The sequence below is a fragment of the Cavia porcellus genome, unplaced genomic scaffold, assembly GCF_034190915.1.
Source record: "Cavia porcellus strain 051 isolate PalLab524CR breed Dunkin Hartley unplaced genomic scaffold, mCavPor4.1 scaffold_38, whole genome shotgun sequence".
Classification (NCBI taxonomy): domain Eukaryota; kingdom Metazoa; phylum Chordata; class Mammalia; order Rodentia; family Caviidae; genus Cavia; species Cavia porcellus.
The window spans coordinates 5,033,786-5,138,835 of NW_026947521.1; the positions used below are offsets into that span (position 1 = coordinate 5,033,786).

General features: G+C 43.8%; 3 protein-coding genes across 6 annotated transcripts in view; all 3 read right to left on the bottom strand.

Annotated features, from left to right (window-relative positions):
* Window positions 1-3,002: 3,002 nt before the first annotated feature.
* On the bottom strand, window positions 3,003-72,425 carry Ptpn9 (protein tyrosine phosphatase non-receptor type 9). 2 transcript variants are annotated; one of them, XM_063243441.1, is made up of 15 exons: window positions 72,198-72,405; window positions 57,556-57,709; window positions 57,327-57,424; window positions 38,592-38,735; window positions 35,239-35,328; window positions 34,200-34,324; window positions 31,493-31,598; window positions 28,862-28,969; window positions 26,215-26,528; window positions 17,231-17,324; window positions 10,888-10,954; window positions 8,190-8,268; window positions 6,603-6,753; window positions 5,499-5,697; window positions 3,003-4,731 (listed from the first exon to the last, which is right to left on the bottom strand). In XM_063243441.1, exons 4-15 carry the CDS (start codon window positions 38,643-38,645, stop codon window positions 4,517-4,519), a joined length of 1,602 nt encoding a protein of 533 aa, XP_063099511.1. In that variant the 5' UTR covers window positions 38,646-38,735; window positions 57,327-57,424; window positions 57,556-57,709; window positions 72,198-72,405; the 3' UTR covers window positions 3,003-4,516. The 2 variants fall into 2 exon arrangements, with proteins under 2 accessions (XP_063099511.1, XP_063099512.1); XM_063243442.1 differs by lacking the exons at window positions 57,327-57,424; window positions 57,556-57,709 and having other exon boundaries at window positions 72,198-72,425.
* Window positions 72,426-79,070: 6,645 nt separating this feature from the next.
* Snupn (snurportin 1) lies at window positions 79,071-97,512 on the bottom strand. 3 transcript variants are annotated; one of them, XM_003463608.5, is made up of 9 exons: window positions 97,358-97,512; window positions 92,453-92,615; window positions 90,026-90,170; window positions 88,856-88,960; window positions 88,585-88,681; window positions 86,416-86,513; window positions 83,821-83,898; window positions 81,265-81,345; window positions 79,071-79,802 (listed from the first exon to the last, which is right to left on the bottom strand). In XM_003463608.5, the coding sequence occupies exons 2-9, from the start codon at window positions 92,608-92,610 to the stop codon at window positions 79,485-79,487; spliced, it is 1,080 nt and encodes a 359-aa protein (XP_003463656.1). In that variant the 5' UTR covers window positions 92,611-92,615; window positions 97,358-97,512; the 3' UTR covers window positions 79,071-79,484. The 3 variants fall into 3 exon arrangements, with proteins under 3 accessions (XP_003463656.1, XP_063099515.1, XP_005000870.1); XM_063243445.1 differs by lacking the exon at window positions 97,358-97,512 and adding an exon at window positions 95,285-95,303; XM_005000813.4 differs by lacking the exon at window positions 88,856-88,960.
* A 7,239-nt stretch (window positions 97,513-104,751) lies between these two features.
* Imp3 (IMP U3 small nucleolar ribonucleoprotein 3) overlaps window positions 104,752-105,050 on the bottom strand; it is a 1,085-nt gene continuing 786 nt past the window's right edge. The window contains exon 1 of the mRNA XM_005000812.4: window positions 104,752-105,050. This exon is cut by the window's right edge and continues 786 nt beyond it. The gene's annotated coding sequence lies outside the window, so the exon portion shown is untranslated.

Below are 105,050 nucleotides of genomic sequence, written 5' to 3' on the forward strand. Positions count from 1 at the left end.
GTCGTGACTTTGATCCCCAGTACCAAAAGAAAAAAACGACAAAAGCACAAGAACAACAGAGACCAGCCTGGGTGATACAACAAACCTCCCAAACAAGAAAAAAGGACAAGAAAGTAAAAGAGACTCCACAAGATAAAGTGGTTATACAGTCAGTGTTAAGACTGAGTATGGGTGGGTATACCTGTAATCCCAGCACTCAGGAGGCTGAGACAGGAAGACTGCTGCAAGTTTGAGGCCACCCTAAGCTACATAGTGAGACCCTGTCTCAAAAAAAAAAAAAAAAAAAACTGCTAGCTCAGGTGCCAGGGTAACTATGTCCACCACAGTTTGGGCCTGTGCTAAAGCATTCTGGGTTTAGGTGTGGGAGGAAGGACTTCAGCAGCAGGGATGGAATTGCAGGAAATGTGCCAGTTTTAGAGCACAGGATTTGTTTGCAGACCTCAGCACCTCTCTGGTCCATTCTGAGAGGAAGAGTTCAAGACACTCACATTCCAGATGTCATGTGACTGAGACTGGGCCAGATGCCCTCCCAGAGAGAGCTGGTGAGAGCTTCTGCTGCCCCCCCCCCCCACGGCAATTCAACAGCAGCTTACAGGTCCTGACCAGGCCTGAGAGAAATCTGAGATGGAACTTGGGGGCTCTGGGATACTCAGTTGGTGCCTGGCCTCTCAGTGGACCTTAAAGGCTAACAGCACCAGGAATGGGAAGAAGGGTGGGATCTGCTTTACATCCAAGTTGGGACAGGTGGAGGATGGAGGGAGGAAAGGAGGTTGCAAGAGCTTGAAACTGGAATGGAAACAAACTGAAATCCAAAGCTGCTAGCAGGAGCTGACCTGGGAGGGGCTGGCAGCACCTCTGGGTGACTGAATGCCTGACAGGGTGGGACTTGGGGTGAGAGGACCAGAGCAGGGGGCTCTTAACAGGAAAGGAACTGGGCTATACTGAGCGCCTAGCCATCTAGGAGAGCCTTTCTGGCTGCTCTGCATCTGGTCCAACTCCCCTAGTACTCTGGTTTTCAGGGATTCCTGTAGCTTCGTCCAGCTCCCTGATGCTTGACGCACCCTTTGAGGGGACAGCTTCATGTCCTCAAGGCCACCAAGGAAAAGCCCTACTCTGCCACTCACCTGCATATTGTTTCAAGACCAGCTACATCCTCAGCAACCCCTCAGGCTGAGGATGCTGGGACCCTTTTACCTCAGGAGTCCCCTCTTCATGGACAGTGAAGAGCAGGATGAAGTGAACAAAACAGAAAATAAGGACAATGGGCGCTATCATTAACTGGGGACTGTCAGAAGGTACACAGTACTGTCTTCTCCCCTGAACTTGGGCCCTTCCTGCAGGACAGCCACAGCTTCCTCAGCGGGCTCCTTGCCTGCTGCTCCTCTACCTCCTTAATACATTGGCACAGGCCAGGTGCACATGGGAGAACACTGCAGCAGCTGGGGTCCTCAGGTGGCTGAGGCAGGAGGACTGCTGAGCTTAGGAGTATAAAGAGCCCAGGTGACGTAAGCGAGCCTGCCTAAAGAAAACCTAGAAGGTACTAAAAACAGTAATAGCTGTGTGTGTGCATGCACACATGCACATGCAATGACTTAAGTCCAGTCAGGGTTGTGAACAAAGTCATCTGTTTCAACCTGGATCATCTCGTCATTCACTCAGCAGCCTGCTAGGTGGGCTAGGAATGTGTCGCGAGGACTCCGTATAATTCTGAGTTTACAGGGCAGCAGGGCTCCACCCTCTTCACTTGAGTTTCAGGGCACCTCCTCCTTCTAACCTTTATCATGACCCCAGTTCCTAGACATCCCTGCCTCCGTCCATAGAACGCATGCTTGCTCAGGGCAAGGGCTGGCTCATCTGTTCTGCAATTCAGCTCCTGTGTAAGGAAGCAGACCAAGGAGAATCTGTTGGCAGGTTAGCAGACAGACCCTCAGAGGCATCTAGGAAGAGCAGGCATTCTGGAGTCCGGGTTGTGGCTATAGCACATGAACATACCCTGAGCACTTCTGAAGGTGAGGAAGCTCATATTCAGAGGAGCTCTGGACAGTTCCTGGGCTGAGTGAGTGTTGGGGAAATGGCTCAGCATACTCTTGGCCCAGAGCTGCCCAATGGGCAGAGGGAGTCAAGGCCCACAGGCAGCAGTTATATGGGATGGGGATGCTCCCAAAGGAACAAAGCTGCTTCCTCCCACAGAGATGGAAACAGCTCAACCAGGGCACTTGTGCTGGAGTCTCAGGAAACATGAGCCCTTTGGTGGTGTTCTGTACACCAGAGGACCACAAATCACAAGGTTCTGTCTGGGAAAACTATTGTCAATCTTGTCACCCTCAGTCTAGGAACATGGGCTCTGAGCTGCCTAGGCTTTTGAATGTGCTTATGCTCTTAAAAGAGGAGAGTACAAATGAGCACCTGCACTCGGTATCCAATGGCACAGTGCTATTGCTTCCCATGTCTGCCAGAGTGCAGTGACCATAGGCTGTGAATGCACTGGAGCTTCAGTTTCTGAGCAGATCATGAAATTCCTCGGTGCTTACCTCCCCCCTCTATCAGAGATGGGAGGTGAAGCAAAAAAGAATAGCATCCTGCCCCACAGGGGCACTGAGTCTGTCACAGAGTAAGCACCAAGGAGCACTGGTCCCTGACTCCTCTGTCCAAAGGGGCACAGTCTACAGACAAGGTGGGCAGCTCTCAGAACTGACAGCCAGTCACAGTGGCACACCACTGTAATCCCAACAATCTGGGAGGCTGAGACAGGAAGGACACAATTCAGCCCCATTGTGGACAACTTAGCAAGACTCGGTTTCAGAATAAAAAGAGCAGGGGTGCAGGTCAGTGAGAAGGCGCTCAATTCAATCCCCAATACCACCACTACCAAATAATAAAAAATTGAGCAGTTCAGACCCTGAAGTGTGGGTCACCCCTGCCTCCCCAGCCATCCCACACCAGCTCCTGCAACCCCTCCTCACCTTCCCAGCCCAGCCTGCTAAGTGATGAAACTAAAAGGGTTTGATCATGTTGGTATATTTATATGTAAATACAAAACTGTATCACTGTAAGATATTGAATATGAACATTACAATTATTACTGAATCTGACTCATTCATTGATGTTAAATACAAAATGAAATGATTGTAAAAAATAAGAATATACACATTCAGAGAGCTTATTACAGTATAAAATTACTGAGGTCTGATCAGCTGCCAACCTCATCTTCTATTGGGTGGAAGGTTTTGGGAATCTCAGGAACTCTTGGGAGTACAGAATGCTGAGGACTGTCAATTCCATCCCTGCACAGCAAGTCGGGTGGCTAGAAGCAGGCAGGGACAGGTGGGTGACAGAGGACGGTGTTTAAGGGGACACCAGCCATCCTGTGAGAGCTCTAGGGCCTGGAAGATGGCATACAGGAAGAGATGGGCATCTCAGACAGGGCATAGGAAAGGAACCTCTAGCAGAGGAAAAACGGACCTGTTTATTCCCTGCGAGGCTTTCTCCCTCACCTCTTGCTCCTCTCCTCTCCCTTCCTATTCAGACTTCGTACCGATTGCTTTTGACTCTACCTGCTGTGGTTCATCTCTACCCTGTCCTCCATCCCTGGGGTGAGAGAGGAAAAGGACAGCCTGGCTTCACAGTGCAGGTCTGTTCCCCAAATCAGCAGAGTAAACAGAGGAAAAGCTGTTAGATAAGGGCCATCCAGGATGAAGTACACCAGTGTCGCCACAAACCAGCCTTCTCAACTCAATGGACAAAATCCAGAGGGGCAAAATCATCATCTGAGATGAGGGCCTCAGTGGGAGCAGGGAGGACAGAGGTGTGTGTCCCACCCAAGCCAGTCCAGGTAAGAGCAGGGCCCAGGAAGCGAGGAGCCCTGAACTGTAACACGGAGCCTTAGGAACATCTACAGAGAAATGTGTGTGTATATGTATTTATAGAATACGACCATATTATCACATAATATATATTATATACACACATACATATGGACCCAGACGTGGGTGTGCACATATGCACACGCACACACATGGAAGGACAGAGGAGACCAGACTACACACCCTATGTATAAACGTGCTTGGCACTCAGGCAATCTCTAGAATATGTAACTTGGTCAAGCTCTCTGGGCAGGAAGGTAAATGCTCACAAACCTTCCCACCAAATCCTAGCAAGGGAAGGTGGGGAGACAAAAGACCTCCATCCAGGAGAAGAATGGCATTGGGAGGGGGAGGAGGCCCCTGCCCCTTGCCTTGGGACCCTGACATATATCAATAGCCACAATTTGGTTTTAATAAGGCACAGTTCAATAGCAGGTGCTAGGAGTCAAGAACCCATCACTGCTGGCCCTTTCTCGTGGCAACTCCACACATCAATCTGGCAGAAGGAAGAGGCTGCCTTGTGTGCAGCAGGTGCTGGGAGCCCCAGAAGAGGCTGATCATGGCTTCAGCAGAACTGATGACAACCTAGAGGCTCAGCGGCGTCCAGGGTGGTCTAAGGGAGGCTGGCCAGCAGACAGGACCCTGTGGGGCAGTTACTGATTCTCCATGGCCAGCGGGTTATGGCCAGAGGATACCATGCCCTCCTTTTTTGCCCATTCTAGTATTGCCTTGTAACAGAAATAGTACTGCTCGGGGGTCTGGATGCAGTAGGCCCTCTGGGTCCGCATGCGAGACACTGTCTGGAACACATTGAGGGTGCCAAGCTCCTCCAGCTGAGCCAGGCAGATGTCCAGTGAGCAGAAGGTACCTAAACAAGAAAGGAAATGGTCACCAGAGTTGAGCTCTCCTATTGTCGTCTTTCTACTAATATCTCGGGTGAATGAACTCAAGGCAAGGCATGCATGCAGGGGCCCAGGTAGAGGCCACGGGAGTGCTAAGGGTCTCTCATCTCTCAGGAGATGCACAAAAGGAAGAGTAAGTAGGCCGGTGTCAAGAACTTCCTATCTCAACTGCAGACACAAGACCCACCCCCTCTCTAGAGGCTGCCTCTCACCCACAGGCTAGGCCAGGGTCCTGCAGTACACACCCCTAGGACAGCAGCTGTTGCTGGCCACAGGATGGACAGCATAGCACAGAGCAGGAGTCCCAGGAGAGGGGCTAGAAAGAAAGAGCAGCCAGCTAACCTCTCTGGACCGCCCCCCACAGAAATGGCAATGACAAGGGACAGGTGAGGAAACAATCTTGGTCCTGTGGTGGGCCAGGGTCAATTTCCAGAGAGTCTGGTTTGTGAAGTATGTATTTTGGCTGTCACCACACAAGGGGTCCTAAGCGGACACAAAAGGGGCATTTTACCACAAGAGGTTAAGTGAGTCTTTTTTTTTTTTGGACTTTTTCATTTTTACGGTACCAGGGATTGAACTCACAACCGCCTGCTTGCAAGGCAGGTGCTTATGCCACTGAGCTAAACCCCCAGCCCCAGTTAAGTGAGTCTTTTTCATCATAGATGCAGCTGAGAGCTCTGTCCTTCCACCCAATCCCTGCCCTGGGTGCTCTGAGGCTGCCCCAGTGTATCACCTGTCCTGCCGATGCCTGCACTGCAGTGGACCACAATGGGTGGCTGCCCCTTGGAGCGGGTGCCCATGCTGCTGATAGCCAGGCTCTGCTGGCTCCTGACAGCCCTCAGGAAGTCAATGAGCGATGCCGCTGAGGAAGGTACACCATAGTCTGGCCAGCTTAGAAATTGAAAGTGGGTCACCTGACGTTTCTCCCTCTCCTGAAATAAAAAGAGCAACATGAATTAATAAGGTTGGATCTGCCTGCCCTGACTGTGGGGCTTCTCTAGGTTCTCAGCACCCCAGTGTCCCTGACACCAAGGCTTCTGTCTACCATGCTCAACTTGCCCCACATCACTTCTTTACTCCAAAGAAAGGCTCAGTGTGGGCTGGGGATATAGCTTCAGTAGCACAAGAAGCTACCTGGCAAGTGCAAGGTCCTGAATTCGACTCCTGGTTCCAAGAAGAGCGTCAATATGCAAAGGCATTCTAACAGGATCCAGGTTTCTTTTTTCTTTTTTTTGGTGGGGGGTACCAGGGATTGAACTTACAACCTCAGGCTTGCCGGGCAGATGCTTGTGCTGCTGAGCTAAATCCAAGACCCATTAGATTTCTTTCTTCTTTATGGTGCTTGGGATTGAACCCAGGACTTTTGCTTGTTTTACAATTTTTATTTTGAGACAAGGTCTTGCTAACTTGCCCAGGCTGGGCTTAAAGTTGCAGTCTTCCTGCCTCAGCCTCCTAGAGTGCTGGGACTACAGGCATGCACCTCCCTCTTGGCTTAGGATCCAAATTTGTAATGCCAGTTGTTTTTTCTCTGTAATGTCACTGTTTTATTGAGATGATAGGACTCTCCCAGCTCTGAACTGAATACCGTCATCTTGCTCCCAGAAAAACAGAAGCTATAGGGGCTGGGGGTTTAGCTCAGCGGCATAAGCACCTGCCTTGCAAGCAGGCGGTCGTGAGTTCAATCCCTGGTACCGATAAAAATGAAAAAGACAAAAAAAAAAAAAAAAAACCAGAAGCTATAACCTCTCTAGTAGCCTGTCTACTCCCTCTGGAGTTTCTGTATAGTACAGACTCTCCCCCAGATCCAAGAAGGGAGAAAACAGGAACTCAGGTTTACCTCTGTGTTGTGAATTTCAAGTGTTGTTTTCTTATAGTGGTCCCTGTTTTCCACATGCAGATTGGTCACCGTGAGGAAGCCAAATCGGATCTGAGTGTCCTTTACTAGGGGCCAATACTGGCCACACTTCCTCTTGCCACCTTCTTCAAAGCTGAAGATACAAGACACAGGACAAAGTCAGCTGCATCCCTCACTTCACAGCAAAAGCCCACATCACACCTGCTGTCCATGAGATGTCAAAGCTATCTCCTACCCTGCTTTTTTTTTGTCTTTTTTTTTTTTTATTGGTACCAGGAATCAAACTCATGACCGCACCCTTGCAAGGCAGGCGCTTATGCCATTGAGCTAAATCCCCAGCCCCTCCCACCCTGCTTTTAACTTGTACCCCTGCATCTTGGCAGACAGAAGGAACCCACTTAATTCTAAATGGATGAAGTGTCTGCATGTGCTCATTTAAGACACTGATCACACACCTGCTACGTTATTTAGTCTTCCTCTCGATACCAGTGGCACTTCTCACTGAGCTGGGATAGCATGAGTGGATGAAAAAGCCAAGGGGGAAAAACATGGTGGTCAGAGAGCACATGCTGGCCTTGCCCTGGCCACTGTTCATTCTCCAACAAGGGCTTCACTGACCAAGGAGGGAAGATGGTAAAGACCACCTTTAGAAGCCCTCGGGTCCCCAAATGGCTCCTTATTCTCCTGTCCAAGCAGACGGGGCTATGCTGAGCCCTTGAGAAGGGTACAGAACAAGAGTTCTTTCTGTCTCCTTGTCTGAAGTCGGTAATAGTCAGTATGGCAATACTGATGGAACTAAGCGTTCCTCCAAGTTGGCAGTGGTGCAGGGCAACATCTCAACCGTATTTCTGGCTCCAGAGCTTCCTGTCTAACCAGCTCTTTCCCACCTGTCATTCTTCCCTTTGCCTATGGGGGAGACACCGACGAGAGGAGTGGACAGCAGAGGGAACCTACCAATTCAATGGCCAGGACAGCAGAGCCCTCTGGCATTGGCCAGGATAAGCGGAAGTGCCTGTGTTCCCAGGACTTCCTTAATAGCCAATGCCAGGACCCCAGAACAGGGTCAGCATGGCTATGGATTAAGGTGCTAGTATGTGATATCCATCTGTCTCCATTATCCCCTTAGCTAAGAAAAAGCTGAAAGCTCCAACTCTTTGCCATGGCCATGACTTTCCTAACCTTCAGTTTTGTTTTGTTTTTGTTTTTTGAGACACTGTTTCACTGTGTAGCCCAAGCTGGCCCCAAACTCAACAGGGATCCTTCTGCCTCAGCCTCCTAAGTGCTGTGATTATAGACAAGCATGCACCACCATGGCCAGCTCTTCACTGTTTCTTTTCTTTAAAAAAAAAAAAATTTTTTTTTTCCCAGTTTTTGAGACAGGGCCTTTTTGAGACACTGGCCTTAAACTCATGGGCAGTCCTTCTGTCTCAGCCTCCTGAGTACTGGGATTATAGATGAGTGCCACCATGCTCCACTCACCTTCAGTGTTTCTAGAAGCTAAACATCCTTCTTGAATTAACCTCACTAGGGTCAGGGAGGGTGGGGCCAGTGGGGAAAAAGCTGACTCACCGGGTGGTCATGACAATCACCAAGACCTTCTGCTCCCACACCATGAGCCAGAAATCATGATAGGTGTTTTCCAAAGGGCCTGTCGGAGAACACAGGGGTGTGAGCACAGGAAGTCCTTCTTTCTTACTCCCAACCCAAAACCTGGCATCAGCTCATTGCTCATCTCTGTATACCCTGCTTTCCAGTCCCTGGAGTGACTGCACCACCAGCACTGCACGGGAGGGTTAGAAATGCAGTGTAGCGGGCATGGTGTCACACACCTGCAGCACTCTGAAAGGCTGATGCAGGAGGTTCACGGTTCAAGCCTGGGCAATTTAGTGACTGAACAAGACCCTACCTCAAAATAAAAAAGGGTCAGGGTTGTAGCTTGGTGTGAAAGCTCCTGAGTCCAATTTTTAGTACAAAACAAAACAAAACAAATCACAGCAAAAAGCACCAGTTAGCCATCTTGTTTAGTGGTCCCCACATGGTGGAAGCACTACTGTGCACACTCAGAGCTCAGGGCTGCCTGTGGCCATGTCTCTATCCACAGCGTGAGCTTCAGCCTCCATAACTGGTTCCCACTCTCCTGCTGCCATCATCTGCAACCCCGGCTCCCCCTTTACCATGGGCTTTATCTTTCCACTTTCTCATCTTTGTTAGTGACAATGCATTCTTACAACATCCAGTCTTTAGAATCTGAAGCCCATCAGATTTTGCATGTCCTGCATCTCCCAGATCAATCTCCAATCAATCTGCAGCTGTTCTGCACTCAGAATGCTTTCTGCGTCCCTTTCCCCATGCCAACCCACTCCTGTGCTGCGATCTCACTGCTAGTCATGGTTTGGCTGAGCTGAGACACCACTTGAGCTTTCCCAAAGTCTCTCTCTGCATCCCCACCAGCTCAAAGGTTTCAACACAAGCTGCTCAGGACACACCCACCTCTTCCAAGCCTATCCACTTCCTATCTGTTTCACTCACACCCTCCTTAGCTCTCAGATTACATCGCTCCTTGAGGGCTCCTCTGCTCTGAGCTTTCAAAGACACAGTTCTTTGGGTTCTTAGCATTTGACCTAGAGTTGGCACCAGTAATTTTACTTCAGGAAGACAGGCCTTATAAACATAGTTTGAGGACAAGGGCCACACTTGTCCTTGAGATCAAGTTCCCCTGTTACAGTGAGAGCCTGCAGAGGCAGGCACCTGGTAATAAAGCTGCAGTTCTCTGTGGACCACTAACCCTTTTCACCAAGAGAGTGAGCAACAACATTAAGCCCCTGTGTTCTCCCAGCTTTCCCTCTGCTCTCGGGAAAGCAAGGCAGCAGCAAGGTATGATGGAGCCTGAAAGATTGCCAGCTCCATTCTCTTTTTTGCTAAAATCTTTAGTAAGCCCCGATTCCTTATGACACTAGAATCCCCTGTCTGCAGACACAGAGGCCCCACAGTATGCTGGGGCTAGTAATGTATGAGAAAGAATAAGTCCTGCGCTGTGCTCAGCAAGTGCTCTGCCATGCAGCCACAGCACAGCCCTAGACTCAGATTTTACAACTGGTTCTGTCGGGGAGGAAACTGGGTAAAAAGGAAGAATCAAGATATAACAGGTACTAGTACAAATTCCCTATGATGTATGTGACCATTATGTATGTCTGAAGTGTACCAATAAAATTAATTAAGAAAAAAGAAATTAAGAACTGGTAATGTACAACCTGTGCAGTGCATGTTTCTCATGTGTGCAATATCCCATTCCTTTCTGGGCCACCCACATGAGTGTTACCTTTATTGGTGACACTATGGTGAATCACTTAAGGAACTATTATCGGATCTCTCATTTTATTTTTCCACAAGCCAGTGACACTGTACAACTGGATTACATTTTGTTTTCATTTCTGTTTGAAATCAGGTCTTGCTAAGTTGTTCAGGGTAGCCTCCCATTTTCAACTCCCCTCCCGCTTCAGCCTCCTGAGTAGCTGGGATCATAGTTCGCATATCACGATGCCTGGCCTGTCAGATCTGTTACTGACCATTTTCTGCAATAGTCACAGAATTTTAAACCCCTATGGCAGCCTATTTTGTCAACCGGTGTCACAATTTCCTACACCACCACCACCACCACCTTCTTCTCTTCTTTATGCTAGGGTTTGAAATCAGTGCCTTGCACCCATGCTCTATCACTGAGGTGTGTCCCTAGCTGCCTACCACCTTCTTTGAAAATGAAGTTGTCTTCTTGAGAGAGGCAGAGGCATAGTAGGCAAGTATGTCATCTCCATCTGAATTCTTCCTGTTTCCAGACTGCCCGGTTCAGAGCGCTTCCTGGTGTGTGCTGTGATGATTTGGGGCCCAGACCCACACTGCTTGTGCCTAAACTGGACTCAACTTCTGGGAAGTACCACTGCCAATCCAGACCCCTTCATGGATGTGGAAAGCATCTCATGGCCCTACACCTTTGGCTTGACCACACTAAGACACAGAACTGAAAGAAACAAGCAGGCAGTGTCTGTGGGCTTAAATTTCCAGTTCATTTCTATGCTCCAAGTTTCTGAGCACACATGGTACAGAAACCCTATACCTCCCATGTGCCTTCCTACCACCACCAATCTTTACAAAAGGCCAGGATTTAGTAGCTACAGCATAGACTCAAATCATGTTTTCTTTAAAAATTATGGCATCATCTGGCACAAGGCAGATGGCAAAAGACCAACATGTGAGGGCCGCATCAGCTTACCCTGGGTGCCAATGTAAGCATTCTTCTGCTTGTAGCCATCCATGAAGCTGGCGTTGATGTAATCTGTCTGATGGGAAAGAGGAGACATCATTGTGTGCATGGCAGGTAGCGTCTGAGTTATAGAATGGGGTCCTAAGTAAGCCTAATCCCCAGTGTGAGTGTGTTTTTACTGTCAGTGGACAGTGAAGGGTGATAGCCAATTCAAACCTCACTTCATCAGTCAGGCTGGGACAACTGAGTATCTACGTGCAGAAAAATCAAACAGACTCTGTCGTGATACCACACACAAAATTAACTCAAAATGGACCAAAGACATAAAAGCAAGAGATTAAACTATAAAACTCTTTGGGGCCCCGCATACAGCTCAGCAGCACAGTGCCCACCTGGCAAGTGTGAGGTCATGAGTTTGATTCCTGGTACAAAAAAAAAAAAAACAAAAAAAAAAAACACTCTTTGAAGAAAATGAAAGAATAACTTCGTGATTATGGGGCTGGGCAAAGTCACTTATATATAACACCAAAGTCACAAGAAAAGAAATAAACTGGACTGCAGTAAAACTAAAAACTAGGCAGAGCGGCACACATCTATCCGAGCACCCTGGTAGGCTGAGGCAGGAGAAACTCAAAGAGTTCAAGCCCACCCTGGGCAATTTAAAGAGATCCTACTTCAAAATAAAATAAAAATGGCCAAGGATGGTACTGCATGCCAGTAATCTTAGTACTTTAGAGGCTAAGGAAGAAGGATTGCTAAAAGTTTTAATGATAACCTAAATAAATAAATAAATAAGGGCTGGGGATAGAGCCCAGTGATCCGCCTGGGTTCAAGTCCCAATACCAAAAAAAATTTTTTTTTAATTTAAAAAAAGCAAAAAATTTTGTGTCTCAAGGGACATTATCAAGTAAGTGAAAAATCAATCCACAAAATGCATTTATTTAATAAAAAACTTGTACTTCCAAGTGTGGTGGCACATACATACATGTAATCCCAGCACTTGGAAGCTGAGGCAAAAAGATCACCGCAAGTTTGAGGCCAGCATAGGCTACATGGAGGCCAATATAAGCTACACAGTGAGAACTTGTCTCAAAAAAATAAAAATCTTGCAACCCTTAGAATTCAATAAGGGATGATCCAATTTAATATTAAGCAAAAAAGTCATTTTTGAAAGGTTTTGGCCCAGACAGGACGCTGTAGCCAGGAAAGCCACAACCGGAAGCAGGAAGCCCCATCTTGCCCTTCCCCTAGGAAGTTACCTGTGACGCCATCTTCCCGCCCCTGGGAATTTACATATGGCGCCAAACCTAGGACCAATGGGCTACCTGTGTATCCCTAATGCCCGCCTTAGGTTCCACCCCAAACCGAGGCTATTTACAGGCCCCCACGCCACGTGTCCGACGGAGAGATCGCCGGACGCCAGCGGTGGGGGTGCCGGTCATCTCTCTCCGTGTTCTCAGAATAAAGGCCGCTTTTTATTTTATATTTCTCATCTTTTGTTAATATTTTTCATCTTTTGGAAATAACCCTATCAATTTTCCCATACATTTACAGATGGTCAAGGAGCACACAGAAGAATGATAAGCATTATTTGACACCAGGGCAGACACTACTTTGAACTCACTAGAATAGTTACAGGTTAAAAAAGATAAGTGTTGACAAGGACGCAGCACAATCAGAACCCTCATGCATGCTACTGGGAATGTAAATTGCAGTCACTTTGGAAAGCAGGCTAGCAGTCTCACCAAAGACTAAACAGGATTACCCTATGACCCAGCGATCCCACTACCAAAGAAAAGGACTACATAAATCTACTAATTTATACCAATATTCATAGCAGCACTGTTCACAATGGCTAAACAATGGAAATAATTCCAGATCCTTCAATGAATGCATACATGGATCCTCTGGCAACTGCAAGGAGTGAGGAGGTGCTGGTATTTGTCACAACATGGATGCACTGTTATTCCACTGATATGGAAGTGTAGAGAGAGAGAAAACAGTGACCAGAGGCACTCTATGGTAAAATACTTGCCTACTGAACATAAGGCTCTGGGCTTATCTCCAGCATCTCAAATGAAACACCCAAACAAAACAGATTAGGGTGGGGCTGGGGATTTAGCTCAGGGGCATAAGCGTATGCCTTGCAAATTTGTAGTTGTGAGTTGGATCCCCAAACGGATGATTAAAAAAAAAAAAAAAAAAAAAACACACAGATTAGGGTGGGTTAGAAGGAAATACGGGTGATAGCCAAGGACATAGGTTTCTCTTTGGGATAAGCTTTGCTCGTACAGCACGTGAGTTATATCTCAATAAAGCTGGTGGGTTTTTTTGGTCTTTTTCCTTCTTATCGGTACCAGGGATTGAACTCACGACTGCCTGCTTGCAAGGCAGGCGCTTATGCCACTGAGCTAAATCCCCAGCCCCAAAGCTGCTATTTTGAAAAAACAAAAAGAATCTATCATATCTTGTAGCACATAGCAGAGGGCTAATGGGAGACAGACCCACAGCCTGGGCAGGAGCACCCATCTACTCTGTGGCTCATGAAAGATAGGGACCAGAAGGCAGAAGTTGCCACTGTCAGCACAGCAGCAGAGCAGGTCAGTGTCCAGCCTTCTCCACCAAATGAACTCCCACAGAGCTTTTTGCCAGCTCAGAGAGGTCAGGCAAGCTCCTGAACCCTTTTGCAGGGTCTTCATCCTCCTCCTCACATCCTCAGTCTCATTCACTTAACTTCACTCTCATTAAATTATAAAGTCTCAGCCAGTCTCCTTTAGTCTTGGCTGACCAAGAAAGAAATGATGGCAGAGATAGTTTCAAGTCTCAGTGTAAACTGCTGAGAGTAGAAAAAACAGGCAATTACTAGACAGAGGCATGCAGGGGCATCAAGTAAGAGACAAGAAGTCTCCACAGACACTGGGCATGATAGGGCACACCTGTAATCCCAGCACTCAGGACACTGAGACAGGAGGATCACCTTAAGTTTGAGGCCAGCCTGGGCTGCATAGTGAATTCAAAGCCAGCCTGAACTGTGTAAAACCCTGTCTAAAAATAAAAATAAAAATGAAAGTCTCCATGGCCTATCAGGGAAAAGCCATAATCTATACCACTCTACAGAGGTCAGAGTAGGTTCTTCCTATAGCTAATGCCTTTTATCTAGAGGGCATGAGACCTAAAAACAGTCAAAACTGTGTGTCCTCAGGCCACGCCCTCAGGACAGCACTTTCCTCACAGTCAAACACAGTCAAGGGTGTGCTGCTGCAAGGCCTCCAATTCAGCCAGTCTATCTCCTGACATAGTATCCCACTATGTACTCAGCCTCTCCACACTCCTCCCACAGCAGCCAGTACTGACCTCATGGCATCAACGCTCCATTGGGCATGGGCAATGCCACTGAGCTGCTGGACGACCTCAGGAGACCAGGCCAGCTAGACCTCACCCACCCTGACCAAGATGCCACTTCTCACTCCAGCTGAGTGTACACCTTCAGAAACCCCGTGGAGAGGATATAGAAAAGTACAAGAGTCTCTTGTTGTAAGAATCAACACTGTCACTAGTGTGTAAGCATTCACCCCCTGAGCTGCCTATGTAATTGGAAAAGAATGTCACCTCTTTAAAGGAGACTTAGATGGTGCATAACTGTAATGTCAGCACTCAGCAGACTGAGGCAGAAGGACTGACATAAATTCAAGGCCACCCGGGGTGACATAGTGAGTTCAAAGTAGGGCTGAACTACACGGTGAGACCCTGTCTCAAAAAAACCAAAAAATATTTTTTGATTTTAAAAATTGAAAAAAAGTAAAAATAAAAGAGATTTACTATTATTTATCATGAAGAATATCAATTTTCAGTACCCTGGTCTCTAATAGCGCCTGACTCTGGGAATTTACATCAGCAATTTCAGAGTGAACATCATGTATTAAAACAGAAAATGACCTCTGGAGACAAGTATCAACCGAGGGGCAAAATGCTGCTATAGAAAGTGTTTGTGTCTTCACCTCAAACTCCTATGAAAATCCTACTCTGCAATGTGATGGCTCTGGGGAACACAGCTTTGTGAGGGGACTAAGCCTCAAGAACCACTGAGATGCATCCCTTACAAAGGGGATTAGAGCCTTCATGAAACACAAGAGCTCTGAAAACACACACAGGTAATGCACATACTAACTGGTTTGACTGTGCCATTCCGTGCATGCATGAGTTTTTGTAAGCATATTTCAAAACATTACATTGTAAGTCATAAATATATACAAATTGATTAATTAAAATAAACAAATATCAAGAAACAAAGTGAGAAAGAATTAATTCTAAAAGTAGAAATACTATTGGAGTAGTTTGTCCCTGAAACTAAATAAGTAATATCCAGAAAAACCAAACCAAATCCGAATCTTCCATTTACTGTGGAAATAAAACCTCTGCTAGTATTTGCAGTAAGGAAACCACAAATCAGGCAAAGATATTCAAATAAACTATAGGATAACTAGAATAGTTTCCTGGTCTCAGGATTCACTTCTTTATGTATTTTCTGTCTATTACAATGCCAGGCACACTTCTACAGAGTGGACACAGAGCAGTCAACAAAACAGATAAACACAACCCAACCAGGGAACTTCCATCTTTTAAAGCATGTACAATGACAATCTCAGGTCCTAGCCAAACACTAAGCTAACACTCCGGCATAGAAACCCTTTGCAAGTACCCGTGTCAAGAGAAATCAAAACTATGATCTTAGGATACCAAACCTCACATCCATATATGGTCAAATACAATGATTTCTCCAAATATCATCTGCAAAAGCATGAGCAGAAGGGGGCGGGACGGGGATGTAACAAATGAGTATCATGTTCATAGGGCCAAAATTTAAACTCCTTTCCTTTGAAATAGCAACCTTGGGGCTGGGGATTTAGCTCAGCGGCATAAGCGCCTGTCTTGCAAGCAGGCAGTTGTGAGTTCAATCCCTGGTACCCATAAAACGGAAAAAGACAAAAAAAAAAAAAGAAATAGCAACCTTAATCAATTATTTTTTGATGCTATAGGACACCAGAAAATACTGGCATAGCAAAAGGAAATAAAGAAATACAATGCCCATTTAGATGTTCACCTAATTTAGAACACCATAAATTTAGAAGTAGTTATAAACAGGTTACATTTCAAGAGAATTTTTTAAAGGGATAAATAAATGATTTTGATATATAGGATGCCTGAGGTGCAAGATGAATGAAAATTAAAAACTAATCTATAGGTTACTTCGTTTTTGGTACTGGGGATTGCACTCATGACCTCAGGCTTGCCAGGCAGGCACTTGTGCCACTGAGCTAAACCCCCAGGCTTATAGGTTAATTTTAAATCCTAATAGGTTTTTCTAATTTAGAACACTTGCCAGTGATGATACTGTGATACTTAAAGACAATGTACACGGCAAAACCATGCCAGACTGACTTTCAAAGCAGTTCAAATGATGGCTGAGACACTCATGTTATAGATGCATGTGAAGAGTAAAGCTTCACTAAATATCTCTATTAATACATGTATTTTTTAACAGCACAGATGTCAAACTGATACATTAAATAACATAGTTATCCAGCTGATTTATGTATCCATGCTGGGATTATAGACATGTGCCACCATGCCCAGCTTTCAACATGCCTTTATAACAAAGCAAAAAAAGCAGAAATGACCCAGTGTTTACTAGCCCCACAATATACCAGACCTTGTATTGTGAGTGTTCACATAAAGAATTTCATTTATAAGCCACACATGGTGGTACATGCCTGTGACCCTAGTACTCTGGGAGGCTGAGGCAGGAATATAGCAAGTTCAAGCCAGCTTGGGCAACGTGGCAAGAAAGTGTCTTAAAATTTAAAAAAAATGATGAGTTGATGTTGTGCAGTGTGAAGGCCCTGTGTTAAATCCCTAGTATAAAAAAGAAAAAAACTCATTCACTTTAATCACTTGTGACTCAGTACTATTGGGTGTCTAGGATCAGAACTCAAACTTCATTTTCCTGGATGGTTTCCTGGTTCTTTTTCTATTCTGTTGCAGTGATGGCAAACCTTTTAGAGGCCAAGTGCCATTTAAAAGCTTGGACAGGTCATGGTTAATGAGTCATGGCTTGTGATGTCATCACTTGGTGCTGGTATACCTCCCAACCACGTATAAAGTCCCTACATGCACTGTTACCCTATGCTTGGCTATTGGAATGACATGGTTCACAAGCCAAGAGACAGCTCTGCGTGGCTGCTGTGGCATGTGTGCCACAGGTTCATCACCAATGGATTAAAGTATCAATACGTTTCACTTTGGAAGAGGCTTACTTCCCCACAGTGCTCCAAATAAGACTGCATCTGTCTACCTGAGTGTGGCCACTTCGTTTTGTCAGCTTCACTCGAGTTTGATCCAAGCAGGGGACATCTCGATAACGGTTCTTCTCTAGGTTTTCTGGAGACCTAAAGGAAATGAAGCAGACAAGGAAAATTTAGGAAAAAGTAAGGATGGTGTGGTGGCACACACCTGTAATCCACGCAGTTTGGGAGGCTGAGCAGGAAGATCACAAGTTCAAGGCTAGTCTGTGTTACCTAGCAATAATACTGTCTCAAAATTTACAGTGGTGCTAGTATGTGTGTGTGCATACATACATATACACAAGGGGTGGCAATGTAAAAAGCTGGGCATCAATCCCTGCTGGGATAGAATGTGGAGTTCCTCACTCTAGTGTACATGGCTCCTCATCATTCGACTTCATTTTCTTTTTGTGCTAGGTATTAAACTCAGGGCTTCAGGCATACTAAGCATGTGCTCTACCACTAAGTCACACCTCAGCCCTGGTCTAGCCTTTTTATACATATACACTGCTAACAGAAAAGTGAGAGGGAACCCACACAGACTAGGACAGAGGTCTGCACTGTTGAGGGGGTCTGCTATAACAAATACCCAAAAGCCAGAGCAGCTTTGGATGTGGTAAGGAGCAAGTGTGGGAGAGATGTGGAGGCACATGCTATGCAGAGCAGTCCGCAGTGCCACCAACAGAGCAGCAAGGGCCATTCTAGTGAGGCTCAGAGGAAAGTTTCCATCAAAGCCTTGGTCTTAGAGTCAGAGACTGTAATCAGAAATGCAGATAAAGGCTTCTCTGATCAGGCAGAGCACCAAAGCCAGTCTAGCTGCACATAACCATTTTATTATTTATTTATAAAAAGAAGCTCAAAATCAATTTCTTTCTTCTCTCTTTTTCTCTCTTTGGCCCTTCTCCTCACTCTTCTCTGTATTAGGAGCTGGACCCAGGGCCTCATACATGCAAGGTAACCAACCCCAGCTCTGTTTTAAAAATTGTATTTTGAAGCCGGGCATAGTGGCACATGCCTATAATTCCGGCATTGGGAAAGCTGAAGCAGGAGAATCATTTCGAGTTCAAGGCCAACCTATCTACAAAGTGAGTTCAAGGCCAGCCTGAACCACATAGTGAAGCTCTATCTCCAAAAGACAAAAAGAAAAATTGTATTTTGTGTGGGGCACGATGGAGCATGCCTAGAGTCCCAGCACTCCGACAGCTGATGCAGGAGGATCACTGTAAGTCTGAGACCAGCCGGGGCTCCACTGTGAGTTCAAGCCCTGCCTGAACTGCATAGCATGACCCTGTCTCAAAAAATAAAATTCCCAGACTAGCCTCAAATTTGCAATCCTCCTGACTCAGTCTCTCAAATAGCTGGGACTGCAAGTGTGTATCATTATACTCAGGTAAAATAAATCTCTAAATTCCATTTTAACACGATGGACTGACCCCACTGGGGCTGGGGATTTAGCTCAGCAGCATAAGCACCTGCCTTGCAAGCAGGTGGTTGTGAGTTCGATCCCTGGTACCGATTAAAAAAAAAAAAAAATGACCCCACTCTATCCAGCAGCTTTTCTGAAATGCATTAAAGAAACTATTCAATACAGAGTCAAAGAGCAACAGTGGAGACATCAGCAGACAGAGATTTTAACCTGTTTTGGCAGAAAGAAGAGATGAGCAGATTTGGAAGACTTGGTCAAATGCAAGAAGCTAGGGCCTAAGAAGTACTGATGAAAAGCAAAAACAACACCCTGGAAGATAAGATAAAACAAAAGGGTAAAACAGAAAAAATTTAGCACTTGCGAGGCTGAGGCAGGAAGGAGGGTTGCTGCAAATTCGAGGCCAGCTGGTGTTACAAAGTGAATTCAAGGCCAGCCTGAACTATATAGTGAAACTCTGTCTCAAAAAGAATAAACAAATAAACAAACAAAACCACAATTAGGAGCCGGGCGTGGTGGCTCATGCCTGTAATCCCAGCACTGGGAAAGCTGAGGCAGGAGGATGGTTGTGAGTTCGAGATCAGCCTAGGCTACAAAGTGAGCTCAAGGCCAACCTGAACTGCATAGCAAAGACCCTGTTTCAAAAAGAGAAAAAAAAAAAAAAAAAAAAAACACACTAAGAAATGAAAACCCAAATGTTCCATAGTTATAATCACTGCTCCATTCTCCCTGTTCTGTTTTATACTATGTTCATATTTGGGCTTGTATCCTGTCTCACATGCAAGAGAATACAGCAGTCTTATCAGGAGAATTCTGTCATCTGGTGTTGTCTAACAGGCTGTTTGATCATTTCAACTTGAAGCTCATCTATCCCAACAATTTCCAAGCAACCCTGTAGGACACTAAACCTAAGTGAAGGACCCTGTACCTAAGTGAAAACCAACAACAAATAAAGATCTCACACATCTAATAATCCTAGCACTTGGGAGGCAGAGGCAGGAAGACTGCTAAGAATTCGAGGCCTCCCTGGGTTACACAGTAAATTCAAGATCAAGGCCACCACTACATAGCAAGACTCTGTTTCAAACCCCTCCAAAAAAAACAGTCCTAGAAATGGAGAACACAGACCTTCAGATTAAAAAAATCCATCAAGCACCCAACATCATGAATTAAAACAATGGACTCACACCAAAGCCTATCCACTGAAAAATTTTTAAATTGAAAAGATTAAATGTCCAGGAAAGGAAAAACAAAAACACAACAGATTAGTTAAAAAGACTAAGAAGGAACAGAATAATAGACTACTCATGGCATCACTGTAAAAGCTCTGAGGCACAATTATTTCAAATATAGAAATCTATGCTTAGCAAAATGCTGTACAAATGAAGAAAGAATAAATATGAGATCAAAAAGCAAGACCACCAGGAAAGCAGAAAAGCTGCAGGATGAAAGAGGTGTAGATCGAGGCTACAGCTTAGACTGGAGCCAAAGAACAGAAAGTTTTGAAGTCAGGGCTCTAGGAATAAAATGAAACCAAATGAGTATCTGACGCATTTGATCATTGAAAAGTAATGACAGTATAAAATAAATCTTATTCAGCACACAATGATGAGGACAAGTATACAAAAAGCAAATGAAAAATTTAAGTTAGTCCAGAAGAAACAAAAAATAGATGTGATACGAGTAATATGTTTGATCATTTCACAGTGGGTCACTTAATCTCTGCAATTAAAAAAAAAATGAAAACTGTAAGGTACATAAACGATTACTCTTTTCTTTTTTTTTACATCTACATTGGCTCAGCAAAACAATTACTCTTGATCTGATTAAAATTATGTAGCCTACTATAAGCCTTGTGTGATGGTACACACCTGGAATTCCAGCTACACAGGAGATTGAGACTGGAGGATGTTAAGTTTGAGCTCTGCCTGGGTAATTCAGCAAGACCCTGTCTCAAATTAAAAGGCTGAAGATGTAGTAAAGTGGCAGAGCACCCATCAGTTCAGTCGCTAGAAAAATAAATAAATAAATAAATAAATAAAGCATATAGTTAAATTGGGGAAATAAAAAAGAACAGCTACAGAAGTGAAAAATTAGCTGGGTGTGATGGTGCACACTATACTCACAATTGCCCAGCTACTCAGAAAGCTGAGACAATAGGATCCCTTGAGTCAATAAGCCAGAGTCCAGCTTGGGCCACACAGTGTAAAAAGAGTTCAAAATGGGGCTGGGGATTTAGCTCAGCAGCATAAGTGCCTGCCTGGCAGGGCAAGGTGATCAGTTCAATCCCCCATACCAAAAAAAAAAGTTCAAAATGAAAAACTATAGGCAACAGAATTGTGAGCAAGGCAGGAGACTCATGTCCATTCTGTCATTGTTTTTTTTTTTTCTTTTTTCTTTTCTGTAGGTTTATTTTATTTTATTTTAAAGAGAATAAAACTAAACAGAATAAAGCCAATCCAAACAAAACAGTGCCATGTGCAGGCCGTTGTGGGAAGAACCAGATGTCAACCTTTTCCCATGAGTGGGTGCCATTTGTGGACTGTGGGGGAGAACAAGAAGCCAAGCCCTTCCTGGAAGTAAGCACCATGCATAAGCCACTCGAGGGAGAACCAGACACCAGCCTTTTCCTGTGACTCAGTGCCATTTGTAGGCTGTCGGGGACGAGAACAAGAAGCCAATAAGAACACAGCGCCATGCATGGGCCACTGAGGCCAATGCCTTCCAGTGTATGGGCTGGGAGACCAGAAGAGCCAAGGTTCGACACCCTCTACTCCCATAAGTAACCGGCTGATCCAGAGAAACACAGGCTGCAATGATAGCTATTGAGGTTGCTTGTAGTGTTTAGTGTTACTTTGCAGGTCTAAAGCTGGTAGTAGTCTGATCACCTATTCAGAGGATAACAATAAGCAATGTAGCATCTCTGGGGGAACCTCCTTCTGACGGTGGCAGGCACTGTTAATTCCCTATTAAAGATTAAAAAAAAAAAAAAAGACAAAAAAACCAAACCAATGAATGCAATAAAAACTTCAAAACAAGATAGTAGTAAATCAAGACTGGGGATTTAGCTTAGTGGCACAAACACAAGCCTGGCAAGTGCGAGGTCGTGAGTTCAATCCCCAGTACTGCCAAAAAAACCAAACAAACACGATAGTAGTAAATCCAAAATGGCTACCATAATGTATCTTGTTATCTTTGAAACAGCTGCTGGCCATGCCATCAGATATAATAAAATCAAACAAGACAAAACACAATAAAACCCAACCAAAAAAACAATGAAAATGACACAGGACTTCAAAACAAGATTAATAGGCTGGGGATCAGTTCAGCGGCATAAATGCCTGCCTGGTAAGCACAAGGTTATGAGTTCAATCCCCGATACCAAAAAAGAAAAAGAAACAGCAAGTTGGCTTGCAGTCAGGCTTCAAAGGCCAAGTCTGTCAAAACAAGATAATAGGAAATCAATAGTGACCACCACAATGCCTCTCGTTATCATCAATATAGCTGCCCCTAACATCAGACACAATAAAGTCAAGCAAAACAGGACAGAATAAAACCAATCAGTTTTTTTCTTTACACTGTTTGGTTTTAAAAAATTATTTGCATATATCATCAATGTCAACATCATGGTTGTGACACTACACTAGAGATTTGAAAGATGTAACCACAGGGGAGAAGTGTGGAAAGGGTAAATGTGATCTTTTTACATTACTTCTTGTAACTGCATTTGAATCTATAATAGCCTCATAATAAAAAGTTTAATTTTAGGGGCTGGGGATTTAGCTCAGCGGCATAAGCGCCTGCTTTCCAAGCAGGCAGTCGTGAGTTCGATCCCTGGTACCGATAAAAACGAAAAAGACCAAAAAAAAAAAAAAAAAAAAAAAAAAAAAATCCAATGGAAAAAAAAAGTTTAATTTTGGGAAATGCATATCAAAACTCATTAAGATTCCATCTCACTCCAATCAGAATGGCTGTCAAGATATAATCTTGTAATAAATGCTGAGGAGGCTATGGGAAAAAAGAAACCCTTTCGTACTGCTGGTGAGAATGTAAATTAGTATGGCTACTATATGGAAATCAATACAGAAGTTCCCAAAAAACTATAAATGGAGTTACTCTGTGAACCAGCTATACCACTCCTTGTTATGTATGCAAAGGGATTAAGGTCAGCATACTATAGCGAGACCTGCACACCCATGTCTATGGCAGCACAGGTCACAAAGGCCAGGGTATTCAACCAGTCAGGTGATCATCAATAGTAATGGATAAAATCAAATGTGGTTAAAAAAAAAAAAAAATCAAATGTGGTATACACACACAATGGAGTGTATATACCCCATCCATAAATGAGTGTGCATATACTTACCTATAAAAAAAGAATGAAATTTAGTTATTTGCATAAAATGGATGGATTGCACATTATGATGTAGTTCTCCCTAGTAGATGGAATCTAAAAAGATGAAAAAAAAAAAAAAAAAAAAAGATGATGAAGAAGTAGAAAAAAAACTTACCAGACAACAGAAGGGGAACAAGGGAACAAGGTGGGGTGGGGGTGTGTGTGAGTGGGTAACAGGGATGACTATGATCAAAATACACACACTGAAAGAAAAAAAAACGTGAAACTGGGGAGGAACAGGACAAGGGAGATGATGGGGGTGATTAAAGTATGTTAATAGCATACTCAAGTCTACCAAAATGAAACTCACTGAACTGTACAGCCAGTATGTACTAGTAAAAAATGTGAGGAAGGAAACGGGTCAAAAAAGTATAATTAAAAAAAACAAATAGGAGGGGGTTCCTGAGATATAGCTCAGTGGCATAAGAGCCTGCCTGGCAAGTGTAAGGTCCTGAGTTTCATTCCCAGTACCAAAAAAAAAAAAGCTGTAGCTGGCGTGGTGGCACACCTCTAATCTCAACACATAGGATGCTGAGGCACCCACACAGTGAGTTTAAGATCAGGGCGAACTAGACAGTGGGACCTTGGTCTCAAAAAATAAAAAAATTCACAAAACCATATGGGGAGGAGACAAAACGGTCGGAAAAGCTTCTTGTTCCCCAGCCTTGTGGGCTATAATAAATACTCGAACATACCTCTCATAACCAGAGTCCTGAGGAAAGCGGGGCGCTTTTACAGGAGTTAGCATTCAGGAGCCTTGGTATAAGACACAGGCTGATGAGGACCCTGCATCTCTACCAGCCAGTGGAGACTCTACTATTCAACAAAGAGGCAAGATGAAGAAGTTGTGTCATCAGTCGGGGCACACAGTCTGTCACACAGCAGCTGGTTTGGGTGATGCAAAGCAGACAACTCTAATCTGAGGGAGCACAGAGGCACTGCAGCCAGTCAGGAATTCCTGACTGCATGCTCCCTGCTCTCAGACACTTCTTCCGTTCAAGACTGGGAAAGAAATCTGATATAAAGAGGTCCTGAGTGGACAGCAGGGGACAAAGCTGTGTTAGAGAAAAAGCACACTTGGCCATATTGGAACCTAGGATGCTGGGAAAGAAAGCAACCTGCTCGCCTCCCTAGTAAGCAGCCATGAGCCTACCGAGCGTGTGGGCTGAGAATCAAACATCCCATCCTGCTCCCCCCCCCCCGCCCCCGCCATTAGCAAATAGGAGCCAGAGGTCTCAGCATTTCTTGGGAGGCTGACCATATGCAATACAGCAAATATGGGGGATTTCCTTCTACCTTCTCTTTGAAGGTAAATATTGTTATCATTGCTTTGCTTTGTTCTGGTTAACTGTATTGCTCTATTCAATATTCTTTTTTGATAAGTTCTATAATGTTTTGCATTTGGTTTGATTTTGCTATACTTGATTGAATGGACAACTAATATGAAGATAATGAGATATACTATGGTACCTATTACTGTTATCCTGGTAACCTGCTGTGACGTTCTATACTAATTTCACTGCATTGTCTCAATTGGCTTTGTCCTGTCTTATTCTGTTGTATTTTACTACATTCAAATAAACAAAAAATTAAAAAAAAAAAAAAAAAGGAAAGCACACTCCCCCACTTCCCTTTCTCATATGTGCTCTCTTTTCCTTTCAATACTATTACATTTTTTTCATAGTACTAAGGATTGAACCCAGGAGCACTCCATCTCTGAGCTAGTTTCTCAGTCCTTTCTTTAAATTTTGAGGCAGGGTCTAAGTCACCCACACTGGCTTCCGAGTGGCGATCCTTCCGCTTTTAGCCTCTCAAGTAGCTAGGACCTCAGGCATGTGCCACGACATTGGGACTACTCTTACTGTCTCTGCACTTTCCCTCCCTGTGCTTGGAATCAAACCAAGGACCTTGCATATCCCAGCTCAGAGCGCTGCCAACAAGATCTGTGCCCCAGCCCCGTCTTTGCACTTCTGTCCCAATCACCTCTACTCGGTCTCTGAACACATTATTTGCCTCTTTCCTTTGCATCTTCTTCATAGACACTGAGGGAGCTAGACAGAATGCTGAGGGACAGTGTGCTGACAAAATCACGGAGTAGACCACAGGCTCCCAGTCACACATTATGCACAGGGAAGCAGAAGGGAACAACTATGTCACCCAGAGGAGGGACTTCTGGCTAAGGTGGAATCTGAGCTTCATACCCACTGGGACCGCTTCCCTAAATTCCAATAGAGCTCATTAGTTGGAGAAAATGGTATTTTTGCTGCAGTTGATTAAAATCTCATAAGACATAGTAGAGCAACATTTTTTTTAAAAAATGAGCTATTGCCAACAGCAACAAATCAGTCACAAATCAGAGGAACAGATTAGCAGATAGTTTTGAGGTAGGATTTAGTCAAAAGAAACATTTCAAGGGCCTGGGATTTAGCTCATCCGTGTAAGCACCTGCTTGGCTGCTAGAGGTTATGAGTTTGATCCCCGGTATCAAAAAAAAAGAAAAGAAAAGAAAAGAAAAAAAGATCCTAATAAGTTAAGTTCCTAAGAAACAATTTTCTCTTCTGACCATGGATTCTTTGAAATGCGCCAGCCCAGTGTTTCAACATGTAACATTTTATTCTAACCTTGGGTAAGCTCTGGGCAGAAACTGAATAGATCAGAGCTACCTGAGGCCAGGAATACAAAGAAGCCCATTTTGAGTCTTTCTTTTTAATATCTGCATTTCAGGAAAATATCCAAAGACAAGTCTATTACTAAACTTACAGTAATTCAATGCTGATACCAAACACCTCTGGAACTGACAGCATGGGGCATGGCAGCAAGCACCAAAAGAGGAGCCAGCCTTTCTGAACAAGAGCTGTCACCTGTGATGCCACTCCCTAACACAAAGAAGAGCCTCTGTCAAGGATGGTGGGCTAGGGACATAGCTCAGCAGTAAAAGCACCTGCCTGGCAAGCACAAGGTCCTGAATTTGATTCCCAGTACCCCAAAAAATAGTTAAAAAAAAAAAAAAAAAAGAATCCAAAGCAAGGTCCTGAGTTCGATTCCCAGTACCAAACCAAACAAAACAAAACGAAACCAAAAAAAAAAAAAACAAACAAACAAAAAAAACCCCAAAAAACTGATAATTAAGAATGGACCATGTCTCTGCATCTTAGGGAACGTCAGTGACTACTTACATGGAACAGTGGAAAGTGCCAACCGGGTTCTGCCGACAAATGTCCTCGTACTCTTCATAGATCCCTTGCTTCTGCCTGCTGTTAACATAGTCCACTAGCTCGTGGATGGTCATGGCATGGGGACCTGGGACATGCACTGAGTCCCAGTCTAAGGCGCACAGGATCTCATCAAAGGGATCTGGGTGGCCATTCACCTGGGGCAGGAATTGGAAATTCCACGTGGCAAGGTTGATTCTGACGTACCCACCCAGGTTTTCTGGAAGGCACTCCCTGGGCAAGTGCTGGGTAACCTCAGATGACTTTAATATCTGAATCTGCAAGGCCAGAAAGAACATGTGAGTATGGGGGAGGGGAGTGACACACAGAGAGTGAAGAACAAATATGCTGGCATTAGCTTTGGGGAATGGGATGAAATTTGCTTGAAATACACAATGTGATCAGAAAATAACGTAAATGCTTAAGAGTTTTTTAAAATTTGTTAAAGGACATATTACTATTAATCTCCCTTTAAAAAAAAAAAAAAAAAAAACTCCCTCTTGCTTCAAATACACTTATCCCATTGTTTTCTCTATTTGCTGAAGCAGTTTTGGAAGTTTCCCTCCTATCTTTAGTTATGCTATCCTGGTTGCCTCAGTATCCTAAACTGATTCAAAATACGATCTTCCATGGTCATTCTGACTCTAGGGAAGAGCCAGAAGTCACCCAGTGCCACAGCAGGTGAATAAAGTAAATGAAAACACAAGGTAATGTTTTTATAAGCTTGCCTTTCTGTTGGATGGCACTTGGCAGAACCACTCACTATATTTTTTAATGATACTTTCTAAAGACACTCATGAAAGAAGGCTTTTAGTACAGTGTCAGAAAGTGACAAAAATGATGGGTAAATGTGTTTGAAGTGAACGGGACTATTTGGAGGGGGATTAATGATAATGTGCCTTTCATTGAAATGCATTTTTCAAATTCAAATTTAAACATCCACCATTTACTTTGATCACCTCTTGTACTATGCATAAAAGAAGCACACTGTCCAGTTCCAATACCTTGTTAAAAAAAAAAAAAAGAAGCAGACTGTAACTCATCTGCCTATAGTTAAAAGTCCTGTGAATTCTCAGATAAAAGTCTGAATTCACAGAACATCTAACATTTATTCCTGGAATTAGGGGCCCTGGTACAGATCTCCCAAAAAAAGGGATAATGAGCAAAGGCTGCTCAACACCATCACACACTGGCACTTTGCTCTCTTGCCACTGATAACGTGTAGGGAATGTTATTTTTGTTAGCCCCATACAAAGGCAACCAGTTCTTGGTCTTCAGTTGCATTTTATTCTCAGGTTGGTATGGGTGTTCAAAGACATTTCTATCCACACAAGACAGGGCTAGTCCCCAGTAGAGGGAGGCCAGGAAAAATCCTAGATAAGTAATCATAATACTTCATTCTGTTCTCTGCTTGGACTCAGCCATGCTGAGCCTCGATAGCCTCATGAATTCTCCCTGGAATCTCTGAGGAGTGGGAATGCTACCTCCTCCTGGAAATCCCTCCTTTCCTCCTCTGCCTCTGCAGGAAGCCCTTGCCAACAAATTGAGACTCTCCCTGGGTCTGCAGAATGGCCTGGTCCTCTGTCCCTTCTCTACCCTCTCCCCTGAGCTTTTTTTCCTCCTCAGGACCACCGCTCCTTGCTCCTTGTTCCTTGCTCCAATGGGTAAGGAGAGCCTCACTTAGGTTTAATTCCCAGGCCCAGCTAAGGATCAGGTGCTCTGTGGATTCTTAGTTTAGACATGCACTCATGAGTCCTGTAATTCAGATGCAAGATGTGCCTGAAGAACCCCTAACAGCGCTCTTAGGAGATCTCTCTCCTGCTGAGTCACAGTTCTCTAAGCGCCCTCTGCAGTACCCAAGTCTTCACTTGCCCCTTTGCGACCCAAGTCACCTTAGCCATAAAGACTGCAATGCTCACTTAACTTCATAATTCCTTACCACAATCTCTGCTACTACTTTTCCAAAACAAATTTTTTTGTAATTTATCCTATTATACCAATGTTTCATATACTTTCTCATGAAGGCTGTAATCAGTGGATGAACCATAATCTTTGCAGTCCTGAAACACTCAGGAAATTTAATAAAATTTAAATAATTTGAGTTAAAACTGGAAGCAGTGAGCTGTTTAAGAAAATACGACAGGAATAAAAGTAGGCGGAGATATTATGAAAGAGTCTCCCCTTAAAACTCTAGTGGTTAAAGGAATGGATGTGGTAGTATTAAGTGCTGATTTTGATTCTTGCTTTTTGGGGTTTTTTGATGCTAACTAGAAAGCCAGGGATTGTGTATGTACACACACTCTACCCTACAGCTATACTCTCACATTTAAATGCTGGGAAACACTGGAAGCCTGTGCAACTCTGGTCTACCTGCCCTTAAATACCTCTCTCCAGGATACTCTTCAGCCTCACTAACAGCCAGCTAACAGAGCTGCTCCCAGCACCTGGGGACCTCACAGGAGCTGACTTCACAGTAGATGAATGAAAAAAGAAAGCAGGGAACATGTAAAGGAGCAGAATGGGCTTCAGGAGCCAAGCTCTCAGGAAGGTAGGAAAGGCTGGCAGGATTTCGGCAGTACAGACAGGATGCTCGAAGGTGGGCTCGCCTTACCCTCTCCCGCACTTTGTCCTTCAGGACGCTGATGATGGAGTAGGGAACTCGGAACCAGAAGGGTGCACCCACGATCAGTACCTTTTTCAAGCGGGCTGGAAACGCTCCCTGCAGAGGGAGTAATAAAAGTTAAGCCTCCTAGGGCCAAGGACTCTTGAGCCAGTTTTTCTACAGCCTAATTCAGGTTTTGATAGCAACAAAGAATTTAGTTAAAATAAATAAGTTAGAAGCTGATTCACCTTTAAAAATAATGATGTTAGGGTCATGTTTATTACAAGTGTTATAGAACAAAAACTATGCCCAAATTTTTTCTTTCTTTCTTTTTTTTTTGTGCCAGGGATCAAACACAACCTCGAATTTGCCACTTAAGCCACTGAACTAAACCCCCAGCAAAATTTTCTTTTCTTTTTCTTGATTTTTCCAGACAGTCTCACAAGGTAATTTAGAGGCTGTTCTTAAATTCACTACGTAGCCCAGCTGGCCTCACACTCACACTGATACTCATGCCCCAGTCTTCTTAGTGCTGGGATTACAGGCTCATGCCACCACACCTGACTTATGCTAACTTTTCTGATGAGCAGTTATCCCACACATATCACACATCAGCCTACCTGCATCTATTGCAGAAAGTTGTGTGTGTGTGTGTGTGTCCATATGTGTGGTACTGGGGACTAAATCCAGGGCCTTCACACCAAGCTACACCCGCAGTGCCCAGTGGTTTTGCTGAGACAGGGTCTTGCTAAGTTGCTCAGACTGGACCCAAACTTGCAATCCTCCTGCTTCAGCCACTCTAGAGTACTAGGATTATAAATGCATGCCACTGCCATGCCTAGCAAGTTCTACTCATTAAATTTTTTTTGATATTAAGGATTAAACCCAAGCCTTATACATGCTAGGCAAGCAGCCTTACTACTAAGCTATGTACCCCACCCTTTGTTTGATTTTAAGACAAACCCTTGCTAAACTGCTAACACGGCGTCAAACATGCAATCCTCCTATTTCAACTGCCCAACTAGCTGGGATTATAGGTGTGCACCACTGTTTCCAGGTCTACTTATTAAACTTAAGGGAAAATTAGATTTTGAATAAACTGAACATAAAAGAAATTTCTTCTGTAACTTTTCACTTAGTCTGATGTTTGTGTATGCAGCATTTATTTTTTCACTCATTTCTTCCTCTGGGTATTCATTTATTCAATCAATTAATAAACATAATCTAGGCTGGAGATGCAGCTCAAAGCTAGATGTATTGCTTAGCATGTGCAAGGCCTTTGCTCAATCCCCAGCAGTGCAAATTAAGTAAATTCCTAGATAAATATGATCTGGTGTGGATAAGTAGCAAAGTGGTTCAAAATGGAGATACATAGGACTACACAAACTCAAGGGTGACTGATGGTTCACCCTTTACTCAGGGCTCTGTATCACTCAGCCATCGGTATCCCAACCCTGCTTGGGAATGGGATTCCATGCACTAAGCTGGCATTCTAACTCCTGTAGAGCCAAATAAACAGGACACTGGTTAAAAAATCTCCTACTCCATTCTCTTATTTCTTCTTCCTTTTTTGAGACAGGGTCTCACTATAAAGTCCAGGCTGGCCTTGAGCTCACATTGTATGTAACCCATGTTGGTCTCAAACTCATAGTGATCCTCCCACCCCAGGCTCCCATCCTACTCTATTCTTATTGAATCTACTCTTGTTGCTACTTCTATGAGCCTAATTCTCAAGCTGGTGTGTTACTCTTCATCGTGTTCTGTTACTCTTCAGTTCTATAGTCTGAGAACTCACATGCTCCCTTCATGGAGAATACACAGCATCCACATTGAAAAGGGTCTATTTAAGAAAGTCTAAGAACCTGTATCTGCCATTAAAGATGCAATAATTTATTTCAGATTCTAAATATCAAAAGAGCCCCTTTAAATGCCATAGCAAAAACTAGTTTGGAAAGCTGGGTGTGGTGGTGGATATCTACAATCTCAGCACTCAGGAGACTAAAGCAGGAGAATAGCTCTGAGTTTGAGGCCAGCCTGGGCTACACAGTGAGTTCAGGGTCAAGACCAGGTTCAACTATAAAGGGAGACTCTCTCGAAAAACAAAACAAACAAAAAATAAGCAAACAAAAAGTGAGTTCAAGGCCAGCCTAAACTGCACAGCGAAATCCTATCTCAAAACAAAACAAACCCCCAAAAACTCAAACATAAAAATTTACAATGGCGGGGTAAGTATACTCAAAGGAAAGGGTTGTGGTTTGGGTGGATTAAGGTGTCTTTTACAAATTATTTTGAGAATGTTTACATTCTCCATATTTTTCAAGAATGAAATTAGTTGGGGGGACATGTGACCTTTAAATTGAACACAATGTCTGAAGTTTACATCAACCCTAAGTCTTTTCCCAAAACAATAAAAAGGAAAAAGCCTGGCATTTGAAAGAGAGTAGAAGCTGGGCATGGTGGCACACTCCTGTAATTCCAGCACCCAAGAGGTTGAGGCAGGTGGATCACTGCAAGTGGAGACCCGCCTGGCTACAACGTGCCCCAGGGTCAGTCTGAACTGCATAGTGAGAGCCTGTCTCAAAAAAACAAAAAACAAATAAACAAAAAAAATGAGAGTGGAGAGCATCCTCCCTGGCCTACCTTCAGCAGGCTGAGGACTTTTTTGCCAAGATCCAGCTCAAAGTTGGTGTAATTAGAACCGCACATGTCATAGATAAACACCAGGCCATTCCTCTGCGTCTCAAAGCTGCAAACCAATCATTGAATAAAAACATTTATTCATTGCAAATATTTTATTCAAACCAATACAGATCCTTACTTGCTGTTGACTTGGAACTCTAGAAAATTATGATGAAGAAATTATTTGATTGGACTCTTCATAGGTAGCAACACCTATTTAGAACTGAGCATACACATTCATCATGGTGGCGGGATGGGGCCTGAGGGGTTACTAGAGATGACACCACCCTATCACTGGGCTATATCCCATTCCTTTTTATTTTTTCAGGTCTTACTGATTTGCCCAGGCAGGCCTCAAATTTATAATCCTCCTGTCTCAGATTCCCAAGTAGCTGGGATTACAGGCATGCAAACCATGACTGGCTTTTGTTTGAGATAAGGTCTTGCTATCTAATCCAGACTGAATTCACAATGTAACATCAGGAGGCCTTGAACACATCTTATATTTTAGGCTACCTCAAATTTACATTCCTGCCTCAGGCCTCTTAAAGACTGGGATTACAGGTGTGTACCACGATGTCCTGTTTTTCTTCCCCCTCACTTCATTCTTTTAACAAAATCCAAAACAGAAGTACCCACCCAGGAAATAACATGTTAAAAAATTGCTAATTCTGAGCCAGGCATTGGTGGCGCACTCCTGTAATCCCAGCACTTGGGAGGCTGAGGTAGGAGAATTGTTTGCAAGTTTGAGACCAGCCTGGGATACAAAGTGAGCCCTAGAACAGCCTGAACTGCACAGCGAGACCCTGTCTCAAAAAGACAAAAAAAATAAATAAATAAAAATAAAAAATACTGCTAATTCTAGTCAAACATGGTGGTGGTGGTGGTACAAGTACAAAATCCCAAGCTCAGGAAGCTGACTCAGGAAGCTGACTCAGGAAGCTGAGGCAGAAGCACAGCTGCAAATTCAAGACACACCTAGGCTACATAATGAGTTCAAGAGCAGTTTAACTACAAAGTCTTAAAATACAAAACCAAAGAAATCTAATATTAGCATAAAATCAGTGATATCACAAGGCCATGAATAACTTAGCACATAATTATTGAGACTAGCAGCCAGGCAAGGTGATGTACAATTATAATCCCAGAGTTCTGGGAGGCTGAGGCAGAAGGACCACAAATTTGAGCCCAGCTTCAGCAACTTTTGTGTCTTAGCAAGAGTCTATCTCAAAATAAAAAAAAAATTTTAAAGGAAAAGTATTGATAATAACTTATTAAAGTCACAGTAAAGAATTTTATTTATGACAAGTTGAAGAGGTGAAGGAACCAGTGAGCAAGTTAGGCCTTAAAGCAAAGGCAGGATTCAGTGAAGAGGTGGAGAGAGACGAGACCATTCTGGTTCAAGGCAACAAGGGGAAAAGGAGATTTTCCACTCACTGGGGAGAATTTTTGCTTGGGGAGTCAGGATCAATAATCTGAATGGCCCTGTGCTCCCCAAGTGGAAGTATAGAATTTCTCATCCTCTTTCCTGTGACTGATCATTAGATCTACTTTCCAGAATAAAGATATTCTGAAATGCTTCTGTAATGAATGAAAGACTTTCTCCTCAGAAATCCAGTATTAAGGCTCCTCCTTGGAAGGTTTGGAGAGTGGGAACACTCAGGAAGGTGTGGCCAAGTCCTACTCCTTCCAGTGTGAGTGTGAACACCACAAGAGGCCCACACAGGGCAGTGTAATATTAGCATCATGGCTGCTTATTATCAGGAGGAGGCTGGTTTTATATGCTGAATAAATATAACCCAAGCAAAAATTATCATAAAAATGCTTTTGCAAGGCCAGGCAGGGTGGCATATGCCTATAATTCTAGAACTTGAGAGGCTGAGGCAGGAGGACTGCTGCAAATTCAAAGGCAGCCTGGATAACACACAATAGTCCTATTTTCAGACAAAGAAACTGAGGCCTCAGAAGGGCAAATGCTCTACCCCTAGGATATAATCCTAGGCCTAACTTTTTTGGGGGGGACAGGGTCTCACTAAATTGCCAAGGCTAGCCTTGAACTTCTGATCTTCCAGCTTCAGTCCCCACCAAGCAGCTGGCACAGCAGGTATATCCCACTACACTAGCCCCAGAAGCTTTGCGTGTGTGTGTATCTGTATCTCTTTGTATGTTTGTTTCTTTGAGACAAGGTCTTGCTATGTAGTCCAGATTGGCCTTGAACTCACTATGTAGCCCAGGCTGGCCCTGAACTTGTGGAGGTACTCCTGCCTCAGCCTTCCCAGTGCTGGGAATACAGGCACATGTCTCCACACCTGGCTCCAGAGGTTACTGATAGTAGCAAAAAGAACCAACACTGGTCATTTCCTCCTCTCTCTCCTCCAATAAGCAATTCTTAATGCATTACCAGTTGCTGACAACTGACTTTCTTAGCTTCTGTTACCCTGAAATAGAGCTGAGGTGATGAAGACACAGTATACCCAACATCCTGATAGCACCTTGAAATACACCACACCCCAAGAACATGGGTTGCTTCCTATTGATAGCAATGTGTATCCTCGGGTAGGGAATTGAATCATGTCAAAAAACTGTCCACTGGAGAATTGAATCATGTCAAAAACTGTCACTTTCCTGTCTGGATGTGGGCCACCTACAAGATAACAGCAGTGCTCACCTATCAACAGCTCTGTCCAGCAAGTAAAACAGTGCCTGGAGGACCACGTGTTGGACTGACTTGTGGGGATGGTGCAACCTGGCAGTGAAGAGGGCGATGGAGGCTCCTGTGGGGTCCCGAACATTCTAGAGCAAAGAAAGCAGGAAATATTCAAAAGTCAAATGGGAAATGCAATTGTCACTAAGGTTTCTACCCTGAAGAACACTTGCTGCATGAAGAGAAGGGTACTGGCAATGCTGCCTGGATCTGCCTCTGCCCAGAAAGAGAACAGTAGGATCCTCCTAGGCCTGATTCTCTCAGTGCCTACTGAACGATATTCTTGTGGTAAGGAAAAAAAAAAAAAAAAAATCACATTTTCATAGATTTTTTTTTTTTGAAGAGTAGATATATTTATTGAGAGAAAGAAAGCTTCTATCTGAAGAGAGACAGAAGGGGTCCCGAGTGGGCTACCAAGGAATTTTCATAGATCTTAAACTGCAGAGGAATCCAAGGATGGTTCTGCATGAACTTTGTAACTAATTTTCCAGGAAGGATGAGAAAAAAGCCAACAGCAAGAGACAATCATACAATAGGATCCTGGTTCCCATGCTGTCTACCTTACAAGCTCATTCTCACCTGAGGCCAAAGGTCCATTAAACAGGACAGGATGTAGCTTAGCACATACAACTTGAAGGCCGTAACTAACCTTCACAAACCAACAATGAAATTCTGTTTGTCTACTATATACGGGTTCTCTATAATTCAATTATTCAGCTATTACTTGTAATTATAGTAACTATGGTCAATAGTAATTCAGTTATTACTAGAACAATTCTGGGCCAAGCTCCGTGGCTACTTCACAACTGTGCTTTACTGTGACTAAGGTATCCAGGAAAAACATCCAACCAGGACCACAATTACAAAAAGTAGGAACAAGGCTGGGAATTTAGCTCAGCAGCTCAAGTGCCTACCTGGCAAGCATAAGGTCCTGAGTTCAGTCCCTGGTACCAAAAAAAAAAAAAAGGCAGGAACAAGGCATGACAAGTCCATCAAGACTCACTAGGATGGTGAACTTCCCACTGAGGATCTCAGAACGGAGAGGTTCCTCATGAGGTTTCAGCTTTACGATGCCTTCCTTCCTTCGTGTCTCCTGAAAAGGAAACATAGCAAGATGAAGTAATATGAGGATAGTACTGCATATCCAGGCCAGCCTCATGTGACCCCTGAATCTCCATGAGGAAAATGGCAGAAGTAAACTCAACTGGGCATTCCTTTGGAGCCTTCTTCCATGTTAACTAAATGTCATCAGAATTCCTATCTAGAAGAGCCAGGCATGATGGTGTATCCTTAGTCCCAGGGCTCAGGAAGCTGAGGCAGCAGGATTGCCACAAGTTCAGGGCCAGCCTGAACCATATAGCAAGACTGTGTCTCAAAAAAAAAATAAAAACAAAAACTGGGCATGGTTCATGTCTATAATCCTCAGACTTGGGAAGTGGAGGCTGCAGGACTGCAGTCATTTTAAGGCTAGCCTGGGGTACACAGTGAGTTCAAGGCTGACCTGGACTACAGCAAGACCCTGTCTCAAAAAGGAGAGAGAGATAGAGAGACAGAGACCCTATGCAACAAAATATAGGGGGTAGAATCAGAGATAGAGAGAGACATATAGACAGACAGACAGACCCTATGCAACATTAGAATGCAGGGGGTAGAATCAAAGGACAGAGAGAGACAGACAGGCAGACCCCATATGTAACATTAGAATGTAGGGTAGAATCAAAGAGAGAGGGAAAGAAAGAGAGACACCCCCATATGTAACATTAGAATATAGCGGGTAGAATCAAAATCTTTAAACATGAAGCAGCACTGATCCTGCACCAGGACACTGAGATGGTGACCAATACTGTCCAGAGCTTGCATCCACACACAGCTGCCCAATGGAGGCCTCCCTATCTTACGGGAACTCCCTACACTGACCTCCAACTGTAGCACTGAGACCTCCTTCTGCTCACCTCCACTGGGTTCCCCATGCTGGCTTCCAGCTCCCTCACACTCACCCCACTGCAGTCCGATTTCCTCCCAATCCAGCCACTATGCTCCAAGTTCCTGCTTCAGCCACCAGGACCTTCACATCACTGATCCAAGTGGACATTCCAGTCCTCCCATTACATGACAAGCTTGACCAAGGATATTATCATCCTCTGCAGACTTTCCCTACCTCTTACAAAAACCCTTTTCTTGTTAGTATCTCTTCTACTCTTAAGTTCCCTCTGTGAGCATTTATTTCATTCACTCTGCAAACATTCAGAGAAATACGTGCCAGGCATTAAGCTAAGTGCCTGGTAAATAAAACACACCAGGTCTTTGCCTAACATCTTCTCTGACCTATCCCTAGATCAAACTCAAGTGCCTTCCAAGACACTTGAAGTCTGCAGTGAAGACTACACTAGTGGTGGATCAAGGGAGAGAGCAGTCCTGCGCAAAGTGTTCTGGTCCAATTTTCAGAATGATACTGGACCAAGAAAAGTGCAAAGTCTGAGGTGAGCACTGAACCCTACACATCTTCTGTTCTTTACACCCTCTTCAAACAACGACCTCTACACTTCCCATGGCTCCAATATCCAGTTCTACTTTCTGCATACTCAGATGGTTATTTTGATTTTAAAGAGTGCCCCCTCCCCGCTTTATGGTACTGGAAATTGAAACCAAACTCTCTGCACTGAGCTACACTCCCAGTTCTCTTTTGTCAAGTTAGTAAACTGCCAAGCTGTGCTCTTCCTGCCTCAGCCTCCTAGAATGCTGGGATTACAGGAATGTACTACCACACCAAGCTAGACCAGAGTTCTTTTCTGAACCCTAAGCTCATGTTTTTAACTATTTAGGCATCCCAAAGGCCCCTCAAACTGAACTCCTGTCTCCTTTCCACACACTTCTGGGCATCAATTTGGCAACACTGCTGCCATTCAACCTGTGTCACGGTGGATCTGCAGGGTCCCCTAGGACTGCACATGCTCAGCACTGGCTTGGTGGAAGGGGACTGGCTCAGAAGGCACTGTATTCACCAGTAACAACCCCAGGTGCAGAGCTGAAGGTCTGCTGGGAGGCAAGGGCTGGCAGGGAGGCAGAGAGGCGGTCCTTGGACACGCCAGGGACAGGGGCTCTCCCTCCAGCTCCTCCCTCTCCTCTGCCCCATTGGGGGGCCATTCTCCTCTGAGGCTGACCCTTCAGCCATGCCATTTTTGGATCTATGCCTGCCAACTGAGGACTGAAACATCTGAAACTGTGAGCTGTGATCAACCACTCTTCCTTTAAGTTCTAGATTGGGTGTTTTGTTTCAACGACAAGGAAAGTGACAACGACACCCACCCAAGTCAGACCCTGGACTCCTTGCTCCCTCTTCCCTCATACAGCGGCTTTAGCAACCTGTGCCACTCCTGTTACTTCTAGAGGTTGTCTGTTTCTCTCGCTGTCCCCTGACACTGTGCTTATCAGCACTGTCACTATCTCCTTGTGAGTACATCAGCCTTCCCACTGGTCTCCGTCTCCAGCACAGCCCTTCTCATGTATTCTGCAAAGCAGTGGAGAAACCTGTACAGAGTGCAGAAGTAACTGCTTCACTCCACTGTCAGTGTCTTCACAGTCTCTCTGACCTTCACTGACTGGCAAGTCCAGAATGGCCCTGAACTCACTATGTCAGGCTCATGCTGGCTGAGAACTCATGGCAATTCTCCTGCCTCAGCCTCACCAGTGCTGGGATTACAGGCCTGAGCCACGATGTCTGGCCAGTATTTTTCCAATAATGCTGCCAAGTAAGAAATTAAACATAGGCTGGGGATTTAGTTCAGTGGCATAAGTGCCTGCCTGGTAAGCACAAAGTCATGAGTTTGATGCCCATATCAAAAAAAAAAAAAAAAATCAAACACACACAAAATCAAACACTGTAATGACAGAGTCAAACTGAGCCCCCTTACAAAACAAAAATCAAAGATAAAGTAAATGCTGACAGAGCTCCATTACATGCTATGACATGGACAAAGTATCACAGTTGCCTCTTTTTCCCCCTAGGGTTAAAGCTCTTTTCCCAAACTACCTAAACCCATCAATCATCTGAGGCCAGGTCTCTAAAAATCCCAGGGCAGTCAGTGGAGCAGGTGCCCCAGAAGCCAGCAAAAAGTGCTTCAGCTCAGACTCCAGCAGGGTGCGCCAGTACTCCACACTAAGGCTAACGGCAGGCTTCTTCACTGTCTTAGTCCTCACAATGTGTCCTGTCCAACTCAGTGCATTAACGTGGGGGTTCCCGTAGCTGCTCCCAGACTCAGCCATTCCCAGCATTCCTGGACACAGAGCCACTCTCCCTGGTGGAGTAGAACAGCAAGAGAAGCCTGGGATCACAGGTCACCTGCCCAAGCCACATACTCTGTAGGAGTGGAACAGCTCGATGGCCCTGAGCACATTGAACTTCCTGGCCATGAGGAACTTGACAGCCACGTTCCAGGAGAGTGGGGAAACATTGTGCTGGATGGTCCACTTGTTAATTTCTTCAAGAAACTGCTTGGTGGCCTGTTGACAAGGAAAGTAAGAGTAATTAGTATGAACAGAACATGACCACTGAACCAAAATCAAACAGGAAAAACTATTATTCTTTCCCCAAGTCAGACTAATCCCAAACTTACTATGGGGTGGGGGTAGAGTGAGACCAAAGGGAAAAACAGGTGAAACCAAACACAGTTAAAATTCATGAACATCTTAAGGCCAGAAGCCAGAGTCCCATTCAAATAACAGGACTTAGCAGAAACAATGAGGGGGTGATGGGGCTCACTGGGCTCTATGTACAGGCTCAAAGCCAGGAAACCAGAGCCTTCTGGACACCAGTGTGCTTCTGGACAGAAGCCCAGAGCTGGGAGAGGATACGGAAGAATGGGGGACATTTTCATCTTCACCCGTGGCCTCAAGCTGGCATGATGCCTCTTTCTAGAATTCATACTAACACTGTTCCTCCTTGCATCACAACCCGTTTCTGCTTCAGGAGAACTACCCTTCTGTTTCTTTCAGGATGATTTAAATAGATTTTTTGGATGTACATTTGATTTGTTAAAAACTTTCTGCATGGCTACTCTGTCCCTTTCATCCAGAAACTTTTCTCAGCTGGTAGCCTTCAATATGGCCAAACAGATGAAAATTCTGAACTTTAATCATATCCCTACTACCAGTCAACCTACGGTTAGGGTGTATTTATCAATATTGAGAACCTACTATTTGTCAAACTAATTCCTGTTAAGAAGAATAAATCATACAAAAATGACATTTACTGGGGGCTGGGGATTTAGCTCAGTGGCATAAGCGCCTGCCTTGAAAGCAGGCAGTCATGAGTTCGATCCCTGGTACCGATAAAAATGAAAAAAGCCAAAAAAAAAATGACATTTACTCAACAGGCATGAGACCAACTTCCTGTATGATCATAGGCAAAGTAAACCTTGCTTCAGCAATTTTTCAGCTGAAAAATACAAGGGGAGAGGGTAACAGCAGCGATCGACCTACTTCAGAGATTTAGGAAGAGGACCCACTTTCCACACACAATCCAAACTGTTTAAACGCTTCCGGGAGAACATGGCGGACAGATAACAGCAACTACCGGCGGCTCTCTGAAAGACTCGGCTCAGAAGCCAGGAATGGTGCGGACTAAGGAGACATAAGCAGGTGGAGATATGCTCTGCTGACTCAGGAACGAACTGGGCTGAGAGAAGCCAACTTGGAATGCAGTCCTGGTGCTAAAACAGGAACAGAAAAGACTCGGTGTGGAGGCTGGAACCGCGCCATTGTAAGCGGCGATTTGGGTTTCCCGCCGCGCAGCGGCTGGCTGCCTCTACAGTGGCTCGGCAAGGGGAGAGACGTGCAGAAGCTCTGAGAACGGCAATCTGCGAACGGCAGGGAGGCGTGCACTGACTTATGGTGAGGTGAGTGAGAGAAACTGACACTCTACCACAGTTTGACTCCAGCGGAGGACTTTCTGGGCCCGAGCAGTCCTGCGGGAGCAGGGCGCGGTGGCGACTCCAGCCACACATCCTCCTCTCGGGCGGGATTGGTGAAAAGTGCCTGGCCTGCGTGACGCTGCCGGCGGACCTGGTAGACTGTCCCAACCCAGATCCCAGAGCCTGACGGTGGCCGGGAGGGGAGACGCGTAGGCTGCCTGGTCCGTAACTCCCTGGTGCGCAGCGGTGAGCGGGAACACCTAACTGGCGCAATTCGATCAGGCTGTGGCTGACTGGGAGAGAAGCTGGGCCTCTTATATAAGCTTGCATATATAAGGAACAGAGAAGAAGAGGCAGCATGGGAAGAGGCAGCAACAAGAAAGGCTCCTCGGCCCCCAATTCTGAGAAACAGGCAATAGCAGACACCGCACCAATACACATAAGGCACCATATAGAGAGCCTCATAGACCAATTCAGGAATGAAGTTATCAACGACCTGAAGCTAGAAGTATGCAGAATAGTTAGAGAAATGCTAAGCACCACCCAAGAAAAAACAGGTGGTGGAATGGAAGAACAGAAAAAAAGGGGAGAATTGTTTGATGGAGAAAACAGAGAAAGCATAGAATACGTGAAGCAGGTTCAAAGGGACTACCAAGATACTAAGAAGTCTATCGAAGACTGGCATAACAGCTTGAAAGAAACTAAGGACAGACTATCTGAACTGGAGGGCAGACTTGTAATATGGGAGAATGAAATGAAAAACTTCTTAAAAATAACAAAGAAACAAACAGCAATAATACAAAGACAAGAAGATGATAAGAGGATCCATAACTTAAGGATTAAGAACATAAAAGAAGAAGTAGGGATGCAAACAAGTGAACTACAAAAGCTACTCACAGAAATAATCCAGGAGAATTTTCCTAATTTAGCAAAAGGTAAAGATACTCAGATGTATGAGGCATACAGGACCCCAGCTACCTACAACCCAAACAGAGCAACACCCAGGCATATAATAATAAAAATTCCAGAAATTCAATACAAGAACAGAATATTAAAAGCTGTAAGAGACAAGAAACAGACCACTTACAAGGGAACACCCATCAGAATTACAGCAGATTTCTCTGCACAAACCATCAAATCACGAAGAGCGTGGGGGGAAATAATTCAAGCATTGAAAGATAATAATCTCCAGCCAAGATTGAGATATCCTGCACAACTGTCCCTGGAAATTGATGGAAAAACAAGGTGCTTCCAGGATAAAGAGGAACTGGGGGAATTTGCAACCACCAATTCAACTCTACAGAAAGTATTGCAGGATATTCTAAAAAAAGAAAAATACAAAGAACCCAGAAATAGTGGCGGGGAGGCCACAACAAATGGAGCAGAGAACAAAATGAAGAAGACAAACTGACAGCTACTGACAGAAAAAGAGCTTAACAGAAATGAGGCAGAGAAGATTGGATGATAGGAACAGCTATTTTGGAGAAAATGACATCTTAATAGGTAATACTGATTTAGTATCATCTTGTTTTGAAGTCTCATCTAGCTTTTGTCCTTCTGTCTCCAATGGTCTAAATAGGCTGTATCTTATTGGATTTTATTATGTACGATAGTATAAGCAAAAACCTTTTAAAGACAAGGAGATTATACAGAAACCATTGTTCATTTTCTGTTAGTCGATTCTAAATACTCTGTAATGCTGTCATTCTCTTGAATGGTTTTACATTGTTTTGATATACTTAATGCTACAGTATACGAAGTTGTACTCAAGGATTTCAAAGAAAGAAACAATATGGTAACTACTTTTAGGTTAGGATTATCTGGCGGTGAAACACTATTCTGCTTAAATGGTTATGTTTTGATCTGCGCTGTTTCGTTGTTATGCCCTCTTTTATCTCAATCTCCACTCCATTATTTACTTTTTTATCTTTATCCTTTTAATTAAAGGAAAAAAATAGCAGGATATATTATAGTAACCCATTTTGACTTTTCATTACCTTGATTTAAAGCCCTGTATTACTCTCACCATCTGGTTTTTAACTGATGTTCCCCTATTCTGTTTTGCTGGATAGTATCAGGTTCGAAAGTTTAGGCATCAGCTGTGAAGATAATGAGATTCATTATGACGCCCATTCTTGTTGACTTTTAGCTACTTTTGAAGACCTACAATGTCTCCAATGTTTTGGTTTTGTCGGTTTTATTCTTTACTGTTTTGTTCAATTGTATTATAACTAATGATATAGGCAATTCTATTAGAGATAGCGGGAGACATTATGGTAACCATTGTTGATCACCTGTATTATGTTTTTACATTATCTATTATGTCCACCCTTTTGACTTGACCGATTCTGTTCTGTTATGTCTCATTTGGTTTTACTCTCTTCCAAAAAAGTAATAAGAACTGTGGGAGCAATGAAACCCAAAATGTGTAATAGTCATGGTACAAAAGAGAGGAAAAGAAAGTGCTCTAAACTATATAACTGCATGTATATTTAAGTGTATAAGATAGAAAATGATATCACAGAGTTTTATTGGATCAATGAACAGAACTGTTTGCAGTATCATTGATGGAATGTCCACTTTACAAGCTTTAATTTTGTGACTTGAACAATTATTTCTAAGATGACAATATGTAATCCATTAACTAGTGATTTCCTACTGTTCATTTTTTTTCTGTAAATCTGTATAACTTGTACCCTTTCCCTGCTTTTTTTTTCTTTTCTCCTTAAATAAAATTAAAAAAAAAAAAACAAAAACAAAAACAACAAAAAAAAAAAAAAAAAAAAAAAAAAACAAACTGTTTAAACAACAGACTGGACTTCAGGAGACTCAGCATACCTCTCACAGCCCCAACCCACCCCCATTTCTAGGAAGAGATGCAAAGAGCCTTAGAGATTGTGCCTGAATGTCAGAGCCTTCCAGCTATAGCACAGTAGCTTAAAAGCTGCACAGCAGGGGCTGGGGATTTAGCTCAGCGGCATAAGCGCCTGCCTTGCAAGCAGGCAGTTGTGAGTTCGATCTCCGGTACCGATATAAAGGAAAAAGAAAAAAAAAAAGCTGCATAGCAAAGCCAATGGGCACAGAGCATGGAAACAGCCAAGGAATAAAGGCCGGAAAGAAAAACTTTCAGATCCGCTCAGCCCCACAGCAACTATGCCAGACAAAAGAAGTGAGTTCAGGGGAAGACAGCAATTCAAACCCAAAATGCGCCCCAAGGAAAAGGCTCCATGGCCTCTTAGGGATGAGTGGTTGGCGTCAGAATGAGAAAAGATGGAAAGAAGTGGTCACATAAAGATTCCAGGAAAAAAACCTCAGTCATTCAGGAGGTCCCCTCAAATTCTGTAAATGGAATCTGTGTTTTGGAGAACGTATTAGCTTTCCAACCCAGCCCTCTAGTGGGCTCCTCTGATACTGCTTACAGCACACAGCACAGAATAATCAAACATTTGCCCACACGGCGTACCCAAGCATGTCATGTTCCTAATAAAAATAATGAACAACCCAGCTACTCAGGAGGTTGAAGCAGGAGAACAGCAATTTCAAGGCTAGTCTGGAAAACTTAGACCTTATCTCAAAATAAGACTGTCTAAAAAGGGATAGGGATGTAATTTAGAGATCAGGTGCTTGCCTATCATTCATGAGGCCCAGGATTCAATTCCTACTGCTGAAAAAAATAAAGAAAATGATGAACAGATAAATCAATGTGTAGGTAGGACAGGAAAATCTAAATGGCCAGGAACTGACACGTGTTTATCACATATCCAACTGTAAAGATGACTTTTCACTTTCCACAGATAAGCCATGGACAAATATTAGATAAAGGTTGGCAGGTTTCACACACTTCTTCCCAAGTATATCTTGTCTTTTGTTTTGTTTTGTTTTGTTTTGTTCTGGTTTTGGAGACAGGGTCTCACTGTGCAGATTGGCCTTGAACTTGCTTATGTCTCAAACTCACATTGATTCTCCCGCCTCAGCCTCCCAAGTGCTGGAATTGTAAGTGTGCACCACCATGCCCAGTCTTTTTTGGTTGGCTGGTTGGTTGGTTTGTTTTGAGACAGAGTCTTGCTCTTATGGTTCAGATTGGCCTCAAATTCACAGAAATTCTCTTGCCTCAGCCTCCTCAGTGCTGGCATTAAAGGCATGCCCTACATGCCTGGCTGCCTTCCTCTTTAGTAAACTTGATCCTGCAAAGTTCTTAATGTCCTGGACTCCCAAGGGCTGCTGCCTTGAGGTGACTTCTGTCCCCTTGCTGTCAGGATGTTATTGTTGGCTTTCAGTGCAGACACAAATCCTCCTGCTTTGGCCTAAGCAGGCCTTACATGCAGTCCTGTGTCCTATAAACAGTGCTACAATATTTACGGATAGCAAACAGGCCACCTACTCTGCTCAGCTTGGATTCACCTCCTGCACCATCAACAATGAACAGCCCAAGCCTAACCCAGTGGTGTAGGTCTGGAATACTTGAAAGACTGAGGCAACATGACAGAAAGTTTGCCATTAGCCTAGGCAACTAGTAAGATCCTATCTCAATTTAAAAATAAGAGCTGAGGATGTATGGTAGACAAGCTGCCTAGCATACACAAAACCCTGGGTTCAACTGTCAGCACTGGGGAAAAAAATCTGTTTTAAATCATCCTCCTCAGTTTTTTCATCAGAGTTATGTTTACTCATAGATTCAGCATAACCACTATGAGTACTGGCCACTTTAATAAGCGACACACTGTGCCGAAGGGGTAACTGAAATTTTTCAAACGAGTATTCGGTACATTTCCTGATGAAAGACAGAATGGGCCAAACAACAGCTCACAGCTAAGAAATACTTTAGCTCAAGGTCAGTGGTTTGAATCTAGCCAGGCTTATGAGTAACTACAGTTGTTAACATCTGGCAGCCGAGCACTTGTCACAGTCCAAATGGCATTGGTGTTCCTTTGGAAAAGGTCTGCATTGATGTTCAAAAAAAATATCATTATCACTTACAACCCTCCTCTGCCCACCCTCCTGGTAAGGTGCAGATCTGATCCACTGTGGTCAAAGGCTCACTCTAATCATGATCTCCCACAATCATGTTTAAATAAATGAAAACAAGTTTCCCGACCATGGCCATAAAGCTGAAGAAGGTGCTACAAAGAGCTGAGTGAGCCCTATCTGGGCAGCCCCTGCTGGTACTGAGACAAAGGCATCACAGAACCAACACTGCGTCACAGAGTCCTTGGGTCACACTGGACTCAGAACAGCTGCCCTGTGGAGATGAGCAGGGGAGAGTGAGGGGCTGCCAAACCACAGGGCAAGTGTGCTGGGGCTCGGCCTCAGGGCTCCAGAGCCACCTAGGAGACAGTAAAGAGTCCTAGATACAACAACTTGCTTTTCATTCTACCACAGAGATACACTCACACCCATGTGTATGGCAGCACAGTTTGTAATGCTGAACGCTAAAAACAGCCCCAATTCCCAACAACCAATGAATGGACAGAGAAGATGTTTCTGGAGTACTATTCTGCCATTATGAAGGATAAGCCTGAGACATTTCTAACTAAATGGAGACATCTTGAGACCATATTCTTAAATGAAATAAACCAGACACACATGTAAATACTGCATTGTTTCTCTGGTGTGAGAAATCAAAAATGTAAATAAGGACCAAAATGTGTAACAGATACTGGGAAATGCAAAGCAAATGTTCAAATGGGAAGGGGAACTAGGGAGGGGGGAAAGGCAAAGGAATAAAGGAACAAGGAAAAATATGGAAACAAAGTTTTTTTTTGTTTTTTTTAATTTTTCTTTTAAAGTTTTGTAACTAACAAAGGGAAAAGGGGTTGAAGGGACAGCAGGGGAGTGGGAAAAAAAGCAAGATATATCGTGTAGCCAGGCATGATGGTACACACCTATAATGCCAGCACTCAGAAGACTGAGGCAGAAGGATTGCTGTGAGTTGAGGCCAACCTGGGCTATATAACCGAGTTCCAACACAGCCTGCACTACATAGTGCGTCTTAAAAAAAAAAAAAGATATATCATGTACAGGTATAAATTCCTTATGTCAATGTTATCATTATACATACCTAAAAAGCACCAAGAAAAAAAAACACCTTGCTTTTAGCCAGGGGTGGTTAAGCATCTTGTAATCCAAGCATTCAGGAAAGGCTGAGGCAGATCACCTCAAGTGAGTTCAAGATAGCCTGGACTACAGAGTAAGACGCTGTCTGAGAAATAGAAGAAGAAGACCGTCTTAGTTACTTTTTGCATTGCTGAGGCAAAATACTCAACACCTAAAGTTAAAGGAGGAAAGGTTTATTTTACAGTTTCGCCCATAGTCAGCTCCAAGGCAAGGTGACACAACAGAGGGGTACCAAAGGAGAGGCAGTCCACAGGGGATAGCAGGTGGAAAGCAGCAAGCAGCCTTCCGCCCTTTAATAGCCATCAGGGCCACAAGTCTTCTGGGTGGTGCCACCCACTCAGAGAAGGGCTTCCCATTCCCACACCTTGAACAATGCTAAACCAATCAGTGAACTAATCCAATTACCATACCCTTATTCCACATTCATACACTCTAGATGCTGCCACCTCCAAAAAGTCCACTTGCAAATACATGAAGCTTTGGAGGGACATCCAGAGACCAGCCATAACAAGGACATTAAAATAAATAGAAAACATCTGCCTCCTGAGATATCACCTCCGCATTAAGGAGCAAACACGTTTGGCAAGAGTTTAGAGTTACGAAGTTTGGAGTTAGAAAGAACCTGTCCTCTCTCTCACTGTTGTGTGTTACTAGACACATCACTCACCCCTTTGAGCCTTACTCTCCTCATCTGGAAAGATGCGCTGAGGGAAACAAGGAGAGAGCAGCTACACTGTACCTGATGCACATTCTAATGAATGAATGACGGCACATTCTCTCCTTATATCCACTATTCCATGCTTAGTCTGCTTCAGTTCAATTTCCTCTACCCACTGTATCCAGAAGCATAAATGTAACAAGAAACTTCAGAATGTGTGCAGTAACTGCAACAAGTCTTTAAAGATAGAAGCTTAGCCAGGCATGGTAATGCATGTCTGAAATCCCAGCACTCAGGAGGCTAAGACAGGCAGATTGTCTTAAATTTGAAGCCAGCCTAGGCTATACAGTAAGTTCACAACCAGCCTAAACTACCTATGTAAAAAAAAAAATTTACTTAATATGAAAATATTATCTTCACACACCTGTAATCCCAGCACTTGGGAGGCTGAGGCAGGAGGATCACTGTGAGTCTGAGGTCAGCCTGGGATACATAGTGAGTTAAAGCTAGCCTAAACTATATAACAAGACCCTTTCTAAAAAAAATAATAAAATTTTAAAAATTTAAAATTTAAATAATAAAAAAGTTCAGGGGCTGGCAATTTGGCTCAGCGGGTGTCTGCCTTATAAGCACGAAGTCATAAGTTTGATTCCTGGTACCAAAAAAAAAAAAAAAGTAAAGTTCAAGATTGCCAGGCATGAGATGATTACCCACTAAAAACCTGCTGGGCAATTTAGTAAAATCTTGTCTCAAAATAAATTTTTAAAATTGAGATGTAACACAGAGCTAGACTGCCTGTCTTGGATGCAAGAGGCCCTGGATTAGATCTCCAGTACCACAAAAAATAAACAAATTAAATAAATAAAAATAGTAAGAGAGAGAAATCTTAAAGATTCTATAAAAAGCCTATCACAACTAAATAAATGAGCTGGCTGTATTAGCATTCACCTATAATCCCACCAATTGGGAGGCTAAGGCAGGACGATCTCCAACCCCCCCCATCCCCCACCACCCCCACCACCCCCCACCCCCCGGTACCTGGGATAGAACTCACAACCTCGTGCATGCCAGGCAGGCACTTGTGCTATTGAGCTAAATCCCCAGCTGGAAGATCCTAAATTTGAGCCCAGTATGGAGCACATAGTGAGACCCTGTCTCAAAAAGAAAAATATATGAGTTTGTCAAAGTTACAAGGATACAGTCAATATACAAAAATCAGTAGCACTTCTCTACTCTAACAGTGAACAATCTGAAAAGGAAATTACAAAAACTTACTTACAATGTCATCAGAAAAAATAAAATACTGGACTGAGGATTTGGCTCAGTGGCATAAACACCTGCTTGGCAAGTAGGGGGTTATGAGTTTGATCCCCAGTACCAATAAATAAATAAATAAATACTTGGAAATGAGGCCAAGACATGATGACAACCAAAGCATTTGTTGGAAATAATGAAAGCAATTGCCAGCTAAGAGCAAAGTCCTGAGTTTGATTCCTGGTACCAAGAAAGAAAAGAAAAGAAGGCAACAGTAAGTGGAACACACCAGTGTTTGTGTCTTTAACCTCCAGGCAAAGGTGGAGATGCACAACTGTGAGCCCAGCACTTGGGAAGTTGGCCCAGGCAGACTGAAAATTCAAGTCCCACCTGACCAATTTAGTCAGACCATGTCTCAAAACAAAAATAAAAAGAGGAGCCAGGTGTGGTGACATATCCCCATAAATCCGTCATTCTGGGAAGCTGAGGCAGAAAGATAAAAGATTTGAGCCCAGCCAGGGCTAACTTGTAAATTTGAGAGACCAAGTCTCTAAATAAATAAATAAATAAATAAATAGAAAAAAAGAAAGCAAGCAAAGAAAAGAAAAGAAAGAAAGAAAGAGAAAAGAAAAGAAAAAGGGCTGGGGATGCAGCTCAGTGGGAAAGCCCTATCCTCAATCCTCAGTGCCACACAGAAATAAAGCCAAGCAGGAGCTGCCTATGGTGGCACATGCCTGTAATTCCAGCACTCTCGAGGATGAGGCAGGAGGATCTGCGCGAGTCTGAAGCCACCCCAGGAGGCTAGTCTCCAGAGAAGCAATGTCTCCCAGCAAGAGTGGTCATCTCTTCTCAAGACAGGAACTGTCCCCTTAGGCAATGCTAGTCTTGCACAGTCCTACAGAGCCAGGCCTCAGACACTAGGCCAGGATGACTGCTGCCAGCTGTGGTGACCCCCTTAACTGGTTCCTCTTTTCTACAATCCCCAAGCTCTGGCAGAGCCATGAAGACAGACCTCCAGCCACTCACTGGCTTTCACAAAATGCTGTGCTGATTAAGCCTCCTTTTTTGCCCTTCCCCACTGCTCTCCCCTGCTCTGGCTTTCGGGACCTTGATCCTTCAACTCCAGGCAACCGTGGTCAGTTCACCAAGTAAAGAATTCTGTTAGGGGCTGGGGATTTAGCTCAGCGGCATAAGCGCCTGCCTCGAAAGCACAAAGTCGTGAGTTCGATCCCTGGTACCGGTAAAAACGAAAAAGCCAAAAAAAAAAAAAAAAAAACAAAACAAAACAAAACAAAAAAAAAGAATTCTGTTAACATTTCAGTGGTTCATCATCTGCATCCTGTCTTCCTCCAATGTGGTCAGCTGATTTCCACTCCCTTCTCCTTTACCGTCCTTTTTTATTTACCCTATTTACACAAAATAAGTTTTTTTGTCTTTTTCTTTTTTTATCGGTACTGGGGATCGAACTCATGACCACACACTTGCAAGGCAGGCACTTGTGCCCCTAGCTAAATCCCCAGCCCCAAAATCGTGGCAGGTGCTTATGCCGCTGAGCTAAATCCCCACAAAACAAACTTTTGTGAAAAAGTTGTTTTCTCCTTTAAAGAATTTTCTGAGACTTTCCTTCAAAAAGGCTGACAAAATATGGGATATATATATATTTTAATGCCTCTATTTTTTATGATGTCTTTGTATAGGATTAAGCTGTAAGAAATCCTATACAACCAGGTGTGATAGTGCTTGCCTATAATCTCACCATGTCATGAGTTAGAGGCCAGCCTGGACTACCCAGTGAGTTTAAAGCCTGCTAAACTACATAGTAAGATCCTTTCTTAAAAGAAATCCTATACTTCATACTTCCTGGTAAAGTAAGACTCATGATTCATAAATTCATCTATTAAGTGGGTAAGCATTTTCACTTTCTCATGGTTCTTCAATGAAGTCTTCTCTCGTCTAAATAACGAGTTCCTTCAGAGAGGATATAGCAAATATAATTTGTTTACAAAAGGTAAATCACAGGTATGGTGGCACATGCCTATGACCCCAGCTCAGCAGGCTGAGGCAGGAGGATGGCAAACTTGAGACCAGCTTTGGCAACTTAGGGAGTTTCTCTGACTCTCTGTCTCTTTTCCTCTCTGTCTCTGTCTTTCTCTCTCTCTGTCTCTCTTCTCTCTCTCTCTGTCTCTCTTCCTCTCCTCGCCCCCCCCCCCAGATAGGGTCTCATAATGTAGTTCAGGCTAGCTTTGAACTTACGTAGCCCAGGCTGGCCCCAAACTTGCAGCAATCCTCCTGTGCTGGGATTACAGTGCCACCATCCCCAGCTGAGGTCCTATCTCAAAATAAAAAATGACAAGGTCCAAGTATGTAGCTCAGCAGAACACCTGCCTACCTCTTGATACAGTATTTGCTTAAGCTTACAGGAAGCCTTGAGTTTGATTCCCAATACACACACACACACACACACACACACACACACACACACAAATACACATACAACACAATAGATAATCATTAATACGACTAACTTCAACAATCTGGATAATAGCATTCTGGGAACTGAGAAGCAAGGTTTTTGGTTTTTTTTGTTTTTTGAGACAAGGTCTTGCTTTGTAGTTCAGGCTAGTCTGGAACTCACTATGTAGCCCACGCTGGCCTTGAACTCACAGCAATTCTCCTGCCTCAACCTCCTGATTATAGGCATGCAGTACTACGTTAGGCAGAACAATATTTTAAACAATATCCACTACAAACGTTGCATAATAGGTATTCACAATTCTTCTTTCTTTAAAAGATAACGAATAATCTCAGGACACTTTTATTCTGATATCCAGGTATTGCATGATAGAAAATCTCTTTCACTTATTAAGAGAGCAAATAAAATCCAAACTCAAAGCTCTGCAAATCCCTTCAGAAATGCTAAGGCCAAATTACCATGAAGAAAGGACTAACACCTGTCCTCCTGAGGAAAACGAACATGAATTGTGCCGAAGTTCAGGACTCTTCATCTGTTACATCAAGCGTTGCACAAGGACCAAAGAAGAAAGGTAATTGCTAGAAAAAGATTAACATTGCACAGCGCAGGCAACAGCAGGAAACCAGTGTTACCCAGACCAGGCTCCTCACAAGAGTCTACAGTCTCAGGCACCCTGAAGGGTCAGAGTTAATTGAGCTATTAAATATGAAAAGTCTCTCCATGTTAATGACTTCCTGCAGGGAAGGAAAGGGCCAAGGTTTATCGGCACTTCACTAGCCAAGTGTAAAGGCGCCTGTGTCTGACAAGCAGAAACTGCTCTATAACTTTCCATAGGTTTTTTTTCTGTTTCCTGTGGTTTGTGGTTCCTTTCCATACACAATAAGGCATTAGACACATGTTACATTTAAGACAAACTAGTCCTGCTCATTGTTAGAGCAAGACTGCACTAACACAGGGCAGAGAACACAGTCCATCAGTGGAACACTGACGATACACGAGAGGACAAGCTGTGCACGCAGCATATTCAAGAGAACCAGGATGCTCTGTCCCAAGGCATTTAGCTACTTAACAAGTGGCAGAATTCAGGTTTGGAGATTTGATTCCAAGTCTTTTCCCATTTTGTAGTCTTTCCACTTCACTAATCAGCCTTGAGAAACACAGCCATCTCAGTGGTAATATATACATGTTTGTCTGAAAGGGTATACAGGAAACTGCTAAAAGCTGGGCCAGGTGCCCCATGCATGTTATTCTAGCACTCTAGGAGGCTGAGACAAGAGGATTACAAATTCGGGCCCAGTCCCAGCTACTTCGGACCCAGTCTCACAGTTAAAAAAAAAAAGTATTTAAAAAGGGATGAGGGGCTGGGGATTTAGCTCAGCGGCATAAGCACCTGCCTTGCAAGCAGGAGGTCGTGAGTTCGATCCCTGGTACCGAGAAAAAGAAAGAAAAAAACTTAAAAATTAAAAAGGGATGGGACATGGCTCTGTGTGAAGGCTCTGAACTCAATCCCCAGTACCAGAAGGAAGGAAGAAGGAGACAGAAAAGAAACTGGCAATACTGGCTGTCTTAGAAGAAAACTAGGTGGCTGGAAAATACTGAGAAAGGATATTTTCATCCTTTAGCTTTTTCATTTCATTTTATTGATTTTTGAGACAGGCTTCTCACTTGAACTCCTGGGCTCAAATGATTGTCTCACCTCAGCCTTCCAAGGTACTATAGATGGGTACCATTGTTCCTTGATTGTTTACGTGCCTTACTAAGTTTGAATCATGTAACTACATTACTAAAGTAAAAGTACATACTAATTTTATAATAATCTTTAACTAATCTATACTTAATATGAGTTTTTCCCTCCCTTCCCTTCCTCCTCCCTCCCTCTCATTTTCTCTTTCCAGAGTCTCACTATAAAGCCCAAACTGGCCTTGAACTTGCAATCCATCGGCCTCAGCTTCCCGAGTGCTGGGATTAGTTTTATATCACCATGCCCAGCAATTATGAACATCATATTTGTTGGGGGGGGGTTGTCTTTTTGAGATAGGGTCTCATTATGCAGTTCAGGCTGGCCTTGAGCTCACTTTGAAACTCAGGCTAGTCTTTTTTTTTTTTTTTTTTTTTTGTCTTTTTCCTTTTTATCGGTACCGGGGATCGAATTCACAACTGCCTGCTTCAAGGTAGGCGCTTATGCCGCTGAGCTAAACCCCCAGCCCCTCAGGCTAGTCTTGAACGTGTAACAATCCTCCTGCCTCAGCCTCCCAAGTGCTGGGATTACAGGGATGCGGCACCACGTTCAGCTGTTTTCTTAATTTTAAACAATACCATCAAATGAGTTTTTAATGGTCTTAACTTTGAGGTAAAAGGAAATGAGTTAGTGGTCTCTAAAAGGGCTAAAGGGCTGTAGGTGGTTTATGAACTGCTAGCCCAAGGCAACAGGGCTCCACTTGCCTTCAGGGAGCCTATGCCAATAACACATCTACTACACAAGCAGAAAACTTGCTGCAAACTTGAAAACTATGCTCAACCAAGGCTGCCAAAGAGGATGAAGAAAGAGTTCCTAGAAATAACGAGGAAATGATTCCGCAAGAAGACAAGTGTATAAGTAAACAGCTCTATATTGTCATAGCAGAAAATTCATGTCAAGAGGTTGAAGGAAGAGAAGAACACAAAAGTGAAACAGAAGAAAGCAAATCTGGACAAGGAACAGGAAGCTCCTTCCCACAAGTAGGAGCAAAGCCACACAGCTTCCCCGCAGACAGGGACCTCTGGGTTGGCTGTCACCATCCACAGAGGAACTCAGAGGCAGCTTGCCAGCAGCTACCATTTAGCTGCTAATGACAGGCTGGGCCATATAACCAGAAGACACCTTCAAACTCTTTATGGGGAGAAAAACTGAAAAGACTTGGTAGACTCCAGACTGGGAGAGGATATTAGTAACTGTTTTGAGACAGGTCTTACTATGTAGCCCACATGGCCTTAACTCATGGTGACTCTGCTGTCTCCAATAAACTGGGAGTTGGTTTTCCAAGTCATTCTGGGACTTTCATCCCCTTTCCCTACTGCCAAGCTGAGCTTCCATTTATTCATGCTCAGGTCAGCCTTGATGGCTTTCACTGCCTTTCAGGTAGACACTGGCCACATGGTATCTGCATCTACTGACATGTGAGCCTGGGCAAAGGCAGAGGCCACTTTCATGACACTACCCACACGTTAGCGCATGCATGGCAACGGATGCTTCTCTGAGAAGTCAACACCTCCTGCAAGGGTGCTGTTTGCAGACAGCAGGAAGAACATGCTTGAATGCTTGCCAGCTGAGTCTAAGAACTTCCAAGTTGAAATAGGGGACAAAAAAATTCCTCTGGGAGAGGGTACCAGCAATAACAGAAGAAACTCAATAAAAGAGGTGATCATTAAGTATTAGGAGAAAATATCTTGGAATTAAATTGCCAATATCTTACTTAACTTCAGACATGTATAATAAAGATACGAAAAAAAATTTTTTTTTGGGTACTGGGGATTGAACTCACAACCTGATGCTTGCCAAGCAGGTGGCTTATGCACATTGAGCTAAATCCCCAGCCCCAAGATTCTTAAAAATTCTTAAAAATATATACTATATATATATATATATATTTTTTTTTTTTTTTTTTTTTTTTTTTTGAGACAGGATCTTGCTATATAATTCAGGCTGGTTTTAAACTTCAGATCCTCCTGCCTCAGTCTCCTAAATGCTGGGATTACAAGTGTACACCATCACTCCTGGTTTATTTTTCATTTTGAGACAGGACCTTGCTAAATTGCTCAGTCTGGCCTTTAACTTGTGATCCTGTTGCCTCAGCTTCCCAAGGCTGGGATTATAGACATGCATCACTATTACAGGCAGCTAAATTAAGACAAAAATTAATAGGCAGTCAGACAGGGCTAGGCCCTCTAGGGAGTCAGACGAGAACACATCCCCTCTAGGGAGAAGACGAGAACACATTAACACTGGGGTTGGAGATGGATGGAAGAAGGCGACCTCAAGACTAAAGTCACAATGGTCAAATTTACGAATTCCCAAATTTACATATTCCCTTTGAGAATGAAGATTTGAGATTACACTATAATTGATACCACCCTTTTGGAATTTCCTATAGAAATTATCTCACTGGGGCCAAGGATTTAGCTCAGCGGCATAAGCGCCTGCCTTGCAAGCATGAGGTCATGAGTTCGATCCCCAGTACAAAAAAAAAAAAAAAAAAAAGAAATTACCCCACTAGGAATAAACCACCCTCTTTCACCACTAAGACTGAGACTATTAAAATTAAGACTAAAGACAAGATTAAGACCGTAAAATCAAATTCTACAGATTTCTACCTCCCAAAACATATAAAGGATCCCCATTACCAAATGTGAGTGCCTCACTCCTTCAAGCACCCGCAATCTCTTTGAGTGCATCTGTACCTCTCTCAATAAATCTTTCCCACCCTTAACCTCCTGTTCCTTGGAATTCATGCTTTGAGTCTATGAAATGTGAACTCCATACATTTGACATTCAGCAGATTGGAAATTGTCTCTCTCCTGTATCATCACCACGACCAGCTGACATTAGCATTTATTCAGTCTTTTGCAAAGACACAGTTGTAGGCTTTAAGACATTTTAAATGTGAGGAGATGGAGGTCCAGAGAAGTTAAGGTTTACCTTGCAGGTCACACTGCTTATGAGGGCACAACCAGACTCCAACGCCTTGTGAACTAATGCCCACATTCTCTCCGCTGATTACTCTGCACCATCCCTGTCCCTGTGCTGTCATCAGGGATGGCAAGGAGTGCACTGGTGACCAAACACACACACACATGGTGACCAAACCCAAGGCCTGACAGTTCTGGAGTACTTTCTTCAGTTTTGAATGCTAAGCCCTAACAGGGTCATTTGACAAATTAGAATTGGTCTCAAAACCTCAGTAAGGATACTGGGTTACTCTGACCATACAGAAGCTGCTTTAGCTAACAGAGTATCTCTACGGTAAAACAGAACATGGATTTAAAAAATCGAAACCAGATGAATCAGTGGGGTAGATGGTACTCAGGCCTGTTATTCCAGCACTGTAGAAGGCTGATGAGGAGGCTCCCAAGTTCCAGCCCACCCTAGGCAATTCAGCAACTTCATAAGACCTCTCAGAATTTTTTAAAATGGCAAGGAAAGGAGGTAGGCAGATAGCTATTGAGTTCAAGGCCAGCCTGAACTTCACAGTGAGACTGTCTCAAAAACAAAAACAAAAAACTAGGGGCCAGGGATTTAGCTCAGCGGCATAAGCGCCTGCCTTGCAAGCAGGCAGTCGTGAGTTCAATCCCTGATACCGATAAAAAGGAAAAAGACAAACAAACAAACAAACAAAAAAACTAAAGGCCAAGTGCTGGGCGGTGGGGCTAGGAATGTAGCTCAGTTCAAAGGCCCTGGATTCAATCCCCAGTATACCTCCCCACCCTCCAAAAAAAAATGTATTAAAGGAAAAAAAAAAAGCAATAGGCTAGCTGGGTACAGTGGGGCACCACCTGTAGTCCCAAGGAAGCTGATACAGAATCTCAAGTTTGAAGGCAGCCTAGGTAATTTCACAACTTTTTTGTGGAACTGTGACTTGAACTCGGGACCTCGCACTTGCCAGGCAGGTGCCATACAGATGAGCTATATCCCCAGCCCTAATTTTGTGACTTGTCTCAAACTAAAACCAAAAGGGATGGGGATGTAGCTCAGCAACAGAGTGCTGGTTTAGCACATAAAAGGCCCAGCATTTATATCCCAGTACCCCAAATAAAAAAAGAAAAAAGGGGATACACATAGTTGGCCAGGAAACTGCAATTAGGCAATGTCAGACATATCAGAGATGGATCCCAGACCTCAGTCATTTCAAACTCAATCAATATTCCCAAAGCAGGGAAACTCTCAGGAGCAAATCTATAATGCTCACAACATAGTGGCAGTCCACCAGCTTACTGTAGTCTAAAAGCCCTTTGTAAACCTACAAAGAATGGAGCTAGAAACACTGCCAGAAATCTGAATGTCCTCACTGCAGTGCCCCATTTCCAGTTCCAATTACAACTGGGCCTCGTTCCTTGGCAGGGCCCAGACAACGAAATCTGGTAACTCCTAAATCTAGATTCTCAGGGCCACCCGACACAAGAGTGGCATAAGCTTCCCCACAGAGCAGTCTGGTCAAATCTGGCTGCCTTCCTGAGTCTGGACAGTGTGGGTCTTGCTTCATTCAGCACTTTTACCAGGTGAGGCTGTCCCCGGAGAGTGGCATCTGGGAACACACCAAGTATCCAGTGCTCCCTTTCAATCACAGAACCATCCCTGGTTCATTTCTATTTCTTAAGCCGACACAGGCTCTGCTATTTCTTTGGATGAGAGAAATCAGGACAAATCATAGTCACTGAATGCTCTGCCTTACGGTTCCTCTTCTAGGGAATAGTGTGGTTCCTATCTGTGCAATGATTCCTGGAGTCTTATCCAGACAGACTTGCTTGTATCTTGCTCTAGAGTCAACTTGTTCCCTTCTTGAGTAAGCCTGAAGGTTCAAACTCACTTCGAGATGATCTCCTAAACACCACAACAGTAACGTGGGACCTGCATCACTGATTTCCAGACTGGAACACGCATGTAGAGGCTCTTAAAATACAGATTATTAGCCAAGTGTGGTGGCACATACCTGTAATCCCAGGAATCTAGAAGACTGAGGCAGGAGGATTCCAAAATCAAATCCACTTTGTTTAGGAGGTTTCCAAGTTCAAGTAACTTAACAAGGGTCTATCTCAAAATAAAAATTTTAAGAGGGAGGAATGAGTATGAGAGTAGGGTGTAGCTCAATGTAAAGGGCCTGGATTCAAGGCCCAGTACAAAAAAAAACAAAAACAAACACCCATATTACTGAACCCTACCTCCAGAGTTTCTGATTTAGTATGTCGGGGTAAAATTTCAAAATCTGCAGTGTAGCCAGGCATGATGGGATATGACCGCAATCTTAGCACTCAGGAAGCTGAGGCAGGAAGATCTCCATGAGTTCGAAGCCAGCCTGGGCTACATAGCAAGACCCTGTCTCAAAAACAAAATAAAACAAATCAACAACAACAAAAATGCAGTATCAACAAGTGTCCAGGGAATATTACATTCCTATGAGGATCATACTTTGAGTCACAGTCCTTGATCAACAATATTTCAAGTCAGTCACTCACTCACACTGAGGGGAGGGGAGAAAGATTCTCTCTCTCTCTCTTCCTCTCTCTTTCTCTATCTATCTATATATACATATCCATTTGCACCAAAAATTTCAGTGCTTTGTCCTACAAGAAAATTCTCCAGTCTACACAATAGATCTCAACTGAATCTCAAAGGGGAAGTATTCGGGTGTTTAAAACAAATGACTGAGCGAGACCTTAGAAAAAAAAAGAATTAAGCAATTGTACCAATACTCATGATAAATGTGATCACTATGTTCTGTAAACACATAAAGTAAAAAAATTAGCCAGGCATGGTGGTGTATTCCTGTAATCTCAGCACTTGGGAGGCTGAGGCAGCAGGATCACTGTGAGTTCAAGGTCAACCTAGGCTACAAAGTGAGTTCAAGGCCAACCTGATCTGCATTGAGACCCTGTCTCAAAAAAAAATCAAAAAAGGACTAAATAAATAATAAAAAGATGACACTTTGCATACTAACAGTTATTGACATAAGATACCAAGAAATTGCACTTTAAAAAGGGATTTTGAACTCAAAAGCAATAGCAAGCTGAAGCAAATCTCTCCTTTCCTTTGGTTCACAAATTGCATGGCTAATTATAGGCACTAAAACCTGCACAGCTTTTAAAACAGTACTTAGCAATTTTTTTCACCGTGATAAAATCTATCACAATGTTTATCATTTTTACTATTTATAAGTGCACAATTCTGTGGCACTGTGACAATCACACTGTTGTGTCATCACTACTACCTACACCTAAAACTTTTTATCATGCCCAGGAAATTCGGTCCCCTGTAAATAGCAACCTCGCCTTTCAACTAGGGTTTCTACATCCTGTCTGCATGAATTTGCCAATTACAAGTCCTTGTATAACGGGCTCCTACATTTGTCTTTCTGTGCTTGGCTTAATTCACTAAGCACATTGCTTTCAACATCCATCCATATGCAGTACATACTATAATTTAACTCCTTGGAAAGCTAATGCCCCATTACATGCATATATCACATTGTATCTGTTCACCTGCTGAGAGATGCCTGGATTCCTCTGCCCCAGCTAAGAAAGAATGCTGCTATGGATAGGGAAGTACAAGTATCTCTTCCAAGCCCAGCTTCTGCTGATTTTTTTTCTTTTTTTTATTTTTCCTTTATGAGGCAGGGTTTTGCTATGCAGTTCATCCTAGGCTTGAACTCACTTTGTAGGCCCAGGTTGTTCTCACAATTGCAACAATCCTCCTCACTCAGCCTCCTGAGTGCTGGTATTACAGGCATGAGCCACCACACCTAGCTAAAATTTCCTTTTTTTTTTTTGTTTGAAGTTTTTCTTCAACTTTATATTTTATTTATATTTATTTATTTATTGTATATTTGAGACAGGGTTTCACTACCCAGTTCAGACTAGCCTTGAATTCACTTTGTAGCCCAGGCTGGCCTTGAACTGATAGCTACCCTCCTGCCTCGGCCTTGAGTGCTAGGATTACAGCATGTGCCACCATGCCCAGGTTTTTTTTGTTTGTTTTTGTTTTTGTCTTTTTCCTTTTTATCGGTACCGGGGATCGAACTCACGACTGCCTGCTTGCAAGGCAGGCGTTTATGCTGCTGAGCTAAATCCCCAGCCCCCTTATTTTTTATTTTTAAACAAGGTCTCACTAAGTGGCCCAGGAAGGGCTCAAACTTGTGATCTTCCTGCCTCAGTTCCCAGCATTATGTGCATGCACAACCATATTCGGTTGGGTTGTTTGTTTGTTTTTGAGAAGGTAGCTTGTGGTGCTAAGGATCAAACCCAGGGCCTCAGGCATGCTGATTTGGGGGGGGGGGGTTGTTTTGTTTTGTTTTTGGCATTTTGAGACAGGATCTTGCCTTGCAGTTCAGGCTGGGCTTGAGTTCATTTTGTAGCCCAGGCTAGTGTCAAACTCGAAATGATCTTTCTGGCTCAGCTTCCCAAGTGCTAGGATTACAGGTGTGTGCCACCATGCTCAGCTCAAGCATCCTTTTTACCAGTAAGCCAATCCCCTGCCCAAACTTTTTCTAAAGGCAAAGCATAGACCTTATGGACAGTCCTTGTATCTTCAGAAATACAGCTAAAGATCTAGATGGACCCCAAGTTCCCAATCTCCACTGAAGCATTGTCATTTTCTTTCATAGATACACTTACAATAAGCCCATATACCTCAGGAATGATCAATAAAACAGTGTAGCCATACCCCTGCAGGGAAACTTGTGAAGAGCTGAAATCAGAAACACCAAAGGAGAACTGCTTCCTGTATCCATGGGTGCAGGTGTGGTATGCAGGTACATACTACACAGAACTACATGCCACCAGAGAAGCTCTGCGCTTCCAAGTGTGAGCATCCTGTGCTTCTTATCACAAAGTCAATCACCAAAGCTCCTGAACTAGTCCTCTATCCTTTCTTACATTTTTATGAGCCCATGTCACAGTGCATAATAATCGCAACCATCATGAGCTGGTGGCTAGCATGTGTATCACACAGCTTAACCCGTTCCATTCCCTTCAATTTTAAAAACAATCAATGCCAAGTACAACATTGCTACCTGCTTCATGGGCTGCGTGAGAAACAAATGATTTCAATACAATGTCTTCATTCTTCAGCCAGCATATTGCAAACCTTCAAGACACACCCAAAGGACGCAGGAATTGACATACTTCATATAATAAATAGCTCCTCCTCCTGGGCAGGTGCTCTGTGATTCAAGAATTAATAAAGAAAACCACAAGGCAATTTCTCAAGAACAAAACACAGAACAAGGACCAGACACATAGTCACAGACAAGTGAATGACTGCTGGATAAATGAACAAGCTGCAGTGCCACTGAGGATCTGTAAGAACTTCTCACTTTCAGGTGACATTAACAGGAAACAGACAAGAGACTGGCATTAATAATGACCTCCCTTAACACAGAAACAGTAATTTTCAGGCATCATTCAGAAATATCTGGGTTGGGAAAATAAATCACACTACACTATCATGCCTGGGTAAAATAACAGGGCTTTGCTGGTCAGGTAAAATCCCTCCATCTCTGAAAACCTCTGCAAAGGCTGTGAGAATGCTGTTGTCATGCTACAAAACAATTAGTTGTAGGCTACAGTTCTTCAGTACGTGAAGCTGACTCCTAAAACTTGTATCTGAGGACACTATTTTTGGTTTTGTTTTGGTTTGCAGTGCTGGGAATAAAACCCAGGGCCTGTGTACCCTAGGCCAGTGCTCTGCCACTGAGCTGAATCCCTAACCCTGAGGACGTGTATCTGAATAAATACCAAACATGTCAAGCAAAGGCCTATCTTTAACTTAAAAAGGCAGGAACTTATAGCTACTTCTAACTACACAGTCATTCAGAGATAAGCCTCGGTTTCTCAGCCCTGCCACTTCTGGCATTCAGGGAACCACACTAAGCACTGGAGGAGACCCAACAACAATGCTAGTTTCCACTCGCCCAAAGCCAGAAGCCAGAAGCACTGTGGGTGAGGATCAAAGGTCTCCAGGTATTAATAACCAAAACCAAGATAAACAATGGAACGAGACGTTTTTTGTTCACAGGGCTGTTTAAATAAGGTATGTAACAAATATCACTACTCTCCAGTATAGGTCTCACTACTAAACTGTCCAGGCTGGTCCCACACTCCCAATCCTCCTGCCTCAATTTCCCAAGTAGCTGGGATTACAAGCGTGTGCCTCTCATAGGGCCAAACTGTCACTTTAATTATTTATTTTTTTAAATGGTGGTGGACACTGAGGATTTTTGTTAAAACAAAAAGCTAAAAAAAAACCAAAAAGCTTTGGGACCAAGGACATAGCTCAATGGCACACATGCCTGCCTAGCAAGTGCAAGGTCATGAGTTCGATCCCTGGTACTCCCCCTAAATATTAAAAACTTAAATAAAAAAAACTTTATAGGCAAAAACCTAGGCCATTTGGGATATGACGGTGAAGTCTGGAATTTCCAGTTTCACAGTGAGCTACATTTCGATTTCCATTTGGAAGCAGTCTCTCAATAAGTTGCCCACGCTGGCCTTGAACTTGTGATCCTCCTGCCTTTCAAGTAACTGAAATTACAGGCATTCACCACCATCTGGGCCAAATTGCTACTCTTTACACTCTAAGTGTGAGTCACTTTTAGTATCATCAGATGACCTTTTAAAGTTTTATCTGGAGCTGAGAGTGTAGTTCAGAGGCAGAGCACTTCCTTAGTGCATGTATAAAAGCCCTGGGTTCAATCCCCAGCACCAACTACACACATACAAGTATACACACATGTATGTGTGCATGCCTATATACATTGCCTACACATATACATGTAATTATAGGGTTGTTTTTTTTTTTCTTTTTGTACCAGGGATTGAACTCACTACCTCCCATTTGCCAGGCAGGCACTTAAGTCACTGAGTTAAATCCCCCGCCCACACATACATGTATACACACACACGCATGCATATACATGCATCACCTATACACATATACACACATCACCTATAGTACATATATGTAAACATATGCATAAAGTTTTATCAGAAAAAAGCAGGAGAAGAAGCACCACCAACAGAGAATACCACTGATGATCACACAAAAAAAGAAAGAAATCAATGAACCAATGTGTTGCATAAAAAATATTAACAACATAAAAGAGCAAATGCACTAGAAACAAGTGGCTTCTCTGTCATCTTCGCTTTTTTTTTTTTTTTTTTTGAGTAATGCTAGATATTGAACCTATGACTCTCACATACAAGGCAAACTAGGTTACATCCTAGCCCCATGACTTAGAATTCTTATGCTATCTTAAAGTTTTATTTCATTTTTCTTCCTTTTTCCATCTGAAAAAAATCATTTTGTGTGGAACAGGGAACATACTATTATCACTAGTACTTACTGGGCATTTTGTAACTATAGGGGATTTTATGTATTTAACTGAAACAGATCTGCCCTATCTCTTTAAGGAAAGACAAAAATGGGTTCGGAAATATAAAATAAAATGTCCAGGGTTACACAGGAAGCTGGGATTCCTGAAGTTTATACAAGACTCTTCACTACCACAACCCAAAAGGCCTAGGCTTCACTTGTAAAGCTGTTTTTAAAAAAAAATGTCAGACTGCCAGGTGTCATGGCACATGTCTGTAATTCCAATATTCAGGAGGCAGAGGCAGGAGGGGCTACTGAGTTCAACAAGACTTGGCCTTTAAAAATAAAAACCAAGTACACTGACACATGCTTTAATTCTTGCATTCAGGATGCAAAGAGACAAGGATCATGAGTTCAAAGTGAGACCCTGTCTCAAAAAATAAAAATCAAAAATTAGAGGTGCTGAGACTGGGGGTTTAGCTCAGTGGCTTAGGTGCCTGCTTGGCAAACACAAGGTCGTGAGTTCGATCCCTAGTACCAAAAAAAAAAAAAAAAAAATCGGAGGTGCTGTAGTACAGGTCTATAATATCATTCTGAGAGGATGAAAGGCAGGAGAATCATAGGTCCAGTTTGGGCAATTTAGTAAGACTTGTCTCAAAATTAAAAACAAAAAAGGAGTGTAGATTAAATCACCAATACAACCAAAATAAATAAATAAAAAGCACATAGCAAATCTTTAAAAGCCTACATTTAAAAAAAAGACTGGTTGGAGTAACTGTCTATCATGAATTCATACATTACGAATGACATATATCTAAATAACAATGCCTGCCAGCCAGGAGTGGTGGGGCATGCCTATAATTCCAAGCACTCCTGAGGCTAAGGCAGGAGGATTACTGGGGGCTGGAGATTCAAGGCCAGCCTGGACTACACAGCAAGACCCAGATTTGAAAAAAAAAAAAAGAACTACAACAAAAAATGCATGCCAAAACAAATGTAAAGGTAAATAAAGATTAGATAGGCGGTTAGGCAAGACCCACGTAATACAGAGATCAGTGTTCCCTGACGCTTTAGGCTTAAAAAAGTCACAAATGGTTCTCTAGCACCCTTAGTATAGGAGTCGGTCTGGGTTCAGAATAATCCAATTCTCCACTGGTTGGTTACAGTATTGAGGTTCAAAACCAGAGTCTCCCACATGCTAAGCACACACTTACACCATTGAAATAGACCAATAGCCTTGTAACCTTGGTTTTATCTGTGCTACCTGATCAAACTAGATAAAAAGAAAAGAAATTCTATGTCTTGGATGGGCTTGATATTTCAGAGGAAAGCAGGGCATATTAGAGATGGAGTTTCCCAGAGACAAAATAAATGCTTTTCTCAGAAGCAGAAACTAAAGAAAGTTATCTTAGTGCCAACTGGGGTGTCTGGAATATGCTCGTCATCTCAACTACTCAGAAGGCTGAGGCTGCGGGATTGTAAATTCAAGGCCAGCCTCAGCAATTTAGTAAGACTCAACATAAGAATAGTCGGGGCTGGGGATTTAGCTCAGTGGCATAAGCGCCTGCCTTGTAAGCAGGCAGTCATGAGTTCGATCCCTGGTACCGATAAAAAGCAAAAAGACAAAAAAAAAAAAAAACATAAGAATAGTCAGGCATAGTGGCATGCTCCAGTAATACCAGCACTTGGGAGGCTGAGGCAGAAAGATTGCTGCAAGTTCGAGGTCAGCCTGAGGGCTACAAAGTGAGCTCAAGGCCAGCCTGAACTGCAGAGTGAAACTTCTCAGGAAAAAAAAAAAAAAAACATCAAACAGGAAAGATTTCTGTAGACTGCGGAGTGCCTGTAATCACAACACTTGGGAGGCTGAGGTGGGAGGATCCTTGCCTGGGCTACAAAGTGAGCTCAAGGCCAGCCTGAACTGCATAGGGAGACCCTGTCTCAAAAAAGACAAAAAAAAAAAAAAAAAAAAAACAAAAAAAAACTACCTGTCTGCATAGGATGAGAATGGGGGAAAAAAAAAAAAAACTACCTGTCACTGAAACATCTTCCCTTATTCCAGAATAGAAACAGAAAATGGTGATATATTCCAAAGGCCAACAAGTGTGACTGAGGAGTTCTTGTGCAAGAATATAAAGGAGAGCCGGGGATTCAGCTCAGCAGCTTAAGTGCCTGCCTGGCAAGCGAGAGGTTGTGAGTTTGAATTCCGGTACCAAAAAAAAAAAAAAGTGAAAAGGAGGAAAATGTTACTGATTTGGGAAAACAAAATCTCCTATCCTCTGAGATACCAAGATGGATGATGAGAAAGTATAGCATGGCCAGCTAGAAATGCACTGGGGGTTACAGTTGAACAAAGATTAGGAGCTAGGATCTCAAATCTTGGCACTGTGAAGGTCCAGCCATTCTGCAGTAAAACAACAGAGCCTTGTGCTTAACATTCAGCAAACAGCTGGCATAATGAGGCATACCTGTTATTCCAGTAATCCAGAAAACTGAGGCATGAGGATGGAAAGTTCAAGGCCAGCCTAGACAACTAAGACCCTTGTCAAAAATAAAAATTAAAAAAAAAAATTTTTTTTTTCCAGGCGTGGTGGTTCACACCTGTAATCTTAACACTCAGTTGACTGAGGCAGGAGGATCCCTGTGAGTTCAAGACCTGGCTGGGCTACAAAGCAAGTTCAAGGTCAGCCTGTACTACATAATGAGACCCTGTCTCAAAAATGGATATTTTAGGGGCTGGGGATTTAGCTTAGCAGCGTAAGCACCTGCCTTGCAAGCATGCAGTCATGAGTTTGATACCCGGTACCAACAACAACAAAAAAAGGATATTTTGAAATTGTTTTATTTTTTTCTCTTTAGACTTGAAAAGAAAAAAATAGATTGGTAAATAAATAAAACAATTTTTTAAAAGGGAAAGGGATGGACCTTAGTCATAGAGTGCTTGCCCATCATGTGCAAAGTCCTGTTTCAATCCCCAATATACAAAGAAAAAGAAAATTTAGAAAACAAAGTTAAGGGGCTGGGGATTTAGCTCAGCGGCATAAGTACCTGCCTTACAAGCAGGTGGTCGTGAGTTCAATCCCTAGTACCGATAAAAAGTTAAAAAAAAAAAAAGAAAATGAAAGGGCCCATCTATTCCCAGAACAATGACTACAATGTCACCCAAACATTGTGTAAAGTACTGTATCTGGGAAAAGACCCTAAAATTTGAAAAAAAGAAAGAAAGAAAAAAGAAAACAAAGTTGAAGCACTTAAACATTACTGCCTACTTCAAGACAGTGTATTCAAATCAGAAAAAGGAAACTGAAATGTACTAACCCACCTAACTTTTACCTCTCTTTTTTTATTAGTATATTTTAGAAACACATAATGATTACCTCTCCTTTCTAAATAGGATACTGAGTGGTTTGTTTGTTTGTTTGACTTGGTTTTTTTCAGCCAGAGTCTTGCTAAATAGTTAAGATAGTCTTGAATTCACTATGTAACCTACACTGGTCTCAAATTCACAATCCTCCCACTTCAGCCTCCCATGTCTTGGTCTGTACCACATGGTTTTACTTTTTACTTCATTAGCATTAGACCATCAGCTTCCTGGGAAAATTTCAGGTCCTAATACTCACAACAGAGCACTATGAAGTCCAAAGACTTGCAACATGCTTAGAAATTAAAGAGTAACATTTTCACATCCAAATGAGATTTTACCTCATTGCTAATTACACCATTAAGCTCTAGCAGTAAGGAAAATAACAAGACTTCACTTTTCCAGCCACTCCTTTGGGAACAGATTTAAAATAGGACACATAATTTATAAGATTATTTTATAACACTGACCCAAAAAGTCAAATGCAGAAGTGTGCAGAAGATGTGTCCACATACTAGAGACCAAAAGAATCCAGCTGAGGCCCTGGATTCCACAGCAAAGTCCTACACAAGTCCAGCTGAAGACCTGGAGTCCATGGCAATGTCTTCCATGAGTCCAGCTTGAGGCCCAGAGCCTATGACCATGTCTCATGCAAGTCTGTATCAAGATCTGCACTGGGAAGGCCCAAAGATCAACAGTGAAAACTAGAAAATCTGTGTCAGTGGGATGAAGGATCTGTGCTCAGGCTGAGGGATCTGCCCTAGAGCCAGGGATGGTCAAGGTAAGGACCAGAGAACCCCCACACACAAGAGAACCGCAGCCATCCCCAGAGACAGCAAAGTCCGAAGCTCCTCTAGCAATGAGAACAGCTGAGTTCGTATCAGGAAAAACAGCATGAGGATCTTCTTCAGGAGAGCCAACAGCACACCATCTTCCCCTCCAGGTCTCCTTTTATGCTACTGACAACAATCCTCCAGTGGGCCTTACACATCCAGAACCACACCGGTTCGGTTCAGCTGGGTGTTACAAGTTGACCATTAGTTAATCCATACTTTCACTCTCTGAATGGCCTCAGTTTAAAATCATGAATCACGTGGCCACTTCCTGGGGGACAGATGACATTTAGCACAGGACATGTGAGACTGTGGGAAAAGGGAAGTTGCCGGCCACAAGAAATAAGATAAAACCCCTGCCCTCGGGAAGAATGCCAGCCATCTCTGAAGTCCACAGACAGACACTTAAATTTATAACATTAAAAGAGTCTATTAAAAATATAAAAACCACAGGATGGAATTAGACTTTGAAGACCCAAGGTAACAACTTTCTGGTACTCATATAAACCGATACTAAGTAACAGTCCCCAGGGTAAATAGAAATACTGTTTCTCTTTGGGATTGGCTTAGGCTAACTTAGCCGAAAAGTCCACTGATTCATATATATTCAAAGGCAAGAAATACAATCGTAGCTGACTTTACTAAGTCCTCACTATGTAAGCATTGGGCTATATAAGCTCTCTACTACATTTTCTTATAAATCCTAACAACTCCATAAGCTTTAAATAACATGAACTCTAAAGTAAGAATTTTCTTGAGAAATATGCTGGAAGTATGGCATAGTGGAATAGCCTTGTCTTGCATGCATTCAGCCCTGGGTTTGATCTGCAACATATATATACCAATAAAGTAAAATAAAACCATAGCATCACCTGATTTTGGGGGTGATATGGCTCCATCGTAGAGTACATATTTAATACGTGCAAGGTTCTGCATTCCACTCCCAGCACATACAAAAAAAGATGGGAAATGGGAAGAAAATGCTCAAATGAGAAGGGGAACAAGGGAGGGGGAGAGGGGGAAGGACAAGAAAATAAAAGAATAGAAGGGAAAAAATGGAAACAAAACTTGAAAACAAGGAGGAGAAGAGGGATGGAAGGGAGGAGAGAGGAATGGGGAAAAAAGAAGCAAGATATATCATGTACAGGCACAAATTCCCTATGGTGAATTTGATCATTATGTATATCTAAAATGTATCAAGAAAAAAAAAGAAAAAAGAAAGAATTTCTTTAGAGGCTTTCAAAATAAAATGTAAGTAGATTATTTGTTATAACAACTAGGGCTAGGGTGAGATTCAGAGATAGAGTGCATCCCTAGCATCTGTCAGGACCTGGGTTCCATCCCCAACACTGAATGAATATGTAATACAGAAAGGAAATAATGAATTACTTCTTTTTCTCCATAGTGCTGACAATCAAACCCATAGCATACGCATGTGCTCTAACACGGAGTTATAGCACTAGTCCACAAGTCACTTTTTTTTTTTTTTTTTTTTTGGTAGTTTCTCAATCCTAGCCCTTGAAAAAATTTTTAAAAAAAAAATTTTTTTTTAAATTTTGAGGCAAGGTTTTGCTAAATTACCTAAGCTGGGCTCAAACCTGTGATCCTCCTGCCTCAGCTTCCCAGAGTCCTAGTGGATTTTTTTGTTTTGTTTTGTTGTTTTATGAGACAGGGTAGTTTAGTGGTCTTCAATTCACTATGTAGTCACTAGGCTGGCCAACAATCCTCCTGCCTCAGCCCCTAGAATAGCAGGATTACAAGCATGCAAAACCAAACCCAGCTTCAACTCTGTTTTAAGCAAGTTTTTTCCAAGAGTCATTTCATCACAATTGCTTGTATAGAATATACAATGTTTCTCCTGATCATACACAGTTCTGAGTAAAGATTTTCCAAATGTTTTCCTCTGTCTGCATTTTTAAACTTTTTTTTTTTTTTTTTTTTTTTTGTGCTGGGACTCTAAGTCTCGACCTCACGTTTGCCAAGCAGGCACTGTATCCCTGAGCTATATCCCTAGGCCGTTAAACCATTTTTCTTTCTTTTTTTTTTTTTCATCTTTTTCCTTTTTATCAGTACCGGGGATCGAACTCACGACTGACTGCCTGCTTGCAAGGCAGGTGCTTATGCCGCTGAGCTAAATCTCCAGCCCCCGTTAAACCATTTTAAAAGAAGCAATAACAAGATCAAATATATGTATATCAACAAAATCAATATATGTATATCAACACAATACTAAAACATACAAAATTAGCAGCCAAATATCCACTTAGGTGTCTAGTAACTTGCCTGACTGCTTCATGAGAAATAATGTAGGACAAATAATGTAAGATAGAGAAAATACTTGCAGAAAGAGAGAGTAACCTCAACCTGGATGGCAATCCAGGTTTCATCACTCGCTAACCATGTGCCCTTGAGCAATTTCTTTCTTGCATTTTCTTGTTTCCAAAAGAGAGTATTTAATTCCAATCGTGGGAGGATTAAGTGTATTTGAAATGCCCAACACAGGGCCTGACTCATAACAAGAGTCTGGGAAACAGTTACTGTTACTGATACTATTTCCTTGTTATTCATGTAAACTCCTCACAGGTAAATGGTATTTTTTTCTTATAACTCCAGTGTAGGCGCTAGTTATTAAAGAACTGAAAGAAACAAAGGTAAGAGATATCAAAGTTACAAATGAGGATTTGTACCATTCAAGAGAAGCTTAGATAAGAAATGGCTGTTGACTCATGTATGCGCATGTGTGTGTGTACAGTACTGAGCATGGAACTCAGGCCTTCACATTGAGCTATATCCCCAATCCTTTATTTTTTTTTTAAATTTTGAAACAGGGTCTGGCTAAGCAGTTAATCCAGTGTCAGTTAACAATGTCCTTATTTTTATAAGCCATTCTCAAAGGAGACGCTGCTGCATACAGATCAGGAGAACTGCCTTTCATTCACTCCTGAAGTACTTTTGAATGTCCACTCAGTGCCAGTCAGGCCAGGAAATGTGCACATAAAAGTGACAAAAGCAAAAAATTCTAATTCTCCTGAAGCTTGCAGTCATGAAATCACAGAGATAAGGACAAACTTGTGATAAATTTTGGAAGGACAGATGAATGACAGCCAACGAGAAGGGCCTAACCTAACTGAGGAGATCAAGACAGGCCTTCTGCACAGATGGGAGAGATCAGGAGCAGAAGAGAGAGGAAGGAACCCACACGACAGGGTTCCAGCTCACACAACCTTCCTGCAGCAGCACAAGATAGCAAAACTGCAGGACCACAGGCCAGTGTGTCCACAGCAAAGATGACGGAGAGATGGCAAGGCTGCAGGCTGCACAGATCCCAACAGCAAAAACACCACTAAAGGAGAGGCTGGGATAGTTCCATGGCAGAGCGCTTGCCTAGCTCCATCAGGCCAAGCTGGATTCAATCCCCAGCACCACTAAAGCCAAAAGCACAAAAGGGTTTTGTGAAGACAGTCAGGTCTGCAATGAGACTTTGGCTTGTGGACTACAGATTGCTCAGGTAGGAAGAGGAGCTCCTATGAGACTATAAACAGTACTTTAAATTAGGGAGAAGGAGGTGGCAGTGATGGGAGGAAGCTGACAAATCCAAGAGACATTCAGGAAACTCCGAGGATCATCAGCATCATCTTGAAACAGCAGGACAAACAGAAGCACACACCACTGTACAAGACAGTTATATTCCAGAAACATCTGCAAGGCAGTTCACACTGCCCCAAAAAGGGAGGGCCTCAGGGTACTTTTGCTTTTCCCTGAAAATGTGTTAATCCTCCGCAGTCCCCTATTTACTTATGAAATAAGATTCAAAAAGAATTTTTGCTATTTCCAAATGGACTCTCGAAAGAAGAAAAATTTTCCAATAATGGGATATTTTAAAGGCTCCATCATAAAGTTTGAAATAAACTCCAAATGAGCTCCAAAACTGGTTGGCGCAATGGGGCATTATGGAACAAATGTGTCATTTCCTATGACAACTCCTATGTTAAGACTGATGTCAATTCACTGCTGGTTAAATATTTCAAAGAAATTTTAATAGTTAAGAAAATGCTTATGCAATATTAAACTATTAAAATATAAGAGTACCAGGTATTTCCATAATTAGAACAATGCTGCTTTTATGTCTGTATTTCAACATTTTGAAAGGCCTGTAGAAATTTTGGCATTTTGTAGGGGGGATAATGTGATTATGAAACACTCAATATTTTAACATTTAATTTCCTCATTTTAATTTTGTTATTTGCCATCTAATGCCATTTTCATAGAAGACTGATGCATTTAGGTCTTTTTCGTTTTGTTGTTTTTTGAGATGGTTTCAGCTATATAGTTCAGGCTGGCTTTGAGCTCACTATGTTGCCTCCACTGGCCTAGAACTTGCCTGGATCCTTCTGCCTCCTGCCTCAGTCTTCCAAGCACTAAGATTACAGGTGTGCGCCACAATGTCTGGCTCATTTAGGTCTCAGAAACTTCAAATATAACCCAAGGGAAAAAAGATTTAAGAAACCTGTAAAGTCAACCTAAAGGTTAACCTTAAGATTGCCCCAATTCTAGCAGGATGGACTCACAGGCCAACTGCTTGCACTAAAGTCTGACTAGCATTTTAATAACACCCAACTGCAGTGACCAGGATATTATCATGGGTACCAAACAAAATTCTAAAATGTTCTCCCTATGTTGATTTTATCTCAAGGCATCAAAAGGCAAGATTGTGGTCTGAGGCCAAATGTGAAAAAACGTCATCACCACAAAGGATGGGAGCAGTCAAGGGCTTTTTAAAACCAGGTCTCAAATAAGGCCACCAACCAGTATCAATCAATTTGTGAATCTAAGGTGTCTGCAGTCGGAGACCCATCGCGCTGGCCAATGTGAGCGCCGGGAACAAAGGCTGGGGAGCTCATTTTCTGCTTTTTTCATGGATTTTATCTTATTTGCTTATTTGTAGAGGAGAACCAGACTATGTCTGCGTTTGCCTACAGCTCTGGCTGGACGCGGGCAATTCCAGGAAGCACACAGCAGCGCCCTACAGCGTCCCCCGGGAGCGCCAGGTCCCCAGGCTGAAGGGAAGGCAGGGTGGCCCGGCGCTGGTTTCTCCTGGACCAAGACTCGACTACAGGCACTGCATCCTCGGGGACAATGGGGCGCGGCGGAAGCTCCGGGGGTGCAGAGTCTGGGTGCGGGGGCCTCCAGGATCCTCTGGGAATTGGGGGGCATGTGAGCCACTGGGAGGATCCGGGCCCGCGCGCAGGGCAGGACTGCGACCCGGGGACGGGCAGGCCAAGACACACCCGCCGGGGCTGCTTACCTGCTCCTCCTCCGGGCTCAGCTCGGGGGCCAGGCCGGGCCGGGGCTCGGCTGCTGGCTCCATCCCGCTGCGGGCACAGCACCCGAGGGCGACAGCCCGCCCCTCAGCGGCCCGCAGCGAGCGCACGCATGGCCGCCCTTCCCGCCCGCGTTCCTCACGCGCCCGGCCGGCCGCACCGGACGCGGCCTGCGCTGCACCGCCGCTGCCGCGGGGGAGGGGAGGGGAGGGGCAGGGGCGGAACAGGCGGAGGTGTGGTCAAGCGCGGAAGGGGCGGGGTCTAGCGGGCGCCCCTCCCCCACGCCACCGCGCGGCACCCATTGCGAAACCTGCGACCCATTCACAACCAGCCCGCGGTAAGCGGGCGCCGCCGCCTGGGGGAGACGGAGAGCCCGGAGGAGGGGCGGAGAGGGAGAGTGGCTCGGCGGAGGGGAGGAGGAGAGAGAGAGGTTGAGGAGTTGGGAGAAGAGTAGCGCGAGGGGGAAGGGAGAGAAAGGACAGAGAGGAGGGGGAGGAGACGGGAAAGGGGTGGCAAAGAGGGCTGAATCCGTGAGGATGAACCCTGTGGAGGAGAACCTAGTTACTCCCGGGGTGCCCCTGCCGTCAACGCCGCGTCCTCAGCCATTTCCACGTCCCTTGCAGCCTGAGAGGCCGTGGGAGAGACAGCTGCCTTCTCCAGCGTTCTCCACCTGACCCTGCTGGCTGTATCCTGGAATCCATCACCAGTGTGGCTAATTTTAATACCTACATCCCATTTCGGATCTCATTGAGGAATCATGGAGACTTTACAAAACTTTGATCATTCGGGCGCAGCGAAAAGCTTGGGGCTGTCCCGGGAGTCGGGATACAGGGGACACTGTTGGAGTCAGTTTGGGGGCTGAAGTCACAGGGAAGGCAGCGCTGGGTCTGTTTGCAGTATTCCAGACTGAAGATAAATATTCCCAGAGGGACCCAAAGAGCAAGAATGCCACAGCCAGTCCCACGAGCTAAAACCCTGCAGCCGCCCAGAGATGCAAGGCAAGGGTGTTCACACAACGGAGAGGATGGGTTCCACATGCCTGTAACCCCAGCACCCTAGCAGGTTGAAGCAGGAGGATCCCAAACTTAGGGCCCAGCCCAGGCAATCTAACGAAACTATCTCAAAAAATTTTTTTTATTTGTTTCGTCTTTTTGAGACAGGGTCTCACTATGCAGTCCAGGCTGGCCTTGAGCACACTTTGTAGTCCAGGGTGGTCTCAAACTGGCAGTGATTCTCCTGCCTTAGCCTCCCCAGCGCTGGGATTACAGGCATGTGCCACCTTGCCCAGCTCTATCTCAAAATTAAAAAAACATAAAATAAAAAGGGCCAGGGATGTAGCTCTGTGCAAAGACCCTGGGTACAATCTCCAGAACCTAGGGAAAAAACGCACTGAGGGAAGGTGCTCATGCTCCCTCCTAGGAGTTGTTTGAAAGAGAGTCTTACTATGTACAGTCCAGGCTGTCCTCAAATTCATGATCCTCTTGCTTCAGCCTTCCCAGGGCTAGGATCACAGATGTACATCACAATACCTGGCTCTCAGACTTTTTTCCAGATATGGTCAAGTTATGTTACCCAAGCTGGTCTCAAAATCTTGTGCTCAAGAGGTCCCTCTGAGTGGCTGAAACTCCACCCAAGCACCCACACCCCTCTCTGGTCTTAAAGCAACCCCTCACCTCACCTCCTGTCTGCATGATTGTAACAGCAGCTTCAGGCTGCCCTAGGTAACAATCAGAAGAGAAATCTCTGTGTTTGAGTCGGCTTCTATCTCAGCTGGCTAAGTTTCTCTTTTGCACCACAAGGCTCTAGATTGGACAGAGCTCACTTCAGTACTGTACCACTCTAGTGTGTAGTTCTGTGCCAGGCAACCGGCTGTGAACACATGGCATGGTGTATTATGAAACTAGAAAAGGAAAGACCCAACAATACACATGATATGTTGTGATTTGAATACAGAAGAGGGATATGTATTTACCGGTAAATATAAAAGTTCTAGAGGAATGCACAAGAAGATAACAGTGGCTTTCAGGAGAACTGGAAGCCTAGGAAGAAGTAGAAAGGAACCAGGTGTTGTACACACACCCATGATCTCAGCACTGGAAAAGCTGAGGCAGGAGGATCATGAGCTTGAGGCCTACATACTTGAGAGTTGATCGCACAAAGGGTGGTGGTGGGTTTACCTACATGAACTTCTGTGCATTTTATTTACTTTTAATTAAAGTAGAATATACAGAGTAAAAATATAAGTGTATAGCTTGGTGAATTTTCATAAACTGAACACACTCATGCAATATCACATGATGAAGAACCAGGACATTCCCAACCTGCCAAAGCACCATATGCTCCTTCTGGTTCCTGCTGACCTGAAGGGCAAACTTTATCTTGCTCAAACAGCAGTTTTTTCCACATGTTGAAATTTTGCGTGTGTGTGTAACTTTTCTTTAATGTTTAAGTAGTAACTTAACACATACATTTTTTTCTTCTTCAGATGGAGGAAAAAAACAGGGGAGCCTAAGTAGAACAAGCCACTGGCTGGATAGAGGAGAGGACACAGTCTCTTTAGACTTCTTTATATCAGTAACCTTGGGATGTGAACAACTTTTCTATCCATAGTCCTACACTCATAAATCATACTACACTAGAACTTGAATCTGAGTGCTATAACTTCTAGTCCATGGATCACATTAAGAAAACAAGAGGTCAGGGCTGGGGATTTAGCTCAGCGGCATAAGCGCCTGCCTTGCAAGCAGGCAGTCATGAGTTCGATCCCTGGTACCGATGAAAAGGGAAAAGACAAAAAAAAAGGAAAATAAGAAAATAAGAGGTTAAGCTGTGGGAGCCAGAAGCCTGCAGCCATGTTTCTTTTGGGAGGCACAGCTGTGCAGGGGCGAGCAGCTATGTAGGTCAGGGCTCTACAGAATCAAAGCCAACAGGGTCTCATAGGACAATGCTTGAGATGTACATCATAAAATGCTAACTGCTAGCTTCACTCTGAGAGGATAACTCTCAGGAGGCCTGAAGTCCAGAGGCAGTTTCCCTGCCACCTTCCAGAGACCCAGAGACTCGGTTGGGCGCTACCAGTCTACTCAATCAGTGCCCACAGGCTGCACAATGGTCTGCATTGGCAAGTGATCAAAGCAACATAATGACCACCACTTGGCAAATAAACTCCTACATATACATCCACTCCAGTAAGCTAACCTTTATCTTGTTTTGGGGGTCAGGTATTGAGATGCACACCTATAAACCCAGAACTCAAGAGGCTGAGGCAGGAGGATCACTGCAAGTTCGAGGTCAGCCTAGGGTACATTATGAGTTCAAGGCTAGCCTGAACTACATAGCCAGACCCTGTCTCAAAAAAAAAAAAAAAAAAAAAAAAAAGAAAGAAAGAAGAAAGAAAAGAGTGAGGCCAAAAATTAAGTAATCATAAACAAAAAGAGAGGGTTGGGGTTTAGCTCAGTGGCATAAATGCCTGCCTGGCAAGTATAAGGTCATGAGTTTGATCCCTGCTACCAAACCAAAAAAGAAGAAAAAGAAAGAAAGAAAGAAAAAGGAAAACTTTGAGGCCAACCTGCACTATACAGTGAGACTTGGAACATCCTCCACCCAAAAATTAATATTTAAAATTTAAAAGAGATGGAACATGGGCTAGGGATATAGCTCAGCAATATAGTGCCTGCCTTGCAAACATAAGGTTTTGAGTTTAAAAAAATTGATATGGAATAATACAGCCTAAAGTGCTTTATCAAGCATGCACAAGGCCCTGGGTTCAATCCCCAGTACTCTCTCCCAAAAGGGAGAACACTATATTTGCTGTATGTGTTCAATCCAATTGGCTGTTGCTCAAATTACTTCTACTCATCTACCCTCACCTGAACAGAACAAGGTAGGTGGATGATGATTCTCCTCTTACATGGAAACACATGAAGTGGATGGCTCTGCCTGCTCGCCTCCTCTCGGTGTCAAATGCTTTACTTGGCTTCATGGCTGAAATCTGACAGTTGAATCTTGGGAGAGGGATGCTGTGGTTTGAATTTTTTTATCTTTGTGCTTGCTTGGATTGCTTGCTTTCTGAGACAAGGTCTTCTGGTCTTGAACTCACTATATATTCCAGGTTGGCCCCAAACTTGTGGTGATTCTCCTGCCTCAGTCTCTTGAATGTTAAGATTACAGTTGTGGGGCTGGGGATTTAGCTCAACCGCATAAGCGCCTGCCTTGCAAGCAGGCAGTCATGAGTTTGATCCCTGGTACGGATAAAAACGAAAAAGACAAAAAAAAACAAAAACAAAAAAAAAAGATTACAGTTGTGTGCACAAACACCTGGCTGGAATTTTTGTTTTTAAAATTATTTTTTCTTCTTTCAGTAATGGAGATTAAATCCCAGGTCTCACCCATGCTAGCTAGGTTTGTGCCACTGAGATACATATTGACCCTCCTTTCACTAAGACAGTCTTACTAAGTTGCTCAGGTTGGCCTCAGACTTGTGATCCTCTTGCCTTAGCCTCCCAGAGTGCTCAGACTTACAGTCATGCACCACCATGGCCTGGCTGGCTGGGGGTTTTTTGTTTGTTTGTTTTTCTTTTTTTTTCTTTAGTCCTTTTTTTTTTTCGTTTTTATCGGTAGCAGGGATCCAACTCACAACTGCCTGCTTGCAAGACAGGCGCTTATGCCGCTGAGCTAAATCCCCAGTCCCTCTTTTTTTGCTTTTAAGCCTAAGTTTCAGGTCTCTGTCTAGAAATCCTATTCTTTGCATTTTTCACCTTGTTCACCAGACAAATCTGACTCATTCTTAAGGTCTCAGCTCAAAAGTCATTTCCCCAGTGAGATCTTCCTTGATGAGTCCCTTAACTGAACTAGATTCCAGGTTTGTTTTTTGTTTTTTTGTTTTTGTTTTTGTTTTTTTTTTTGTCTTTTTTGAGACAGGGTCTTGCTATGCAGTTCAGGCTGGCCTTGAGTTCACTTTGTAGCCCAGGCTGGTCTCGAACTCGCAAGGATCCTCCCACCTCAGCCTCCCAAGTGTTGGGATTACAGGTGTGCCATCACACCCGGCCAGGTTTGTTTTTTTGGTTCGGTCAGTCAGCCAAAAAGCTCCTGTTCATTCAGAGCAACCTATAAAAGCCATCTTGGAAACAGGTGACAAGAGTTTTGTTTGTTTGTACCAGGAATCAAACTCAGGACCTTGCACTTTCCAGGCAGGGACTTATACCACTGAGCTCTATCACCAGCCTGGCAAGAGGGGTTTTATACTCCCTAAGAGACAGGACCATGAAACACGCTGTTATCTATGTCACTAAAACCAGCTGCTCAGTTAAAAGCATAGTGGGCACTGATCTGTGGGAAGCTTTCCACTGCTAGGCCACGGCATTGAGTAGCTCTTATAGATGCACTGACCATTCGGGGTCTCACGCACACAATTATCTACAGAGAGAGGGCTTTGGGGAGCAGCACTTCCAGGCTACTTCATTCTGAGTATAGCTTGCCTAAGCTGCTATTGCCAAGGGCTGCTGGACTGATAAAGCTGAAGACCCAGAACAGAACACTTAGAAGATGTCAGGGACTATAAACATCTACATATGACATCCTTGGCAGAGGAATGCAGAGTCCCTAATGTAAAACTGAGCTACATTCAGGAAGGGGCTTATTGATGGAGCTGAATGCTTGAATCTGCAGCCAGCAGAATCTGGGATTGTTGCTGTATGAGGGTTCTTCCTTCAGTTTTAGAGTCAGTGGATAGACACCAAGGTGTGTTCCTTGGGATGTGCTGACTGTATGTAATTGGGTTCTGCCTGCCTGGATATGTCCTTGGAGAGAATCGATTCAAAGACATTGCATGTCACACAAGAGCTGACCAGAGCCCTCTGAAACTATCCGCAAAACACTGCTCTGCTATGTGCCCTCTTCTCTAGTTAGCAGAATACTAGAAAGCAGAGGCCCCAGGAACTGGGACACGCTTCCTGAACACACAGTAGAAACTCACTGGTTAGCTGCAGATACCCTCTCATTTGCACAGCCTTCTGAGCTCTAGCTCACAGCCTGAGGGCTTCCTCACTTCACTTGTGACATAATCTCCCAGGCGTCCTGTCTCTCCCTAGCCCCCTCACCCAGGCCATGCTGAGCCTGCTTCAGGCTCAGGCACTGGGTCTGTCCCACTCAGGATGAACAGCTACTGCCTGTCTGTGCCCCTCTGCCCCTCCTGCCTCTCCACACAGAACCCTGATCCCTCAGCTCGTGTCCCTCTTGTGAGTACCCTCCCTCTGCCTCCTTGGGTCCCTGGCCCATGCTCTCTGCATGCTTCTACCCTGGGCACCCATTTCTCTACTATGACATACCCCACATATACCCTATGTGTTCATTTCTCACTGGACTGTGTCCCCCTCAAGGACAGGGTCCTGTCCACCCTCAAAACCCCCTCCACAGGGGCTGGGGATTTAGCTCAGTGGCATAAGCACCTGCCTTGCAAGCAGGCGGTCATGAGTTCAATCCCCGGTACCGATAAAAAGAAAAAAAGTGTAAAAAAAAAAAATAAAAATATAAACCCTCCGCAAACATTTCAGGGACCTTCCTTGAGGTTTATCTGCTGGTGGGAAAGAAGTGGATGAGTTCCAGTAGCATTTTACCTCAGGCCATGTAAACCAAAGAAAGTCACACTCAAATACTGAGAACTGGTAACACTCAAATACCGAGAACTGCAGTTCCTGGTAAGACCTTTCAGAAACATGCCACTGCCCGCAGAAGCACCTGGCAACAGCAGAATAACTGGGTGCTGAGAGGGTAAAATGGGCCAAGACTGGAGTTTAGGTACCCTGCTGGCTGGGGTAGAGGTTGGGGGTCACATCTGCATTCTTAAGGATTATAAGCCATTTCTGTTTTTGTTCTTTTTGTTGTGGTTGTTTTATTTTTTGTTTTTTGGGGACAGGGTTTCACTGCATAGTCCAGGCTGATCTTGAACTGATGGTGATCATTCTGCCTCAGCCTCCCAAGCACTGGGATTCCAAGGTGTAAGCCATCAATGTTTGGCTAACAACTTCTAAGAATTATACATATTTACATTGCAGATCTCAGATACACTTATTGCAGTAGGAACTGTTCAATCCCATGCAAATGCCACCTCTCTAGCTGCCTGACTCAGCATTTTATTTTTTATTTTTTGATTCAGCATTTTAAGATAGGTGAGAAATAGTTGCTACTGGAGTAAAACCAAGTCACCTGTGGTGATCACTGTCCTCCCTGGTACCCCTCTGAGCCTGTTCCCAACTCCTCAGGAGGCTGCCTGCTTAGGTTTCCATGCAGCCTCCAGGCTGGCCGGGGTCCTGGGGAGGAGGGTGTGTGGGGGTGGACAGGTGCTCCAGCTCATAGTGCCCAGTCTCAAACGCCTCGAGTGTGAGCTTCTCCCTCGGGTCCTTTTGGCTTCTCTTGTGCTCAATGATTTGCTGCAGCTGGTGCCCTGCATACTCCGGCTTCACGGTCAGGGGGCCGTCGGGTACAGCCACGCCCAGGATGTCTGATACCATGTAGGGGCGCAGCCAGCCCACCAAGGGTGTGCTTCCGGGGCTGTAGTGGGTCTGCCTGTGATAGAAGAGGAGTCCGTCTACCTGTGAGAGGGAAATGGGGTCACCATGGCTGCTAGAGTCATACAGAAATCTCATGGCTCCAGCCCTTTTCTTAGGAGTCCTTGTTTCCCATGAGTGCAGTATCTCTAAGTGAAGAAATGGCCTAGAAAACTAAATTTTAGAAAATAAAAACCCAAGTAGCACCCTCCTATTAGAGGGTGTTTTGCTTACTGGGCATGGTGGCACATGCCTGAAATCCCAGCACTTGGGAGGCTGAGGCAGGAGGAACTTTGCAAGTTCGAGACCAGCCTGAGCTGCAAAGTGAACCCAAGCCCAGCCTAAACTGTAAAATGAGACCCTGTCTCAAATAGACAAAACAAAAAAAAAAACCCAAACAAAAACTAAAAAAGAAAAGAAAAAGAAAAACAGAGGGTGCTTTCCTCCCCCTTGTCTTACTCCTAACCCACCAGGACGGTCTTGAGAAGGGGTAGAAGTCTGGGCCCAGGCTCAGAGCACCCTGAGGGAGCCCTAAAAACATGCAGTGAGTATGAAGCAGAAGTCCAGGGCTCCTGTCCCTAAATTCCAGCTACTGCCTACCACCCGAAAGTCTGGTACACAGAAGGACAGGACTCCAAGGTGCCAGGCTGCAAGGAGGGCATACAAGCTGCCAGATCCCCGCTTCCCTGCCACTCCTGGCTGCCTACACCTCCCCCTAAAGTGTTTGTGAGCCACATTCTGGGAAATCCAGCTTTTCTCAACGGGAAGACCTCCTACAGTCCCACATTGTCTTTTCCATGACTCAGTGACTCATCTTTAAAAAGCATTTCTTGCCACTGGGGTATAAGGGTTATAAATAAAGACAGTGTTCTCACCACCTTCCTAATTGACTCCCAGAAATGAAGGCAACTCAGCCTTTGCCATTTCCGCATCCAGGAAGCTGCATCCTTTATAAAATTAGATCCACGCAAGCCATTCCATGGGGGTGACTAGGCAGAACTGTAGGGAATGCTGGGCAGAGAATCTGCTTGCTGAGGGTCACTGCAGGTTGAGGATGACAAAAGACTGTCCAAGGCCTTCTGGGGACAAGAGGCTGTTGGTGCTATAATGGGTCAAGTCTGGGCAAACCGCTGATCAGCAAGAACTGCATCCTGGGGACTTGTGCTTTGGGCAGAAGATCAGGATCCAAACATTTGCAGCAGCCACAGATGCCCATGTTTCATAATCAGCATGGTGGCCACAAGGAGTGGCTGTTCTCATGCTTGTGGCAGGAAGGCACAAAAGAAGGTCCCAGGGATAGAGGTCCTTGCCCCTCTCTGGGCCTCAGTTTCCCTTCCAGGGCTCTGACTCAGCTATGGCCTGGAGGGCTGCAAGCACATTCCTTCCCCTAAGTCAGCCTCCACCCCTGCTCTGACATAGCACAGTGGAAGATGTCCTAAAACCTAGTAATTGAGCCTCTCTGTACCCTATGGTCATATCAGAGCAACAGAGAGGTCAACTCCACTACCTCGAAAGGGAAATCCATAGCCAGCACGTTACATAGGCTCTCAGGAGTACAAGGGAAATTCTTCAGTCCCACAAATTTAAACTGAAATGTAAATGAGAACAAGGAGTTAGTGCATGTTACATAGGATACTGGTGCTAGCAGCTGAAAACCTCTACTCACATTTTCAGTCTCATCCTCTCCTCACTCCTCCCATCCCTCAGCCCTCTGACTGGTCAGTATTTCTCCATCTTTGTTTACATACAGGGATCCTCCAGGGGCAGGAAAATCATCTGGGAGTTTTTAAGAACTCCTGATGCTAGCCAGGCGGGCGTGGTGGCTCTCACCTGTAATCGCCTGTAATCCCAAAACTTGGGAGGCTGAGGCTGAGGTGGGAGGATCCTTTCGAGTTCGAGACCAGCCTGGGGTACAAAGTGAGCTCAAAAAAGAACTCCTGATGCTGGGCTGGGAGATGCAGCTCAGCCAATGTTTGCCTGGTATGGGCAAAACCCCTGTATTTGCTCCAGAGCATCACAAAGAAAAGCAAAAGCTAACAAACAACAAAAAAAATTTCAAAAAACAAAAATAAAAACTTACTGATGGTTGAGCATGGTGGCACATGCTGCACCTAAAATCTCAGCTATTTATGAGGTTGAGGTAGGATGACTGGAAGTTCAGCCTAAGCAAATTTGTAAGACCTTGTCTCAAAATAAGATTAAAAAAAAAATAGCTGGGTATATGACTCAGTGGTAAAGCGCTGGCCTATTGTGTATAAGGGTTCCATTCTCAGCACTGCATATCATCCCACATGCAAATGACATATTTTTATTTTCTGTCTCCTATGTTTCTCAGACTGGTCTCAAACTCCTGGGCTCAAGTGACCTCCAGCCTTGGCTTCTCCAGAGGTGGACACTGCAGCTATGTGGATCCACCCCCAACAGACCCTGACACATTCTAAAGTCATTATTGGAATGGCCAAGATCTCTGGGTTGTCAAGGTGGGTTATGGGGCCACCAGGGAAGCATCTCCTGACCCAGTTCTGCTCAGTGAAATGAAAGATGAATGAGATGAGGCTCAGCCACAACAGCAGTGGTTCCCAGGTGCAGCCCACAGACCCAGGGATGTTATTAGCAACCTGCTTTTCAATCAGGAGGGTGGCACACACCTGTAGTCCCAGCATTCTGGGAGCTCAGGCAGGAGATTCACATGTTTCCCCCCAATAAGGGCAACTTTCAAGACCCTGTCTCAAAATAAAAAGAAAAAGAACTGGGCTGTTTCTCAGTATGAAAGCTCTAGGTCAGTGTTAGCATTGGATTTTGTTTTTATGTTATTTGTTTATTTATTTTTGGTACCGAGGATCAAAATCATGACCTCACACTTGCCAGGCAGGTATCACTGAGCTGAATCCCCTGCCTCAGTGTTAAAGCACCTGCCTAGCATGCAGGAGGCCTTGGGTTCAACCCCTAGACCCACAATTACTATATCAGTATGAAAATATTCTCTATCAACCATTGTTTAGTATGTGCCTGCCATAAGTATTAAGCTAGGAGGACCTGTATACTTTTATTTTTCATTTATTTTTTTGGTACCAGAGATTGAACTCATGACCTTTGCATTTCTCAGGCAGGTGCTGTGCCACTGAGCTATATCCTCAGGTACTTTTATCATTTGGTTCTTACAACTTTATAAATAAGGAGACAGAAACGCTATTTTGCAGATGATGAAATTAAGGCTAAGAAAGGTATTAACCTGGTGATTATTATTATTATTATTTTTTTGTCTTTTTTTTTTTTTTTTTTTTTTATCGGTACCAGGGATTGAACTCACGACTGCCTGCTTGCAAGGCAGGCACTTATGCCGCTGAGCTAAATCCCTAGCCCCGATTATTATTTTTTAAATTAATTTTAAAAATTGTTTGTAGCCAGGTGTGCTGGCACACACTTGTAATCCCAGCACTCTGGAGGCTGAGGTATGAGAATCATCTCAAGTTTGAGGTCAGCCTGAGCTACATGGCGAGTTCAAGGCCAGCCTGAACTACATAGTGAGATCTTGTCTCAAAAAAAAAAGAAAGAAAGAAAAATTTTTCTTTGTAGTGCTGGAGCTCAAACCCAGGACCTCTGCATGCTAACCAATTGCTCTGACACTGAAGTACACCCAGTTTTCAACCTGATCATTATTGGCCACTTAACAGGGTACCCCAAGCATCACTTGGGAAGCACATTTGTTTATATGCTATCCCGAGGGTAAGTATCATTTCAACCAGTTGAATTTGATATTGAATAAATTTGATAAAATTGTCATTTTTATATTCCCTATTATATTATCTTATAAAAAATAATCAAAAAAGCATATTTTGGTCATCCTATATTTGTTAGACTAGTAAGTGGTTAAAGCCACACATGGAATTCAAATTGTTCCAGATTGTTTTCTTACGATCTAGCAGGATCTAGCTGTTGAGCCCACACTCTTCCTATTACACCATGCTGCCTCAGAAAAGATTCACAATGATTCTGTGTAGGTAACAGACCAATTCAAATCAATCCCTATAAAGAACTCTGTGATTTGAACAGCCGGCCTTACAGGATTGAGCTTGGTTTTCTCTCCTAATCCTTCTTCTTCTGGTAGCTTTGACTGCATCCAGTAGAATCGGAAATCAGTCTGCCACAGAAAAAGGAAACAGGAGGGTGAGATACTGCTCATCTCAAATGCTAACATAAACAAAATATTCTGTACAAAGGCCTAAACACCCTTTTTTGGCAGTTCCGGAGACTGAAACCAGGGCCTCACACATCCTAGGCAAATGCTCTATCGTTAAACTGTATCCCCAACCCTTTTTCAATTTTATTTTTAGACAAGTTCTCAATAATTTGCCTTAGCCGACCTCAAACTTGTGATCCTCCTGCCTCAGCCTTCCAAGTAGCCATGCTTACAGGGGTATGTCTCTGCACCTGGTCCTAAACTCTTCTGTCATTGCCCCATTCACCTAAATCCACAGCCAGGAAGATATTCCTCAAATTGTTCCACACTTTTTCTTATTTTTTTTCAGACTTCAGGATAAACATTTGTCACTGAATATGTGTTCCATGCCAAGCTCCATACAAAACTGAGCTCCTCTCCAGCCCTCTAGATGCTGCAGCATCCTTATCTCCATTTCACAGTGAGGACTCTGAGGTCACAGAGGGTGAGTCACTTGCCTGGGTGCACAGGAAGCCTAGGCCTCTCTAACCCCTAGGCACATTATGCAAACCCCTCTGCTTTAGAAACTACTATTCCCGTGAAACGTTACACAAACTATTTTATTCTTTGAGTTACACAAACTACTTTATTCTTTGAGTTATTGCTGTATATCCTTCTATGGTTATGCAGAGTTAGTACATGTTACATATGATATTGTCATTCGTTCAAATTATTTTGCTTCTGAGCAAGACGTGTTGTGTGTGTCTGTAATTGCAGCACTCTGGGGGGCTGGGGCAGGATTGTAAATTCAAGCCTAGCCTAGGCAATTTAGTAATTCAGTGAGACTCTGTCTCAAAATAAAACACTTTAGGGCTGGGGCTTTAGCTCAGTGGCATGAGTGCCTTCCTGGCAAGCGCGAGGTTATGAGTTTGATCCCCACTATTGAGAAGGGCTAAGTAATGAAGGAAAAAAAGGTACAAGTTCTTTATGATGAGTGTGATCATTATGTACATCTAAAATGTACCAATAAAATCTGAATGAAAGAAAAATGGACTAAGTATACAGCTCAGTGGGGAAGTCCTAGACTCAATCCTCAATCCTGGAAAAAAATATATTTTTTGCTTTTAAGAGTTTATAACATACATAGTCTTTCCTTTGTCTTATACAACCGTAAGTAGTTCTAGCTACCAAACTCGGAAGTGGTCAAGGTATATGCTAGAAAACTCTTGAACAGAATGAAAGGGAAATACACTGGCTTGTCTATGCCAGGCTGAGGACCTGCTCTGTTCCTGGGCAGGGACCTTAAGCTCTGTACTCAGCCTCTACACGTAAAAGAGCAGGGCAGTCACCATGCTGCCTTAGGGACTGCTGTGGGGATTTAGTGCACTACTGCCCCAAAGTGCTGGGCAATGCAGATTCTACAGTTTAGAGGGAGTGAGGGTAGGGAAAAAAGTAGGCTATAGTGACAACTGGTTTCTTCCCAGCCTTCAGGTTATCACAAGCTATTCAGAAAACAGACTCCATAGTCTCTAATCCAGCAGCCTTGACAACATGCATTTCTAAAAGCTTTCTGCTAAGTATGAGGCCACACAGTGAGAACCACTGTGCTAAAGGAAGTTCAAAACCCTACACTGCACAGCACAGACAGGGAGGGAAAGCTGCCAACAGCCCTGGGCCAGGCTGAGCACCACGTTGGGGGAGATGAGAAAGAGGAAAGGAAGGAGAAGCTCCTAGCTGAGGCTTGGGGGTGTACATGCCTGGAATCCTAGCATTCAGGAGGCTAAGACAGACGATTGCAGAGAACCTACACAGTGAGACTCTGTCTCAAAACACAGAGACAGAGAGAGAGAGAGACACACAGACAGACAGACACAGAGAGAGAGAGAGAGGAAGAGAGACAGAGATAGAGTGACAGAGACAGAAACAGAGACAGACAGATAGACACAGAGAAAGTAAGAAAAGACATTCTTCCTGGGCATGATGGTGTACACCTGTAATATCAGCATTTGAGAGGCTGAGGCAGGAGGACCATCATGAGTTCAAGGCCAGCCTGAACTGTACAATGAGACTGTCTCAAAGAGAGAGAGACACTGCAGTCAGGCTGTGGGGGAGGAAGGAGCAGAGGCAGTAGGAGTCTATTGATGGCACTTTCTATGCCACCTTCTCTTCCTGGTGCCACCTGTATGAAGTACCATCCTCATCCTGTGATCTCTCCTGCCAGCAACCTGCCCATCCTTTGGAGAAGGGCGAGGGGGTGGCTGCAGCTGTTCCATCTCTTTCCTCCTCAAGAATCGATATGCTTCCTTTAGGTCCTCTCACACCTGTCTTTGAAGTCAGCTGATTTAATCACCCTCGAAGGTGCAGGGAACATTAGACAATGCTCTTGATGTACCACATCCTGTAGATTCTAAGAAGCTGGTCATGAACCCAAGCCACAGGCTGGGCCACCTTCCCAGGAGGAGAGGGGACAGGAAGACTTGAGGGGAGGCCCGTTCTCACCTGGCAGTCATAGACAGGGTGTCCCCTCCAGCACATCACATCCAGGACATAGTAGGTCTGGCTCACCTCGCTGTAAATGCAATCTAGGATGGTGTAATCTACAGAGACAGAGCACAAGGATTCCGCTTCCACCTGGGCCCCTGCCATAGTCGATAGAGGCCCAGATGATCCCAGAATCACAGCAGTGGCCAGCGCCAAGGACAGAGGACTCGGGAGGGAGTGGGTTCAGGGCCTGGCTGCTTCCTGATGTACACCTGGGCAGGAGCACAGAGGTATCAAGGTGACCCTTCAGCCTTCAGAGAATTCTGACAAATTGGAACACTTTGTGAAGCTCGAGTTTGAAAGAAAGTAATCTTCTGTTTTGTTTACAGTTTTTTTTGTTTTGTTTTGTTTTTGGGACAAGGTCTCACTATGTTGCCTAGGATGGCCTTGAACCCTGGATTCAAGCAATCTTCCTTTCTCAACCCTCCCGCCCGAATAGCTGGACTAAGAATATGCACTACCATGCCCAGCTTAATTACCTTTTTCATTAGCACATATTAGTTATAGAGATTAATAAGTTTCAGTTTGGTGGATTCCTACATACTTACAGCAAACTCTGACAAGTTCCATCCCCCCATATTCCCTTGCCCTTCCTTTTTCCCTTCCTGTTCCCTTTTGCTTCTCTAACAGTCCCTCTTCCACTAGCACATCATCTGTATTTTTTTTTTTTTTTTAAGATTCCACTTATGAGGGAAAAAACATGATACCCTTCTAACTCTGGCTTATTCCATTTAACACAATGGTCTCCAGTTTCCTGCAAATAACATAATGCCATTTCTTTTTTATGGCTTTGTAACACTCTGCTGTGTACAAGGCATGTTCCACACGTTCTTTATCCAGCCACCTCCAAGCAGGTGGCCACTGAGGCTGATGCCATAGTTGAGCTATTGTGAACTGTGAACTGGGACACAACACAAATCAGGCTGTGGGTTCCACTACAGTGTACCAACTTTGGTTCTCCTGGGACACACAAGCTGTGGCTCAGCTCAGTCCAGTGCTATCCTCATTTGGATCTTTGAGGGATCTCCACACTGGCGCCCAGAATGACCATACTCATTTACATTCCCATTTACAGTGTATAAGGGTTCCTTTTTCCTCTGCATCCTCACCTGACATTTATTATTTTCTATATTCTCTTTTTTTCTTTGCAGTGATGTTGGGTATTGAACCAAGGCCCTCTGCACAGAACTGTACCCCTGGCCTTTTTTTTCTTGTATTTTGAGACAAGGTCTTTCCAAGTTGCAAGGTTATCAGGCTGGATTTGAACTTCAGATCTTACAGCCTCAGTTTCCCAGTGCACCAGGAGGTCAAGCTTGTTTTCTGTATTCTTGATGATAGCCCCTCTGGAAGTTGAACATTTTTTCATGTACTTCTTGGCCACTTTACAATTGCTTTTTTTTTTTTCTTTTTCTCTTTTTATTGGTACCAGGGATTGAACTCACGACCACCTGCTTGCAAGGCAGGTGCTTATGCCGCTGAGCTAAATCCCCAGCCCCTTACAATTGCTTTTTAAGCTCTTATCAAAAGCACTGTGTTACATGGGTTAAATTAACTATATGTAGTTGCTGCCATTAAGGAAGGTATAGTCCAAGCCAGGTGTGATAGCACATGCCTATAATCTTGGTACTTGGGTGTCTGAGGCAGCAGGATCCATGGTTTGAAGCCAGCCTTAGCTATATAACAATTCCAAGGTGACCTGGAGACCCTGTCTCAAAAGAAAAAGAAAAAAGAAGGGCCATGGATAAGTGGTTTACACACCACACAGCAGCCCAGTGCTTAGCTAGGCCAGGAGCCAAGAGTCTTGGCTGGGATGAGGATGATGGAAAATGGAGATTTGGGGAGGAGTCCCAGCAGCAACTCACTGCACCACACTTGACAACCTTTCAGGGACTTTTACTAATCCCTGATCTCTCCCCTTGTCGTGGAAGTCCATGGTGTGTTGACTTTGAGCCGGAGATTGATGGCTGGCACAGCTGCATCTATTGTGCAGCCCGAAACCCCAACTGTAGGCAAATAGTGTTTCCCTGCAGTTTCCACAGAACACTGGTAAAGGGGCCTGAGCACAGTGCCAAGCATCGACCACTGCACTGATTGACAAAACAGTGTACAGGGTCCTCACACTGGTACCTTTGGCGGTGGTGGAGTTTCGTCTGTTGCCTCCGGGCAGAAGAGAAGGAAATCTGTTGACGCAGTAGCCACTCTTGGTGTAGGCACTGGTGGAGCCCTGTAGGGACAAAGCTCTGTTATGAAGTTTCCTATATCTGCTTTGGCCCCTGTGCCTGCTCATGTCCTCCTCTGCAGGGTTACTAGCCCGTAGCAGCTCTCAAGGTGGCTCTCTCAAGCCCACATGGAACACGTGGACCGAGCTTGTGGCACATGGGAAACAGGCACAACTCACCCTGGAAGCGACGATCAGGGCCCTCTTTCCAACAGGGCATACGACCAAAATCCATTCTTGCCCCAAATCTGAAGGGACATCGATCAGCCACTCAGACAGCATCAACTGGGAACACAGTAACACAGCGCTAAGCTAGACATGGTTGTGCACGCCTGTAATTCCACTCAGGAGGCTGAGGCAGGACAGTCATGAGTTCAGGCCACCCTGAACTATATAAGCATAGCCTGTCTCAAAAAGCAAACAAAAAATAGCACTCAGGAGATTGAGGCAGGAGGATTACTGCAAGTTCGAGGCCAGCCAGGGCCAGCCAGTGAGTTCAGGGGCAGCCTGAACTACACAGCAAGACCTTGTCTCAAAACAAACAAAAACAAAACGAAACGAAACTAATAAACAAAACCACAGTGCTAAAGATGATCAGGGTAATGCTTAAATACTGCAAAGACCAAGCACCTGAGTTTCAAGATAATCAACAAAGAGAGGAAAAGATAACTGACCCTATAGTGCCCTTTCCAATAACCAGCAGTGGTTCAGGGCCACACCTCAGGGTAAGGAAGGCCCTGCCCTGGAAATGCACAGGTCACACCAACATTTCCCAAATGGCAGTTACAAATGCTGTTCCAAGGACATGGTAGCACATGCCGAATTCCAGTTATTCAGGAAGCTGAGGTAGGTAAGTTCAAGGCCAATTTGAGCAACTTTTTGAGATCCTGTCTCAAAATAAAGTAAAATAAAGGGCTGGGATAGAGATCACAAGGTCCTAGATTCAGTGCTCAGTACTCCAGAACATAAATAAATAAATTGATTAATTAATAAAGATATTAGGAAAGTGTCTATTTCCATTAATCATGCAACCACCAACTGCTCTTTCGCTTTCCTTATGTAGCTTAGGAAGCCACACAGGCACCCCCATGCCTGGCTCTTCCTTCATATTTCCCAATGCTGTCTTCTTACACACTCTGACTCCTTTGCCCAGATGTGCTGCCCCACAGTCCTACTAAAAGTGATCCCTGTGCCACCTTCCCTGCTCCACTCTCTGCTCTGTGTCATATGGTCAGTCACATCTTCCTCCATCTCCTCCTCATCCTTCTTTTTTCTGTTGGTGGCTGTGATCACAGATGAAAGCAAGTCGAACAAGGGTGATTCCAGTCTGGTCATCTCTGGCCCACTCACCTGATTAGCATAGCGCTTTGGTAACTTCTTGCCAGTGTCAATGTCCATTTCTGTGTCATCTTTTGTGTCTTCGTCCTCACTTTCCATCCCTGTCCAGTCATCTTCAGCCAGCCTTCTGGCATGGTTCACATAATCCAGCCGCTTGCTGGAAGAAAAAAAAGCACAAAAAAAGCTGTTGAATCTATCCAAAGATACCAGAGTTCATGGAACCCGAAGGCTCCAAATCTGGGAGCAGTTTGGCAGATCCCGTGGGGGCACCATGTGACAGAATTTCCTTTGCACAGCTAGTGATGGCTGCCTCATGGTCCCTACATAAGAAACCTCGCAAACATACTCAGCCTTCCTCAATTCCTTAAGAATGTACAGAGCAAGACATTGAGAGGAATTTCCCAGGCTTGCTAGCCAGGCCACTGAGCTGACATTTGCCCAGCCACCCAGCCAAGGTAAGATCTCATTTTCTGCCTGGCAGACACTACATTCCAAAGGCCCTGGCAGGGAATGAGGAAGCCCCAAGACACAGAGAGAAGTCTAAAGTGAGACAGTGCTGAGCTTTCTACTTCAGACAGTGTTCTGAGAGGCCAGGTCCTTCTTCCTTTCTGTCTAACTCTTGCGGAAGGCCATGTCTTTTATGATTTAATAGTGTTTACCTATTTGTTTCCCTTTACTGTCTTTTCTTTCTTAAAATTACATATTCTACAAAGTTGGGGAAATTGTAAGGCAAGAAAATGAACCTCTTGAAAATTAAGTGTTTCAAACTGATTTGGAAATACCACATAACCGCCTACACTAGATTCTGAAAGGGAGGCAGGAATTGGACCACCACAGCTGAGAAACCAACACAGGTGGATTGTTCTTAAACATACACGCTCCTGCACAGCCATGCAAAGTGCTCGGTAGTCTGTTCTGTCAAGATTGAAAGCGAGCTGGTGCCCGTGCACATGTGCAAGAGGATATGTGTCTGGGGTATTTCCCAAGCTATGCTGGTGACCACAGAAGGACAAGGCCACATATCCCTCAGTAGGGACCTAGGTGGGTTACTGTAAACTTTTCCTTCAATGGGACCAGAAAGAAGGGCTAATGCGGCACTTTATGAACTAATCCAAAAACTTTCCAAAAAAACACTGTGTATACTGATTCTTATGCTTTTTTATTTTTATTTTTGTATTTTAGATAAAAAAAGACAAAAATAAAAATACTGAGACAGAGTCTCAATATGCAGTTCAGGCTGGCCTTGAGCTCACTCTGTAGCTCAGGCTGGTCTTGAACTTCCAAGGATCCTCCTGCCTCAGCTTCCTGAGTACTGGATTTACAGGTATGCACCACAATGCTCAGCTTATGCTGTTGTTTTTGTTGTTTAAAAAAAAAAAAAAAAATGGAACAACTGCCAAGCTAGGGATGTAGCTCAGGGTAGAACACTTGCCTATTATGCACAAGGCCCCAGGATTAGTCCCCAATACTGCTGAAAATAAAAATTGAGAAAGGTCATCTATCCATACAACTCCACACACCAACCATTTCTGTACAGAATACCCTCAAAAAGGTACGTAAGGAGCTAGTAACTCAGCACAGGAGCTGGGTGAACAGGGATGGAGCAGAGAGGGAGATTTTTCAGCATATCCTCTTCCACATATTTTGTGCCACATGAATGTATTATATACTCCAAAATAATAAATCACAATGAAAAAAAGGAAGAAAAAGAGAAGAGTGGCCTGACAATGTGATCTACTAGCAACCCGAGGCCCCAGGGAGGATCTGTTAACCCATCTGATGATGCAGCACTGGGTGAAGGCAGACACTGCAGTGGGAACTGCAGCTCTAACAGTTTCTCCTCATCCCTAGTTCTTTACTCCATAAACCCAAAGAAGCCCGCACTGCACTCAGAATAAAAGGACAGGCCATGTCTTCCGAGCAGCCCAGTTTCAAAGGCTCCGGTGTGGCTCTTTTCTGGCTGCTTTTCTGGCAGTAGAATGAAGAAGGGAAGGGACTTCCTCCGAGTCAGCTCCCAAGGGCTCCAGAGAAACACGTGGGCCAAAGACCCGGGAAGACCACACGGATTCCAGGACTCAGCGTGTGGGAGAAGCCACACATCAGGGACCTGGGAATGTGGGGATGGAAGTCTAGGCGTGGTGTTCACAAGTCCCTAAACTGCAAAGCTCAGTTCTGTTGTCAGGAAAAATAGCACATTCTTACCAAATAATTGAGTTTTTGCTTTCAAACTTTAGTCTCTTCCTATTACCTCTTCTTGTCCTAAACTGGGGATATAGGATAAAGGATAGTGACCTCTTCCAGTATTTATCCTCCCAACCCTGAGGACAGGAAGCTCAGTCTACTAAGATCTCCTGGGAGACATTCTGCAGACAGCCTAGATCCCTGATGCCTCCCACCCCCCAGCCTGAGAAAGAAGCCGGAGAGTTAAAGCATGCTTACGATTTCTGCAGCTCTAGTAACCGGCGCCGCCGCTCACTCTGTTCCAAAGAGCTATACTTGGACTTGTACTGGGACAGGCGGGGGTGGGGGGTGGCCGTGCTGTTCAGATCTTGGGACACAGAGAAGCTACCAGCCAGGGCTTGACTCAGCTCCTCCATCTTCCCTGCAAAGCAAAAACATAGGAAAAAAGGGGCTGGGGGTTTAGCTCAGCGGCATAAGCACCTGCCTTGTAAGCAGGCGGTTGTGAGTTCGATCCCCAGTACCGATAAAAATGAAAAAAGACCAAAAAAAAAAAAACATAGGAAAATGGTTCATTCATTTGTGTCATCTCTTGTGTATAGGCAATTATGATGTAACATGATGGCCACCTTCCTAAAAACCCCACTATTGTCTCCAGGACAAAAAAGGAAGTTAAAGAGTAAATGAGCTACATTTTAGCAATATTGTTTTAATTTATAATGATATTTCAGTAATGGTTAATTTGATATTAACCATTAATATATTTTGTTTTTATTCTTTTTTTTTTTAAACCGGGGATTGAACTCATGACCTTGTGCTTGCCAGGCACAAGCTTATGCCACTGAGCTAAATCCCTGGCTCCTGATAGTTCTTTTTTAAGGGGCTTTTTCTTGGCATTTTTTAAAGCTATTTTCTTTTTTGGAACCAGGAATCGAACTCAGGACCTGACACTTGCCAGGTAGGTGCTATGCCACTGACCAATATCCCCAGCCCTAATTTGACAGTTTTGAGTATAAGAATTACATACCAGCCATCAATCACTAAACAAATCTAAGCCTTGGTTGAATCTGCTTGTTTCCCATCTCCATAAGCCCTGTCATTTATGTTTTTAAGATGAGGCTTTTTTGGCTCATGTGCCAATCATCCTTTATCACCATCCTTTACTACCACTGATGCCCATTGACATGAGCATGTCTTTTTTTTTTTTTTTTTTTTTTCCAGTCTTTTTAGAGACAGGGTCTCACTATGCAGTTCAGGCTGGCCTTAGGCTCACTTTATAGCCCAGGCTGGTCTCGAACTTGCCACAATCTGCCTACCTCAGCCTCCCAAGTACTGAGATTACAGGAGTGTGCCACCATGCCCAGCTCATTTTTTGAAATAGTTCAAAATAGCCATCCCTCAGTAACAAAACTTTCGCTGGGCATGATAGCATCCATCTGTAATCCCAGCACTCAGGAGGCTGAGGCAGGAAAATTGCTGAAGATTGAGGCCAGCCTGGGCTACACAGTGAGTTAAAAGCCAGCCTGGACTCCATAGTGAGACTGTCTCAAAAAACCATACCCACACATCAAAGTAATAAAACTCTCTCATGCAAATTGTATGTAATTGTTGTTAAATTCTGTAATAAATGCCAACTTAAAGAAACTTAGTTCCATATTGGCACAAAAGCAGGAATATGGATCAATGGAACAGAATAAAAGATGGAGAAAAAAACCCAGGTACATTCAGCATCTGATCTTTGACAGGGGAGCCAAAAAATGCATGCTGAAAGAAGATAGCCTCTTTGATGTTGTTTCTTATGGTTACATCAGAATCCCAGTTGCCTAAGAAATAACATTAAGCATCAACAAATGGAATCATAACAAATTAAAAGGTGTCTGTCCAGCGAAGGAAACAACCAACACAGTGAAGAGACAATCTACAAAACGGGAAAAAAAATTTTGCTAGCTATTCTTCAGACAGATGACTAATATCTAAAATACATAAAGAACTCAAAATAATTAGACATCCTATAAAATAAAAATAAAAGACCTGATCAAAAATGCACAACTGAGGGCCAAAGGTGTGGCTTAGAGGCAGAGTGCCTGCTCAGCAAGTACAAGGCCCTGGATTTGAGCCTCAGCACCACCAAAAGCAAACAAACAGAAAAAAAGAAAGGAGGAGGAGGAGAGGAAGAAGAAAAATAGGAAGAAGAGAGGAGGAGGAGAGAAAAGTGGGAGAAGAAAATGGGGAACTGAAATGAATAGACATTTCTCAGAAGTACAAATGACCAATAAATACACGAGAAAATGTTAAACATCTCTGGCCATTACAGAAATACATATTAAAACACTAAGATTCCACTATACTCCAGAAAGAACATCCACCATTAAGAAATCAAATAATAACAAATGCTGATGAGGCTGTGGGGAAAAAAAAACCCTTTTACATTGTTGGTGAGAATGTAAACTAGTCCAACCACTATATATATCAGCATCGGCATTCCTAAAAAAAAAAAAAAAGAAAAAGAAATATTATTTGACCAAGGTATTTCCCTGCTAGGCATCTTCCTGAAAGAGTCAAAAGCATACTACAGTGATACAACCATGTCTATAGCAGCATAAGTCATAATAGCTAAAGCCTGGAAGTAGCCTATATGTCTGTCAACAGATGGATAAAGAAAATGTGGTTTTATGCAAAATGGAGTATTATTCTCTCATAAAGTAGTATACATTTGAGTTATTTATAGGAAAATGGATGCACCTTGAGATCATAATGTTAAGTGAAATAAATCAGAAGTGAAAGCTTAAAAAGTGCATGGTCTCTGTCACATTTGAAATCCAAAAAATATAAAGAGCAAAATAAGAAACTAGGAAACAGGGACACAGATCTTTTACAAGTGCTAAGAAGAACAAGAGACAGGAGGAGGGGGACATAAAAAAAGAATTAAGATGTGTCATGTACACACATGCACACAAACACACACACACACACACACACACACACACACACACACACACCCAAGTGCCAAAATCCCCAAACTCAACAGTTACTGTCTCACTGTATAGTTCTAATTAAAGGGGGCAGGTTCCAGGGCTCCCCCGTGAGGCTCACATGGAAAAGAGCCAGCGTAGGGGCTATGGATTTAGCTCAGCAGGCATAAGAGCCTGCCTTGCAAGCAGGCAGTCGTGAGTTCGATCCCCAGTACCAATAAAAAGGAAGAAGACCAAAAAAAAAAAAAACAAAAAAAAACAAAAAAAAGGAAAAGAGCCAGGGTACAGAAGATTAGATTATCTAAAGGCCAGGACTCCAGATGCAGGAAGACTGATGTGTAGCACAGGAGGCAAACAGGAAGTAGATGTCTTCGGGAGACAGATCACCCTGGTGGGCCCTAAGTGGGAGTGGAAAGAGGAATTAAGTCACACTTTACCACACTACTGTGACTGAAGGCATGAGGTGGCACAGGTATTTTCTCAGGACCGAATATACACCTCAGACTACAAGAATCAAACACTCAAAAGTCCCACAGCTGGGTTAGACCAAGCCTCCCTTCTAACCTAAATCAGAGGCAGGGCGAGGTCCCAGTGCTGTGGTACCAGAATTATTAACAGATGTATCCCAGAGTCTCCATAGCTGAAATATAATTCCAAAGGCCTCCACTCAGCCAATGAGTTATTTTTCATTGCACACTGAAAGTCAGATGTCTTTCTTAATTTGAAAATTAGGTAACTTTTTTGTCTTTTTGAGACAGGTCTCATTGTGCAGTTCAGGCTGATCTTGAACTCATGATCCTCCTGCCTCAGCCTCCTGAGTGTTGGAATTATAGGTGTTTGTTATCAGGCAAAGACTCTGCCTTTTTTTGTCTTCTTATTTGGTACAGCATCTTGCTAAGATTGCCCAAGCTGGGCTTAAACTTGCAATCACCCAAGTTGGCCCCTCAGTACAGTAGTTGGGAAAGCCCAGCCCACCTCACCCATTTTTAAGTGTACAGTTCTGTATTCTTAAAATTCACACTGCTGTGCAGCTAATCTCCAGAACTCCTTTCATTTTGCAAAAGTGAATTTCCATATCCTTTAAACATGAAGGGAACTTTAGTTGGTAAGATCAACAAATAATTAGTGTGAATTTGAGGTGTCTTAAAGTAACTGCAATGGAACCAGAAGCAACCACTTAGTGGATAATGTTGAGGTGGAGGGGAGGGGGATCTGTAATGGAATGCCACACACCCATAATAGCAATCTACTTTTTTATACTTTCTCATATTTTTTGTGCACATTTGAAAATTTCAATGAAAAAGTTAAACCCAAGGCCTTCACACTGAACTCCATCCCCAATTCTTAATTTATTTGAGACCAGGTCTCATTAAGCAGTTTGGGCTAGTCTTTAGTTCACTATATACCCCAGGATGACCTTTAAGTCTTGCAGTGGTCCGTCTGCCTCAGCCTCTTAAGTGCTGGGATTAAAGACTTGGACCACGAGGCCTACCCTTTCCATTTTTTAAATTTTGAGACAGGGATTTTTTAATTGCTAAACTGCTCAGGTTGGGCTGGAACTTGTGATCCTCCTCCTAGCTCCCAGAGTGCTGGGATAACAGGCGTGCACCACTATATCTGGCTAATAAAAGTTTTACACACTGTCACTCGTTCATCAACGTAAAGACCAAATTCAAACAGCTTTATTAGACTTTGTCATGTTTCATCTTGGTGCTGGCTCCGGCAGTGCCAAGCACCACTGCCATCCTGGCCTGGGGGCGGCTCTCTGGCCCTTCCTTAAGGTACGAACCGTTGGCTCCTGCTGTCACTCCCAAGATGCAACTGTGCCCCAGAGTTCGGACATTAGCTAGGTACAGTCACCCCCACCCCACCTTCCAACCCTAACGCCCCAATCTGCCCGGCCCCTCCCCAGGGACCACGCATGACTCCGCCGTTCTCTCGCCCAGTTCCTGAGCTTTCCCAGCGACCGGGTCTTCTCCATTTAGATCCCGACACCACGTGTTCCATAGGGGCTTTAGCAAGACAGCCCGGAACACAAGACAGCAAAGGGGAGGCCTCAGCCTGGACCTGTCCCTCGAAGTGACACCGTAAGAGACCAGAGTGGTAAGTCAAACGTGTGGGGGGGGGAATCCCAACCCAAAACCGCAGGGCAACTGAGGAGCTGACGAGGCCCACGCACAAACTCAGGACTCACCCGACTGACAACAGTTGTGCGCGCCGCCGCCGCCGCCGCCGCCTCGGGAATCCACCAATCAGCTGCCCGGTTCAGGAGGACGCCCAATCAAGATACCCGGAGAGGGCCAGGCCCGCCCCCTCAGTCTGGCTGGCTAGGCAATTTCCGGTTCCTTCAGCCGCAGGGCATGCCGGGAGGTGAATTTCCACCTGCCACTCTTTTTCTCCCTACGAGGGTGGGGCTGAACCTGCTTTGGCTTTGCCACGGGCCCTCCCCCGGCATGACTTGGCCAGGCGTAGGCCACATTCTTAGGCCTCCTCTCACCAACAGGAGGAGCTGCGAGCTTATGGCTGGGCATTGTCGGCTCTCCAGCCCCAGCGTCCACTGTCTGTGTATGTATGTGCTTTCCTCAGGGTAGTGCCATTGGCCTGGATGACTCTCATTAGACCCCAAGTTTCGGACTATCAGACGTTTCTTCCCCGTTCGCCCTTACAATTGATCACAGCCCTTTTGTTGAGGTGGGAGTTTCTCTTCCTTACTATGGTTTGGCAGTGTTGGTACCTGCCTCGCTTTCATTCAAGTGGTCAGCACCCAATCCAAGGGTAGCATTAGGTGAACCACGCTTTCAGGACTGGAGCTCAGCATCAGGGATTTGGAAGTCACCGTAAAACTCTGGTACAGCCTCTGTAGGACAGGGATGAGATGTAAAAAGCATGGATTGCTATTTATTAGATGCCTATGTTGATAAAACTGCACAGAAAAAAAAAAAACAAGACCTACAATATTGGAGGAAAACATTGAAATGGAGAAAAAAGGCCCATAAATCCACATATAAATGTCCAGGAGAAAGATCCAGGACCTTCACTCATACCTAGCTGAATAACATCCCATATCACTAGGAAGAAACAAAAACAGCAGCTGGAGGCCAAGCCTGGTGGCACCGAGCTGTAATTCCAGCACTCAGGATGCTGAGGCAGGAAGATCACAGTGAATTCAAGGCCAGTCTGGGCTACATAGTTCAAAGTTAGTCTGAACTACAGAGCAAGACTCTGTGGAAACAACCAAAATAATATATAACTAAAAATAAAACTGAAGCCAGACATAGTGGTGCACACCTGAAATCCTAGCACTTGGGAGGCTAAGGCAGGAAGATCACTGAGTTTGAGGCCAGCCTAGGCTACAAAGTAATTCAAGGCCAGCCTGAACTGCATAGTGAACTCTTGTTTCAAAAAGACAAAAAAATTAATTTTAAAACTGTACTGAATTTAAAAGACTTATTATTATTATTGCCCTCCCTCAAAATTTTTCCCCTTGCTTACTTAGAACATGTCCGTTCTTGCCACTTTCTGATGAGATGCACTGTGCACTGTGGGTGGAATAGCCATAGACCTTTTCCACTTGTTTTCCTTTGTCTTCAGGCAGTGTCTCACTACGTAGCGCAGGCTGGCCTTGAATTTAGCAATTTTCTAGTGTCAGCCTCTCAAATACTGGGATTATAGGTACATGCCAACATGTGTGGTTTTTTTTTTTTTTTTTTTTTTTTTTGTCTTTTTCGTTTTTACTGGTACCAGGGATCGAACTCACGACTGTGCATGTGTGGTTCTTGCCACGTTCTGAAGCACTTTTTGAAGTTCTCTTTTATCAGGCATCATCAAAAATATAGTGACTGCTGCCAAATACTAGCCAATAGAAAAATAGGCTTTGTAAAAACATGACGATATATTCTCATCCCCCTTATTCACCAGAAAAGGTGACTTCTGGCTTTTCCTCAAATCAAAATAACTATGAAAGAAAAACATTTTGAATCAATTCAGGCTATTGAGGCAGCAGGACAGCAAAACTAAAGACAGGAACTGCTTCATTCGGTGGCAAAAGCAATGGCATAAATGTGTTCCAAGCAATTAAAAGTATTTTGGTAGGAATTAACAGCAATGTGTTTCTTACTATAATATAATTTAACACAAGCATACTGCATATTTCCCAACCACATGTAGCAGAGGCCTGAGCTCTCCTCCTCCCTTTCAGGACTATTCCCCTGGCTTGTTCGACCCCATACACACAGCTGGGGCAGGCAAGCCAGGGAAAGCAGGCAGGAGGCGCAGTGCAGGCCAGGAGCTGCTTTCCCTGCAGGGTCCCAGTTCTGGCTGCTTTTCCAGTTTTGATTCTCCTGACCCTTAATCAATGGCTTGGAGGTCACTAGGCAGGGACCTGCACACATCCATTTGGTGAAACCTTACTTGAGGGCTTAATGATATCATGGTGACAACCTTATTTTTGGTGAACATGTGCTATATGTCTTGCACAAATGGAGAGGTAGGGAGTCCAGTTTTTACCTCCCTTAGTCTTCACATCCTATTTCCTTGTCCTGTTCTATTTTAGGTTGGTTCTCTAGAAATGGAGCCAGAGGCAGGAATTTTTAGTACATGTGATTTATACAGGGAGTGCTGGGCAGGAAAAATCTCTGAGGGATAAGGGAAGCAGGGTAGGGAAGAAAAAGATGGGAGCTAGGGTGTGGGTTCAGGTAAGATCCAGTTACAGTTTGACCTGCTATGCATTGTGCCATAGTACTACCATGAATCAAAGTTGTTGGTTTTACATATGTGTGTGTGCAGTAGCATCTAGGATTGAGTCCAAGGCCTTTGCATTGAACTGTATTCCCTTTTTTATTTTTGAGACAGGCTTGCAAAACTGCTAAATTTTCTATGATGGGCTTAAATTTGTGATCCTCCTGCCTGAGTTTCCCAGAGTGCTAGGATTATAGGTGTGTAACACCATGCCCAGCCAGATTTCACATTTGTTTTTCACTGGCTGCAGGTGAATGCTGATAGAGGCATGTGACCTCTTTGGTACTGAGACTCAAGGCAGGGCAGACAGTTCTCCAGAAAAGGGTGAACAATAGATACAATAGCTATACCCAAGACATTCCCTATATTTTTTTGGCCTGATGAAAGTGGTAAGCTTTAAACTCTTACAATTTTCCTGGAGCTCATCTAAGTGTACTTGTAGGCCAGGCCAGCCTCAATCTTGCAGTGATCCTCTTGCCTCAGCCTTCCAAATGCTGGGATTACAAGTGTGTGCCACCACTCCCAACTTTGTAGGAACTAATTTAGTCCTTTTTTTGTGGCCATGTTTGGGAGTTTGGGATTGAGGTAGGTCCTTGTGTATGTTAAGCAAAAGTACTCTACCACTCTACCACTGAGCTGTATCTCTAGCCCTCTTATTTTTGGAAATTGGGATCACACTCATGTCCTCGCACTTACCAGGAAGGTGCTTTGCCACTGAACTATATTCCTGGCCCTCCAACCATTTTTTTATTTTGAGACAGGGTCTGAGTTGCCCAGGTTGGTCTCAAATTTGTGAGGCTCCTGTCTCAACTTCCCAAGTAGCTGGGATTGCAGGTATGTGGCATCATGTCTGACTAATTCTCCACAATTTTTTTTTAACTTTTTATCAGTACCAGGGATCAAACTCACGACCACATGCTTGCAAGGCAGGTGCTTATGCCGCTGAGCTAAATCTCCAGCCCCTCTCCACAATTTTTAATGTATCACCATTTTTTTTTTTTTTTTTTTTACTTCCCATCTTCTTTTTTACTTTTTCTTTCTTTTCCTTCCCTGCTGTGTTGGGGACTAAACCCAAGCACTTGTGCATACTAAACAATTGGTCTACTACTGAGTTATATTCCAAAACCCAATTATTTTGCTTATTTTGAAACAGGGTCTCACTGTATAGCCCAGGCTGGCCCGAACTCACAGTGATCCTCCTGTCTCAGCCTTCTAAGTGCTGGATTACAAGCATGCGTCACCACACATGACCCTAAATCACATTTTTTAAACCCAAATTTGTAGTTAAAGAGTTTATGGTCAATCTGCTGGGCATGGTGGTACATGCTTGCAATCCCAGCACTTTGGAGGACTGCAATTTTACTGGGTAAAGTAGCAATCTGGAAAGATGCTTTCATAATATAAAATATAAATAAAGGGCTAGGGATGCAGTTGGGTACAAACAACCTGGGTTCAATCACCAGCACTGAGAAAAAAAGTTTGTCAGAAGTCATTTTATGATTTTTCTGAAAGAAGCTTTTCTATCTTGTATTTTCCTCCCAATTCCTAGAGCCAGTTTTTTTTTTTTTTTTTTCTTTTCCTTTTGAAACGGTCTCACTAAGTAGTTCTGGATGCCCTCAAACTCATGGTGATCCTGCAGTGTCAGCCTCCTGAGTGCTGGCATTACAGGAGTGCCCCACCAGCCAGTGCCCCACCATTTTTTTGGGTACATATTTGTCATATATATTGATCACATTTATACCTGTATATAATAGGGAATTTATACCTGTATATAATATACCTTCTTTTTTTTTTTCTCATTCCCCTCCCCTCTCTTCAACCTTTCTCTTCATTTACAAGTTTTTTTTTTTTTTTTTCAAAGAAAATAAAAAATCATTTTTTCTAGGTCAAACAGAAGTGACTAGGCTGGGGATACAGCTCAGTGGCACAGCACCTGCCTGCCAAACGCAAGGTCTTGAATTCAATTTCCAGTACCAAAAAAAAAAAAAGAAAAAAAAGTGACCACAGCCTGGCTACATACAAGAACTCAAGAGACTCTGAATGGTATGTAGAGTTTACACAAAATTTTATAGCCCAAGAACAAAGCAAGTCATAAATCACTATATGGGCGTGAAGAATAAGCACAGCCTAGAGAGTGGGGTGACCTCCCTACCCATTTAGATGTCCTGGGTTCTTGGCGGGCAGCAGGTAGAGGCCAGGGGTCTGCTTTCCATAACAATGCAGTGCAAACATTAACCAATCTCCACAGTGATAAGACATCAGGTCAGACACAAAGCTTGGCTGCATGTGGCTATTTCTCTAAAATGCCTTGAGACAGCCTGAGATCATGACGTAGCATCCCCTCTGCCCATAAGAGGAACTAGAGCTGCTGTCCTGCACCAAGCAAGTGACAGAGGCGAAAAATACATCCATCGGTACATGTCAGATACAATAACTTCATGTTTCCCAAAATAATTAATTCCAAGGGATGACTGAGTAGGAAAATTTATTGGGTAATAGGAATTCAGACAAGGAGCAGCTCTCCAATGGGTTGCCCTACAAAAGCTTTGTTTCCATTTATTCCTTCTATTTTTTAACTTTTCCATTCCTTCCCATCCCTCTCCAACCTCCCTGTTCCCTTTCCCACTTGAATGTATTCTTTCTACTTTCCAACATTTATCCTCCATTATGCTCTTTACACTTTGGGTTTCTTGCACAAAATAAATGAGAGATTTAAACTTATGTGTCTTTTTATTTCACTTAAAATTATAGTCTCAAGGTGCATCCATTTACCCATAACTATCTCAAGTTAATTCTTATTTATGGCAGGGTAATACTCCATTGCATACAAATACCATTTTCTTTATCCATTCATTGGTTGATGGCATATGGATTATTTCCAAGATTTAGCTATTATGAACTGTGCAGCTATAAACATGGGTATGCTTGTATCACTGTGGTATGCTTTTAATTTGTTTGTTTTCCTTTATTTGAGACAGGATCTTACTATGTAATTCAGGCTGGACTTAATTGACTAAGTAGCCTAGGCTGGCCTGGAACTCATGGCAATCCTCCTGCCTCAGCCTCTCAAGTGCTGGAATTACAGTCCTGTGCTATTATACTTGGCTCACTTTTTAACTCTTGGGAAGACACTAGACTCAGTTTCTTTCAAGGCAAGGTAAAGAGGGAGCATCTCCTTGGATCACAGGTACCAGCTTCAACTGCCCCAAGGTGCCCATCTAGTTGCCTTGCCTTTCCAGGTGTGATGAGCACTGAGGTCCAGAAGGGCCCTGCCTCCCACAACCACCTTACTCTTCCCTGAAATCTATGCATCTGGGTGCTCCTTCAAATGGGCAGACTGTGCCCAGCTACCAAAGCTAGGGGTTAGAGCTCTCTCTCCCTCACTACTAAGCAGATAGATGGTACCGAAAAAAACATGGCCTTTGAGGTCTCAGGAACCTGGATTTAAACTCTAGCTTTGGATGCACTCTTGTCTCATTTCACAAACTGACAAATATGGATACCACCACTTACCTTATATAGTTTGTTGAAAGAGTAAATGGCAGATTCTTCCCTAAAGCTTTCCCAGTTCCATGCTTGCTGTCCACTCAACATCTCATCTGGCACTCTGACAAGGCCAATCACACTGTCTAGTGTTGCTGCTTTTCCCTGCTACTTGTAAACTCAAATTCTGAGATCTAAACTCAAGACACCCCTAAGGGCTGGTATGCAGAAATCTCTTAAAAGGGACATGATGCCATCCACCAACTGGCAATACAACACCGAGTAATTTCACCTATCTCTGCCTTAATTCCCTCATCTGTAAAGTGAAGAATAATTGGCTTCTCCACTTCTTGTTGAGGGAGCGTCGCATAGATTAATACATGCGTCACACAACTGTCCCTAAGATACAGAAGCATTTGCCATTATTACCCCATGGCACCTCTTTATCATTTCTACTCCAAATGCTGTCTCACGCTTGGGGAAGCAGAGAAATCATATCTAAAAGCCAATTCACCGCCACAGCTTTCTAGTTTCCCTTTTTAGTTGTAAAAGGGATTGAACCCAGGGCCTTCACACTAATCTATATTCCCAGCCCTTTTCTATTTCTGAGACAAGGCCTTGCAACGATGTTGCTACCAGGTTGGGGCTCAAACTTGCCATCATCATGCCTCAGCCTCCTAGAGTGCCAGGATTACAGGTGTGAATCACCACACCTGGTTTATAGAAATCTGGAGTAAGCCAGGTGTGGTGATACATGCCTGAAATTCCAGTACCCAGGAAGCTGAGGCAAGAGAGTATCGAGTTCTATGCCAGCCTGACCTACATGAGATCCAGGCCAGCTTGGAATACATAGCAAGATCCTGTCTCAAATAAATAAATAAATGTCTGGGGGGTAAAAGTCGATATTTTCTCTACCCTCTCTTTTTAATTCTCTTCCACTTCTTTTTTGCGTGGGAGACATGGACTCCAGGACCTCCCACATGCCCAGATTCCTCTACTATTTCTAAGAACATCTGTTTCCTGGAACCTCCTGGGCCACTTCTAACCACTAGATGGCCAAGCTGTAAAGTGATTATTTCCTTAGGCAAGCAAACACTCGCTCCTCTAACACAGTATTTATGGGACTGGAATATCAACAGGAAGTCCTGTAGGGAAGAGCTTGGCCAAAACACTCATTCCAGTAAAGGGATGGGTAAAGAGATAAATTTGCTCAGCACTGTGCAGCATTCTACAGCCTCCATGTATGGTCCCCGTGGCAGACCTCACCCACAGAGGGGTCACTGCTGATCCCACGACTCCCTCTGGGTTCCTGAGCCAGGAAAAGATATAGACATGAATCTCTGTAATAAAACCAGACAAATAAAAAGCTACATTTACAAAGCGGGTGGGCCATTTATTTGTATCAGGAAAGCGTTCCTTTAAATACGGGAGGAACCCTTACCACGAACGTTTCATCCACTTTAATGGCAACTTGGGCCCAAACTGTCCATCCATCACGGCTTACGATCAGAAGCAAGTATTCGACTTAAATAAATTGAAGAAACTGTTCCTGCCACAAGATGATAATGGAAACAGGAAGAGTAACGTTCCTGCTTCTACACAGCAATGTCTTCTGGTACTGGAGGCTGACAATCTCCAGGGAGCAAAAAACCGCTTCCTATCTTCTA

Coding starts and splice junctions, on each gene's coding strand:
- Ptpn9 (XM_063243442.1), bottom strand. CDS start 72,260: ATGGAGCCAGCAGCCGAGCCCCGGCCCGGCCTGGCCCCCGAGCTGAGC. Junction 26,529..28,861: donor AGGACAAAGTGCGGGAGAGG/GTAAGGCGAGCC, acceptor CTGGCCTTGCAG/ATTCAGATATTAAAGTCATC. Junction 17,325..26,214: donor GGCACTTTCCACTGTTCCAT/GTAAGTAGTCAC, acceptor CATTTCCTTTAG/GTCTCCAGAAAACCTAGAGA.
- Snupn (XM_003463608.5), bottom strand. CDS start 92,610: ATGGAGGAGCTGAGTCAAGCCCTGGCTGGTAGCTTCTCTGTGTCCCAA. Junction 86,514..88,584: donor AAACTCCACCACCGCCAAAG/GTACCAGTGTGA, acceptor CTGTCTCTGTAG/ATTACACCATCCTAGATTGC. Junction 83,899..86,415: donor ACCCTGTCTATGACTGCCAG/GTGAGAACGGGC, acceptor TTTCTGTGGCAG/ACTGATTTCCGATTCTACTG.